Source organism: Microcaecilia unicolor, chromosome 2 (assembly GCF_901765095.1).
Source record: "Microcaecilia unicolor chromosome 2, aMicUni1.1, whole genome shotgun sequence".
Classification (NCBI taxonomy): Eukaryota; Metazoa; Chordata; class Amphibia; order Gymnophiona; family Siphonopidae; genus Microcaecilia; species Microcaecilia unicolor.
The window spans coordinates 83484712-83628890 of NC_044032.1; the positions used below are offsets into that span (position 1 = coordinate 83484712).

General features: G+C 46.0%; 1 protein-coding gene across 5 annotated transcripts; it reads right to left on the reverse strand.

The window, feature by feature from the left end:
* Positions 1-5047: 5047 nt before the first annotated feature.
* Positions 5048-111021, reverse strand: HMGCS1 (3-hydroxy-3-methylglutaryl-CoA synthase 1). 5 transcript variants are annotated; one of them, XM_030193096.1, is made up of 10 exons: positions 110873-111021; positions 78835-79292; positions 72408-72533; positions 72061-72225; positions 49716-49884; positions 44497-44667; positions 43783-43889; positions 33841-33966; positions 14089-14252; positions 5048-5921 (listed from the first exon to the last, which is right to left on the reverse strand). In XM_030193096.1, the coding sequence occupies exons 2-10, from the start codon at positions 79280-79282 to the stop codon at positions 5835-5837; spliced, it is 1563 nt and encodes a 520-aa protein (XP_030048956.1). In that variant the 5' UTR covers positions 79283-79292; positions 110873-111021; the 3' UTR covers positions 5048-5834. The 5 variants fall into 5 exon arrangements, with proteins under 5 accessions (XP_030048956.1, XP_030048959.1, XP_030048955.1 ...); XM_030193099.1 differs by lacking the exon at positions 110873-111021 and adding an exon at positions 80893-81074; XM_030193095.1 differs by lacking the exon at positions 110873-111021 and adding an exon at positions 80840-81074.
* Positions 111022-144179: the final 33158 nt, after the last annotated feature.

A 144179-nucleotide genomic window follows, 5' to 3' on the forward strand; every position in this document is an offset into this window, starting at 1 on the left:
AAAGGAGGTTTCATCAGCTGGGTGAGAACGACATTGAGATCCCATGACACTGTAGGAGGCTTGACAGGGGGCTTTGACAAAAGCAAACCTCTCATGAAGCGAACAACTAAAGGCTGTCCTGAGATCGGCTTACCTTCCACTTGGTAATGGTATGCACTGATTGCACTAAGGTGAACCCTTACGGAGTTGGTCTTCAGACCAGACTCCGACAAGTGGAGAAGGTATTCAAGCAGGGTCTGTGTAGGACAAGAGCGAGGATCTAGGGCCTTGCTGTCACACCAGACGGCAAACCTCCTCCAATGAAAGAAGTAACTTCTCTTAGTGGAGTCTTTCCTGGAAGCAAGCAAGATGCGGGAGACACCCTCTGGCAGACCCAAAGAGGCAAAGTCTACGCCCTCAACATCCAGGCCGTGAGAGCCAGGGACTGGAGGTTGGGATGCAGCAGAGCCCCTTCGTCCTGCGTGATGAGGGTCGGAAAACACTCCAATCTCCACGGTTCTTCGGAGGATAACTCCAGAAGAAGAGGGAACCAGATCTGACGCGGCCAAAAGGGAGCAATCAGAATCATGGTGCCTCGGTCTTGCTTGAGTTTCAACAAAGTCTTCCCCACCAGAGGAATGGGAGGATAAGCATACAGCAGACCTTCCCCCCAATCCAGGAGGAAGGCATCCGACGCCAGTCTGCCGTGGGCCTGAAGCCTGGAACAGAACTGAGGGACCTTGTGGTTCACTTGAGATGCGAAGAGATCTACCAGGGGGGTGCCCCACGCCCGGAAGATCTGTCGCACCACACGGGAATTGAGCGACCACTCGTGAGGTTGCATAATCCTGCTCAACCTGTCGGCCAGACTGTTGTTTACGCCTGCCAGATATGTGGCTTGGAGCACCATGCCTTGACGGCGAGCCCAGAGCCACATGCTGACGGCTTCCTGACACAGGGGGCGAGATCCGGTGCCCCCCTGCTTGTTGACATAGTACATGGCAACCTGATTGTCTGTCTGAATTTGGATAATTTGGTGGGACAGCCGATCTCTGAAAGCCTTCAGAGCGTTCCAGATCGCTCGCAACTCCAGAAGATTGATCTGTAGATCGCTTTCTTGGAGGGACCACCTTCCTTGGGTGTGAAGCCCATCGACATGAGCTCCCCATCCCAGGAGAGACGCATCCGTGGTCAGCACTTTTTGAGGCTGAGGAATTTGGAAGGGACGTCCCAGAGTCAAATTGGAGCAAATCGTCCACCAATACAGGGATTCGAGAAAACTCGTGGACAGGTGGATCACGTCCTCTAGACCCCCGGCGGCCTGATACCACTGGGAGGCTAGGGTCCATTGAGCAGATCTCATGTGAAGGCGGGCCATGGGAGTCACATGAACTGTGGAGGCCATGTGGCCCAGCAATCTCAACATCTGCCGAGCTGTGATCTGCTGGGACGCTCGCACCCGCGAGACGAGGGACAACAAGTTGTTGGCCCTCGCCTCTGGGAGATAGGCGCGAGCCGTCCGAGAATCCAGCAGGGCTCCGATGAATTCGAGTTTCTGCACTGGGAGAAGATGGGACTTTGGGTAATTTATCACAAACCCCAGTAGCTCCAGGAGGCGAATAGTCATCTGCATGGACTGCAGGGCTCCTGCCTCGGATGTGTTCTTCACCAGCCAATCGTCGAGATATGGGAACACGTGCACCCCCAGCCTGCGAAGCGCCGCTGCTACCACAGCTAGGCACTTTGTGAACACCCTGGGCGCAGAGGCGAGCCCAAAGGGTAGCACACAGTACTGGAAGTGGCGTGCGCCCAGCTGAAATCGCAGATACTGTCTGTGAGCTGGCAGTATCGGGATGTGTGTGTAGGCATCCTTCAAGTCCAGAGAGCATAGCCAATCGTTTTGCTGAATCATGGGGAGAAGGGTGCCCAGGGAAAGCATCCTGAACTTTTCTTTTACGAGATATTTGTTCAGGGCCCTTAGGTCTAGGATGGGACGCATCCCCCCTGTTTTCTTTTCCACAAGGAAGTACCTGGAATAGAACCCCAGCCCTTCTTGCCCGGATGGCACGGGCTCGACCGCATTGGCGCTGAGAAGGGCGGAGAGTTCCTCTGCAAGTACCTGCTTGTGCTGGAAGCTGTAGGACTGAGCTCCCGGTGGACAATTTGGAGGTTGAGAGGCCAAATTGAGGGTGTATCCTTGCCGGACTATTTGGAGAACCCACTGATCGGAGGTTATAAGAGGCCACCTTTGGTGAAAAGCTTTCAACCTCCCTCCGACAGGCAGGTCGCCCGGCACTGACACTTGGATGTCGGCTATGCTCTGCTGGAGCCAGTCAAAAGCTCGCCCCTTGCTTTTGCTGGGGAGCCGCGGGGCCTTGCTGATTCGCACGCTGCTGACGAGAGCGAGCGCGCTGGGGCTTAGCCTGGGCCGCAGGCTGTCGGGAAGGAGGATTGTACCTACGCTTGCCAGAAGTATAGGGAACAGTCTTCCTTCCCCCGAAAAATCGTCTACCTGTAGAGGTAGAAGCTGAAGGCTGCCGGCGGGCGAACTTGTCGAATGCGGTGTCCCGCTGGTGGAGAGACTCTACCACCTGCTCGACTTTTTCGCCAAAAATGTTATCCGCACGGCAAGGCAAGTCCGTAATCCGCTGCTGGACTCTATTCTCCAGGTCGGCGGCACGCAGCCATGAGAGCCTGCGCATCACCACACCTTGAGCAGCGGCCCTGGACGCAACATCAAAAGTGTCATAAACTCCTCTGGCTAGGAATTTTCTGCACGCCTTCAGCTGCCTGACCACCTCCTGAAAAGGCTTGGCTTGCTCAGGGGGAAGAGCATCAACCAAGCCCGCCAACTGCCGCACATTATTCCGCATGTGTATGCTCGTGTAGAGCTGGTAAGACTGGATCTTGGACACGAGCATAGAGGAATGGTAGGCCTTCCTCCCAAAGGAGTCTAAGGTTCTAGCGTCCTTGCCCGGGGGCGCCGAAGCATGTTCCCTAGAACTCTTAGCCTTCTTTAGGGCCAAATCCACAACTCCAGAGTCATGAGGCAACTGAGTGCGCATCAGCTCTGGGTCCCCATGGATCCGGTACTGGGACTCGATCTTCTTGGGAATGTGGGGATTAGTTAATGGTTTGGTCCAGTTCGCAAGCAATGTCTTCTTCAGGACATGGTGCAAGGGAACAGTGGACGCTTCCTTAGGTGGAGAAGGATAGTCCAGGAGCTCAAACATTTCAGCCCTGGGCTCGTCCTCCACAACCACCGGGAAGGGGATGGCCGTAGACATCTCCCGGACAAAGGAGGCAAAAGACAGACTCTCGGGAGGAGAAAGCTGTCTCTCAGGAGAGGGAGTGGGATCAGACGGAAGACCCCCAGACTCCTCGTCAGAGAAATATCTGGGATCTTCCTCTTCCTCCCACGAGGCCTCACCCTCGGTGTCAGACACAAGTTCACGGACCTGTGTCTGCAACCTCGCCCTGCTCGACTCCGTGGAACCCTGTCCACGATGGGGGCGTCGAGAGGTAGACTCCCTCGCCCGCATCGGCGAAGCTCCCTCCGCCGACGTAGTCGGGGAGCCTTCCTGGGAGGTGGCCGCGGTCGGTACCGCACGCGGGTACCGACGTCGGGGACCTCAACCTGGGCGATGGGCCAGCCGGCGCCACGCTCGACGGTACCGGTGGCGCAAGCACCGCCGGTACCGGAGGGGTAGGGCGCAACAGCTCTCCCAGAATCTCTGGGAGAACGGCCCGGAGGCTCTCGTTTAGAGCGGCTGCAGAGAAAGGCTGAGAGGTCGATGCAGGCGTCGACGTCAGTACCTGTTCCGGGCGTGGAGGCTGTTCCGGGCTGTCCAGAGCGGAGCGCATCGACACCTCCTGAACAGAGGGTGAGCGGTCCTCTCGGTGCCGATGCCTGCTGGGTGCCGAATCCCTCGGCGACCCAGAGCTCTCGGTGCCGACACGGGGAGGAGACCGGTGTCGATGCTTCTTCGATTTCTTCCGAAGCATGTCACCGGAGCTCCCCGGCACCGACGAGGAGGACGTCGAATCCACCCGTCGCTTCCTCGGGGCCGAGACTGAAGAAGGTCGATCTCGGGGGGGCTGTACCGCAGGAGCCCTCAGGGTAGGCGGAGACCCACCCGAGGGCTCACCGCCACCAGCAGGGGAATGGACAGCCCTCACCTGCACTCCACCCGATGCACCACCGTCCGACGACATCAGCAGACGAGGTCCTGGTACCACCGACGTCGATGCAGCTATCCGATGTCTCGGCGCCGATGCAGAGGCCCGATGCCTCGATGCACTCGATGCAGGGGCGGCCGAGGAAGATGGTCTGGACGCTGACGACGTCGATGCACTCGAAGATCCCGGTGCCGATGCCGACGAAGAGCCCGAGAACAACACGTTCCACTGGGCTAGTCTCGCTACCTGAGTCCGCCTTTGAAGCAGGGAACACAGACTGCAGTTCTGAGGGCGGTGCTCGGCCCCCAGACACTGAAGACACGACGAGTGTCGATCAGTGAGCGAGATAACCCGGGCGCACTGGGTGCACTTCTTGAAGCCGCTGGAAGGCTTCGATGTCATGGGCGGAAAAATCACGCCGGCGAAATCAAAAGCCGAAATGGCGAAATTCGAAGCACCAAATTTAGAGGGAGAAAAAATCTCGACCGAGGCCGAAAAAAGGCCTACCCCGACGACGAAAGAAAACTTACCGGGGCAAAAAAGCTGGAAGTACGGGGAGGATTTACACGAAACCCGGCGGGGGGTTTCCGGAGCACTTCCCGACTAGGACAAAGCTTTCCCGAAGGAAAAAAACACGTTCAAACGAATTGGACGCGCGAGGTCGACTTTCCGGGGCTCGACACGGCGAAAACACGACCGTACCGAGTGCGGACAAAAGAAGACTGGCCGGCTCGAGCCGGTTTCGGGCGGGAAGACGGCCGCGCATGCGCGGTGCGCGCGGGCGCGCGAGGGCTAGCAAAGGACTTTGCTAGTGAAGTTTCCGATTGGAGGGGCTGCCGTGGACGTCACCCATCAGTGAGAACAAGCAGCCTGCTTGTCCTCGGAGAAAAAATGCTTTACATTAGTTCAAATTTTCTAAATTTTACAAGGTTTTTGACTTATGCCTTAACCCAGTACCAGTTGCTCTCTTTATACATTCCAACTGGTTATCACTGCCCCATTACACTGTACCCTTCTAGTTTGAACAGGAGTCCTGCAACTATGGTCCTGCCAGTGGGGGGCAGGGTGCTGTTTTACTACCATATTTTCAATAGGAACAGGAAAGCTCTGCAGGGCTCCAAAGAACTTGCTTGCCCCTAGCAACTGAAATAACAATTCTCTCCCCCCCCCCAGCTATGCAGTTGGAGGACTCCCCATAACTTAGAGGGAACAGTGATTACAAGGCTAATGCTCCGTGTAACTCTTCTAGTGTTACAGAACCTTGTGCATTATCACAAGATATCCAACACCTACAGTCTTGGTTTAACTAAAAATGCAACCGAGAAAAATTTACAAATTAGAAAAAAAGTCTTATAAAATTACAAACAAAAATATAGAACCATGTGTGTGTGTGTGTTTGTAACAGTTATATTTGAATATAATTTTTTGGGCTCACAAAACCCTTACTGACACAAGCAGTGAAACTAAAGTCTGTTGAACTATAAAAAAAAAAAAATTACAATTAATGTTTAGCATTATGAAATGTGTTGGCTTGGTTGCAAAACAAGCAGTATTCAATTAAGATCTTTTCATGAATATTTCAATATAACAGGTTTTGATTAAGTTAAAACAAAACAAGAGGTTATCATTGATCTCCTTTTCTCATTTCATTTGTTCTACACCTCACAGAGGTAATTTTAATGTTCTCCATTACTAATGGAATGTGCTTCTGATCCAGCTGTAGTAGGGATTCTTGGAACTTTCTTAGCAGGGCTCAGGATAGGCTGGGGGAGGGGAAGAAAAACACATATTAACTCATTTCAAACCACTTGCTTATCTTTTTATATTTTTCTTCAGAAGTTGGAGATTTTAACAGATGATAAAAGGAATATAAAAATAGGTTACATTGGTTAAACCAAGTATTTTCTGCATATCCATTCTCCCAACCACTCCTCCCTGAATAAGTATGCTAGCTTACAATAGCTGTGAAAAAAGATCATATTTCAAAAGCTAGAGTGCACATTAAAAAAAATCAGCAAGACATTTAATTATTTAGCTTATGCAGGCAGATTAAAAACCATATCCACGCATACTAAATAGTGCACATTTTGCCTAGTGTTACTTACCCTGGATTTTATATATGGTGCACAAATTTGCACACACTGTCAAGATTTGCATGCAAATTAATTGGTTAATAAGCTCTTAACAATACTTAGGTGCCAACAACCAATTGATGTTAATTGGCACTCAAAATTTTAACACAAATCTGTCTGCACACTATTCTATAAGGCACCTAACTCCCATACTGCTTATCCCAAAGAGGGCATGACCATGGACGGGGCATGGGCATGTCAGGGGCATTCTGAAAAGCAAAGTTACTCACCAACAGCAAGTGTTCTCCAAGTACAGCAGGCCAAGTATTCTCACAACTAGGCGACGTCATCCGATAGAGCCCAGTGCGGATGCTGACTAGCGAGATTATTATAGAACTTATATTATAGAACTTTCCAGAAGCATCCCACTGCATACGCATTCCTGGCCTTCCCGCCAGATGCATGAGCACAGGTCCCCTCAGTCCTATAAGATAGCTAAAGAATACAACTCCAAGGGGAGGTGGGAGGGAATGTGAGAATACTTGGCCTGCTGTCCTCAGAGAACACCTGCTAAGGGTGAGTAACTTTGTTTTCTTTGAGGATAAGTAGGCCAGTTGGATTCTAGACACCGACCAAATTCTTCAGGACTGCCTGACTGAACAGCTGTCACATCAGGTATCCTGCTCAAGGCACTAATGAGATGTGAATGAGTGGACAGATCACCACGTTGCAGCTTTGCAAATCTCATCTATGGAGGCTGACCTTAAGTGGGATACCAACGTAGCCAGGACTCTGACATTGTGAGGGTTGACATGACCTTCTAGAGTCAGCTAATCTGCTAGCCAATTAGAAATTGTGCATTTACAGATGGCTATCCCCCATCTGGTTTGGGTCAAAAGAAACAAAAAGCTGGGTGGACCTATCTATGGGCTTTAGTCCACTCCAGCTAGAAGGATAAAGCTTGCTAGCACTCTAAGGTATGCAGTACACTCTTGCCAGGATGGGCATGTAATTTTGGGAAAAATGTTGGCAGAACAATTCACTGATTAAGATGAAACTCTGACATTACCTTAAGAAGGAACTTAGGGTATGTGCCGAGAATTACTCTATTGTGGTAAGACTTAGTGTAAGGTGGATCAGATACTAGGGCCTGAAGCTCAGTGATTCTAACAGCTGTAGTGACTGCCACCAAAAACACAACTTTCTAGGTCAAATACTTCAGATGACAGGAATCAAGAGGCTAAAAAGGAGCTTTCATCAACTGGGTGAGAACAATGTTCGGATCCCATAACACAGTTGGAGGTTTGACCGGGGGCTTTGTCAGTAGCAAACCTCTCATGAAGCAAACAACTAGAGGCTGCACAGAGATGGGCTTACCTCCCAAACAGTGATAAGCACCAATTGCATTTAGATGAACCCTTACAGAGTTGGTTTTCAAATCAGACTAAGAGTGGTGCAGGAGGTAGTCAAGCAGTTTTTGTGTAGGGCAAGTGAGGGGATGAAAACCTCCTCCACTTAAAAAGAGTAACATCTCTTAATAGAGTCTTTCCTGGAAGTCAGCAGAATGCACGAGACACCCTCTGGCAAATCTAAGGATTGGAATTCTACGCTCTCAACATCTAAGCCGTGAGGGCCAGTAATTAGAGGATGGGATGCAGAAGGGTTCCCTCGTTTAAATGACAAAGGTTGGAAAATATTCCAATCTCCATGGTTCTTCGAAGGACAACTCCAGAAGAGAAGGAAACCACATCTGCCTTGGCCAATAAGGGGTGATTAGGATCATAGTTATCCGGTCTTGCTTGTCTTTCAGCCAAGTCTTCTCTCTGAGAGGTATTGGAGGATACATATATAGAAGACCCTTCCCCCAGTGTACATAAGTACCGCCATACTGGGAAAAGACCAAGGGTCCATCAAGCCCAGCATCCTGTCTCAGACAGCGACCAATCCAGGCTTCAAGAACCCGGCACCCCCCCCTCCCAAAAAAAAAAAAAAAAAAAAAAAAAATTAATAATATTCAATGGACTTTTTCCTCAGGAAACTGTCCAAACCCCCTTTAAATTCCGTAAGGCCAGCTGCTGTCACTACATTCTCCGGCAATGAGTTCCAGAGCCTAACTACACGCTGAGTAAAGAAAAAACTTTCTCCTGTTTTAAATCTACCATATATATATATTTTTTTTTTTACATTTGTACCCCGTGCTTTCCCACTCATGGCAGGCTCAATGCGGCTTACATGGGGCAATGGAGGGTTAAGTGACTTGCCCAGAGTCACAAGGAGCTGCCTGTGCCTGAAGTGGGAATTGAACTCAGCATCAAAACTTGTGCAAGGGCCATACAGACAGCAGGGCAAGCAGCAAGTGGTTACGCGATAGAGGTTGTGAATGGCGACACCACGCCAGTCACCCCCACGGGCTGAATGCGACCAGATACCAGATGACAAGGCTGCCCGGAATCACCCCTACCTGAGGCCCACAACCGACCAACTTGCACACTTGAATCCAGATGCTGAGATCTCGCGCTTGCCGGACAGAGATGTACCAGAACCCCTGGACATCCATGAATCATGCAAGAGTCCACACAGTGCTCCCTATGCACACCCACCCAACTTGGGTTGGACAACAGTAGGCGATGCCTGCCTCAAGCGAACAAGAAAGTCAAATGTCAAGGTTCTTCACACCAATGTCCTAGACAGCGGGCGCTCTTCCTTGTTTGAGCCATGGACCAACCACTTAACCACCAAAGAAGCTCCCGCCCAGAACAGAGCATTGTCCCAACGCTCTACAAAACAGTCTCTCCAGCAGACCTAGGAGAGTAAGGGATCTACCGTATTCTAGCTTCATCTTGTGTCCCCTGGTTTTGTTGTTGTTTGAAAGTGTAAACAAACGCTTCACATCTGTCTGCTCTAATCCGCTCATTATCTTGTAGGCTTGAGCGGATTAGAGCACACAGATGTGAAGCGTTTGTTTACACTTTCAAACAACAAAATGTAGGTGAAAGACATATGATGCTAGTCTGCAGTGTGATCTGAGCCTGGAGCAGAACTGGGGGACCCTGTTGTTGAGATGAGTGGCAAAAAGATCCACCGAGGGCGTATCCCACTCTTGGAAGTAATTGTGGTCTATGCCCATGTTGAGAAACCACTTGTGCGGTTGCAAAACTCTGCTCAGTCTGTCTGCCAGGCAATTGTCCTTTCCTGGTAGTATGTGGCTCGGAAGACCATTCCGTAAAGGAGGGACTACTGCCATATCCCCACTGCTTCCTGACAAGGGGTAGTATCCTGTACGCCCCTGCTTGTTTACATGGAACATTGCAACATGGTTGCCTGTTTGAATGAGAATAATTTGGTTCTGTAGCTAATCTCTGAAAGCTTTTAGAGAATTCCAAATGGCCTTCAGCTCAGAGGTTGATATTGAGATTTGTTTCTTCAGCAGACTGAGTCACTTTGATGTGAAGCTCATCTACATGAGCTCCCCATCTCAGGTTTGACACATCTTTTGTTAGCACCTTCTAAGGTGGAGGAATTTGGAATGGTAGTCCCACAGTCAAATTTGTTCGAATTTTCCACCAGAGAAAGGCACGAGTCAATTCTAATGGAATTTGGATTACATCTGCTAGATTCTCAGCCGCCTGAGACCACTGGGAAACTAGGGTCCACTGGGCCTCTCCGAAGTGGAGACATGCCATAAGAGTGACATGTACTGTTTAGGCCATGTGGACCATTAATATCAGCATTTACCGAGCTGTGACCTGTGAGGTCAAGGTCTCTGCTCTTGCTTGTGGGAGAAAAGCCTGAGTCTGCAAAGTATCCACCAGGGCTCTTATGTACTCCAATCATTGGACCGAAGAGGGTAGTTTATGATGATCCCTAGTAACAGGTGCACCGTCAGTCCCTCCTGTGATGTGCTCGTGACCAGCTGCATCTACCACTAGACATTTGGTGAATAATACCCTTGGAGTTGATGCAAGGCCAAAAGGCGATACTGGTAGTGGTGTTTCCCTATTCGGAATCAGAGATTTCCTGACATTGGGAAGTATCGAATTGTGGATATAGGCATCCTTTAAGTCCAGAGAGCATAGCTAATCTTTTTCCTCAATTAGGGGAAGAAGGGTGGCAGGGAAATCATCCTGAACTTTTGACCAGGAATTTGCTCAGGGCCCTTAGGTCTAGAATGGGATGAAATCCTCATATCTTTTTGGGCACAAGAAGTACCTAGAATAGAATCCCTTCCCTTCTTCCCTTGGTGGCAGCGGTTTGACCGCTTTGACCTGTAGAAGAGCAAATATTTCCTCTACAAGTACCTGCTTGTGCCCAGAACTGATGAATGATGTTCTCGGTGACAATTTGGTAACCTACTACTACTACTTAACATTTCTAAAGCGCTACTAGGGTTATGCAGCGCTGTACAATTTAACAAAGGAGGACAGTCCCTGCTCAAAGGAGCTTACAATCTAAAGGACAAAATATGCAGTCAATCAAATTGGGGCAGTCTAGATTTCCTGAATAGAGGTATAATGGTTAGGTGCCGAAAGCGACATTGAAGAGGTGGGCTTTGAGCAAGGATTTGAAGTTGGGCAGGGAGAGGGCTTGGCGTATGGGCTCAGGAAGTTTATTCCAGGCATAAGGTGAGGCGAGGCAGAAAGGGCGGAGCCTGGAGTTGGCGGTGGTGGAGAAGGGTACTGATAGGAGGGATTTGTCCTGTGAGCGGAGGTTTCGGGTAGCAGCGTAAGGGGAGATGAGGGTAGAGGGGTAATGAGGGGCTGCAGATTGAGTGCATTTACTATTTGAAAAACCAAACCCCACCAGTCGGAGATTACAAGAGGCCACCTGTGTTGGAAAAAAAGTTTAGCCTCCCCCTTAGTAGTAGGCCACCTGGGATGGCTATGCGCTCCTTCAGCCAGTCAAAAGCTCATCCCTTGCTTTGACTGGGAAGCCAGCAGGGATTGGCAAGGCCGAGAACGCTAGGCCTGGGGGTTCTGGGCAGAGTAGGAAGGAGGCAGAAATATAGATCTTTGAGAGTAGTAAGGTTGCCGCCTAGGCCCACTTGAAAACCTCAGTGATGAAGAGGTTGCAGCTGGAGGGTGCTAGTTTAGGGTTTGGATGGTATCAGTATGTTTCTTTATGAAGCCAGCAACCTTCTCCACCTTATTCCCAAAAAGATTGTCTCCTCGGTAAGGCACATCCACCAATCTCTCCTGAACCACTGGTTCTAGGTCTGAAACATGCAGCCATGAGAGTCTGCTCATCCCCACACCCATGGCAGAGTCTGGACGCAATGTCAGAAGACTCGTACTTGCCCCTAGAGAGATACTTCCTACTTTCCAGCTGTTTACTTGCGAAGCTCTGCGGCCTGCTCCTATGGGAGAGAATCTGCGAGACTGAGTGTACCGCGTAGCAAAGACTGCAAGAAAAGGATCATATAGAACTGGTCGGACTGGATGGAGGCAACGAGCATCAAGGCCTGAAAAGCTTTCCTTCCAAATGAGTCTAGTGTCCAAGCCTCTCTACCTGGGGGAGCCGAGGAATGAGTTCTGGGGCTCCTAGCTCATTTGAGGGCAGATTTGACAACCACAGAGTGGAGAGGCAGTTAAGCCCTTTCGAATCCAGGAGCCTTCCACCTTGTTAGCTGCAACCTGCACTGAGAGGGGAGATTCCCAGTTCTTCGTCAGTACATCTTTAAGGATAGAGTGCAGTGGTACTGTGACCCATTTCCTTAGGAGGTGACTCATAGTCCACAACAGATGCATCTTTGCCTTGGGCTCGTCCTCTATCTCCAACTTAAATGGGATGGCAGAAGCCATCTCCTGGACAAAACCAGTGAAAGAGACCTTCAGATTTAGTCTCTTGAGGTGGGGAGGGATCAGAAGGTACCCCATAGACTCCTCCTCATGAGGGTCCTTCTTCTGAATCCCATGAGCGGTCCCATTCATTCAGACTCCTCACTGTACATTGATTGTACCAAGTGAGTCTGTGCCTGCCTCAGCTTAGTGGATCTACATCCATGCCCCGATGAGTACCAAAGTACAGCTCTACCCTCAGACTTCAGGGAAGCTTTCTCTCCTGATGCTGAGAGTGGTACTGCTTGTGTTGATGACGACACCCTTTGAGGCTCTGGCGTTGAGGATCTCTCCATAGGCAGGGATAGAGCCTCAGGAAGAATCTGGGGCTGATCTACAGTTGGCGCAAGCACCCTCAATGTCTGAGTGGATTGTAATTGCAGCATCTGTGTCAGCTCAGCAAAGGCAGCGGAGCCAGAAGAGAGGTAGCCCGAGAAAGCATCAGTGCCAAACTAAAAGCAGGACCTAGTTACCCGGAGCCTTGCAGACCAGCACGTCTTCCAAAGAGGGGGAGCACTCCTCCCGGTGCCAGCTCTTCTTGTGTACCAGCACTGCCGATGCCCTGGAGCTCCCAGCACCTTGTATAGATGAAAACAGATGCTTATGCTTCTTGGGCTTCCCCCGATGTGCAGCACTGTAATCCTTCGGTACCGACAAGGATGACTTTGAACCCGTAAGTGCCCTCTGTGTTGGATCCGATGTTGACCAGTCCCAGGGTCTACTTTTAGTGCCCCATGTTGAGAGAGATAGAGACCTTCTCGATGCTGCTGTACTCTTCTCTTAGCGGCCATCAAGGTCGATGCTTCCGGTGCCAATATACCAGCCTTTGAGGAGAAATGTTTCTCCTGTTAAACCTGCTGTGCCATCTGTGTCCTCAACTGCATTTGCAAAGAGTTAGGCGCATGGTCAAGCCAAGGACCCGATGCACTAATAGCGTAGATCCATCTTGGAAATCACCCAATTACATTTGGCATACCTTCTGAAGCCAATGGGGGGGCTGTCTTCTTGGACATCAAGAAAAGAATCGCAGCCAAATTAAACTCCTCATTTTTGAACAGTAAAAAAGGGGCACTGTTCAAATCAAGGTCGGTGCTCTGGCCTAGCAATTCACAAAAAAGAAAAGAAACTTCAACAGTTGAAAACACTACAAAAAAAAACAGGGAAATAAATAAATTTAGAAGTAAGGGGGAAACAACAGAAAGGGACAAACATACCTGCAAGGGAAGGCAATATAGATTAGAGAAAATTTTGCACCGAGACGAGAATACAATGATGTGTCCTCCCTGCTCTGAGGAAACATGAAGACCGAGGGACCTGTTTCAAGCTTAAAAACAGTAGCACCAATTATTAAGACTTCAGCCTTAGATACAAACTGTTCATACAGCTTTCAAAAATACTAAAGGCCCAATATTCATAGCAATTTAGCCAGGAGAGGCCCACTTATTATTTATCTTTTCCAAGTCTGAGCTTTTCCCTGCCCATGTTGGCTTACAATCTAAGTGCATCTGAAGCAATGGAGGATGAGGTGACTTGCCCAAGGTCCTGAAGTGTCACTAGGAGAAGTGAGATTTGAACACTGGCTTCCCTGGTTCTCAGCCCAATGCTCTGACCACTAGGCTACACCTCCACTCCGTATTTATGCAGTTCTGGCAATTTACATATTTGAGGCCAATCTGAATATATTTCATTTTTGCTAACTTTATAGAAGTCCAAATAGTAATTCTATAATTGAAACCCAAACAATAGAAACATTCCTCTTCAGATTCATCTCATAAGTAGGAGAAAGATGGTGACATGGGTAAAGAAGGTAATCTGATAAGGTCACTTATCACCAACTCTGTTTGGACGTACACCTCTTATTTAAAAATTCTCTCCTAAAACTTCAAGTTTTATCTAAAAACATTTCATTGTTAAGAATCGTCTGCACACTTCATAAACTTGTTCAGCCTTAATAGCCTGCCTATGACCACGCTTTGGAGAAGGCATGCTTTAACTATGATCAGTTAAGATTTCTATTTTATTACTTCATTAATGGTGCTTGAATTGACAGCATCTATGCTGGCTTCCAAAGGTCTGTCCTCCAGCAGGGAGCGATGAGCATACTGCCGCCTGTGCTTCTCATCCACCCGCACCAGGTACCACGTGCCAGGAAAGAGATCATCCACTGAACCTTGAGGAATATAATTAGCTGCAAAACCAAACAGAATAAAGGAATAAAAAAACATAAGGATGCTGTCCAATACAGAAGAAATAAAAAAGGGAAAATCGTTTTCTAGTACTAGTCTTCATCCTGTTTTTCCTTTCCCACATCTAGACTAGCATACAATAACAAAGATAAAGCAAATGTGTAGAGCAGTAAACGGAGAGCCAAGAACGCCAGGGTTCTCGCATCAACTCTTCTTGTAACCTAGGGTAATTCACTCTGTCCTCTATTAACCCACACACCAATTTAGATTGTTACTTGTCTTGGGCAGGGAGCTACTTATTCTACCCCACACATAACCTGGTTTGAGCTCGTATTTGGAAAGGCGTGTAATAAAATCTAAATCAAACTCCAATCAAAGACTCCCACTTCCTAGCATAAGAATTGTGCCATACTGAGTTAGACCAAAGATCCATCAAGCCTAGTATCCTGTTCACAACAGTAACCATCCAAGTCATAGCAACCCAGCAGGATTCTAAAGAACAGATCTAATTCTCCCCACTCAATCATGGACAAGCAGTGGCTTTCCTAAGTTTACATAGCTGATAATGGATTTATGGACTTCTCTAGGAATAAGGTTACTCACTTGTAGCAGATGTTCTCTCAGGACAGCAGGTCAAATCTCACATGTGGGTGATGTCATTTAATGGAGCCCGGTATAGACACGGCTAGAAAATTCTTAAACTTGCTAGTCAGTGTCCCACCATGTATGCGCTGGTGCCTTCGCACCCGACACACTAGCTCAGGTCCCTCTGTCACTGTACAAAGCTAAAGCGAATGCTACATACCTGTAGAAGGTATTCTCCGAGGACAGCAGGCTGATTGTTCTCACTGATGGGTGACGTCCACGGCAGCCCCTCCAATCGGAATCCTTACTAGCAAAGTCCTTTGCTAGTCCTCGCGCATGCGCGGCCGTCTTCCCGCCCGAAACCGGCTCGAGCCGGCCAGTCCAGTATGTAGCAAGACAATACAAGGGAAGACACAACTCCAAAGGGGAGGCGGGCGGGTTTGTGAGAACAATCAGCCTGCTGTCCTCGGAGAATACCTTCTACAGGTATGTAGCATTCGCTTTCTCCGAGGACAAGCAGGCTGCTTGTTCTCACTGATGGGGTATCCCTAGCCCCCAGGCTCACTCAAAACAACAACCATGGTCAATTGGGCCTCGCAACGGCGAGGACATAACTGAGATTGACCTAAAAAATTTACCAACTAACTGAGAGTGCAGCCTGGAACAGAACAAACAGGGCCCTCGGGGGGTGGAGTTGGATCCTAAAGCCCAAACAGGTTCTGAAGATCTGACTGCCCGAACCGACTGTCGCGTCGGGTATCCTGCTGCAGGCAGTAATGAGATGTGAATGTGTGGACAGATGACCACGTCGCAGCTTTGCAAATTTCTTCAATGGAGGCTGACTTCAAGTGGGCTACCGACGCAGCCATGGCTCTAACATTATGAGCTGTGACATGACCCTCAAGAGCCAGCCCCGCCTGGGCGTAAGTGAAGGAAATGCAATCTGCTAGCCAATTGGATATGGTGCGTTTCCCTACAGCCACTCCCCTCCTATTGGGATCAAAAGAAACAAACAATTGGGCGGACTGTCTGTTGGGCTGTGTCCGCTCCAGGTAGAAGGCCAATGCTCTCTTGCAGTCCAATGTGTGCAGCTGACGTTCAGCAGGGCAGGAATGAGGACGGGGAAAGAATGTTGGCAAGACAATTGACTGGTTCAGATGGAACTCCGACACGACCTTTGGCAAGAACTTAGGGTGAGTGCGGAGGACTACTCTGTTATGATGAAATTTGGTGTAAGGGGCCTGGGCTACCAGGGCCTGAAGCTCACTGACTCTACGAGCTGAAGTAACTGCCACCAAGAAAATGACCTTCCAGGTCAAGTACTTCAGATGGCAGGAATCCAGTGGCTCAAAAGGTTTCATCAGCTGGGTGAGAACGACATTGAGATCCCATGACACTGTAGGAGGCTTGACAGGGGGCTTTGACAAAAGCAAACCTCTCATGAAGCGAACAACTAAAGGCTGTCCTGAGATCGGCTTACCTTCCACATGGTAATGGTATGCACTGATTGCGCTAAGGTGAACTCTTACAGAGTTGGTCTTGAGACCAGACTCAGACAAGTGCAGAAGGTATTCAAGCAGGGTCTGTGTAGGACAAGAGCGAGGAGCTAGGGCCTTGCTGTCACACCAGACGGCAAACCTCCTCCACAGAAAGAAGTAACTCCTCTTAGTGGAATCTTTCCTGGAAGCAAGCAAGACGCGGGAGACACCCTCTGACAGACCCAAAGAGGCAAAGTCTACGCTCTCAACATCCAGGCCGTGAAAGCCAGGGACCGGAGGCTGGGATGCAGAAGAGCCCCTTCGTCCTGCATGATGAGGGCCGGAAAACACTCCAATCTCCACGGTTCTTCGGAGGATAACTCCAGAAGAAGAGGGAACCAGATCTGACGCGGCCAAAAAGGAGCAATCAGAATCATGGTGCCTCGGTCTTGCTTGAGTTTCAACAAAGTCTTCCCCACCAGAGGAATGGGAGGATAAGCATACAGTAGGCCCTCCCCCCAAGTCCAGGAGGAAGGCATCCGATGCTAGTCTGCCGTGGGCCTGAAGCCTGGAACAGAACTGAGGGACTTTGTGGTTCGCTCGAGATGCGAAGAGATCCACCAAGGGGGTGCCCCACGCTTGGAAGATCTGGCGCACCACTCGGGAGTTGAGCGACCACTCGTGAGGTTGCATAATCCTGCTCAGTCTGTCGGCCAGACTGTTGTTTATGCCTGCCAGATATGTGGCTTGGAGCACCATGCCGAGACGGCGAGCCCAGAGCCACATGCTGACGGCTTCCTGACACAGGGGGCGAGATCCGGTGCCCCCCTGCTTGTTGACATAGTACATGGCAACCTGGTTGTCTGTCTGAATTTGGATAATTTGGTGGGACAGCCGATCTCTGAAAGCCTTCAGAGCGTTCCAGATCGCTCGCAACTCCAGGAGATTGATCTGTAGACCGCGTTCCTGGAGGGACCAGCTTCCTTGGGTGTGAAGCCCATCGACATGAGCTCCCCATCCCAGGAGAGACGCATCCGTGGTCAGCACTTTTTGTGGCTGAGGAATTTGGAAAGGACGTCCCAGAGTCAGATTGGACCAAATCGTCCACCAATACAGGGATTCGAGAAAACTCATGGACAGGTGGATTACGTCTTCTAGATCCCCAGCAGCCTGAAACCACTGGGAAGCTAGGGTCCATTGAGCAGATCTCATGTGAAGGCGGGCCATGGGAGTCACATGAACTGTGGAGGCCATGTGGCCCAGCAATCTCAACATCTGCCGAGCTGTGATCTGCTGGGACGCTCGCACCCGCGAGACGAGGGACAACAAGTTGTTGGCTCTCGCCTCTGGGAGATAGGTGCAAGCCGTCCGAGAATCCAGCAGAGCTCCTATGAATTCGAGTCTCTGTGATGGGAGAAGATGGGACTTTGGGTAATTTATCACAAACCCCAGTAGCTCCAGGAGGCGAATAGTCATCTGCATGGACTGCAGGGCTCCTGCCTCGGACGTGTTCTTCACCAGCCAATCGTCGAGATATGGGAACACGTGTACCCCCAGCCTGCGATGTGCCGCTGCTACTACAGCCAGGCACTTTGTGAACACCCTGGGCGCAGAGGCGAGCCCAAAGGGTAGCACACAGTACTGGAAGTGACGTGTGCCCAGCTGAAATCGCAGATACTGTCTGTGAGCTGGCAGTATCGGGATGTGTGTGTAGGCATCCTTCAAGTCCAGAGAGCATAGCCAATCGTTTTCCTGAATCATGGGAAGTAGGGTGCCCAGGGAAAGCATCCTGAACTTTTCTTTGACCAGATATTTGTTCAGGGCCCTTAGGTCTAGGATGGGACGTATCCCCCCTGTTTTCTTTTCCACAAGGAAGTACCTGGAATAGAATCCCAGCCATTCTTGCCCGGATGGCACGGGCTCGACCGCATTGGCGCTGAGAAGGGCGGAGAGTTCCTCTGCAAGTACCTGCTTGTGTTGGAAGCTGTAAGACTGAGCTCCCGGTGGACAATTTGGAGGTTTTGAGACCAAATTGAGGGTGTATCCTTGCTGGACTATTTGCAGAACCCACTGATCGGAGGTTATGAGAGGCCACCTTTGGTGAAAAGCTTTCAACCTCCCCCCGACCGGCAGGTCGCCCGGCACTGACACTTGGATGTCGGCTATGCTCTGCTGGAGCCAGTCAAAAGCTCGCCCCTTGCTTTTGCTGGGGAGCCGCAGGGCCTTGCTGAGGCGCACGCTGCTGACGAGAGCGAGCGCGCTGGGGCTTAGCCTGGGCCGCAGGCTGTCGAGAAGGAGGATTGTACCTACGCTTGCCAGAAGAGTAGGGAACAGTCCTCCTTCCCCCAAAAAATCTTCTACCTGTAGAGGTAGATGCTGAAGGCTGCCGGCGGGAGAACTTGTCGAATGCGGTATCCCGCTGGTGGAGATGCTCTACCACCTGCTCGACCTTCTCTCCAAAAATATTGTCCGCACGGCAAGGCGAGTCCGCAATCCGCTGCTGGAGTCTATTCTCCAGGTCGGAGGCACGCAGCCATGAGAGCCTGCGCATCACCACACCTTGAGCAGCGGCCCTGGACGCAACATCAAAGGTGTCATACACCCCTCTGGCCAGGAATTTTCTGCACGCCTTCAGCTGCCTGACCACCTCCTGAAAAGGCTTGGCTTGCTCAGGGGGGAGAGCATCAACCAAGCCCGCCAACTGCCGCACATTGTTCCGCATGTGTATGCTCGTGTAGAGCTGGTAAGACTGGATTTTGGCCACGAGCATAGAGGAATGGTAGGCCTTCCTCCCAAAGGAGTCTAAGGTTCTAGAGTCTTTGCCCGGGGGCGCCGAAGCATGCTCCCTAGAACTCTTAGCCTTCTTTAGGGCCAGATCCACAACTCCAGAGTCGTGAGGCAACTGAGTGCGCATCAGCTCTGGGTCCCCATGGATCCGGTACTGGGACTCGATCTTCTTGGGGATGTGGGGATTACTTAGTGGCTTGGTCCAGTTCGCAAGCAATGTCTTTTTCAGGACATGGTGCAAGGGAACAGTGGACGCTTCCTTAGGTGGAGAAGGGTAGTCCAGGAGCTCAAACATTTCAGCCCTGGGCTCGTCCTCCACAACCACCGGGAAGGGGATAGCTGTAGACATCTCCCGGACAAAGGAAGCAAAAGACAGACTCTCGGGAGGAGAAAGCTGTCTCTCAGGAGAGGGAGTGGGATCGGAAGGAAGACCCTCAGACTCCTCGTCAGAGAAATATCTGTGGTCTTCTTCCTCTTCCCACGAGGCCTCACCCTCGGTGTCAGACACAAGTTCACGGACCTGTGTCTGCAACCTCGCCCGGCTCGACTCCGTGGAGCCACGTCCACGATGGGGGCGTCGAGAGGTAGACTCCCTCGCCCGCATCGGCGAAGCTCCCTCCGCCGACGTAGTCGGGGAGCCCTCCTGGGAGGTGGCCGCAGTCGGCACCGCACGCGGTACCGACGTCGGGGACCTCACCCCGGGCGATGGGCCAGCCGGCGCCACGCTCGACGGTACCGGAGGCGCAAGCACCGCCGGTACCGGAGGGGTAGGGCGCAACAGCTCTCCCAGAATCTCTGGGAGAACGGCCCGGAGGCTCTCGTTCAGAGCGGCTGCAGAGAAAGGCATGGAGGTCGATGCAGGCGTCGACGTCAGAACCTGTTCCGGGCGTGGAGGCTGTTCCGGGCTGTCCAGAGTGGAGCGCATCGACACCTCCTGAACAGAGGGTGAGCGGTCCTCTCGGTGCCGATGCCTGCTGGGTGCCGACTCCCTCGGCGACCCAGAGCTCTCGGTGCCGACGCGGGGAGGAGACCGGTGTCGATGCTTCTTCGACTTCTTTCGAAGCATGTCACCGGAGCTCCCCGGCACCGACGAGGAGGACGTAGAATCCAGCCGTCGCTTCCTCGGGGCCGAGGTCGAAAGAGGTCGATCTCGGGGGGGGGGGGGGGGGCTGTACGCAGGAGCCCTCAGGGTAGGGGGAGACCCACCCGAAGGCTCACCGCCACCAGCAGGGGAATGGACAGCCCTCACCTGCACTCCTGACGATGCACCACCGTCCGACGACATCAGCAGACGAGGTCCCGGTACCACCGACGCCGATGCAGCTATCCGATGTCTCGGCGCCGATGCAGAGGGCCGATGCCTCGATGCGCTCGATGCACTGGCGGCCGAGAATGAAGGTCTGGACGCTGACGACGTCGATGCACTCGATGACCCTGGTGCCGATGCCGACGAAGAGCCCGAGAACAAAACGTTCCACTGGGCCAATCTCGCTACCTGAGTCCGCCTTTGTAACAGGGAACACAGGCTACAATTCTGAGGACGGTGCTCGGCCCCCAGACACTGAAGACACGAAGAGTGTCTATCAGTGAGCGAGATTACCCGGGCGCACTGGGTGCACTTCTTGAAGCCGCTGGAAGGCTTCGATGTCATGGGCGGAAAAATCACGCCGGCGAAATCAAAATCCGAAATGACGAATTTGAGCACCAAAAACTGAGGGAGAAAAATCTCGATCGAGGCCAAAAAGAGGCCTACCCCGACGACGAAAGAAAACTTACCGGGGCAAAGACTGGAAGTACGGGAAGGGGCAAACGAAACCCAAGGGGGTTTGCGGAGCACTTTCCGAATGATTTGAAAACTTTTCCGAAGAAAAAACACGTCGATTTGACAACGGACGCGCGAGGTCGACTCTCCGGGGCTCGACACGGCAAAAAACACAGCCGTACCGAGTGCGGACAAAAGAAGACTGGCCGGCTCGAGCCGGTTTCGGGCGGGAAGACGGCCGCGCATGCGCGGTGCGCGCGGGTGCGCGAGGACTAGCAAAGGACTTTGCTAGTAAGGATTCCGATTGGAGGGGCTGCCGTGGACGTCACCCATCAGTGAGAACAAGCAGCCTGCTTGTCCTCGGAGAAACAACGCAACTCCAAGGGGTGGTGGGAGGATATGCAAGAATACTTGGCCTGCTGTCCTCAAAGAACACCTGCTACAGGTGAGTAACCTTGCTTTCTCCAACGATAAGCAGGCCGTCATATTCTCATATGTGGGAATCCGTATCTACCAGGCTCACCGAAAACAATAATGCTAGGACAGTAGGGACTCAAACGTCAAAGCCTGTACTAGTTGTGGGGGGTGTAGCCTGGAAAAGTCAAAACTGGGCCTAGGGAGGTGGAGTTGGATTCTAGACACCATGCAAATTCTGCAGGAATGTTTGACCGAACCGGCTGTCATGTCAGGTATTCTGCTCACAGCAGTAATGACACGTAAATGTGTGGACAGATTATGTTACAGCTTTGCAAATCTCCTCTACAGAGGATGACCTCAAGTGGGCTACCGACGTAGTCATGGCTCAGACTGTGTAAACCTTGACATGGCCCGCTAGAGTCAGCCCTGCCTGGGCATAAATAAAGGAGATGCAATCTGCCAGCCAATTAGAAATTGTGTGTTTAGCAATGGCTACCCCCCATCCCCTTGGGTCAAAAGAAACAAAAAGCTGGGTGGACTGTCTATGGGCTTTAGCCACTCCAGATAGAAGGCTAAGGCTCACTTGCACTCTAAGGGTATGTATGTAGTATACTCTCGCCAGAATGGGCATCTGGTTTTGGGAAAAATGTTAGCAGGACGACTGACCGATTAAGATGGAACTCCAACACTACCTTAGGAAGGGATTTAGGGTGCATGCGGTCAACTCTCTATTGTGGTAAAATTTAGTGCAAGGTGGGTTAGCTATTAGAGCTTGAAGCTCACTGACACTGCGAGCTGAAGTGATCACCACCTGAAACACAACTTTCCAGGTCAAATACTTCAGATGACAGGAATCAAGTGGCTCAAATGGAGCTTTCATCAGCTGGGTGAGGACAACATTGAGATCCCATTACAGAATTGGAGATCTGACTGGGGGCTTTGTCAATAGCATACCTACCATGAAGTGAACAACTAGAGGCTGTAAAGAGTTGGGCTTTCCTCCTACACAGTGATAAGCACTAATTGCACTTAGATGAACCTTTTATAAAGTTGTTTTTCAAACCAGATTCACAGAGGTGGAAGAAGTATTCAAGCAATTTTTGTGTATGACAGGTGAGGGGATCTAAGGCCTCGCCCTCACACCAGATAGCAAAGCTACTCCACTTAAAAGAGTTACACCTCCTAATGGAGTGCAGGAGACATCTTCTGGCAAGCTTAAGGTTTCAAATTCTATGCTCTCAATATCCAAGCCAGGGATTGGAGGTTGGGATACAGAAGAGACCCCTTGTTCTGCATGATGAGGGTCATAAAAACAGTCCAATCTACACGGATCTTCGGAGGATAACTCCAGAAAAGGAGGGGACCAGATTCCTCTCAGCCAGTAAGGCACAAGTAGGATCATAGTTCCATGGGCCCTCTTGAGTTTCTGCAAAGTCCTCTCTATAAGAGGTATTGGAGAATGCACATACAGAAGACCCTCCCCCCAACGCAAAAAAAAGGCATCCAACACTAGGCTTCCATGTGATCTGAGCATGGAGTAGAACTGGGGAGCTTTGTTGAGATGAGTGGCAAAAGGATCCACCGAGGGGGTGCCCCACTTTCAGAAGATCTTGTGGGCTAGGCCCATATTGAGAAATCACTTGTGTGGTTGCAAAACCCTGCTCAGTCTGTCCACCAGGCAGCTGTCCTTTCCTAGAAGGTATGTGGCTCAGAGGTCCATCCCGTGACGGAGGGCCCACTGCCACATCCTCACTGCCTCCTGACATAAGGGGTAGGATCCCACACCCCCCTCCTTGTTTACATAAAACACTGCAACCATTTGTCCATTTGGATGAGAATAATTAGATTTTGCGGACGATCTCTGAAAGCCTTTAGAGCATTCCAAATGGCTCTCAGCTCAAGGAGATTAATATGAAGGTCTGCTTATTGAGTAGACAGAGTCCCTTGGTGTGAAGCCCATCAATGTGAGTTTCTCAGCCCAGGTTGGATGCATCCATTGTTAGCACCTTTTGAGGAAGTGGAATTTGGAATGGTAGTCCCACAAATTTGTCATAATTGTTCACCAGAGAAGGGCATGAGTCAACCACGGAGGAATCTGGACCACATCGGCTAAGTTCCCAGCCGCCTGAGGCCACTGGGAAGCTAGGGTCCACTGGGCTTCTCTCAACATGCCATGGGAGTGACATACACTGTTGAAGCCATGTGGCCTATTAATCTCGACACTTGCCAAGCTGTGACCTGCTTACAGAAATCACCCAATTGCATTGGGTGTACCTCTGGAAGCTTCTGGGGGTCTTCAGAGACATCAAAAAAGAACTCAATTTTGAACAGAAGGTCTCACAAGGTCCTCTTCAAATTCCTCATTATTCAAAGATCATAAACTGATTATTTTGTGTCATCTGCAATTTATTCATCTTACTGGTTTCTTCCCTTTCCAGATCATTTATAAATGTTAACACACCAGTTGCAGGTCAGATCCTTGGGATAATTTACTATTTTTATCTTGCCATTGCAAGGAATGACCATTCAGACCTACTATTTTCTTTCCTATAGTTAGTTCCCTATCCACAACACACCCTGCATCCTATTCCATCACTTTTAATTTCCCCAGCATTCTTTCATCAGGAACTTTTGTTAAATACTTTTTGAAAAGCCAGAAATAGTGCCATCAAATGACTCATCCTTGTCCACATAATTATCAACCGTCTCCAAAAAACCTAACAGATTTGTAAGACAGGACTTCCCTCTAATTCACATTGGCTCTGTCCCATTAATCTATGTCAATGTCTATCCAGATGGCTAGGTAACAGAAGATAGGGTTCAAGAATACACACACATGAACAGCAAAAGAAAAAAAAGCATAGGCCTTCAAGAGTGGAACAATCGAGAGTCTTTTATTCGTAAAGACCCGACATGGGTCATGTTTCAACGTAAACAACGCCTGCTTCAGGAGTCCCATTATTCAAATGCTCTTGAAAGTAAAAACAAACCGAAGATAAACTCCCTTAAGCAGCTCTAACAGATTTAGATAGATGTTATAAGAACGCCGTAGCAAGTCTATAAAATCAAACCTTCTTCCTCAATGAGAACAAATCCAACATGGATGCTAATATAGCAGCAAGTAAAGCTTCTATAGTGACCACTGTCTTGAAGACCTGTGGCTAGAAATTTTGTTCAGTATGTCTACCATTTTGCCCTGCTCAAACATAAGGCTCACTGGTCTGTAGCTTCCTGATCACCTCTGGAGTCCTTTTTCACACTTGGCATTATGCCACCATCTTCTAATCCTCAATTACTGTGGGTGATTTGAATGAAGTTACAGACTACTATAACATGAACTCTGATGTGCATATCATTCAGTCCTGGTTATTTGTTACTCTTTAATTTGTCAATGTGCTCTATTACACCTTCCTGGTTTCTGATATAGGCACCTCCTGAATATTCTCTTCTGTAAAGGCCAAAGAACTCCATTTTACTGATATGATCTTTTCTTTCCTTAATAAGCAGTTGGCAGGACTACTCTGTCATCTAGTAAGCCAAAGTTCGCCCCCCCCCCCCCCCCATAACTGCCTCACTACCCCATAAACTTCCCTATTCACAAAAAAACTACCCCTCTACATGCATTTTATATATATCTATATATACACACACATACACACAGGGTGAGACAATAAAAAGTAACCCCTTAGAGGTTTTTTTTGCCATTTTCTCAGCAACCGCTTTACACAGAAAAATGTAGGCAGATAAAGACCATATAACCTATCCAATCTGCCGATCCATGCCATCTACTCTCCCTATCATCCCCTTAGAGATCCTATGTACATGTCCCAAGCTCTTTTGAATTCAGATACTGTTTTTGTCTCCACCACTTCCACCAGGAGGCCGTTCCATGAATTCACCACCCTTTCTAAGAAGTATTTCCTCAGGTTACTTCCAAGTCTATCCTTTTTCATCTTCATCCTATGCCCCCTCAATTTCAGAGCTTCCTTTCAGTTGATACTTGTCTCCACGTATTTAAATGTCTCTATCATATCTCTCCTAGTCCACCTTTCTTCCAAAGAATACATGTTGAGATCTTTAAGTCTGTCCCCATACGTTTTATGATGAAAACCCCTGACCATTTTAGAAGCCGCCCTCTGGACCGACTCCATCCTGTTTATATCTTTTTGAAGGTGCAGTCTCCAGAATTGTACAGAATATTCTAAATGAGGTCTCAGAGTCTTATACATGGGCATCGTAACCTCCTCTCTCTTACTGCTCTCCCTATGCATCCAAGCATCCTTCTAGCTTTCACCGTCGCCTTTTCTACCTGTTTGGCCACTGTCACAAAACGCCTAGCGCTTGCCTGGGGTTAACCCTGCGGCCACCTGAAGGGTCTGTCCCTAGCACTGCTCAGGACCACCTGAACCTAGGCACATGCTCTATTACTAGCACCCTCCTAACTGGGTTCCACTTGCTTCTGAGCTAGTCTCCCACTCTCAAGTTATTCCCCGGTGGTTTCTAGGACACTGGGGCCACACTCCAGGGATCCCACAGACCCAAAAAACACAAACCAGGTTTCTTAGTCAGGCCAGGAGAGTAGATCAAACTAATAAGATTTACTGTCACAGAACTTGAACACTGAAAAGAAAAAGGTGAAATCAGAAAACAACAGGTAACTGAATACGGATCAATTATAAAACTATCTAAACATGTGTTTACTACCTGAGTAGTACCTGCGGAATTCAGGAAATATAGCTGCTCACAGGGTCTCAAGTAAAGAGATCTTTCTCTCTCCGCTCCCTGGCTGAGACTAAAAAAAAAAAATCAGTACCTCCTGGCTAGATTTGAACTCCAGGGTGAATCAGAGCCCAGGGCACCAACTTTAAAAGTATCTGGCCAATAGTACTGCAAACTGTCTTTCCATAAGCTTAAATGGGAAACGAGAAAGTCATTTTTCTGCAACCGCTTTAAAACTGAAAACAAGCGCCATCTGCTAGCCAATTAGAATAATTTGTATAAAATTATTTATTACAATTCACAGGCCTGAAAACCCACTATTTCGTCACAGCCACCTTAAGATCATCACATACGATCACACCCAAGTCCGGCTCCTTTTTAGTGCACAACAGTTCTTGGGAAGCTTGCCAGGTGCCCTTGGCCTGGATTGGCCGCTGTTGTGGACAGGATGCTGGGTTCGATGGACCCTTGGTCTTTTCCCATTGTGGCATTACTTATGTACTTATCCCCTGAACTGTACTGTTCCCTCAGGTTTTTGCAGCCCAAATGCATGACCCTGTATTTTTTAGCATTAAATCTAAGCTGAATTTCAACAACAAATTTTATGTATTTAGTCATCATAATTAAATGTTGTTTATTAGCAATACCCAAGTATCTTAAGCTATGTTGATATTAACTGATATTTTAGCCATTTTTGCGCGTTTGAGCTAAAGTTCAGTAAAATAACATAATTCAAACGATACAATTAACAATGTATCAGTAAGTAACTTCAGCTTGATAGAGAATAATGCTCAAAATGTCAACTCTTAGCTTAAACACAGGCCTTCCAGTTGCTTTGCTGTTTCTAAACAGACTTGTCGACTGGTCCCTGTGGCAGGCTATCCAAGATCTTCTGCAGCACATTCTTAAGTTTGGCTCTGGGTGATCTTGTGATAGGTCACAAAAAAACATGTAGGCAGACGAGTTACAAGATCCAACATGGCATACAAAAGCGAATGCTACATACCTGTAGAAGGTATTCTCCGAGGACAGCAGGCTGATTGTTCTCACTGATGGGTGACGTCCACGGCAGCCCCTCCAATCGGAACACTTTCTAGCAAAGTCCTTTGCTAGTCCTCGCGCGCCGATGCGCACTGCGCATGCGTCTTCCCGCCTGAACCGGCTCGTGCCGGCCAGTCTCATATGTAGCAAGACAAAGAGAAGGGAAGACACAACTCCAAAGGGGAGGCGGGCGGGTTTGTGAGAACAATCAGCCTGCTGTCCTCGGAGAATACTTTCTACAGGTATGTAGCATTCGCTTTCTCCGAGGACAAGCAGGCTGCTTGTTCTCACTGATGGGGTATCCCTAGCCCCCAGGCTCACTCAAAACAACAACCATGGTCAATTGGGCCTCGCAACGGCGAGGACATAACTGAGATTGACCTAAAAAATTTACCAACTAACTGAGAGTGCAGCCTGGAACAGAACAAACATGGGCCTAGGGGGGTGGAGTTGGATTCTAAACCCCGAACAGATTCTGAAGCACTGACTGCCCGAACCGACTGTCGCGTCGGGTATCCTGCTGCAGGCAGAAATGAGATGTGAATGTGTGGACAGATGACCACGTCGCAGCTTTGCAAATCTCTTCAATAGTGGCTGACTTCAAGTGGGCTACCGACGCTGCCATGGCTCTAACATTATGAGCCGTGACATGACCCTCAAGAGCCAGCCCTGCCTGGGCGTAAGTGAAGGAAATGCAATCCGCTAGCCAATTGGATATGGTGCGTTTTCCCACAGCCACTCCCCTCCTGTTGGGATCAAAAGAAACAAACAATTGGGCGGACTGTCTGTTGGGCTGTGTCCGCTCCAGATAGAAGGCCAATGCTCTCTTGCAGTCCAATGTGTGCAGCTGACGTTCAGCAGGGCAGGAATGAGGACGGGGAAAGAATGTTGGCAAGACAATTGACTGGTTCAGATGGAACTCCGACACAACCTTTGGCAAGAACTTAGGGTGAGTGCGGAGGACTACTCTGATATGATGAAATTTGGTGTAAGGGGCCTGGGCTACCAGGGCCTGAAGCTCACTGACTCTACGAGCTGAAGTAACTGCCACCAAGAAAATGACCTTCCAGGTCAAGTACTTCAGATGGCAGGAATTCAGTGGCTCAAAAGGAGGTTTCATCAGCTGGGTGAGAAAGACATTGAGATCCCATGACACTGTAGGAGGCTTGACAGGGGGCTTTGACAAAAGCAAACCTCTCATGAAGCGAACAACTAAAGGCTGTCCTGAGATCGGCTTACCTTCCACACGGTAATGGTATGCACTGATTGCACTAAGGTGAACCCTTACAGAGTTGGTCTTGAGACCAGACTCAGACAAGTGCAGAAGGTATTCAAGCAGGGTCTGTGTAGGACAGGAGCGAGGATCTAGGGCCTTGCTGTCACACCAGACGGCAAACCTCCTCCACAGAAAGAAGTAACTCCTCTTAGTGGAATCTTTCCTGGAAGCAAGCAAGATGCGGGAGACACCCTCTGACAGACCCAAAGAGGCAAAGTCTACGCTCTCAACATCCAGGCCGTGAGAGCCAGGGACCGGAGGTTGGGATGCAGAAGCGCCCCTTCGTCCTGCGTGATGAGTGTCGGAAAACACTCCAATCTCCACGGTTCTTCGGAGGACAACTCCAGAAGAAGAGGGAACCAGATCTGACGCGGCCAAAAAGGAGCAATCAGAATCATGGTGCCTCGGTCTTGCTTGAGTTTCAACAAAGTCTTCCCCACCAGAGGTATGGGAGGATAAGCATACAGCAGCCCCTCCCCCCAGTCCAGGAGGAAGGCATCCGATGCCAGTCTGCCGTGGGCCTGAAGCCTGGAACAGAACTGAGGGACTTTGTGGTTGGCTCGAGATGCGAAGAGATCTACCAAGGGGGTGCCCCACACCTGGAAGATCTGTCGTACTACACGGGAATTGAGCGACCACTCGTGAGGTTGCATAATCCTGCTCAACCTGTCGGCCAGACTGTTGTTTACGCCTGCCAGATATGTGGCTTGGAGCACCATGCCGTGACGGCGAGCCCAGAGCCACATGCTGACGGCTTCCTGACACAGGGGGCGAGATCCGGTGCCCCCCTGCTTGTTGACGTAATACATGGCAACCTGGTTGTCTGTCTGAATTTGGATAATTTGATGGGACAGCAGATCTCTGAAAGCCTTCAGAGCGTTCCAGATCGTTCGTAACTCCAGAAGATTGATCTGCAGATCGCGTTCCTGGAGGGACCAGCTTCCTTGGGTGTGAAGCCCATCGACATGAGCTCCCCATCCCAGGAGAGACGCATCCGTGGTCAGCACTTTTTGTGGCTGAGGAATTTGGAAAGGACGTCCCAGAGTCAAATTGGACCAAATTGTCTACCAATACAGGGATTCGAGAAAACTCGTGGACAGGTGGATCACGTCTTCTATATCCCCAGCAGCCTGAAACCACTGGGAAGCTAGGGTCCATTGAGCAGATCTCATGTGAAGGCGGGCCATGGGAGTCACATGAACTGTGGAGGCCATGTGGCCCAGCAATCTCAACATCTGCCAAGCTGTGATCTGCTGGGACGCTCGTACCCGCGAGACGAGGGACAACAAGTTGTTGGCTCTCGTCTCTGGGAGATAGGCGCGAGCCGTCCGAGAATCCAGCAGAGCTCCTATGAATTTGAGTTTCTGCACTGGGAGAAGGTGGGACTTTGGGTAATTTATCACAAACCCCAGTAGCTCCAGGAGGCGAATAGTCATCTGCATGGACTGCAGGGCTCCTGCCTCGGATGTGTTCTTCACCAGCCAATCGTCGAGATATGGGAACATGTGAACTCCCAGTCTGCGAAGTGCCGCTGCTACTACAGCCAAGCACTTCGTGAACACTCTGGGCGCCACAAGGAAGTACCTGGAATAGAATCCCAGCCCCTCTTGCCCGGATGGCACGGGCTCGACCGCATTGGCGCTGAGAAGGGCGGAGAGTTCCTCTGCAAGTACCTGCTTGTGTTGGAAGCTGTAAGACTGAGCTCCCGGTGGACAATTTGGAGGTTTTGAGGTCAAATTGAGGGTGTATCCCTGCCGGAATATTTGGAGAACCCACTGATCGGAGGTTATGAGAGGCCACCTTAGGTGAAAAGCTTTCAACCTCCCTCCGACTGGCAGGTCGCCCGGCACTGACACTTGTATGTCGGCTATGCTCTGCTGGAGCCAGTCAAAAGCTCGCCCCTTGCTTTTGCTGGGGAGCCGAGGGGCCTTGCTGAGGCGCACGCTGCTGATGAGAGCGAGCGCGCTGGGGCTTAGCCTGGGCCGCAGGCTGTCGAGAAGGAGGATTGTACCTACGCTTGCCAGAAGAGTAGGGAACAGTCTTCCTTCCCCCAAAAAATCTTCTACCTGTAGAGGTAGAGGCTGAAGGCTGCCGGCGGGAGAACTTGTCGAATGCGGTGTCCCGCTGGTGGAGCTGCTCTACCACCTGCTCGACTTTTTCTCCAAAAATATTATCCGCACGGCAAGGCAAGTCCGCAATCCGCTGCTGGATTCTATTCTCCAGGTTGGAGGCACGCAGCCATGAGAGTCTGCGCATCACCACACCTTGAGCAGCGGCCCTGGACGCAACATCAAAGGTGTCATACACCCCTCTGGCCAGGAATTTTCTGCACGTCTTCAGCTGCCTGACCACCTCCTGAAATGGCTTGGCTTGCTCAGGGGGGAGCTTGTCCACCAAGCCCGCCAACTGCCGCACATTGTTCCGCATGTGTATGCTCGTGTAGAGCTGGTAGGACTGAATCTTGGCCACGAGCATAGAAGAATGGTAGGCCTTCCTCCCAAAGGAGTCTAAGGTTCTAGAGTCCTTGCCCGGGGGCGCCGAAGCATGCTCCCTAGAACTCTTGGCCTTCTTTAGGGCCAAATCCACAACTCCAGAGTCATGAGGCAACTGAGTGCGCATCAGCTCTGGGTCCCCATGGATCCGGTACTGGGACTCGATCTTCTTGGGAATGTGGGGATTACTTAGAGGCTTGGTCCAGTTCGCCAGCAATGTCTTTTTTAGGACATGATGCATGGTTACTGTGGACGCTTCCTTAGGTGGAGAAGGATAGTCCAGGAGCTCAAACATTTCAGCCCTGGGCTCGTCATCCATAACCACCGGGAAGGGGATGGCCGTAGACATCTCCCGGACAAAGGAAGCGAAAGACAGACTCTCAGGGGGAGAAAGCTGTCTTTCAGGAGAGGGAGTGGGATCAGAAGGAAGACCCTCAGACTCCTCGTCAGAGAAATATCCGATGTCTTCTTCCTCTTCCCACGAAGCCTCACCATCGGTGTCAGACACAAGTTCACGGACCTGTGTCTGCAACCATGCCCGGCTCGACTCCGTGGAACCACGGCCACGGTGGGAGCGTCGAGAGGTAGACTCCCTCGCCCGTACCGGCGAAGCTCCCTCCGCCGACGTAGTCGGGGAGCCTTCCTGGGAGGCTACCGCACTCGGTACGATGTCGGAGACCTCACCCCGGACAATGGGCCAGCCGGTGCCTCGCTCGACGGTACCGGTGGCGCAAGCACCCCCGGTACCGGAGGGGTAGGGCGCAACAGCTCTCCCAGAATCTCTGGGAGAACGGCCCGGAGGCTCTCGTGCAGAGCGGCTGTAGAAAAAGACATGGAAGCCGATGCAGGAGTCGATGTCAGAACCTGTTCCGGGCGTGGAGGCTGTTCCGGGCTGTCCAAAGGGGAGCGCATCGACACCTCTTGAACAGAGGGTGAGCGGTCCTCTCTGTGCCGATGCTTACTGGGTGCCGACTCCCTCGGTGACCCAGAGCTCTCGGTGCCGACACGGGAAGGGGACCGGTGACGATGCTTCTTCGATTTTTTGGACCGAAGCACGTCACCGGAGCTTCCCGGCACCGACGAGGAGGACGTAGAATCCAGCCGTCTCTTCCTCGGGGCCGAGGCCGAAGAGGGTCGGTCTCGGGGGGGCTGTACCGCAGGAGCCCTCAGGGTAGGGGGAGACCCACCCGAAGGCTCACCGCCACCAGCAGGGGAATGGACAGCCCTCACCTGCACTCCAGACGAAGCACCACCGTCCGACAACATCAGCAGACGAGGAGGTCTCGATACCACCGACGCCGACGCAGCCCTCCGATGTCGCCCCGATGCAGAGGGCCGATGCCTCGATGCAATCGGGGGCGAGGATGAAGGTCCGGGCGCCAATGACGTCGAAGCAGTCGATACTCCCGGTGCCGATGCCGACAAAGAGCCCGAGAACAAAACGTTCCACTGGGCTAACCTCGCTACCTGAGTCCGCTTTTGCAAGAGAGAACACAGACTACAGGCCTGAGGGCGGTGCCCAGCCCCCAGACACTGAAGACACGACGCGTGCCTGTCAGTGAGCGAGATTACCCAGGCGCACTGGGTGCACTTCTTGAAGCCCCCGGGCACACTGGGTGCACTTCTTGAAGCCGCTGGAAGACTTCGATGTCATGGGCGGAAAAATCGCGCTGGCGAGATCAAAACTCGAAATGGCGAAAATGGCACCGCAAAAATAGGGGGAAGAAAAACTTCGACCGAGGCCTAAATAGGGCCTACCCCGACGACGAAAGAAAACTTACCGGGGCAAAAACTAGAAGTACGGGAAGGGAGAAAACCATAAAGGTCTCCGTCCGACACCTTTTTTTTTTTTTTTTTTGAAGAACGAAGTCGATAAACGACGCGCGAGGTCAACTTTGAGGCGCGAACGGCGAAACACGACCGTACCGAGCGCGAACAAAAGAAGACTGGCCGGCACGAGCCGGTTCGGGCGGGAAGACGGCCGCACATGCGCGGTGCGCATCGGCGCGCGAGGGCTAGCAAAGGACTTTGCTAGAAAGTGTTCCGATTGGAGGGGCTGCTGTGGACGTCACCCATCAGTGAGAACAAGCAGCCTGCTTGTCCTCGGAGAAATGTAGATAGCAACAACAAATAAAGTGGTAAAATTTCACGTTTAAATTCCAAGCAGTTGCTGAGAACACAGCAAAAAATTCAGGTGTTTTTTTTTTTTTTTGCCTCACCCTATAATCTATATCTATATATAAATAAATAAATAAATAAATACACATACATTCATTCACATGTACATAATATACACACACACAAAAGGGTTGGAAAGAATTTCAGGAACCATGCTCTGCATGCTTTCCTTACTTGTTTATCTCCAATCCTCTACTATGTTACTACATAAATGCTGGAAGACAGAGACCAAAACGACCCATCTAGTCTGCCCAGTACAGTAGAGCTGTAACTGTAAATGTACACAGTCAGCCTAAATTTACTCACACTTTAGGACTGCTAAGGGATCTGAAGCAGTCTGTAAAGATCAGCTATTCTATTCAGTAGTAAAAGTACAGATCTCTATTTTAGGTCTCACCTTAAGTTCTTACCCTCAGTAAAACTGCATATAGAATTCAAAGTTTGCTTTTAATTGTATTCACAACCTGTCTGTCTAGCACTTGAAATCGGTAATTTGGAATATCTGTCTGCCTTTTAAGTGCAGCTGGACTACAAGGCAGAATTCTACCCTACGTAAGCAAATTCTCTGTTAAATAATACTAATATAAAGTTTCTGTGCCGGGAGGCTTGACATTTGCTCTCTGGAGTCCCATACTTAGTTAATCATGTGCATGGCACAGTCTTCCTGTAGAGTCCTCCTTACCAATGCATTGGGGAAAAAATACAAAGGTAGCCAAAATAAATCAAGCTTTTGGAAGATCTCTTCACTAGGTTAATAAAGTGAAATTCAGCACACAACTGAAATGCGTAAACTTGCCTTGTGGGTGCCTGTTTTACAGTTTAACACAAAAACTCAGACTGTAAGACAGTTGATACCTAAATGATGCGTCTCTTCTCTAAGTTTCATATTTTCAGCAAAGACCTCTGGTGCAACACATTGTCTTGATTCAAGGCGTACTTTGAGGTCAGATAAGCTGGTGGTTAGCTTATCCAAAGAAGAACCTGCAACAAAGTTATCAAGAAATAAATAAAAGAAAGATTATTAGAAAATACAAATGGAGGGTAATGACACTTAATATAGTTCTATGTTATACACACAAATTAAAAAGAACCTCCTTCACAAAGGGACTACAACAAAACATCACCTTTGGGCAGGGTTTTTAATTGTATATATATTTTCATCTCTTTAAAAACTGTACAAAACATTCTTTAGGGCACTGAAGAACAATTTGAGTCAGACCAAAACCAAATCCACAGTCAAAACCTGAGCCTCGGTTTTGGCCATAACCATAGCCCTGTCCCCTGCAGCTGCTGCAGGCCAGCCTCCTCCCACCCCAACAAAACACACATACCCCCCCCCCCCGGGGGGGGGGGGGGGCTGCTCACCACTCCATTCTCCTTGGGTCTACCTCGTAAAGGCCTTACTAGTCTAGTGGAGTCTTCGTGGCAGGAGGATCCATAGTTGCTTCTGCCCCATCTGCTGCGCTGAAAAAATGGTGGTTGAGATTGCCACAGCCACAATTCTGGAATTGGGAATGACCTGAGCAGCAACTTGTTCCTGCTCAGGCCATTCTCAATTCAAAAATGGCAGGTGTGACTTCCCAAGGCAGCCCTGTGAGACTGTCGTGGGAAGTTGCGGCCACCATTTTGGAATTGGGAATGGCCTAAGTAGGAACAAGTGGTGCTGCTCAGGTCATTCTCAATTCCAAAATGGCAGATGCAACTTCCCATGGTAGCTTTGTGAGACTGCCGCAGCTGTAATTTTTTCAGTGCAGAGGAAGGAGGCAGGAGCAATTCAAGATGCTCCTGCCCCAAAGACACCACTATACCACCAGGACCTTTGCAAGGTAGACCGAGCCTACAGCAGAGGCAGGGTGAGGAGCGCTGAGTGGTGGGTGGTCCGAGAGGAGGAGGGGATATGTTTTCTATCAGGGTGGGTGAGGGGAGGCTGGCCTTTAGCAGCGATGGCTGTAGAGGGCAGGGCTACAGTTTTGGGTTTCCGCCAAAAATGTCTGTGCATTTTTGGTGGAAACTTGAACCCGGATTTTGAGTCAGTTTCGGTGCTGAATCCGAAATTTGGTCGGTCTCTTGGGAACAATATTCGTCTTGGTTCACTTATAATGTAGATCTGAAGGAAAGTAGCAGCAGAGAAGGATTCTGAAGTTCTTGTTCTATCCTTCAAAATTCTGCTGCACGACTTATATTCCACCAGTGTCGCTATGCTCAAGTCACTTAATTGGCTCCCTATCCGTTTCCGCATACAGTTCAAACTCTTATTGACTTACAAGTGCATTCAGTCTGCAGCTCCTCAGTACCTCTCCACTCATCTCTCCCTACATTCCTCCCCAGGAACTCTGTTCATTGAGTAAATTTCTCTTATCTGTACCCTTCTCCTCCATTGCCAACTCCAGACTCCGTTCCTTTTATCTTGCTGCACCATACGCCTAGACTTCCTGAGCCAGTACGTCAAGCTCCATCTCTGGCCGTCTTCAAATCTAGGCTAAAAACCCACTTAAGTACATAAGTACATAAGTAGTGCCATACTGGGAAAGACCAAAGGTCCATCTAGCCCAGCATCCTGTCACCGACAGTGGCCAATCCAGGTCAAGGGCACCTGGCACGCTCCCCAAACGTAAAAACATTCCAGACAAGTTATACCTAAAAATGCGGAATTTTTCCAAGTCCATTTAATAGCGGTCTATGGACTTGTCCTTTAGGAATCTATCTAACCCCTTTTTAAACTCCGTCAAGCTAACCGCCCGTACCACGTTCTCCGGCAACGAATTCCAGAGTCTAATTACACGTTGGGTGAAGAAAACTTTTCTCCGATTCGTTTTAAATTTACCACACTGTAGCTTCAACTCATGCCCTCTAGTCCTAGTATTTTTGGATAGCGTGAACAGTCGCTTCACATCCACCCGATCCATTCCACTCATTATTTTATACACTTCTATCATATCTCCCCTCAGCCGTCTCTTCTCCAAGCTGAAAAGCCCTAGCCTTCTCAGCCTCTCTTCATAGGAAAGTCGTCCCATCCCCACTATCATTTTCGTCGCCCTTCGCTGTACCTTTTCCAATTCTACTATATCTTTTTTGAGATACGGAGACCAGTACTGAACACAATACTCCAGGTGCGGTCGCACCATGGAGCGATACAACGGCATTATAACATCCGCACACCTGGACTCCATACCCTTCCTAATAACACCCAACATTCTATTCGCTTTCCTAGCCGCAGCAGCACACTGAGCAGAAGGTTTCAGCGTATCATCGACGACGACACCCAGATCCCTTTCTTGATCCGTAACTCCTAACGCGGAACCTTGCAAGACGTAGCTATAATTCGGGTTCCTCTTACCCACATGCATCACTTTGCACTTGTCAACATTGAACTTCATCTGCCACTTGCACGCCCATTCTCCCAGTCTCGCAAGGTCCTCCTGTAATCGTTCACATTCCTCCTGCGACTTGACGACCCTGAATAATTTTGTGTCATCAGCGAATTTAATTACCTCACTAGTTATTCCCATCTCTAGGTCATTTATAAATACATTAAAAAGCAACGGACCCAGCACAGACCCCTGCGGGACCCCACTAACTACCCTCCTCCACTGAGAATATTGGCCACGCAATCCTACTCTCTGCTTCCTATCTTTCAACCAGTTCTTAATCCATAATAATACCCTACCTCCGATTCCATGGCTCTGCAATTTCTTCAGGAGTCTTTCGTGCGGCACTTTGTCAAACGCCTTCTGAAAATCCAGATATACAATATCAACCGGCTCCCCATTGTCCACATGTTTGCTTACCCCCTCAAAAAAATGCATTAGATTGGTGAGGCAAGACTTCCCTTCACTAAATCCGTGCTGACTTTGTCTCATCAGTCCATGTTTTTGTATATGCTCTGCAATTTTATTCTTAATAATAGCCTCCACCATCTTGCCCGGCACCGACGTCAGACTCACCGGTCTATAATTTCCCGGATCTCCTCTGGAACCCTTCTTAAAAATCGGAGTAACATTGGCTACCCTCCAGTCTTCCGGTACTACACTCGATTTTAGGGACAGATTGCATATTTCTAACAGTAGCTCCGCAAGTTCATTTTTTAGTTCTATTAATACTCTGGGATGAATACCATCAGGTCCCGGTGATTTACTACTCTTCAGCTTGCTGAACTGACCCATTACATCCTCCAAGGTTACAGAGAATTTGTTTAGTTTCTCCGACTCCCCCGCTTCAAATATTCTTTCCGGCACCGGTGTCCCCCCCAAATCCTCCTCGGTGAAGACCGAAGCAAAGAATTCATTTAGTTTCTCCGCTACGGCTTTGTCCTCCTTGATCGCCCCTTTAACACCATTTTCGTCCAGCGGCCCAACCGACTCTTTGGCCGGTTTCCTGCTTTTAATGTATCTAAAAAATTTTTTACTATGTATTTTTGCTTCCAACGCTAATTTCTTCTCAAAGTCCTTTTTTGCCCTCCTTATCTCCGCTTTGCATTTGGCTTGGCATTCCTTATGATCTATCCTGTTACTTTCAGTTGGTTCTCTTCTCCACTTTCTGAAGGATTGTTTTTGGCTCTAATGATTTCCTTTATCTTACTGTTTAGCCACGCCGGCTGACGTTTAGTCTTTTTTCCCTTTTTTCTAATACGTGGAATATATTTGTCCTGAACCTCCAGGATGGTGTTTTTAAACAGCATCCACGCCTGACGCAAGTTTTTTACTCTGCGAGCTGCTCCTTTCAGTCTTTTTTTCACCATTTTTCTCATTTTGTCGTAATCACCTTTTCTATAGTTAAACGCTAGCGTACTTGATTTCCTAGTTTCACTTCCTTCAATGCCAATATCAAAACCGATCATATTATGATCACTGTTATCAAGCGGCCCTCGTATCGTTACCCCCTGCACTAGATCATAAGCACCACTAAGGACTAAGTCTAGTATTTTTCCTTCTCTTGTCGGCTCCTGAACTAGCTTATTCACTTGTTCCGTACCCATATCTTTTTTATCATTGCCACCTTAAGTATTTCCCTTATTTGTCCTGTTTGTCTATCCTGATTAGATTGTAAGCTCTGTTGAGAAAGGACCGTCTCTTCATGTTCGTGTACAGTGCTACATACGTCTAGTAGCGCTATAGAAATAATAATAAGCAGCAGCAGTAGTAACTACTATTTCAAAAGTTTCATCCAATTTCCAAACCAAGCCTTAAACAAAGAGCAGTTATGAAAATGATTGCAACATGGCCATCCTTTTGTCACAGTACATTCCACAAGGTATGCCATCACTTGAACTTATGATACACATCCTAACCTAAAAATAACCAGAAAGCCAAGCAAGCTGTATCAGTCTAAAGTCACTATTCCTGTTATTTCCAGGGGAAAACGCATGCTCCATCACTTTTAGGGCTGGAAGATAGACAGTGGCAGTCCAAGAAACTCTCTTAATTACAAAAACCTTCGCAAACAAAACCTGTATGGCACATTTAAAAGCCTGATGCATGTATGAAAATGTTTGCAGATTACTACCTATTTTTGTAATGCTTGCCATTAGTTGAATTCCACATCGGGCTGCCTCCTGCCGGAACAGGAGAGCTAGCCATGCCCCCCCTGGTAACGTCAGAGGGTGCACGCAGTGAAGAGTCAGGGCCAGATGCTGAGCAGGGAGTTGTCCTCCTCTTTTGCTGTATGTGATAGCTAACGAGCCTTTTCGTCTTCCAGTGAACTGGGGAGTGCTTTCTGTTTTAATTCCATCTCGGGCTGCCTCCTGCCGGGAGGCTCTGGGGGCTATGGACCTGCCATGTACATTGGAAGCCTGGTTAACTAAAGGACTGCAGATGCCGGCAGAAGCAGGGCCGCTCCGTATAGAGTGGGCACACAGACTTGGGCTCCACCACCCAACGAACATCTGATCTAGGCTGGTGATCATGTGCCTCTTAAATTTTACACATAAGGAATTAATTCTGACAGCGCTCCAAGCCGGAAAGGTACCGATATACGAGGGAACCCAAATACTATGCTTTCAAGACTATTCTGCCAATGTGGCGACAAAGAGATGGACATTTGCACCAATCTGTTCCAGCTTGCACGAGAAGCATATTAGATTTGCGCTCTTGTACCCAGCCTGATTAAGAATCATACACAAGGCAAAAAACTGTGTTTTTCAACACAGCACCTGAGGCACAATCCTTCTTGGCTCAGATTAATCAAGAGGAGGGGGAGGCTAATGTTGAGGGAACCCCTTGAGGTGGGATTCCTCATTAGCAATGGTCAATACATAAGTTGGATCCCAAGACTGTCACCAGTCAGGACACTGGACATTGATACTTGTGTGTGTGTGTGTGTGTCTTTGCAGTCAATTTTAGTGGTGGGTCACCCACTCAAAGCTTGACTATTGTAATAGTGTCTTCTCTGCCACTCTGGACTATTGGAAATTAATAGAATGGTCTCTGTTTTTCATTTATTTCTTGGATCAATAGGGAACTAGGTTTCTGCGAGATGGCATTGGGCAGAGAGTACGAGACTTTAGCTGGACCAGTGAGAGATTTGGTCTCTGTCTTTGGTGGGTCCTGATTCCGGGTCCACTAATGTCAGCTAGGATTGAGCCTGCATGAGGCACACTTGTTATAGCCTGTCTTGTTAGAAGCACTGACATTGGTCGACTGTGGTATGATAAGGGAGTATTGGAGGGGTTGATTTGATTGAGAGCCAAGATATTTGGAAAGATTTTACAAGAAAGAAAGAATGATAAAGCCACGGATTGATGGACAAGACTATGAGGGAAAGTGCTGGGAAGTCTTGAAATGGTTGTGTGGTGAGATGGGATGTGTTGGGGTGGCTGGGCGGTAAAACGTGATCGGTCTCATAAGAGAGACTTTACGACTCATATGTTTGAGATATTAGGAAGGGAATCTGGGTGGGGGGAAGATGGGAGGAAGGAGAGGGCAAGAAAATCTGTATGGGACACTCTTACTTAACTGTGGGACATAGGACCAATTGGTTGTAAGCTACAATATGAACCTCCTCTTTTTGTTAGGCCCGTTTTGGCTGGGCTGATAGCTGGGACGGCCCACCAAAACCACTTTCTAGTATTTTTCTTTAGGATATAACTTATGTACTGGTGTGACCTAATGGTGAAAATAGTTACTTGGAATGTGGAGGGTGTCTCATTCCCCATTAAAAGATCCAAAATATTACAAGCTTTACAGTGGCACCATGCAGACATGCGTTGTTGCAGGAAATACATTTAACAGAGGCTGAGCATGCGAAATTGAAAAGATGGCGGGTGGCAGACTGTGTGGTCTCTCACGCAGTTAACAAAAAAAAAAGGGGGGGGGGGGGGGGTGAGGTGGCCATCCTTTTCCGCCGGGAGTTCCCGGATCATCTCCAACCACTTTATAGAGATGCAGAGGGTAGGATTGTTATTTGCAAAGTTACCATACAAAGACAGTGTCTTATAGTGTGTAATGTTTATGCCCCTAATCAGTTCAGTCAGGCCTTCTAAATGTCTGTCCAGTATCGCCTGCTTCCATATGATCAAACACTCTGGGAGGCGATTTTAATTCAGTATGGGACCCACAAATGGATAGATCCCATGGTTCTGGGAGGGATCGTACCCCTCCCCTTCATCGAGGCAGAGGTGTTGGCCCTGATTGATGCCTGGCGGGTTCTGCACCCATTTGATCGTGATTATACTCACCTATCTAGAGCACATCCATCCCAATTGCGGATAGATTACCTACTAATATTGTACACTCTTCTATCTTGTGTGCAGAGAGTGGAGATAGGACCATGGTTTGGATGGATTAGCAAAGTGGGGCCCCAAGGGCAGGCCCTACGCAATGGAGATTTCCTCTTTGGCCAGCAGGGGATGGTCAATTCCAAGATTTTTTAATGCAAAAATGGAGGGAATACAAACAGAATAATGCAGCTTATGTGACTCAACCATTACTATACTGGGCAGCGGCAAAAGCATTGTGGGATGAAATCATAAGCTATGTTAGCTATCCTAATAAATAAATGTTAGTCATAGGAGAGCTTGGGATAATGAAATTATAAGCTTGGAAAAACAGATTCGCTGGGCTCATGTACACTACAGTGTGACTGCATGTGGGACCAACAAACAACGCTTGTTGGGAGCTTCAAACCTCGTTTAATGAATTCTTGCACCAAACAGCAGTGAAATCATTGGTATATTATAAATACTGTCTCTATAGACACAGGAACAAGGGGGGGGGGGGTTATTTGTTGGTGCGCTTGGTGTCTCATAAGTACATAAGTAATGCCATACTGGGAAAAGACCAAGGGTCCATTGAGCCCAGCATCTTGTCCACGACAGCGGCCAATCCAGGCCAAGGGCACCTGGCAAGCTTCCCAAATGTACAAACATTCTATACATGTTATTCCTGGAATTTTGGATTTTTCCAAGTCCGTTTAGTAGCGGTTTATGGATTTGTCCTTTAGGAAACCGTCCAACCCCTGTTTAAACTCTGCTAAGCTAACCGCCTTCACCACATTCTCCGGCAATGAATTCCAGAGTTTAATTACACATTGGGTGAAGAAAAATTTTCTCCGATTTGTTTTAAATTTACTACACTGTAGTTTAATCGCATGCCCCCTAGTCCTAGTATTTTTGGAAAGCGTGAACAGACGCTTCACATCCACCTGTTCCACTCCACTCATTATTTTATATACCTCTATCATGTCTCCCCTCAGCCGTCTCTTCTCCAAGCTGAATAGCCCTAACCTCCTTAGTCTTTCTTCATAGGGAAGTCGTCCCATCCCCGCTATCATTTTAGTCGCCCTTCGCTGCACCTTTTCCAATTCTACTATATCTTTCTTGAGATGCGGCGACCAGAATTGAACACAATACTCAAGGTGCGGTCGCACCATGGAGCGATACAACGGCATTATAACATCCTCACACCTGTTTTCCATACCTTTCCTAATAATACCCAACATTCTATTCGCTTTCCTAGCCGCAGCAGCACACTGAGCAGAAGGTTTCAGTGTGTTATCGACGACGACACCCAGATCCCTTTCTTGGTCTGTAACTCCTAACGTGGAACCTTGCATGACGTAGCTATAATTCGGGTTCTTTTTCCCCACATGCATCACCTTGCACTTGCTCACATTAAACGTCATCTGCCATTTAGCCGCCCAGTCTCCCAGTCTTGTAAGGTCCTCTTGTAATTTTTCACAATCCTGTCGCGAGTTAACGATTTTGAATAACTTTGTGTCTCATTTGACTGGATCGCATAGCGTCAACACAATACGGGCAGCAGGGGGTCGATTGCTCCATACTGAACAGGATATTGCAGATTGCTTTCAAACTCATTTACTGAGTCTTTATGATATACCCAGGGATGAAGGTCTTCAAGGGGAGCAATACTAAGATGATCTGACTCTACCACACATATCGCTGGAGGGGAGGGAGACCCTGGGGGCCTCTATTTTTTTGGACGAAGTGCATTGGGCCTTAAGACAATGCCCGCTGCTCAAAGCCCTAGGCTCAGATGGGCTTCGTTTAGAATTCTACCGAATTTTGGGAGATGAAGTGATCCCACCATTGACCAATATGTTCGCCCTACTTGCCTCAGATCACCTCCTGGGGGAGTTAAATATATCTCATATTGTGGTTCTGTTAAAGCCGGGAAGGATCCACTACTACCACATTCACATTGGCCGATATCACTATTGATTGTGTAAATAAGAGTCCTGGCCAAGGTTTTGGCCAATCGGACGGCCCATCTCCTTCCTAATCTTTTACATGAGGCCCAGGTTGGGTTTGTCCAGGGGCGTTCTGTTACCAAAATGTTTGTAGAATTCTCGCCTCTTTGGCGTACCAGGAGTGGAGGGCCATGCCTTCTTTGCTAGTAAGCTTTGACGCTGAGAAGGCATTTGATAGTGTTAATTAGGAGTTTATGCTTTTAGCTTTACAGAAATATGGCTTTGGGGAAACTTCATACGATTCATTTGAGTGCTATATGCCAATCCTAGGGTGAGGGTAGTGGTTAATGGAATTACATCAGAGGCTTTTCCTATATTTCGGAATACTCGTCAGGGATGCCCACTTTCTACGTTACTTTTTATTCTCACTTTAGACCCTTTAATCCAGGATATTTATACCAATCCAGAGATTAGAGGGATCGACTTGGATGTTCACTGTTTTAAGCTCGTTGCTTTAGCAGACGATTTATTGAAACACCTCTTAGACCCTTTTAATTCTTTAGGAGCCCTGCTGTTTTCTGAATATGGAGATTTGTGGGCTTTAGGCTGAATTTACAGAAATCGGTGGTGCTACCATCTGACATCACAGTTCGGAGACTCTGGGGGGCCCCTTTAACTGATGAATTAAACCTTTGCACCCTTTTCCTAAACCACATATGTACTAGTGACTACTGAGAGTTACACGTCACTGTTAGCTGCTAATAGTGTTAACTGCTACTAACATGTCGCTAAAATTAGCATATTAAACAGACCAATAATTGTCCTAATAATTGCCTTTGCTCTATCTAGAAAGTTTCAATGTTGGCTCAGATGTCATGACCTTCTCCGCCTCCCATGGCACCACTGGTTAAGAACCCCTGGGGTAACAGGATAAGGAAACTGAGCTAAAAAGCTCAAGACTGTAGTAGTATTCCTACAGTACATGGGAAAAGCAAAGAACAAGCTATGTCACCAGTGTTAAAGTGGGAGGTATATCCCAGAGGGAGAATGCAGACAAAGAATGAAGCAGGCAGCTGATGCATCATACACATTCATGTACAAATGAGTGGCATTTCTTTGAAGCTTGACACATAATAAATGCAGTAAATAACTCACCAGGTGTAGCATCCTGTGTTACTCTGAGTGAGTACAGAGAAGCTGCAAAACCAGATCCATAGGAGAACACACCAATCTTCTGCCCTGCCAACTGCTCAGGAGAATACCTGAAGAGCAAAAGTTCATCTTTAAGAGCCAAAATGAACACAAATCAGAAAAACAGTGATCAATGTAAGCCACTGATTCTTTAAAATACATGTTACAGAGCTCTGGTGTAACATTAGTATACCACGCAGTATAATCTTAAAGTAGTATATGAAGTATTTGAAGTGAACAAGCAAATACTAGATCAGATATAAGCAACTCTGGTCCTTGAGGGCCAAATCTGTTCTGTTTTCTCCTCAGTGACTGCCTGTTGCAAGACAAAAGGATATGAAAAGCTGTGGGACAAAAGGAGGTCCAAGTGGAGGCTGCAGCAGCAAATGTCGAAGCAGTGAAGGAAGAAAAGGAGGTGGCAGCTGTTTTGTGGGCTTTGTAAATGAAAAATGTTTATTATATACATATAAATCTAGAACTGGGAAGTATTAAGAAGTACTCTGAAGTTGAAAACCCATAAACATCCATGCTGACTGACCAAAGGTGGTCATTTTGACTTCACACCTTAGTTTACAATGGCCACACTGGTTTCCCAATGTGGTGCCTACCCTCCTAGCCACTGAAAACATTCTTTTTCTGTAAGTGTCTTATTTAACAAATCTAACTTGAAATACTTACTGTGCGAGAATGGCGGCTAGGCAGCCATACACAGAAGGTGTGTACATATTTCCATTTTGGTTGGAAACAAGTAAGGAAGCTTTGGTCTTCTGATTAAAAAACTCAGTGCTTGCCTTCATAAACGCTTTCTCCACATCTCTATCAAAGTATGTATCTTCCAGTTTCACATCCCTACAAGAAAAATACAGAAGTAAAGCAATCTTACCATGGAAAATAAAATGCCATTGCAAGGCCATGCAATGCAGCTCATTTTCCCACCTCTCATTTAGGGCCTTATTAGGTTATTAAGTCCTTTTTCTCACCACTGACAAAGAAGGAGGGGAAAAAGACCTTTAAATCCCAAAAAGAACTGCTGAATAAAAAAAATGAAAGAGGATGTCCCCATACAAACGACAAGGTAAGAAAGTGAGGAAAAACACACCTAAGAGAAGTCCAAGCCAATAGCTAACATCTTTAAGCAATACTGTGTTTAACAACAAAGGTCCGTGGAACAAGAAGTAAGACGACTTGACAAAAAAAACTGTAGACCCATAACTGACTGTTCAGCTGCCATCTAATGCTGAACAAGGGATGCACAAGCATTGGCTGGCAACAGGACATTCAGTTATGGATCTACAGTTTGTTTTAAAAGTCATATCAACCAGGTGGCACAGAAGAGATATTGATAAGATTTTGTTACAGACAGACCAGCATTTCGTTTTTGAACATTGTCAGAAGCGAGAAAGAAAGGCTGGTCTGATTTGGCTTTTGTCAAAGGGGCAGAGGTGCGAGTGGCCAACTCAGATACTAACTTAAATTGTAAGCCTTCTCAGGGGCAAGGACCACTCATTGAACATGCACACAGATTTGGAAAGTATGAAGTTGTTTTGCACGATTGTTTCAACTAATACACCACATTTTGTTAGTGCTTGTTCATGAGAACAGGATTAGTGGAATCCCACAGGAATCCCCTCCAGGTCCATGGGAATGGATGCAGGTCCTGCAGGGTTCCCAAGGAAGTATACTAAGCGCTATGCCAGACTACTTATCCTTGTGCCATGGCCACCACCTCCTCACTGATTGGGGCGGGACTGGGAGGTTGCACTCACCAAATGTCAGGTGGCGGCAGCCAGTGCTTCTCCTCAGACCCAGCCACCTCCCGCCAACCTAGACACCATAGCCAATGATTCAGTGGTGGGAGGAGGCTGAGGACTTTGTATCAGAAAGCCACTGCTGGGAACTGTCTTGGTGGCAGAATGAGCAACATAAGCTGGACCTCTTCTGTGATACTACTCTGGCTCTGGGTGGTGGCCGAGAGTTTCAAGACACCATTCTGTGCTTGCCGCTACCACCGACTACTTCATGCTGATCCTCTCTGGCCACTGAGAAGTCGTGCTCCAACCACATGGATATGTGCAAGTGGAGCTCAGAGCCTGGCCCAGACCTGGAGATGGTGGAGGCTGTGATTCAGTATATGTACACAGGCAAGATCTGTGTCTGCACCGGGAGTGAGCATGAGGTGCTAGAGTTGGCGGACAGGTGAGACCATGGCGAGAGGACACCAAGTACTGGAACTAAAGCATGGGTTAGAGGGTGTGGAATCTGGGAAATAAATGGTTTAAAATATCCTACATTTAATAAGTAGAAAAATGCTGAGACTGACTTGTTCTCTCAGCTTTCACCTTTAACCTCAGGATGTCCAGGCACTACAAAGGAAATAGCTAAGATAAGCTGACCATATGAATGTTTTCTTTATTCCTTTCCCAGGCACCAGAGTGAAATTTATAGTCCTGTGGTTTTAATATCTGTAGTTTGTCAAATTCTCCTATGTTTATGTTTGTATCCCTGAATGACAATGGATTCATTACCTCATGTTTGGGTGAGCCTATAAAAATGTTTTTCATTTTGAATCTTAAGTCAGGATAATCTAGCAGGTACTAAGGTCCTGGCTAGATGTTTCTCCTTGTTAACAAGCTAATGCAAAGATAAAATAAATTATGTCTAATTCTCTGACCAGTGATGACTGAATTTATTTATAGAAATGCTTTATCCACAAGGAGTATAATCTAAATTTCTCAGGTACCCAGCCAAATATAAAGAAGTCAATACTTTGATGAAAATTTTCCAAACAACCATTCGATAACTATATATATATATATATATATATATATATATATATATATATAGGTCTAATTGACCTCAGCGATGTTCATTGCCAAACTATTGTTTTTTATGGCAATGTGAGCAACATCTGCTTCTTCACTGGTCAACTGATACCTTTCTTAGCTTTTGCAAATAGTGAAACCTCGGTTTTCGTCGATAATCTGTCCAAAAACAATCGGGGAAATCCGAAACCAACAAAAACCGAGGCAATTAACGAGGACGCCCAAAATCGGGAGGACGTCCATCTTCCAATACAAATTGGGAGATGGACGTCCTTCTTTTTCAACGAAATCTGAGACAACCGACAAAAATCGAGACAAATTTCTAGTCGAAAAAATCAACGAAATCCGAAACTGACGAAAACCAAAGTCAACGAAAACCGAGGTTTCACTTGTAACTTTAAATATATAGGATATAACTTATCTTTTTAAATCCTTTTTTCCATCGGACCCAGGGGTTCTATTGTCTGACATATGTTTTGCTCTAACACGAGCTGTCTCAAGGACAATCCCCCTGAGAACTTATTAGCGCCAGCTCTGCTATGTATCTTATCAGCAAAGATCCACAAGGGGAACATGTGGTGTTGGTGAAGGAGCTGGCAAAGGGGGATGAGATTTGATATACTGTCTTTCAGTAGTTACAATCAAAGTGGTTTACAGATTATATGGAAGTACTTATTTTGTAAAAATGGGGCCATGGAGAATTACGTGATTTGCCCTGAATCACAATGAGCTGTAGTGGGATTCAAACCTGGTTCTAAGACTGCTGCACTAACCATTGGGCTACTCATCCATTCCAAAGGTAGCCGAAGAGACAAATTATGAACTTATAAAATTCTTCCAGAACGGTGGTATAGGTTGGGTTATTTTACCACAAGTCAGGATATTTTAATACAGGGGATGGGAGTGGGTGGAGGAGATTACTTGCAGGGATGAGTGAAAATCTCTGTCCCCATGCAACTTGGAAAAGAAGATTGCGTTAGAGGCAAAAACGCACAGTAAAAACTTTTTTAGGTATATTAAAATCAAAAATGGAACCAGAAGACTGGAGGGTGGCCAATGTAACGCCAATTTTTAAATAGTGATCCGGGAAATTACAGACATTGGTGCCAGGCAAAATGCTAGACACTATTATAAAAAAACAAAATTACAGAGCATATTCAAAAGCATGAATTAATGAGACAAAGCCAACATGGCTTTAGTGAAGGGAAATCTTGCCTCACCAATTTACTACATTTCTTTGAAGGGGTGAACGAACATGTGTATAAAGGTGAGCCAGTCGATAATGTATATCTGGATTTTCAAAAGCCTTTGATAAAGTACCTCATGAAAGACTCCAGAGGAAATTACAAGACTGGGAGACTGGGCATCCAAATGGCAGATGATGTTTAATGTGAGAAAGTGCAAAGTGATGCATATGAGAAAAAGGAACCTGAACTACAGCTATGTGATGCAAGATTCTGCATTAGAGTCACCGACCAGGAAAAGGATCTAGGAGTCATCGTCGACGATACTTTGAAACTGTCTGCACAGTGTGCTGCAGCGGCAAAGCGAATAGAATGTTAGGTATTATTAGGAAAGGAATGGAAAACAAAAACAAGGATGTTATAATGCCTTTGTATCGATCCATGGTGTGACCGCACCTTGAATACTGTGTGCAATTCTAGTCACCACATCGCAAAAAAGATATAGTGGAATTAGAAAAGGTACAGAGAACGGCAACAAAAATGATAAAGGGGTTGGACGACTTCCCCTATGAGGAAAGGCTGAAACGGCTTGGGCTCTTCAGCTTGGAGAAAAGACAGCTGAGGGGAGATATGATAGAAGTATATAAAATACTGAGTAGAGTGGAACAGGTAGGTGTGAATCACTTGTTTACTCTTTCCAAAAATACTAGGACTAGGGGACACGTGATGAAGCTACAAAGTAGTACATTTAAAACAAATCAGAGAAAATATATCCTCACTCAACGTGTAATTAAACTCTAGAATTCATTCAATGTGGTAAAAGCAGTTTGTTTAGTGGGGGTTTAAAAAAGGTTTGAATAGCTTCCTAAAAGAAAAGTCCATATGCCATTATGAAAATGGACAGGAAAACCCACTGCTTATTTCTGGGATAAGCAGCATAAAATGTATTGTACTATTTTGGGATCTTGCCAAGTACTTGTGACCTGGATTGGCCACCGCTGGAAACAGGATACTGGGCTTGATGGACCTTCGGTCTGACCCAGTATGGCAACACTTATGTTCTTATAACTCTTAATCGTGCAGAGCTGTTGTTGGTTTCATGGAATTCAAATCCGCAGTAACAGCTGGGAGGGAATACTGAAATTAGTCAGAGAAGAGTGTGGCAATGAGAGATGAATTAGGCAAAGGGTCATCCTGTTGGGAACTTGGGTGCCAGGAGCCTCGCAAAGACTGAGTTTTGTCAGAGAAGGTTTGAACAAAGGGAGGGGGCGAAGAGGTATGCAATGTTTTCAGTCAGCCTGTCCATTTAAGACAGCTATTTGTGTAATCCTATTTAAAACAGATGAAGCTAACCAGATAACGCTGACTACTGATGCTATCTGCACGAATTTTGGCCTGGTCTGAACTCCTTGTAAACATCTTTTGGCCAGCACTGAATCTGGGGGTGGGGGGGGTGGGGGGGGGGGGGGGGGGGGGGGGGAGAGGATTAATGCGATTAACGTGAAAGATCACCACATAAATCCTTCTGAATACTAACCCTCATAGCTGTTTGTGTTTCAGAGGCTTCCCTGCAGTACTATCAAATAAGTGTGAACATTAATGACCAGTGGAGTGTTACTTAGCTATAATCAATAAACTAAATGAACTGTTGCTGTTTCTCAGGGGTTTACGGATCTATTGTTTATAGTGTAAAGACAAAATACTATTCAAGACAAGCTAACATTAAAAGCAATCTTGAGGACTTGATTTACACCTCTTCTTCAACCAACCAATGACACACTGATTATGTGGCTTACAAAAACAAGTTCACATTGTAAGATTGTCATGCACAATGTATTAAGCAGCATAGAGGAGTAACTGAGCAAGTTAAAGAGAGAAAATCTGCTCTAACCTGAAAGCTTCAAGGCCAGCATATATCCCACTCTCTGTGTTAGGACTTGGGTCATTAAGGAAGTCATTTAGCAGCAAGCGAGCCAAAGATTTCTGTACAAGTTTGCAGTATGGTGAATGAAAAATCATGAAGCCAAAATCATTCAGCGTAAAATGGCTGTCACTTCCCTCTGCAAACAAATTGTTTGAGTTAAACACTACTCACAACCAAGATTACAAGAGCACACTGGCCCCCATTTAACACTTCAGAGTACGGCAGCAACGTTATTGTACATTCATTATCTGCTGCAATCTACATTTCATAAAACAGACTCTGCTGCAAATAATGTGCTAAGCATTAGTAAATAAAGACCACAATGACATCTAAAAAGTAACTTGCACAGATACTACTAAATTACAGTAAGTCAATCAAAGTCAAGTTTAGACTGTTCGGGTACTAAGTATTGGCTAAACAATGCTCACAGTGATTAATGGAATAAAAGCAATAATGTACCAATTTAGAAATAAACTAGAATATTTGATCACATAGTACAAATTATGCTTTGACTGTCCAAAAAGATGGTCTTTAGTTTTCTGCACTGCTCAAAATGAAATGAAATTGCTATACAGTACAATAAAAGGGCCTTTTAGTTAAGTATGGTAGGTTTTTGCATTACAGTAAAGTCTCAATTATCTGACCCTCACTAATCCGACCATCAGGTATATCTGACCTCATCAGTGATGTCACTGATTTGCCATTAAAAAGTGAGCAGTTTCTCTTCCTGTTTTCTGGCTTCACATGCTGCAATGAAGCCATGTTTGAGACGAGACCGTGATTCTCAGCAAGGGAACCATGATTTGATATTCCTTCATGCACCCTTCAACGCCGTTAAGAAGAGTACGGCTTCTCTTCCAGATTTCTATTTGAAACTATGCTTTTATGCAAGAGCACTATAGTTTCTAGAATTGGGATCCCACTTTTTCAGCGAGAGAACTATTTTTTTTTTTTTTTTTGAGACCATGCTTCTATGCAGCAATTTTTGGACCTGGGACCCTGTTTTTGCTGCGAGGGAACCGTTAAAGACGTTTTGAGCTGCACTTCAGTATTTGATCCGAAAGCCTGCTTTTCCTGCCAGAGAACTACTTTTGATCTGAGACCGTGCTTTTGCAGCAAGCGAACCATGGTAAGATTCTTATGCACAATGAGTTTTATGTACTACAGTACTACATGTATAGTACACCTATTCCTCTTTGTTTACATTTACAGCATTTTCTTTATTCTTACTCTCATTCCTAGATCTGGAGAGTTTTCAGTTTCATTCTGCTTCAATCTGTTATAGACTGGAGAAGACAAAAAGCAGCGAGTTCTGCTCGGTTCACATTGCCTACTCTAGTAAGGCTGAACATGCAATAGATAAATATGGTTCCCTTGCTCGTTCTGTATTTCTGTTCACACTGCTTCTGTAGAATTGTGAAATACTGTACACTGCTCTTATATTTGTGCTCAAATTGCCTGCTGTATAAAAGGCACAATCATGCCCTATACTGTACAATATTTTTATTTTATTTTGTTGCTGATCAGTGTTAATAAACAATTTTAAATACAGATACCATATTCCTGTTCTTTATACATGAAGTAGGTTTTCTTGCATTTTTTTAAGGGGTTGCCATTGTTTTCTGTATTATCCGACAATAGGCCAGTCCTGTTTATGTTGGATATCGAGACTATATAGAAATTGTACCTTAAAAGTTAAGTTGTGGTAAGGGCAAAATCTGTGCAGGGGACATGCCCAGCATCTGCTGAGCTGAACAGACTGCCACAAGAAACACTGCTTTCAAGAATAGATCACGCAGACCTTTTCAAAGTGTAGACGCTGACCAAATTTCAGTTCCGGTTATAGTGCCGAAACTGGCCCAAAATTCTTTTTCTGCCAGTTTCAGCCAAAAGATTATGGCCAAGGTTTCGGTTTTGGCCCAAACTGAAAAAAAAAAAAAAAAACAAAGAAATGGTTCTGGTTGGCCTCTAAGCAACTGCCCTCAAGACCAAGTTGAGGTCCCACTATTAGACCACTGAACTCTTTGTGGTATGGATGTGCTTCACCTCAAAGGAAGTACACCATCCTGCTTATTTTCGAAAGGAGAAAAACGCCCATGTTTGGGAGATGGGCGGTCAAATCGGTATAATGGAAAGCCGATTTTGGGCGTTTCCAACTGCACTCCGTCGCGGAAACGAATGAAGTTGATGGGGGCGTGTCGGAGGCGTGGTTATCAGCTGAGGAGAGATGGGCATCTTTAGCTGATAATCGAAAAAAAAAAGGCGTTTGACCGCGATTTTGGGTCACTTTTTTCTCACGAACAAGTCCCAAAAAAGTGCTCCAACTGCCCAGATGACCACTGGAGGAATCGGGATGACCTCCATGGACTCCCCCCAGTGGTCACTACCCCCCTCCCACCAAAAAAAAAAAAACCCCACTTTAAAAACTTTTTTTTTCCAGCCTCTATGCAGCCTCAAATGCCGTACCCACCTCCATGACAGCAGAATGCGTTCGATCCTGTCACAAGCCTTTCCCTGGGTCGATGTGGCTCTCGGGGTGCAGTACAGGGTCACAGCAGCATTGCATTGTGGTGGGTATCGGGTATTGGGCTCCGTGATTTCATTAGCTTGTGTTACAGTCTCACGATGTTGGTAGTTGGTAGGCTCCTCTCCCATGGTGCTTTTCCCTACTGGGTCAGAGTGTGCCCTGTTGTGTTTCCTGTTGTAGTCCATGCGGTAGTGGCCATTTTTGTAAGCCAGTTTTAGTTCCCTTTCCTGTGTTAGCCAACGTTAGACAACTTAGTTCTTACCTTGAATGTGGCTGAAAGAGGGCATTGTACAGCATTCTGCCAGCTCTGACCTACTGCTAATCTCAGTACCAGGGAGACTCGTTGCCAGTGGGGCACAACCTCTGATCTGCAGTTAACTGTGAGTAAACGCGGTTATTCCAATAAAGGACGTTTTCGGAGAGATTAGTCTTCAGGTGTCAACTGGTGTGCCAATGTTACATAGCAGCAACAAGTCCTAGAGGCCTGCGTGTATGCAGGTCCCTGGAGCACTTTTAGTGGGTACCGCAGTGCACTTCAGCTAGGTGGCCCCAGGCCCATTAACCCCCCCCCCCCCCACCTGTAACACTTGTGCTGGTAAATGGGAGGCCTCCAAAACCCACTGTGCCCACATGTAGGTGCTCCCTTCACCCCTAAGAGCTATGGTGGTGTTGTACATTTGTGGGTAGTGGGTTTTGGGGGAGGGGGGTTGTCAGCACCCGTGGTAAGGGAGCTATGCATGTGGGAGCGTTGTCTGAAGTCCACCGCACTGACCTCTAGGGTGCCCAGTTGGTGTCCTGGCATGTCAGGGGGGCGAGTGTACTACGAATCGTGGCCCCTCCCATGACCAAATGGCTCAGATTAGGACGTTTTTGAGCTGAGCGTTTTTAGTTTCCATTATCGCTAAAAAAAACCGCCCAGCTCAAAAACGTCCATTTTTTCGAAAATACGGTTCGGCCCGCCCCTTCACGGACCCGTTCTCGGAGATAAACGCCCATGGGGATAGGCATTTGCGTTCGATTATGCCCCTCCACATCAACATGAGTCCCCAATAACTCTCTTTACACCTTGCCCCTAAAGCATGCGAGAGCTGTGACCTGGACCTTAAAGTGAATTAATATAACCTAACATCTCAGTTCTTATAGTCTGCCATTCACCTACAGAGTTCTATGCTTAACAATTAAGACTGGACAATCCACGAGTTATATTAAAATGTTGTTAGCATATTTATCTCATTGTAGCAGAGATTACTGAAAATTAGTTATTGTTTAAACGTAGATAGTCATGAAACAAAAAAAATGTTTACACTGCCTTTCTGAAAAGGTGCTTATTATTTAGGCATTTATATCCCACATTTTCCAATTGACATTGTTTCAATGTGGCTTACAAACCAAAGAGTAGTTACATTTAATGGGATGATCTGTGTCAGTGATAGGAAAGAGGTGGAGTACAGATTAGAGTCTAGAATCAAGTTAACAAGGATCTGTTTAGCATTCTGGCTGAAGAAAGAGAATTCCAGACCATGGTTGCCTGACAAAAAAAAAAAAAAAAAAAAAAGAGGACGTGAAACTGTGTGCGATTTAATCTTACTGACTGCCCAAAAACACAGTTTCAACTGATTTTGAAGATGTTGCCTATAGCCTCCTTTTGAAAGCTGTATGAGATCACGTAAGGCAGCGCAACAGTATATATGATCTTGAATATCACATATAATTTGAATTTCACCCTGGTCTCCACTGGGAGCAAGTGCAATCTTAGAAATAAATGTGTGATTGTATCAAACTTTTGAGCAGAATATGTAATTCTAATGGCTATATTCTGAATCACTTGTAACCTCTTAAAGGTTGTCTTGGAGCATCCAGGATACGCTATTGCAGTAATCCGTGACAGCAACAATTGTACAATCAGGATAAAATTTGGTAACTCAAAAATATTTCCCAATAGTTCTTAAGTCCCTTATTAAGAAGGACTTTTATTTTGTTTACCTGAAAGTCTATCAACAGCTATGTATCTGAATCCATAATATAAGAAAGGAGTTGTCAAATTGATATCAATTATTGTCCATTTTGAAAGGCAGGTTACTCCAAATATTATTAGGTGATCCTACTAACATAAATTTTATTTTCTAATTTCAATTTATATGTGGGTACCAACTCTCAATGAAATCAATACATCTTTTTATCTGTTCTAATGTAAAGGAAGTAACACTGTAATGTTGTCCCCATATATAAATATTTTAACGCCCGATTTGTCTAACTTTGTTCCCGAAGATTGCATTAACACATTGAACATAATAGGGGATAGAGTGCCTGTGAAACTCCACATCAGGCTTTCCAGGCCTCTGACACATGACACAACTCCTTGCATCTTGATCACATATGATCTCTCAAATAAAAAGCCCTGAAACCATTGCAAGACACTACCCATTAAACCCCAGTTGATCAAAATTTGTAATAGAAGATTATAATCTATGAGGTCAAAGGCACTTAATAGATCAAATTGCATCACCACTATCTGTTGATCATGACTAAAGAAACTGAAGGCTAAACTTTTAGCCAAGATCTTTGCAAGGAGGACAGAATAAACAGGCAAGTCAGCCTGCCACACTGCTCCCCCATGCTCTAAACACCAGTGCTCATAAGCCAAGGACATAGAGCTTTTACACTGTCAGAAGTGTCGCTGTAGCCTTTTCATCTCAGACTGTGCTTCAAGGGCCAAGCCATAAGCAAAAGGGATCCAGGTCTTCCAAGATGACTGCCCCTGATCCAGAAGCCATAGACCTTTGAGGAAAAGATGGGGCCACTCCATGAATGGCTTGACTAGGTCCATATGCCACAACCAGTCTGAAGCTACTAAGATCACTAGAAAAGGAATGCTTCATGATCCTGTGGATTACCTGGCTGATCAGCCAGGGTATGCAGAGAGGTTCCTAACATGGCAAAGGCTGAATCAATGCACTGATCCCCACCACCCCTTTTACCTTTCCTGTAGCTGAAAAAGGTGAACACTTAGAATTCTGTTGCACTGCTATTAGATCGAACAGGGTATCACCCAGTAATACGCAAGCAGCCAGAATGCTGTGGGATCCAGCTCCTACTTCCCTGAATCCAGTGTTTGGTGATTGAGGAAGTCCAGTTGCACACTGCCAACCCTGGCAATATCTGCTGCAACTTTGCATGCCACTGACAGTACTCCTGGTGCCTCTCTGCTTGACGACACCCTCCACTGCTGTGACATTGTCAGACATCACCCAAATACCCTTCCCTCCAGCAGGAGAAGAACTGATGTATTAGCAACCAAATGGCTCATGCCTCTAATTGGTTGACTGACCATGATGCCTTCAGTGCCAATCAGTGGCCTTGGGCCACATGCCCAGACAGTAGTCTTCCTAGCCCATCAAACTGGCTATTATCATCACAGAGACTCCAGGGGATTCAGTGAAACCCCTCTTAGCAGGTGACCTGGCCGAGTCCACTAGATCAACTGCTCCTTGAAAGCCACCCAAGAGGTGGCCTAACCCTGAACACCATGAGATAGAGGGTGGTACTGACGTGGTCTTATATGCTCCCTTGCCCAGGGTATTACCTCCATGGTTGCTGCTTTGGACCCAAATAGTTAAAGAAAATCCCAGGCCCTTGGAGCCCAAATGGGAAGAGAGTGTCCACTGAGCCAGAATCTAACTTGCTTTGACCTATGCGAAAAAGACCCCTTCATACCTTGTGTCAAAGCACATTCCCAGGTACTCTGACCTAGGACCAAGTGACTCGTGGGGTAATTCACCACCCATCCAAGGCTCTCCAAAAGCTGAATCACCCTTGCTTTTGCTGCCCGAGAGTCTGTCTCCAGAGTCTGACTGAATCAGCCAAATTCTTCAAGCAAGAAAGCACCCAAACGCCCCACATACAAAGGCCACTGTCGCCACCATGATCTTTAAGAATGTCTGAGGAGCCACAGAACTATGATTGCTATGTGAAAAGTAAGCCACCAAGAGATCAAAAGGGAGGAGCTCTCCGTGTTGCACAGAGTCTAATCACCAAACTCAGAATCTCCATGCAGAAAGGCAGGACCCAAAAATGGGTCAAAACAAATCTCCTTTTTTGGAAATAGATGAAATAGTGACCACTGCCCTGTTAAGCAACTGGCATAGGCTTGACTGCTCTCATCTGAATTAAATTGCTGTAATGTGTTTTCGATTGCCCACACTTGAGGTCTGAACCACAGGAAGAATCCATAAAGCCATCTGAAACAGGTTCCAGAGCATAGCACAAATGACCTTCAAGACCCAATGGTCAGAGGTCACCAGGGCCCACTCTTGGTGGAACAAAACAGAGCCAACCACTTACCTTCACTTTTGAAAAGAGGGCATACATCTCCTCATTGGGAATATTTGGCGGAAGAGAAGGAGAAGGCCATGCCTGGACATCCTCACCCCAAAGGAGCCAAGGCCAATGAGGAAGTGCTCCTCTGGCTTCAGTGCTAGTGCTCTCATTACTTTGAGCAGGACCCGTTCCTCGATGAGCTGAAAGGGTGAACTTTGTCCTCTGCAACTCCTTCATCAGTTTCTCAAAGGCCTCCCAAAACAGCTGCCCCTGAAAGAGAAACTTGCTGAGGTTTGACTTAGAGACAGCATCTAATTTTGCAGCCAAAGCCACTGCCAGACCACTACTACCATGGTCACTGAACAAGCAGAGATCCCGATTAAGAAATGCAGTGCTTGAATCAAGCCATGCTACCTCTACTTATCCAATGGAAGACAGATCTAACCAAATAACGGCCAAGAACCATCACCTGAACACTGGAGGCACCAAAGGCCTGCTTAAGGAACAGCTCCACCTATCATAAGCCACCTTCAGATCCATCCCTCCCTCAACTGAGATGGTGGCTTTTTTAGTTACTGCTGAAATTAAGGCATTGACCGTAAGGAATGCCAGCAGCATATCAAGTGGGAGGGGATCCAACCTGTTCAGTGAGGAGTGGCCATAGTGTTAGGGGTGGTGGACTTTGGTCCTGAGGAACTGAGTTCGATTCCCACTTCAGGCACAGGCAGCTCCTTGTGACTCTGGGCAAGTCACTTAACCCTCCATTGCCCCATGTAAAGCCGCATTGAGCCTGCCATGAGTGGGAAAGTGCGGGGTACAAATGTAACAAAAAAAAAAAAAAATACCTTGGTATCCTACAGCACCATATCCAGGGCTTTCCATTTTGATATGATCATCTGTGAGAGGCCCTATGTAGGGAAAAGCCTCAGGGGGTGGGGGAGGGGTTTGAGAGGCCCCTCCAAGATTGGGTCTCCATCTGAGATCACCACCTAGGCTACCCCTAAAATATGGAGTGTCTCAACCACATGGTCGATAAGGGACATCAGCTCTTCTAGCTGAACATAGTAAATGACGGCAGATAAAGATCTGTACGGTCCATCCAGTCTGCCCAACAAGATAAACTCATTTTACATGGTATGTGATACTTTATACCCGAGTTTGATTTGTCCTTGCCATTTTCAGGGCACAGATGAAGCTAATGTCGAAACCCCTTAAAATTCACACTCCAGCCCACCCATATCTATTCAGTCCACGATCAGGGAATAGACTGTAGAAGTCTGCCCAGCACCGATTTTGCTTCCCAATTACCAGAGTCGCCACCTAATCTCAGCTAAGATTCCGTGGATCCATTCCTTCTAAACAGGATTCCTTTGTGTTTATCCCATGCACGTTTGAATTCCATTACCATTTTCATCTCCACCACCTCCCATGGGAGGGTATTCCACATAGCCACCACCCTCTCCTTGAAAAAATACTTCCTGACATTACTCCCGAGTCTGCCCCCCTTCAACCTCAATTCATGTCCTCGTAGTTCTACCACCTTCCCATCTCTGGAAAAGGTTTGTTTGCGGATTAATACCTTTCAATATTTTACATCTGTATCATGTCACCCCGTCTCTCCTTTCCTCCAAGGTATACATGTTCAGGGTCGGCAAGTTTCTCCTCGTACGGTTTGCATGCAAATCCCATACCATTTTTTTGTAGCTTTTCTTTGCACCGCTTCCAGTCTTTCTACATCTTTAGCAAGATACAGCCTCCAAAACTGAACACAATACTCCAAGTGGGGCCTCACCAATGACTTGTAGAGGGGCATCAACACCTCCTTTCTTCTGCTGGTTATACCCCTCTCTATGCAGCCCTGCATCCTTCTGGTCATGGCCCTCACCTTGTCACATTGTTTCTTCACCTTTGGATCCTCAGACACCAACACCCTAAGGTCTCTCTCCTCAGTCGAGCTTACTAATCTCTCCCCTCCTATCCGGTATCTCTCTTTCGGGTTTCAGCACCCCAAGTGCATCACTCTACACTTATTAGCATTAAATTTTAACTGCCAGACCCTCAACCATTCTTCTAACGTTCGGAGAACCCTTCTCATCGTTTCTACTCCCTCCAGGGTATCCACTCTATTGGCTATTTTCGTGTCATCTGCAAAAAGGCAAACCTTTCCTTTCAACTCTTCAGCAATATCTCCCACAAATATATTAAACAGAATAGGCCCCAGCACCGACCCGAGGAACTCCACTGCTCACCTTCCTTTCCTCTGAGCAGATTCCATGTACCACCACTCTCTGCCACCTGTCGGTCAACCAGTTTCACTTTTCGTCCTAAGTTCAACCCTTTCAGCTTATTCACGAGTCTTCTGTGGGGGACAAAAAGGGTAGATTACATATAGCGCACGTCCTTCATCCAGTTCTTTGGTCACCCAGTCAAAGAAGTCAATGAAATTAATTTGGCAGGATTTTCCTTTGGTAAAGCCATGTTGCCTCGGGTCCTGTAACCCATTGGCTTCTAGAAAGCTAACTATCCTTTCTTTCAGCAGCGACTACATTATTTTTCCTACCACCATCATGAGACTTACCGGTCTGTAGTTTCCCACTTCTTCCCCGTCTCCACTTTTGTGGAAAGGGACCACATCCGCTCATCTCCAATCTTGCGGTACCTCTCCCATCTCTAAAGATCTGTTAAATAAATCTTTAAGAGGTCCCGCCAGAACCTCTCTGAACTCCCTCAGTATCCTGGGATGTATCCCATCCGGCCCCATAGCTTTGTCCACCTTCAGATTCTCAAGCTGTTTATAAACTCTTCCATAAACGGCGAAGTATCCACTCCATTCCCAGATGTTCCCTCAGCAGCCAACCGCGGTCCTTCTCCAGGGTTTTCCTCCATGAACAAAGAGAAATAATTGTTTAGCACATTCGCTTTAGCTTCATCACTCTCCACATAGCCACTCATCTTTCAGTCTCACAATTCCATTCCTATCTTTTCTTCTTTCTCCAATATATCTGAAAAAGGTCTTGGTCACATCTCTTTACATCTTTAGCCATTTTTTCTTCCGCTCACGCTTTTGCTAACCATATTTCCTTCTTTGCATTTAATCTGATAATCTTTTCCGTGAGCCTCTCGTTGCGTTCTTTTGTATTTCTTGAACAAAGCCTCTTTTGCTCTTATTTTTTCAGCTACTTGTTTGGAGAACCATATAGGCTTCCTGCATCTCTTGTTTTTGTTTGCTTTCCTCGCATAAAGCTCAGTCGCCATATTAATAGCAGCCTTTAGCTTGAACCACTGTTTTTCCACATCTCCTACGCCTTCCCACACCAACAGCTCCTTCTTCAGGTATTCCATTTTATCAAGATCAGTACTTTGAAATCCAGTACTTTGAGTTTTATGCGTCCACTCTCCGCCTTCACCCTTAAATCAATATGGTGTGATCACTATTACGTAAGTGTGCACCCACCTGGATATTGGAAACACTTCCTGCAATCATGAGCACTAGATCCAGCATTGACCCTTCCCTCATGGGTTCTGTCACCATTTGTCTGAGCAAGGCACTTTGACATACATCCACAATCTCCCTACTTCTTTCCGATTTCGCAGACGGGACATTCCAATCCACGACAGGCAAATTGAAATCTCCCAACAGCAACACCTCCCCTTTCATACCAATCTTTTGAATATCTTCTATCAGATCCTTGTCTAACTTCTCAGTTTGTGCCGTAGGTCTGTAGATAACCCCTGTGTGGATATAGGTTCCGTCTTCATTTTCCAGGGCGATCCATAAAGCTTCTTCCTTTCCCCAGGTGCCACACATTTCAACCGCTCTGATATTGTCTCTCACATACAGCACCACTCTTCCACCTCTTCAGCCCTCTCTAGTCTTCCTAAAAAATTTATAGCCCAGTACAGTCACATTCCATTCATGGGAATCATTGAACCATGCCTCTGTAATAGCAACAATATCCAAGTTTTCTTCAAACATCAGGGCTTGCAAGTCTTGAACCTTTTACTAGACTATGAGCATTTGTGCTCATTGCTTTCCATGTGCTTCTTGAGTTTAGGTAGTTTTCTATATTTACATGACCTTTCCCTCTGCCATCATATTTATTCTGGGGGTGACTTTCCAAAATCCCTCGTTTCCTTGTGTCACCCCCACACTCTAGTTTAAATGTCTAGAAACATACTGTTTGGAATTTCTCCTCAAGGATCCTTTTTCCCATCACGAAAGATGTAGCCCATCATTACAGCACAGCCTGATATTTTTCCAAGTATTAACCCATGCTCCTATGTATTCAAAGCCTTCTTCTTTACAGCAAGACTTGTCACTTATTGAAGTCCACTGTTTTGCGTAGTCTTTCCTCTCCCCTCCCCCACAAGGGAATTACTTCAGAAAAGGCCACAGTCCAAACCAAAGATTTCAGTCCCTCCCCAAGCTTCTGAAAGAGCCTAACCACAAGAGTCATCCTTCTCCAGCTCTCCAGGAGAGGGTCTCCATCTTCAAGATCTTCCCACATAAAGGCAACTGGGAATGCACCTTTGAGATTGGCAAAGCCCTCACAAAGGCATCTGGGATGTTTAGTGCCCTTGATCATCATTCCCCGTGGATCCGAGAGCCATTCCGGAAGGCTCAAGACCTTGTTACATCCCCCTGGACTCCCTGAAGCTCAGTGAAGGTCACTGAATAGAACCTCTATAATTGAGTGCCAAAGCCCCCAGTGAGGACAGGTGTAGCTCCCCATCACTGGGGGAGCCAAGATTCAAACCAGCAGGGATTGGTTTCCCACCAAATCCTGCTCCCAATTTGCAATCCCCAACAAGGAGACAAAAGGCCACCTAACTATGACTTGGGCCCAGATGCACTAAACCTAACGAGCCAGCAACATGGTTTTTACAACCAGTTCTAGCCGGTTTAGCCAGCAAGGAGTACGAGACATGTACAAAAAGATTCTCTGAGCTCTTTTCCTGTCACGGTAGCAGCTAACGAAAGTTGTATGCAAAGCTATTATAATGAGCTAATTACTATACAAATGTGCTTGCAAAGGGATACACAATCATTTTCCAAGCGATGCAAGGCAGCAACCCCTACCTTTACTGTGGAAAGTGTAATTGGAGGTCTGGAGCTGTTGGTCCCGACAGTTCTTCAATGCTGGAAGTATTCCACAGCCACCTCTGCAGGAGGAAAAGGACTCTAGGGGAGAGACGAGATGTGATGGAGCAGGGAAGGAAGTGAAGTGTGTGAGCCCGGAAAGATAAAAATGCCTGGTAGAGAGTGATTTCCTGCATTCCATCTGTCTGCAGCACACTTCTGTTTAATCACCCGCTGCTCTGTGTTCAGAGAAGGAAGATTACATTTCCCCCTAATGGAACAGTTCTCATGCCCCGATGCTTCAGCTCTGAAAACACAGCAGTTTTCAAAGAATAAAAAAAGCTTTTGATGGCTCTCATACATGCTGCTTCTTTGTGTGTATCAGCCAATCACAGTACGTTTAGCTGACACCAGCTTCTCATGTGCAGGTCTCTGTTGATTTGTCACTACATGCAGCTACAAATTCCCCACCCCCACAGCTCCCTGCTCGAGCTGTTCCAGCCTGGTCAGCACTGGCTGGCAAGAAGCTGTGGAGGTTATGTAGCTGCATGGCCGGAGGTTGGCAGGGAAAAAAAAATGCTTGGATCTGATAGCAATTGGAGCCTTCTTGGGAAAGGAGGTGTAATGTGATCGCCTTGTAGAAGTGTTTAAGCGTGGACAGAAGGTAAACAAAAAAAAAGGCTGTAGATGGCTTTTATATACACAGCTTGTCTGCGTGTATGAGGCAGTCTGTGGCATGTGCAGAGCAGCCACGCTTAGTGAATGGCTGCTCTGCGCATGCTCAGCTGATCGACTTGCTTCCCCCCACCTATGAAGGAAATTGCAGGCAAATGAGCTAACAGTGAGCAGCTCATTTGCACATGATTTCCTTCACGCATGCCCAGCTTTTTCAAAATCGGTAAGCGGCACCAGGGATCGGTAGGTAAGGGCTATTTGCAGAGAGTTTAGTTCATCTGGGCTTTGATCTGCTGAAGGCTCCTGCAGCTCTCCAAAGATGAATGCAGCTGAATATGCACACTCCCCATCACAGAGCAGGTAAGAACATAGAGTCATACTGGATCACACCAATGGTCCATCTAGCTCAGTATCCTGCAGTGGCCAATCCAGGTCACAAGTACCTGGCAGAAACCCAAATAGTAGCAACATTCCATGCTACCAATCCCAGGACAAGCAGTGGCTTTCTCCATGTCCATCTCAATAAAAGACTATGGACTTTTCCTCCAGGAACCCCTGCAACCTTTTTATGCCAGATACGCTATAGGTACCACATCCTTTGGCAATGAGTTCCAGAGCTTAGCTATTCTTTGAGTGAAAAAATATTGCTTCCTATTTGTTTTAAAAGTATTTGGCTTCCACTGAAAACACATGGTGAGTTTTGTCCGAAACCGGATCATTGCCATAACATTTTGGCCGAAAAAACAGGCAAAAAATGGATATTGGGCCCATTTTGGCACCATAACCTAAATTGAAAACTAAATTCGGTTGGCCTCTACTCCCAAACTTCCTGCCTGCTGGCACTACAGATTTTGATGCATTCCTATAGCGCATACCCTGGGAACCCTGCACCCTCCAACCTGTCCAGACTGCTGTGCTCTGCCATGCTGTCTGCTCCCAGGCTCTGCACTAGACAGTATCCCCAGGAGGATAGGGACAAAGTAAAGAAAAATGACTCAAACCACTGGTGGGGTCCCTGGACGACACTTCCAGTCTATACACCCAAATGAGACCCACAGGCTATGCGCTTACGACCACAGAGGGCAGCACCTCTTGGAGCTTGACTGGGACCGATTCAATGAAGTACCGACCATGGTTCGGTCTCAAAGCTGCAGACCCTAGACTGTGGCCTAAGAGGTCAGGCCAATCCACTATCTTGCTGCACCAGTCTGACCTGAAACGTCTGCTGTAGGTAGAAAAATACTGAGTTTTTCTGGGCTATACCACTCCTTATACCAGTGATGTCATTGGAAACTGCAAATTCTCTGCTTCCATCTGTTGGTAAGGAGACACAACCCAATAGTCTGAACTAGTTTAGCAGGATAAGAAAGTAAAATTACCACCTTAGTCCGAGGGCACACACAGGAAAGTGTCACACATTCATCAGAAAAGCTACATCTTGTCTTGCTCAGTTGCTTGATTTTGTAAATATATCCGCATGTAGCCTAACTAGAGGCTTAAATAAGTAAGGAACATCAACAACATGAGGGTGGTTTTTCATCAGACAAAAGCCAAATAAATCGATCATTCAGGTTCTTACATGAATGCCCCACTACCATCACAGGCCTTGACAAATTTTCTTGGCAGATGAGAACTCTCACCTCCTTCCTTTTTGTTGAAATTGTAGGATACAGTGAAATTTGAACTTATGAAATTGTTCTGATATCCAAACAAATTTTGGATAGCGTGCTTTTTATAATTTTGATTATTTCTGGGTTGTGTATATCATTTTACTGTTTGGCAATTGTCTTGTGGTCAGATTCCAGAAGTGTATCTGAAAAATATTAAATGCTTACGCCAGTATTTACATTTGGCTGCCAAATGCATATTAACCAGATATTGAAAAGAGAAAGGGGTAAAGGGTCATGTGTTGGAGAAGGCCCTGGATTATCTGTTATAGGAAAATTCACCTGGGGGTTGCATGACAGACTACATTTTCTATTAAAAAAAAAAAAAGTAGACTCATTTCTTTCAATAACGTATAGAAGTAACTATTCTTTTTGATCAGTGAAAACAACTTATTTATGCTCTATTAATGTCTTGCATTGAAAACGTATGCTGATCTATGGTAAAATTATGTATAATCATACCTGATAATTTTCTTTCCATTAATCATAGCTGATCAATCCATAGACTGGTGGGTTGTGTCCATCTACCAGCAGGTGGAGATAGAGAGCAAACTTTTGCCTCCCTATATGTGGTCATGTGCTGCCGGAAACTCCTCAGTATGTCGATATCAAAGCTCCATCCGCAGGACTCAGCACTTAGAGAATTACACCCACGAAGGGACACTCTGCCCAGCTCACCACCGCCGAAACGGGGGAGGGGAATTAACCCAGCTCATCCCCACACAAGTGGGGGAGGGGAATCCGTCCAGCTCATCCCCGCGGAGCGGGGGAGGGACACCACACCCGCCGATGCGAAGGGGATCTGGCTTATCCTGCAACCGCAACCGCGGGAGGAGCTGACTGACCCTAACACCGCCGAAGCGGGAGGGGTACAAAGCTGCCCTACAGCCGCACGAAGCGGGAGGGAGTGCCGGCAGAATTTATGTCTCAATCCAGCCCCGTAAAACGGAGGGGAGAGGAATGCAGCAGCTCACTGTAACACAAAGTCGTCTCAACTCTTGAAGAATCCAAGTGAAAGAAGAACTTGAACACGAAGTCCTCCTGAAGTAACTGAAGGCTAAACTTGAACCTAAAATTCAACCAGAATATAAACAGTACAGATATCTGGGAGGGGCTATGGATTGATCAGCTATGATTAATGGAAAGAAAATTATCAGGTATGATTATACATAATTTTACCTTCCATATCATCAAGCTGATCAATCCATAGACTGGTGGGATGTACCGAAGCAGTACTCACCCAGGGCGGGACATAGAAATCCCTGACCTCAACACTGAAGCTCCAAACCGGGCCTCCGCCCGTGCAGCCACAGTCAAACGGTAATGCTTGGAGAATGTATGAGCCGAAGCCCACGTTGCCGCCTTGCATATCTCTTCCAAGGAGACGGATCCGGCCTCTGCCATCGAGGCCGCCTGAGCTCTCGTGGAGTGAGCCTTCAGCTGGATAGGCGGCACCTTCCCCGCGGCCACATAAGCCGCTGCCATGGCTTCCTGGACCCATCTTGCCACTGTAGGCTTAGCAGCCTGCAGACCCTTACGAGGACCTGCAAACAGGACAAACAGATGATCCGATTTCCGGAAATCATTGGTCACTTCCAAGTATCTGATGATGACTCGTCTCACATCCAGATATTCAAGAGCGGAGTACTCCTCTGGGTAGTCCTCCCTACGAAAGGAAGGGAGACAGAGCTGCTGATTCACATGGAAGCGAGAACCAATCTTGGGCAGGAAGGAAGGCACTGTGCGAATAGTCACTCCTGCCTCAGTGCACTGCAGAAAAGGCTCTCGACATGAGAGCGCCTGGAGCTCGGAAACTCTTCTGTCTGAAGTGATAGCCACCAAAAAGACTGCTTTCAACGTCAGGTCTTTCAGAGATGCCCTCGACAAGGGTTCCAAAGGCGGCTTCTGCAATGCTCTTAGCACCAGGTTGAGATTCCACGCAGGCACCACTGAGTGCAGAGGAGGGCGCAGGTGATTAACTCCCTTGAGAAACCGCACCACATCTGGCTGCGAAGCCAGGGAAGCACCCTTCAGGCGGCCCCTGAAGCAAGCCAGAGCCGCTACCTGGACTTTAAGGGAACTGAGCGACAGGCCTTTCTCCAGACCTTCTTGCAGGAACGCCAACACTGAAGAAATTGGAGCAGTGAAGGGAGAAAGTGAGCCTGCTTCACACCATGCTGCAAAGATACACCAAACCCTGGCGTAAGCAGTAGAAGTAGAGCGCTTCCTCGCTCTCAGCATAGTGGCGATGACCTTGTCTGAGAAGCCCTTCTTCCTCAGACGCTGCCGCTCAATAGCCAGGCCGTAAGACCAAAGGGGGAGGGATCCTCCATCACCACGGGACCCTGATGTAACAGGCCCTGCTCCCCTGACAGCCGCAGAGGATCGTCGACTGAGAGCCTGAACAAGTCCGCATACCAGGGACGTCTGGGCCAATCCGGACCCACCAGGATTACCCTGCCGGGATGCTTTGCCACCCGGTCTAGCACCCTGCCCAACATGGGCCAGGGCGGGAACACATAGAGGAGCTCTTCTGTCGGCCACTGTTGGAGAAGAGCATCTACTCCCAGGGATCGAGAGTCCCGTCCTCTGCTGAAAAAGCGCGGCACTTGGCCATTGGCCGATGACGCCATCAGATCTAGGCTCGGCTGGCCCCAGCGCTTCGTGATGTCCAAGAACGCCTGAGCAGATAGTTGCCACTCTCCGGGCTCCAAGGTATGGCGACTGAGAAAGTCCGCCTTGACATTCATGACTCCGGCAATGTGGGCCGCTGAAAGCTGCTCCAGGTTCGCTTCCGCCCACTGGCAAAGACTCATAGCCTCCTTGGCTAGAGGGGCGCTCTGGTACCTCCCTGGCGGTTGATATAGGCCACAGCCGTGGCATTGTCCGACAGGACCCGTACAGGCTTCAACACGAGTACCGGGATGAACTCCAATAACACCAAGCGAATGGCTCTGAGTTCCAGGAGGTTGATAGACCACTTGCCTCTGCAGGAGACTAGAGCCCCTGCGCTGTCCTTCCCAAGCAGTGGGCTCCCCAGCCCATCAAAGAGGCGTCTGTCGTGACGACCATCCACTCCGGGGTCACCAGAGGCAATCCTGCAGACAACTTGTCTGTCTGCGTCCACCAGCTCAGCGCCTTGCGCACTGCTGGGTCCACGGGAAGGCGCACAGCATAATCCTCCGACATCGGAGTCCAGCGCAGCAGCAGAGATAGCTGTAGTGGTCTCATATGAGCCCTGGCCCAGGGCACTACTTCCATCGTGGCCGTCATAGAGCCCAACAGCTGCACGTAGTCCCAAGCCCGAATAGGAGAGGCTACTAGGAACTAGTCCCACCTGAGCCTGAAGCTTGACAATCCGATTGTCTGGCAGGAACACTCTGCCCACTTGGGTGTCGAATCGAACTCCCAGATACACCAGGGACTGAGTCGGGCGCAGCTGGCTCTTCTTCCAGTTGATGATCCATCCCAGGGAGCTCAAAAGAGCAACTACCCGGTCCATAGCTTTGCCGCACTCTGCATAAGAGGGGGCTCGGATCAACCAGTCGTCCAGATAAGGATGGACTTGTACTCCTTCCTTTAGCAGGAAGGCCGCTATGACCCCCATTACTTTGGAAAAGGTCCGCGGAGCAGTAGCCAACCCGAAAGGGAGGGCTCTGAACTGGAAGTGTCGTCTCAGGACTGTAAAACGCAGAAAGCGTTGGAGAGGAGGCCAGATGGGAATATGCAGGTACGCTTCCTTGATTTCCAAGGAAGCCAAGAACTCTCCTGCCTTCACTGCCGCTATAACAGAGCGGAGAGTCTCCATGCGAAAGTGCCTCACTTTCCAGGCCCGATTGACCCCTTTGAGGTCGAGGATAGGCCGGACAGAACCTCCTTTCTTTGGAACCACAAAGTAAATGGAGTAACGTCCCTTGCCAATCTGATTTTTTGGCACCGGAACGACCGCACCCAGGCGGATCAGGTTGTCCAAGGTCTGCTGCACTACCACAGCTTGACCGGAGACTTGCAGGGAGAGAGTACAAACCCGTCTCTTAAGGGTTGGCAGAACTCTAGCTTGTAGCCGTCTCTGATGACTTCCAGCACCCACGCGTCTGAAGTTATAGTGGTCCACTCGCCCAGAAACGAGGACAGCCGTCCTCCAATCTGCACTGGGGCGTGGACCAAGGCCCCGTCATTGGGTACGAGACCCTGGGGGAGGACCGGAGGGAGCACCTCCGGGACGGCGGTCTCTGCGAAAGGAATGCTGCTTGGGGGAGAAATTCCTCTTGAAGGAAGAGGGGGCAGAGGAACCCGACTTGCCCGGGCGGTATGGAGGTATCGGGACGAGTACTAACCCGAGCCCTGACCTCTGGTAATTTCTTGCCCTTAGACGTGCCGAGATCGGTCACGATTTTGTCCAGCTCGACCCCAAAGAGCAGCTTGCCTTTAAAAGGCAATCTAGCCAGGCGGGATTTAGAGGCGTGGTCAGCAGACCAATGTTTCAGCCAAAGCCACCGCCGCGCAGAGACTGTCTGAGCCATGCCTTTAGCTGAGGCTCTCCAGACATCATACAGCAAGTCTGCCAAATAGGCTAAGCCCGATTCCAGGGCCGGCCAATCAGCCCTCAAGGAATGATCCGAGGGGGAAGCCCGCTGCACCATAGTCCGGCACGCCCTGGCCACATAGGAGCCGCAAACTGAGGCCTGCAAACTTAAAGCAGCTGCCTCCAAGGACGACCTTAAGGCCGCCTCCAATCTTCTGTCTTGGGCGTGCTTTAGGGCCGTGCCACCTTCCACCGGCAACGCCATTTTCTTAGTCACCGCAGTGATTAAAGAATCCACGGTAGGCCACAGATAGGCCTCACGTTCACTCACAGCCAAAGGATAGAGGCGGGACATAGCCCTAGCCACTTTAAGGCTCGTTTCCGGGACATCCCATTGAGCCGCAATTAAGGTGTGCATGGCATCATGCACGTGGAAGGTTCTAGGCGGGCGCTTCGTCCCCAGCATAATGGCAGAGCCAACAGGGGCTGAGGGAGAGACGTCCTCCGGAGAGGAAATCTTCAAAGTGTCCATGGCCTGTAACAACAGGTTGGGCAAATCCTCTGGGCTAAAAAGCCGCGCTGCAGAGGGGTCATCCGCTCCATCCGAGCGGGGATCTATCTCCTCCAAGGAATCCGCAAAGGATCGTTGGGAGACCTCAGACACGCTGCCCTCATCTACATCGGAGGAGACAAAAGTCCTCCAAGGCCTGGAAATCAACCCGAGGGCGTTTACCTCTGGGAACCTCAACCTCTTTATCAGAAGAGGGAGCAGGGGCAGCGTTTTGCATGAGGAAAGCCTGATGCAGCAGCAAAACAAACTCGGGGGAGAAACCCCCCAGACTGTGCACTTCCGCAGCCTGGGCAACAGCCCTAGACGCACTCTCAACCGGCGCTCGCAATAGCGGGGGAGAGACATACTGTGCATCCAAAATGGCGTCCGGCGCGAAACTCCGTGAAGGAGCCGCGCGGGAAGAACGGCGCTTAACTTTAGCCGCTTTTGTGCCGTCGCCCAAATTAAGGGCGTTCATGGCATTAATGTCTCCAACCTCAAGGGCGGCCCCGAAGAAGCCGTCCGAGCCGCGTGGCCGGCCAAGATGGCGGAGGCGAGGAGCGGGGGATGGGCGTTTATGGCGGGAAAAAACCGCCACGCCGGAGGAACGACCGGGACATTCATCGGTCACTAAACTATCACCCATCAAGGGCGAATCAGGTTGTAAAACCCCCGCATCCCCTCTAGAAGCGCTCCAGCGATCCGGGGAGCGACCCTTTGCGCCCTCGCCCTCCGACGCCATTGCCACGAGGAGAAGAATCGGGGAACCCCCTGCCCGCTATAAAAAGGTAAAATTACCTGCTTGCCGCTCCGAGCTGTAACGAACTGGTGTCCCAGTGAGTAGCTGCAATGAACGTTTAAAGAAACGTCGAATTAAACGCCTTTAAAGACGTTTAAAAATATATATATATATTTTTTTTTTTTTTTTAAACGGAGCCAGCGGGAGGGGGGAGAAAAGGAGGGACCTGGCACCACCAGGTTTGCACTTGCTCAAAAGAGCCCTCAACCCCAGGCCTCAACAAAACCTAAGGATTAGGCTTGGAGGCCTAGCCAGAGCTGCTGCTGTGTGTGACCACCACCTGCTGAGATAGAGAACATACTGAGGAGTTTCCGGCAGCACATGACCACATATAGGGAGGCAAAAGTTTGCTCTCTATCTCCACCTGCTGGTAGATGGACACAACCCACCAGTCTATGGATTGATCAGCTTGATGATATGGAATTTAGGGTTTCCTTTGGTATCATTTTTGTCAACTTTAGCTTCTACAAACATTTGGAAAGCTAAGTGATGCTGTATTCTTGACAATTAACATACTACAAGGCTTGTTTATTAAGAGCATTTAGCAGTTAACAAATGATTAAGCACAGTATTAGAGCAGGAGTATGGTAACAGTTACTGCATTGTCGTAACATCACATACTAGTTCACACATTAACTGCATGTTGTGTTGGAGGGTGGGGACCAGGCGTGAACAGCAATTAAGTGTGCCTATGAACAAGGGACAGCGTGTGATAAGTACTGTGCACTATAATCTCCTCATGGGGTTAAGTTTTTTTTTTTTTGCAATTAGCATGGATACACTTTTTGTGCATGAAATATCTTTTTTTTTTTTTTTTTTTGGGGGGGGGGGGGGACAAAAAAAGAAAAGACTCACCCCACTAGCAAGGGTCCCTGGAAAACACTGCCAGCTATGCACCCAAATGAAACCCAGTGGCTACACTTACCTGTTCAATATCTTGGTATCCTAGAGCACCATACCCAGGGTTTCCCACTTTGATTATGACCATCTGTGAGAGGGTCCTATGGAAGGGGAAAAAGCAGCCTGCAGAGGCCCTCCAAGATCAGGTCTCCATCCAAGGTCCTCACTTGGGCTACCCCTGAAATATGGAAGGTGCCTCAACCAGAACCAGCTCTTCTTGCCGAAACTTTCCAGTGTGATAACTGCACCGAATGTGCTAGGCACTCCCCCAACAGTTATCACACAACCTTTGTACTTACTGTGCATTAGTTTTAGTTAAAGCATGGTAAGTGCAAAAATTTCACACTTTAGTATAAATGGGACACTACATCTGACTCAAATGTATACAGAATAAAAAAATATTTGAAGTCAGTGGCTAAAAACATTTAAAACCCGCCTGTCAACCCTATAGAGATTGAACGGAAGGGATGGAAGGGTTTGCTCTACACCAGGCTCCCCCTTCTAAGATTTATACATTTAGCTTCTTTAGGATCTGATTTACTGTTTTCCCATTGTGTCTACTGGATGGTGGGGGGGAGGGAGTATTTGTAGATCAGGCCCTTAATGTTCTGTGGCTTCAACCATCACCATGGCTCAGGTGCCCAGTCTGTCCTCAGTCAGTCTCTCATTCTCCTGTCCAAAATATAGTCCCCTCTCAAGCCTGCCACCCTGGATGCCAAGCTCTCTCAACCCCCCCTTCATCTCTCTCTCTAGCTACCATACATTGCCTCCTCTGTCCCTACGAATCTCAATTTCTCACCTATCAAGTCCCAGTCATTCCCCAGCCAACCAGCTACCCCAAACTAGCCAGCTTCAGTCACTCCCTAGTCAGCTTGAGCCAGCTGCACCCTCAGAATCCAGTGAACCACTGTTTCTTTTAAAACTTGCTGGCTGCCACTGCACACATGTTTTCTTCAAGTCTGAGATTATATGGCTCCGAGTTTGAACTATGCTGGTGCCCAGACTGCTGCACAGGTCTCACAGTCTCAAGTCTCCAGTGCGGGTGGTCGGGCACTAGCACAGCTCAAACACAATGAAAACCATGCTAGCCCTGCAGAAAACACTTGTTCAGCAGCAAGGAAAGACATTTTGGACAGGAAAATCCCATGTGCCATGGCAAAATTTCTAGGTGCCATAATTAGGTGCAGCTTTAAAAAGTGTATTTCAGGGGAGACAGTAGGCATCTCCTGCACTCACTCTATATAAGATCGTCATTAGATGTGAAGATCATACCTTTCTGCCACTGAGCATTAATTTTGTTGCGATAAGTGGAATAACAGTGATCTAATGCACTGAGATAGCATCGTATAGACAGCTTCCCATCGACAACAGGATATTCAGATGACATGTCAGGCTTGTAGAAATCATAGGCATGCTGCATGTGTGTGGCACGCAGTCCTGGAAACAAAAAAGCAGGGTGTGACGGTGTCAGTCCTTCATTTAAAACGTCATATACACAGCCCAATAGAAATTGCAACATTTAGACAAGCACAGTCAAACCATCTTCATCTGACCAATGGATGTACTTTCCTCTTTCACTTTTTAGAAGTCATCTTCTGGAATGAGCTTTGGATACTAACCTCTATCAAATATTAAAGTTCCATTTGGGCCAACTAGCATGGCAACAGCACCAGCACCACCTGTTGGCCGTGCACTACCCGTAGCATATACAGCAATGTCTCCAGCAACAACAAGGGCATATCGTCCTGCAAAAATGCAGAGAGAGAAAGAGAGACCAGAATTAGTGTGTGAAGCAGATCAAGTTTTGCTCCAACTTTTTTCTACTTTCACTTTCTTAAAAGCTGGCCAATTTCCTTTCTGCTTCAATTAGTGAGAGATGATATACTGATGTGCAACAAACTAGAGAGGCACCTTGGGAGGATCCTACCTGGAAACAGAGATAGCAAAAACAGTGTGACAAAACACTGGCCAGAGCCAAAGGAATGGTAAAGTTGATCAGAAGTAGTAGAAACAAACAAAAACCAAAACCAGAAAAAGGTTACAATGCCTCTGTACAAAATTGTAGATTTCATCTAGAATACAGCATGCAATTCTGGAAGCTGCACTTCCATACGGATATAAATGGAAATAGCCCTTCTCTGAACTATCAAAACCTTAAGAGAAACTGGAAAGACCTAAATACATATTACTCTAAAGAGGAGGGATGATACAAAGACATTCAAATACCTGAAAGGTGTAAATGCACAAGACAAGAGCATATTCCATCTGAAAGGCAGTACTAGAACAAGAGGTGAGGTGAAAGGAGGCAGGCGCAGGAATAACTTAAGAAAAATACACTGGAATAACTTCCGAGTTGAAATAGCAGTGATACTTACCTGTAGCAGGTATTCTCTGAGGACAGCTGGCCATTCATTCTCACATGTGGGCGACATCAGCCACACTGCCCGGTGCAGAATGCTTAAAAAGCGTAATACAGCTTTAAAAACACAAGCAACAGCATCCCCACCCCACATGTGCAAGTGCCTTCCCGCCCGCCGCGAGAGCACAGGACCAGCAGACAACTCCAAGAGGAGATGAGAGGATATGTGAGAATGAATGGCCTGCTGTCCTCAGAGAATACCTACTACAGTTAAGTATTCCTGTTTTCTCCGAGGACAAGCAGGCCATATTCTCACATGTGGGAATCCCTAGCTACCAGGCTCACCAAAAACAAGAACAGTACGACAAAAGGACCTTGCAATCGCAAGGTCAAAACCTAAATTAACCTGAAACTATATATATATATATATATATATATATTTACACACACACACAAATTCTGTAGAACTGTCTGCCCAAACCGACCATCGTGTCGGGTATCTTGCTCTAGGAAATGGTAAAATTACGCCTTACCTGATAATTTTCTTTCCTTTAATCGCAGCAGATGAATGCAGGAACCAGTGGGTTTTATCAGTCTACCAGCAGGTGGAGATAGAGAACAAAATTGAAGGGATGCATACTAGACGGCCAGCACCTAATCTCTCTAGTATACGTCCCATCTCAAAGCCATAAACAGGCAAAAAAATCTAAACAACACTGACAACTTCCTAACAAACCACGAACCACAACCGTGCCGTCCGTTGAAATATTTTAACAAGACGTCTCAAGTCTATGAGACCCGAGGTGTCCAAATCGCACCTTCCGCTGTTTGTTGCTGTACTGCAAAACAATCTTCTCTACTTTGTTTTTTTTTTTTTTAAACGGGAATTCCAATCTGAAAAGAAATCGCATGGCAATCCCGACACCAGGAGCCGTAGCAGAAAAGTTTGCGACAAAAGACAAGGGTGGGATCCGGGATTCATCTGCTGTGACTAAAGGAAAGAAAATTATCAGGTAAGGCATAATTTTACCTTCCATAGCATCAGCAGCAGATGAATCCAGGAACTAGTGGGATGTACAAAAGCACTCCCTACACAGGGTGGGAAGTTGCAGCACCCCGCATCAACACAGTCGCCCTAAACCTCACATCCGCACGAGCAGCAATGTCTATTCTGTAATGCTTAGAAAAGGAATGCAATGACGCCCACGTAGCTGCCCTACAAATCTCTTCCAATGACAAAATACCTGCCTCTGCCAACACAGTAGCCTGAGCTCGGGTTGAATGAGTACGAATACCCGCTGGAGAATGACCTACCAGAATATAAGCCAACGAAATGGTATCCTTGATACATTGTGCAATAGTAGGCTTTGAGGTGGCCTCCCCCCGGCGAGGGTCCGCTAGAAGAATAAAACAGGTGATACGAACGTCTGAACTCGTTGGACACTTGCAAGTACCGGATCAGCACCCTTTGAATATCCAAAAATCGGAGAGAAGCAAACTGAGTTGGATAGTGTTCCTGGCGAAAGGAAGGCAAAAACAGATCCTGCTTAATATGGAATGCTGATACCACTTTAGGAAGAAAACAAGGAACCGATCGAAAAGTAACGCCGGCCTCCGAAAACCGAAGAAATGGTGCTCAACATGACAAGGTCTGAATCTCCAAGACCCTGCGAGCAGACGCCAGGGCCACCAAAAACACTGCCTTAAGAGTTAAGTCCTTCTCCGACGCCTTGCATAGCGGCTCAAAACGGGGCCTGACCCAGAGCACCAAATTTAGGCTCCAGTTGGGACACAGACGATAACAGGGGGGCCTAAGATGGAGAAACCCCCGCAAGAAACGTGAGACATCTGGATGGGCTGCAAAGGAGAACCCTGAAAGATGACCTCTGTAGCAGGCAAGCGCTGCCAACTGAACTCTGAGGGAATTATACGCCAAACTACTACTACTACTACTATTTAGCATTTCTATAGCGCTACAAGGCGTACGCAGCGCTGCACAAACATAGAAGAAAGACAGTCCCTGCTCAAAGAGCTTACAATCTAATAGACAAAAAATAAAGTAAGCAAATCAAATCAATTAATGTGAACGGGAAGGAAGAGAGGAGGGTAGGTGGAGGCGAGTGGTTACGAGTAAAAAGCAATGTTAAAGAGGTGGGCTTTCAGTCTAGATTTAAAGGTGGCCAAGGATGGGGCAAGACGTAGGGGCTCAGGAAGTTTATTCCAGGCGTAGGGTGCAGCGAGACAGAAAGCGCGAAGTCTGGAGTTGGCAGTAGTGGAGAAGGGAACAGATAAGAAGGATTTATCCATGGAGCGGAGTGCACGGGAAGGGGTGTAGGGAAGGACGAGTGTGGAGAGGTACTGGGGAGCAGCAGAGTGAGTACATATATAGGTTAGTAGAAGAAGTTTGAACAGGATGCGAAAATGGATAGGGAGCCAGTGAAGGGTCTTGAGGAGAGGGGTAGTATGAGTAAAGCGACCCTTGCGGAAGACGAGACGGGCAGCAGAGTTTTGAACCGACTGGAGAGGGGAGAGGTGACTAAGTGGGAGGCCAGCAAGAAGCAGATTGCAGTAGTCTAAACAAGAGGTGACAAGGGTGTGGATAAGGGTTTTGGTAGAGTGCTCGGAAAGAAAGGGGCGGATTTTACGGATGTTGTAAAGAAAGAAACGACAGGTCTTGGCAATCTGCTGGATATGAGCAGAGAAGGAGAGAGAAGAGTCAAAGATGACCCCAAGGTTTCGAGCTGAGGAGACAAGGAGAATGAGAGAGCCATCAACAGAAATAGAAAACGGGGGGAGCGGGGAGGTGGGTTTGGGGGGGAAAATGAGAAGCTCGGTTTTGGTCATATATTTAATTTCAGGTGGCGTTGAGACATCCAGACAGCAATGTCACACAAGCACACAAACTTTGGTTTGGATGCAAGGTGAGATATCAGGGGTAGAAAGGTAGATTTGGGAGTCATCAGCATAGAGATGGTAGGAAAAGCCATGGGATGAAATTAATGAACCAAGGGAAGAAGTGTAGATAGAAAAGAGGAGGGGACCAAGAACAGAACCCTGAGGTACGCCGACAGGCAGAGGGATAGAAGTAGAAGAGAATCCACCAGAGTGAACACTAAAGGTGCGGAGGGAGAGGTAGGAAGAGAACCAGGAAAGGACAGAGCCCTGCAATCCAAGTGAGGACAGGGTATCGAGAAGTATGCTGTGATCGACAGTGTCAAAAGCAGCGGAAAGATCAAGAAGAATGAGGATGGACTATTGACCTCTGGATTTAGCCAGTAATAGGTCATTGGAGACTTTAGTAAGCGCAGTTTCAGTTGAGTGGAGAGGGCGAAAACCAGATTGTAGTGGGTCAAGAATAGCATGTGAGGAGAGAAAATCAAGGCAGCGGCGGTGAACAGCACGCTCAAGTAATTTGGAGAGAAAAGGAAGGAAGGAGATGGGTCGGTAATTAGAGGGACAAGTAGGGTCGAGTGAAGGCTTCTTAAGGAGAGGTGTGACCACAGCATGTTTAAAGGCAGCAGGGACAGTCGCAGTGGAAAGTGAGAGGTTGAGAATGTGACAAATAAAAGGAATAAGAGCAGGAGAGATGGCATTAAGAAGGTGGGTGGGAATGGGATCAGAGGAACAGGTGGTACATTTTGAGGAAGAAAGGAGAAGTGTAGTTTCCTCAATAGTAACTTCAGGAAAAGGAGGAAAGGGAATGAGGGGAAGGAGAGAGAGGGGAACGGACTAGTAGAGGGAGAGGTGGTGAGGTAGAGAAAGCAAAGTTTATCTTTTGAACCTTGTTGTGAAAAAATTCAGCAAGGGTCTGAGGAGATAATGAAGGGGGAGTTGGGGAAGGGGGCACCTTGAGGAGAGAGTTCAATGTGGTGAAGAGAAGTCGAGGATTAGAGCCAAGAGAGTTGGTCAGTTGGATATAATAATCCTGTTTGGCACGTAAAAGAGCAGATTGGAAGAAGTCCCTCCTGTGAAAAATCTAGCATTAGAGAAATAGAAGTCTGGGCAGGATCCCATCCCCGAAGGGCGCACCAACCAACAAAGGTGCGCCATACTCAAACATAAGCTGTCGTCGTACAGCGCTTACAGGTACACAACAAAGTAGCTATCACCGTGTCCGAATAGCCTTTCTTCCTCAATTTCGACCTCTCAAAGGCCAGGCCGTAAGACCAAAGCAGGAGAGATCCTCCATCTGCACCGGACCCTGATGGAGAAGGTCCGGCAACAGAGGAAGGCGAAGAGGAGTCTCCGCCAACAACTGGATTAAGTCCGCATACCATGGACGACGAGGCCAATCCGGAGCTACCAGAATCACTAACCCTTGGTGACCCTGCGCAGCACTCAGCCGATCAGAGGCCAAGGAGAAACACGTAGAGCAGGCACACCTGCAGCCATGGCTGAAGAAGCTCATCGATACCTTTGGAGTCGACCTCTCTGCGTCTGCTGAAGAACCTCGCTACCTTGGCATTCCGAAGTGAAGCCATGAGGTCGCCCTCCGGCAAGCCCCAGCGACAACAGATCTGTCAAAACGCGCTGCTCGACAGCTCCTAATCCGCTGCATCGAGCAGCTGCTGACTGAAGAAATCCGCTTGAACATTGTCTTGATCGGCAATATGGACCGCCGACAGAAGTCGAACGTGATTCTCAAGCCAGAATCCTGCTTGCCTCAGCTTGCAAAGCTCGACTCCGAGTTCTGCCTTGTTGATTGATGTAGGCCACTGCTTTCATGTTGTCTGAGAACACTCTCACTGGAGACCCTTGCAGAAGGCTCTATAATGCCAGCAGGGCGTTCATCACTGCTCTAAACAACAACCGACTGATGGGCCAGGCGGCTTCCTCTGTCGACCAACGCCCCTGAGCAAACACAACAGAGACAGTGAGCCCCCCATCCGTACAGACTGGCGTCCGTCACCACCACCACCCACTGCGGGGACGCCAAAGGCATCCCCCTTCCTCAGGTGGGGGGGAAAAAGCCACCAGGTCATACTGCATCGAGCCCGCGACAACCAAGGGAGCCACCTCGAGTAATCGTGAGACACGGGAGACCAGCGGCTCAAAAGGGCTAGCTGTAAAGGTCGCATGTGTTGGCTTTATCCCATGGTACACCCACATGGTAATCCTGCTTGTCCTCGGAGAAACAGTATCAGAGGTACACCATGGGCTAGGGACAGAGGATCCTTAGCTATAGGGAAAGGGAGGTAAAATCATAAGTTCAAGTGTCTGTGGGACACAACAGAGAGGGAAGATAGACAGACTGAATGAGTTATTTGGTTTTTACCTGTTGTCATATCCTGTTTCAATAGTGTTTCCATAAAACAATGTTCTCTACTTCCCCAGAAGTAACTCATGATTTTCAAATACAAGTTATAAAAGTTTGTACACCACCAAATTTTGACTATAGTCATTCAAAGTAGTTACACTTACTGCCCTGTAAATGTTTGTATACTGGACACATGTTAACAAAATCCTAAATTCACGGGGGGGGGGGGGGGGGGAACAAGGCATCAAAACAAGTTGTAAGTGATAGTTCGGTATCTTAATGCTTGAATGCTTCTTACAGATAATAAAAAGGTACCACTCGTACCTTGTTTGTTCACCCTTATTCCACATATCTAAGCAAATTAACCACTTCAATTCTCTAATATACATATGTATATAAAAAAAAATATATAAAAAAGATGGATAATTACCGTCCCAGGAGCTGGATTCAACCCAGTTAACGGCATTAAAAAGAGCAGCAGTGCCTCCATAACATGCATTGGTTGTATCGATTCCCTCCACATCTGTATTTCCAGACTCTTCAAAGAGTTGCATTAAGACTGACTTTACAGATTTTGATTTGTCTATAATAGTTTCAGTGCCAACCTCTAATCTCCCAATACTGTTATAAGAGAGACCATTCCTCTCCATAAGTCTCTGAACAACAGTCAGACAGAGAGAGTTGATGTCTTCTCTGTCAGAGCAAAAACCCATCTTTGCCTGGCCCAAGCCAATGGTATATTTCCCAGCATCCACACCATCAAATTTCTCAAGCTCTGCTTGGTCAACATATTGCGATGGGAAATAAACTTCCAGAGCAACAATTCCAACATCTTTAGGCCAGCTGGCTTCAGCATTCACAGGCAGGGATCCAGGCATAGTGGAACAGCTTTATAAATGAAAAAGGAAGACAATTAACTATTTAGCAATAATGGTCAGCACTGACAAATACATGCACTGCATCCACAGTATTATAAAAGAAAGTTGTACATGTCTACATGATGCATTCCCCCCCCCCCCCCCCAAAAGCAAGCTATACACTCTGTGCCAATTAAAAAGCTGTCATGAATCAGGATACTTCATTTTAGAAGCTTTTAAAAATGTCTCTGCTATTTTAAAAGCTTCTAAAATGAAGTATCCTGATTCTTTGGACATCACGGTTGGAATAATGATTTATAAACTACATTGATTGGTTGGATTTGATTTGCCAATGTTATTTGTAACAAACCCAACTTAGTTCTGACTTACTGATATATCTATCTATGAGGAGTGTCAGATGAATTGCTGGAAAAAGTAGGGTGGGGCGACAAGAAGCCTGCCTAAAAAAGCTTCAGAAGTCAAGATTAACTAAAACTTCATGCAGGAATATGGCAACTAGTATTACACATGCTGTGAAATGTGCAACTGTTCATCTTTTCTACAGTGTGTTCGAATACATGATATACATTTGCAACCCTGAATGCTGCCCTTAATTTAGGCAGTATTCACTGCACAAGATTATCAGACCTTTAGCACAACAAAACAGTCATCAGAAATCAAGCAAAAAATTTACAGAATCCTTAATCTTACAGAAACTGATATATCAAATTTCAAAGTGACATGCTATTGTTTTACTGGATGGCAATCTCAGGTTACATATTAACTAATGGAGCTTGAATCTACGATCAGGATCTAATTTGAAGTCTGGCAACTGCACAGCATCTGGGGAGAACTACGTAGAACAAAACTAACTCAAGCGATAAACCATCCTGCTTATTTTAGTTTTCACTACAGCTAAACAGAAAAAAAGTCAATACCAAAAGTATTGTTAAAATAATTGATTTTGAAATAACTGTTATAAATGGAAAAAACATTAATACCAAGTTAGTAAAATCTTCAAATTAATTACCATTACTAATCTATACAGATTGTGATGCTGTTTTACTGAACTTCAGTGTGATACACGTTCAGTCTGAAAAGCATAAAGAATGGACTAAAGAGGGGGGGGGGGGGGAAGGTATTTTAAAAACAGTATTAAGAACTATAAAATTGTGAAGAAACCCAAAGCAGGGGAAATGTTCCAGTACACTTTTCTTTATTGTCCTTATTTAGTGGTTTCTTTCTGTAACATACCTTGAGTCTTGTTTGGGAGAAAGCAGACTAGAAAATCTCAAGATTTGATTAGGTTAGAAAAAGATAAAGAAACAAACTGGTATAGGCGCGTATAGGAGACTGTGATCAATCTCTAGTCAAATGTTATTAAAAAGGAAAATGTTCTATAAAGCTGCTTCTTTTGGAATGCAAGCACGACACCCTATAACATGCAGAAAACCAAAACAACTGGAAACAGTTTTATTTCCACCAAGCAGACAAGAAAGCGAAATGTATGAATTGGAGATACCAAGTCACGGACTAGGCGTGACACACTCATTTGGCTGCCCTCGCGCTCTTACACACCGAGAACCAGTTTCCACACGCATTCGTGGTCTCGAGGTCCGGCCTCCCCGTACTTTTTGCCATCTCTCCCCTCGTACCGTCAGACTCATACACGACGCCGGCCACCACCCGTCCCGTAGCTTTCCTTCTCTCGTCCCCTCCTCTGAAACAACTTCTCTCCCACAAATGAAGCCTGCCGGAAATAGGAAGTTGTGTCAGAGAAGGGCAGAAGGACACCAGGAACGCTGGGAGGCTTGTCGCGGGCGATGTGAAATACAAGTTGGAATTTGAAATTGAAACCTCCACAGGGACGGATTTCGCAGGGATAAAAATAATTCATGCGGGGGGGGGGGGGGGGGGGTTCCATCTAGCTACTTTCAGGGTCCTATTGGCGCGCCCGTGGCGACGTCCAAGTACCGCGTAGGTGGACGTCGCCACGACCTCTGATACTCCGTGCTGGCCAGGGAGGTTTAACAAAACAGTAGTGGAACATCAGTGAGCCTATCTAGTCCACTGTAAGCAAGGAAGCCAAGTAGGACTATAAGTTTCCCCTTCCCTGCGCAGCCATCATCCCCGTTCACTCAAAACAAAGCAAGCAAACCTACCCTGTGTCACCGAAAATAAGACATCCCCTGAAAATAAGACCTAGTAGAGGTTTTGCTGAATTGCTAAATATAAGGCCTCCCCCGAAAGTAAGACCTAGCAAAGTTTTTTGTTTGGCCCCGATGGGACATGGACACAGAAACCTTAATTTTTTTCGCTGCAACCCAAAGACGAAATAACAAAAGAAATGCAAGAAACAAGACTGAGGTGGAAAAGCTATCGTCCAGCGGACTCCTACCATCCTCCTTCACGCTTTTGTGAAGATCAACTACCAGTAAGTGAGCCTGGAAAGAAAAGAAACATCCCCCTTGCAGAAATAATAAAAAAAGAAAAGAAAATGAGTAACTGAGCCCTTTCGGCGCTGCTCCATCACCCAAGGGCTACAGACTAGAAGGATGGAAAGTGTTGCGAATGTACAGGAGGAGCGCATAAAGCGCCACCAATGGGGAATGGAGCTACCGTAACATTTGTAATATGGTAGGGATGATCCTGCGCCCTAAGCCCTCTCACAACCTCCCGAGACCCCCAGCCAGAGCAGCCCGGCCCCACATTCCATTACCTTCCCTAGTTCATACCCCTCCTCCATTCCCAGCCCGGCTCTGCTCCGCTCGAGTCCTGCGGTCACTGTGGGCAGGCAGGCGAGCCACGGCCTACTCCTGCAGGATACCGCCCCCCACTTCAATACTGTTCCCGACCGCCACAGTTCCCCTACTACTCCCGAATAAGGCATCCCCTGAAAATAAGACCTAGCGCATCTTTGGGAGCAAAAATTAATATAAGACACTGTCTTATTTTCAGGGAAACACGGTATGAGCTGCTGCATCCACATTGTCGTTTTTTTATTGTTGGTCCATTTGTAGCTGTTTCTTTTTTTTTTTATTTGAAAGAAATTTTTTATTTAATCTCATTATTCATAAGTACAATCACAAAATCAATTACCCACTATGCAACAAGCCTTAGTGAACTGTACAATAATATCAACTATTGAAAACTTAATGAATTTTACTCCCCTCCCTCCCCCCCATCTTCACGTAATGGCTGAATACACTGTGTAATAGTGGCATTAGTCCATAAACACTCTAGATGATTCCATTCCTCCGCCTTTGGTTCAAATCTGCCCTTTCGTCTGTCCGTCAGTTGTTCAAGTCCCATTATGGTGCGGAGTCTTGTTTTCCACTCCACGACTGTAGGACCCACTTTCTTTTTCCAGTGGGCTGCAATTTCCAGCTTCGCAGCTGATAAACATAGTCTTTTAATCCGCTTCTGCCACTTCTTGCCTCTTTTATTCCCCCACCCTAATAGGCACCATTTAGGTTCCCCTACAAACTGTGTCCCCAGAATAGAGGTCATGCACATAGTTATATCGTCCCAGAAAGAACGAATAAGTGGGCATGACCACCACACATGCATAAAATTGCCCAGGTCCTTATCACAACGCCAACATCTGTCTGAGGCACTAGCATACATCAATTTTACCCTGTCTGGTGTATAGTACCACCTGCTTAAAACTTTGTAGGCATTTTCCTTTATTAGTACACACGTGGATGCCTTTTTTACCTCTATACAAACCCTTTCCCATTCTTTCACACTCATTTCACAGTTCAAATCTTTCTCCCATGCTTTCATATAGGCTAATTTAGTCAATGTACTACCTCTAATATAATTGTACAATTTGGAAATGCCCCTCTTCCCTACCTCAAGAGTAATCCATATGTTCTCTAATGGCTCCCTTCCCCTCTGGTCCCCCTGTAGCCACCCCTGTCTACTCATATAGTGTTTAACCTGTAGATAAGCATAGTTATCCGACGCTCGTAGGGCAAACTTCCTTTTTAGTGTCTCAAATGTTTTTAATGAACCATCCGACATCAGATCTCGAAATCTCCTCAGACCTTTTTTATACCATTCATGAAAAGTTCCCCCCTCTTCGCCCGCTGGGAACTCTACTTCATGGATTATATGCGCCAATGTAGATGTTTTAACTCCTTTTTTAAATTTTCGTTTCAATACCTCCCAAGTATGTAGCAAATGTCCTATAAAAGGGTTATCAGTTCCCCCACGTGGGCCATACATCCTTCCAGATCCCCACAAGCCCCTTTCCAAATTACACCCAGGCACCAGTTGCTGCTCTAATACAGCCACTGGCGCCCCCTCCCCCTTACTCCATTCCGCCACCTGTTTCATTTGTGCTGCCTGATAATACCAGGTGATGTTGGGCATCCCTCTCCCTCCTTCTTCCACTCCCCTCCACATGATTCGCTTAGATAGTCTCGCCCTTCTTTCTCCCCAAGCAAAATTTGACATTTCAGACTGTAATCTGCTCAGGGTTCCCGAGGGGACTTCCAATGGTAACGTTTGGAATAGGAATAACAACCTAGGAAGTACGTTCATCTTAATGACCGCAATCCTGCCCCACCATGAAAGCATCCCATTTTTCCATCTGCTTAAGTCATTTCTTAGTTCTCTAATCAAGGGAATATAGTTAAGCCCGTATAAGGATTCTAGGTTCCTGGGAGCCTAACCCCTAAATATCGAAAATTCTCCTTGGCATGCTTAAAAGAAAATCTAGTTAATGTGCTTCTCAGATCTAAGGTGGTGCACTTTATTCCCAGCACTTCAGACTTATCATAGTTAACTTTAAAACCGGAAAAAGCTCCGAACGCCTTCAGCTCCCGACAGATATTTTGCAAGGACTCCTCTGGGCGACTCACATAAAAGAGAATGTCGTCGGCAAATAATGCCAATTTGTGCTCTCGGTCTCCCACCTTGATCCCCTGAATGCTAACCGTTTCCCTAATCCGCTGCGCAAGCGGCTCTATTGCCAATGCAAACAGCAGAGGTGACAGGGGGCAACCCTGCCTTGTACCCCGCTGTACCTGAAACTGGTCCGAATATCCCCCATTAACTTTTATACGGGCTTTTGGTGTTGCATATAGCCCCTTCATCCATGTCAATACCTTTGGGCCAAATCCCATACATTCCAACACCTCCCACAGGTACTGCCATTCAACCCGGTCAAAGGCCTTTTCTGCATCTGTTGTTAAGAGTACAAAATCTCCCCCTCTACGTTGTGCTTCCCATATTATATTCAGCGTTCTCCTTATATTATCAGCGACTTGCCTTTGTGGGACAAAGCCGGATTGGTCCTCATGGATTAATTGGGGCAGAAATTTGTTAATTCGCTCCGCCATGACCTTAGCAAGTATCTTAATATCTATATTAATGAGGGATATTGGTCTATAGGAAGCACATAACGTGGGATCTCTCCCCGGTTTAGGAATCACCGAGATTCCTGCTTCATACATACTACTCGGCAGCTTTCCCGATGTAAAGCACTCATTCCCCACCCTTAACAATAATGGCCCCACCTCCTTATTCATTACCTTGTAGAACTTAGCTGTGTACCCATCCAATCCCGGCGCTTTCCCACCTTTTAATCCTTTAATGACTCTTTCTATCTCATCTAATACTATCGGTTTATCTAAGAAGTCTTTTTGTGTTTCAGATAGTGTATGTAATCCTAATCTGCTCAAATATTCTTTAATCTTTTCCCCCGAATCCGTACTCTCTTTAGTATACAACGCTTTATAAAATTGGGCAAACCTATCTCTCATCTCCTTGTCTTGGTACAATAGTGAGTCCCCCTCCCCTTTAAGTTTCACTATAGTATTGCCCACTCTGCGCATGCGGAGATGTCGCGCCAGCATTCGTCCTGCTTTATTACTGTATTCAAAAAACTTTTGCTGTGCTAACTTCCTTTGAAACTCCATCTGCTTTATTTGGATTTGTTGCAGCGCGGACCTACATTCCCTCAATTCTGGCAGAACCTCAGGGCATTGTCCTCCTTGATGCTGGACTTCTAAGGACACCAGTCTTTGTCTTACTTCTAATTCCCGCCTTCGCCCCTCCCTCTTTCTTTGACTCCCCTTTTTGATCAGGTGTCCTCTCACCACTGCTTTAAGAGCGTCCCATAGCGTCCCTTCTGTTACATCCCCTTTATCATTGTAAACTAGGTATTCTTGTATCGCCCTGCTAACAGCTTCACAATCCTCAACTGAGTCGAGCAAGGATTCATTCAATCTCCAAAAGGTGTGTCCCTTTTCTCTCCCCATACCCTTCCAGGAGACCCATATGGGGGCATGGTCTGATACATGAATACTTCCTATATTAGAATCCCCTACTTCCCCCCATAGATTACGGGAGCCCCATATTGCATCTATCCTTGTATACGTTTGTTGGGCGTGTGAATAGAAAGTATAAGTCCTCTGCCCCGGGTGTTGCAATCTCCAAACATCTATCAGATCCAAATCCCTGAACAGACTCAGTAACTTTGTCGTATTTGCTGAGACTCCACCCTTTTTCTTACCCTTTGAGTGATCTAGGTCAGCTATTGCCCAGTTGAAGTCCCCTCCCACAATCACTTCTCCCTGTACAAATTCTATCAATTCCAGTCTTAATTTTTCAAAGAACGCACCCTGTCCCTCGTTAGGTGCGTATATATTAACTAACGTGATCATTTGTTCATTGACCTTTCCCTTAACTGCTATACATCTTCCCTGGCTCTCCAGGTATGTTTGCTCATGAACAAAAGGTACCTTTTCTTTAATGTAGATTGCCAATCCTCCCTTTTTCCCACCTCTAGGGTCTGCCAGAATAAAATTCTGGCCCAGGTTTTTGTATTGAATAAGCCTAGCATCTTTCCTCTGGATATGCGTTTCCTGCATCATGATAATGTCCCAATGCATTTTTGATATTTCTCTAAATACAATTCTCCTTTTTTCAGGTGTGTTCAGCCCATTTACATTCCATGAACCAACTGTGATCATGCCCTCTCCTCCCCCTCCCCTCCCCCCCTCCCCCCTCCCCTCCTCCCCTCTCCCCCGATGGCTGCTACTACCAGCTGCCAGTTTATCCCTAAGGAAGTGTCGTCCCCCTGGGATCTTTACCCCTCTTATATCACCCACATAGTAAAACCTTCATTCCTATTCATTCTTTCCAATATACTCTGTTCAAATCATACATATATAAACAGTTAAACGTTACCAGTCTTGTCTTACTTACTACCAATACTTAAATGGTCAAACGCTATGCCTGGGCCTAAGCCCCTTGACATTTGTCCGTTCAAGTGTCCCCATGCTGCTCCAGGCCACGCTCCTTCCGCGTTCCGTTTGTATTGCTGCCCTGTTTCCCCTGAAGATGCCCTCTCCCCTTGCCGGGATTGTTCTCTCCATTGCCTTCCACAGTGGGATTTTGTAACTCCTCCGGCACATCTGCACATCCCATGTTCTCTAGTATCTTCCTCGCTGCTGCCGGGTGTTGTATTTTCCTTGTCTGATTCCCCACCGTGACCATTAGGCCGCTGGGGAAGATCCATCTGTAGCGCAGGCCAGCTTTTTGCAGATATCTCGTTACCTCGCGGAATTCCCGCCTTTTTTGTAGAGTGGTTTTCGCCAGGTCTTGGAAGATCTGTAGTTTACAACTTTTCCAATGTATATCACCCATAGCTCGGGCTTTCCGCCATACAGTCTCCTTCACCTGAAAATCGTGAAAACATGCAATAATATCTCTAGGGTTTTCTCCCCGCTGCGGTCCCAGACTCCGGTGTGCACGATCAATTTTAATTTCAGTCTTGTCTGCATACTCCTGGGAGTCTCTTCCATGGCTCATTATAAAGTTACAAATTTCTTGCACCACTTTCGTAGCTTCCAAATATTGAGCCTCCTCAGGAACTCCTTTAAATCTCAGATTCCCCCTTCGAGAACGATTCTCAAGGTCTTCCACCCTGATCTCCAACTCGTCACGCTGTCGTTTCTCTTCTTTAATTTTTTTCGTCATACTCTGCACCTCCATTTCCATTACCTCCATGCGTTCCTCTGTTTCTCCCATGCGCTTGCCAATGTCCTTTACTTCTTCCCGCAGCTCTTTAACAGCAGCTTGAATACTATTTCTAGTATTTATCATTTCTGCTTTCAAGTCTTGGAACCACTTTATAAATTCACTTCTCTCAATTTCTCCCTCTCTGCCGCTTCGTTCCTCGAGTTCGTCCTCCGTCTCGGGTTCCTCCGGCGCCATTTTGTTTACTCGCGGGGGTAACCCAGTTTGCTCTCTGCCTCCCGCTTTCGCCGATTCCGCCGCGTATTTAAATTTGGAAAGTTTCCTTCTGGCTGCCATCAAATCTGGTAAGTTCAACCATTCGTCTGTGGAAATATTATTCGCCCGATGTGAGGATTTATTAGCAATTTACTTCGCGTCCCCGCGGAGCTACAAATTTAAGCTACCGGTCCCATCGGTGACGTCACTTCCTCCCCCATTTGTAGCTGTTTCAATTGAATAGGCATTGCCTTACAAGGTGGCAGACAAAAGTGTTTTTGTTTTGTTTTGTTTTTTTACTTATTGGACAGCTTTAACCAGTGGTGTGCTGGTAAATGTTTAACAACAGGCTCTCTCCCCTGTCCCCCTCTGCGCCCCCCCCCCCAAATTGCAGAGCTGGCTATGGCCGGGGAGAGAGCCGGGGGGGGGGGGGGGGTGGCTGCGGCGGTGGCGGCAATGCATTACTCCAGGGGAAAAAAAATTAAATGATCCCAGGTTCAAATCTAATTCATGTTTAATGTGCGATAAAATGCCATAAATAAGTAAATAAATATAAACTTTTAATGTTGAGCACCTGATTCTCAAAGTGAACATATTCCAAACACTATAATGAAAATAAAATGATTTTTTTCTACCGTTGTTGTCTGGTGACTGTTTTTCTGATCATGCTGGCCCAGTATCCGATTCTGCTGCTATCTGTCCTCTTAACTCCGTTTCCAGGGCTTCCTTTCATTTCTTCCCTTTCCTCCTTTCTTCTTCATTTCTGGTCCTCAGCTTCTGCCTATTTTCTTCATCCATGTGCAGTTTTTCTCCTCTCTTCTTTTCCCCTCATTTCATCTCTCTTCTCTCCCCTCTATGTCCAGCAATTTCTCTTTGCTCCCTGAGCCCTGCCCTCCCATCCATGCCCATCTGTCCCCTGCCCCCTCCATTTATTCCTATCCAGCAATTCCCCTCTCTCCCTGTGCCCTGCCCTCCCATCCATGCTCCTCTGTCCCCTGCCCCCTCTCCATTCATCCCTATCCAGTAATTCCCCTCTCTCCCTGAGCCCTGCCCTCCCATCCATGCTCCTCTGTCCCCTCCATTCATCCCTATCCAGCAATTTCCCTCTCTCCCTGAGTCCTGCCCTCCCATCCATGCTCCTCTGTCCCCCTGCCCCCTCCATTCATCCCTATCCAGCAATTCCCCTCTCTCCCTGAGCTCTGCCCTCCCATCCCATCCATGCTCCTCTGTCCCCTGCCCCCTCCATTCATCCCTATCCAGCAATTCCTCTCTCTTCCTGAGCCCTGGCATGTCCAGATGGTCCTCTCTCCCTTGCCCTCCCGCTCCCATGTCCAACTGCCTGCCTGCCCTGGCGCCCTCTTCTCCCCCCCCCCCCCCCCCCCAAGGATCCTTTTTATTTTATTTTAAATTTACGGGCTCCGTCCGAGTCCGACCACCTGGGCTGCAGCGTCACTGAAAGCGCTCCCCTCCAGAGTCCCGATGTCTCTAGCAGAAGCTTCCTGATTCATTCATTCTCAGTGTCCCGCCCTCGAGGGACCACCTTGACATTAGACAGCCTGACATCATCACTGTGTGCAGCTCAATTATCACAAAGCAACAAAATCTGACGTTTTTGTGCCCGCATTCTAGTGTCTAATTTCTTTAGCCACGACTTCCAAATTTCCCCAGTCATCCATGAATTTGTGTTAGCCTTGTATGACACAGGAAGTCGCTTAACATTCTTGAAGCAATGAGACTGTTTGCTCTTTCCAATGACGAGTGGTTCCAACTTCTCACTCCCATCCATATTGCAGCAAAGGAGGATCGTCAGTCGGTCCTTCGACGTTTTACTTCCTGTATTTTCGGCTTGTTTGAATGCAAGTGTTCCATCAGGAATCGCTCGCCAGTAGAGACCGTTTTCATCAGCATTGAAAATGTCACGAGGTGCAAACTCGTTCAAGATGGTAGGAAGAACTGAAACAACCCAATTTTCTGCACCAAAGTCATCAGCGTCTTGTTTTTCACCATGCTGTTTCTTGAATTTTATGTTGTTCCTCTCCTTCCATCTTTCCAGTTAGTCCAAGACTTTCAGCTAGCTGATTTGCTTTCTCCATAAGAAGTGGACCACTGACAGTTGTCTGCTCCTGACTCGAGAAAACCACCGAAGAAGAGCATCTTCTACCTCCTCAGCTTTTCTTGCCCGTTTACGTTTCTGGTGTGGATTTGTATTGTTTTGCTAGTGGCTTTCTTGCTACGAAACACTAGTCTTCCAGAAGCTGGCCTTTCTGCTTCAAGATACGTGAAATTTGACTGAGATTGACACCATATTCTTTAGCAATAGATGCTTGACTTTGTTTTCTAATTTTTTAAGAACTTCTATTCGTTCAGCCAGTGTTAAAGTCTTACAGTTGTGCAACGACACTCCAGTGTACACTCTCACAACATACTCTCTCTTCTTCTGCCTGTGGCAGTTAACTGAGATTTCAAATTTACCGCCCCTTTGTCACGCGCCAATCGGCTTCCATATTCCGTGCGTGCGCTTATGCGGAGTCTTTCCTGTAGAGGCGTGGTCTTAAACCATGCATATAAGTGAATCTTGCACTTATCAGTGGTGCACTAAACCGGTTTGTCCCCATAGAAATTGATGGCACCAAAAACAGGACTGAAGTACGGCATGCAGTTAAACAGAGCATGCGCTTATCCGACGTGTACTTAAATTGAGTGCACTGTATATTGAAATTAAATAGAAGTAGAATTAAACTCTTCTTTCATTGGGGCACAAAGAATCCCATCTCTGTTTTGCAGAAGTTTACCTTTTAGATACACAAATGGATTATTCTGTTTTGAACATGTTTCAGGGGCAAGTGGTTTTGTATGTCAAAAATAAATATTTTGTCTCATGCAGATCTCTTTTGTTCAAAACATAAATGGGACCCTAATGCAGCCCATTAGTTTTCTTATATTTTGTTCTTGTGTTTTAATCATCTTTATTAAAAGCAAAAAATGTTGGTTGATAAGCTTCATACAGAACAAGAAAAAAAAAACAAAACAGTAAACCATACAACATGGCACAACAAAAAACATTTACAGAGAACATACCCCAAGAGCCCTCCCCCTCCCGTACTCCCCTCCCTCCCTATAAGCCCACCTGTTTCCACCTCTCAAAATAACACAACAGATGTACCGATCAGTAGGACTCAAAGCATTTCATAACAAGACTGCCTCCACTGTATGCAAATCTCTCTCATGAATATTCATTGTCAATATCCTGAGAAACCCGACTGCCTTGGGTAACTCCAGGACCAGGTTATCCTAACTACCATAAGAGGCAGACACTGTCGTATAATTAACATTATAATTGTATTTGGGTAATAACTGAGAAAATGCTATTAAAAATTATATTACAAAGCATGAAGTTGACTTGGTTAACTTCTGCTGTATATCAACCAGTAGTAAATAATAGTAATAAACAATATTAAGTGCATTTTTATAATATACCACTGCATTCTTCAAAACAGAAGGAGCAAGTTCCCACAAATCATCTTTCTCTTTTGATCTAGGCACAGAAAAAAACCCTTTCAAATGCTCCCTAGTTTCAACCTAATACATGTTAAATGTGGGATATGAATGCCATAAATAAATAGATAGAAACTCTGAATGTTGAGCACCTGATTCTCATAACATGATGTCTGTTTTAGTGACCCATTACCAGGAGAAAAAAAAAATCTCTGCATGAACATAACACGTGCTAGGGTGTCCCTCTAACAAGTCCCGTCAACTAACCACTGTCTCTGGTTTCTCAGGATTATCAGCACAGACTCCATTGGCTTCCCAGGGCGAGGCGCAGCCTGACATGGTGGCTTTACGGTCCCCACTTGCGGAAGGGTGTATCTCTGGCGATTCCACAGTGGGTGGTAGTAGTAGTCACAGATGCCAGCCTGTTGGGGGGGCTCTTTGTCTTCAATGGTATGCCCAGGGAACTTGGTCAGCGAGCGAGGCCAGTTGGCCGATCAATCGCCTGGAACTCAGAGCAGTGTTCAACGCCCTCCTACAGTTTCAGTCCTTGTTGGAGGGGAAGGAGGTCAGTGTATTTTCGGAAAACACGACTGCGGTAGCTTATATCAATCGTCAGGGCGGCACTCGAGTTCAGCCCTGGCAACAGAAGTGGATCGCCCCCCTCCGGTGGGCGGAGGCTCATCTGGAGTGCCTGTCGGCAGCTCACATTGCAGGTATCAACAATGTGCAAGCAGATTTCCTCAGTAGACACACCCTGGATCCAGCGGAGTGGGAGTTGTCTGCGGAGGTGTTTCAGTTGATCTGTCAGAAATGGGGAACTCTGACGATGGACCTCATGGCGACCCAGGGCAACTCCAAGGTATCCGTTTTCTTCAGCAGAAGAAAGGAACCCAAGTCTGCAGGACTAGAACCTCTTCTTCAACTGTGGCCAGAAAATGCTCTTCTGTATGTGTTTCCTCCTTAGCCCTTGATCAGGCGGGTTCTCCTGAGGATCGCTCTGCACCCGGGCCAAGTCATTCTGGTGGCTCCAGATTGGCCTCGGCGTCCCTGGTATGCAGACCTAGTGCGACCTTCTAGTGGAGTTGCCCTTTCGGCTTCCAGTCCTGCCCAACCTCCTTCATCAGGGACCAGTAAACATGGAGGATCCCTACCACTTTGGTCTTATGGCCTGGCTATTGAGCAGTCACGTTCGAGAAAAAGGGGCTATTCTCCAAGGACAAGCAGGCTGCTTGTTCTCACATGTAGGTTGACATCCACGTTGGCCCAGGAATCGGCATTTTGCAAGCAAAATACAAAAAAAGTTTTGCCAGAGCCTTCTGGCGCGTACATGTGGACTGATTTCCCACCCGTTGCGTGAGCGCGTACCTCAATTATTTTTTCTCCGCATTGAGGTGCGGTGTTGTTTTTCGCTGTTCCTCACAGGCCCAGGAGAGTGTCTTGGTTTTTTTTTCTTTTCTTTTATTATCGTTTTTAAATTTAAAAAACCAAACAATCAAAACAAACAAGAAAAGCAGAGAGTTACTTTGCTTTTCTTACTTTTTCTCCCTTTTGAAGTTTCCTTTCTTTTTCGACGCAGCCGGCTTCAGGCTGCGCTGTCGGGTTTTTTCCACTTATTTTTGTGCCTTTTTCTTTTAACAGGCACAATCGCGTCTTTTGATTTCGCTGAAGCCATTTTTCCTTCCATGTCATCGAAGACTCCCAGCGGCTTCAAACGTTGTACTCGGTACAACCGGGCCATCTCAGGTACCGATACCCACGCCTGTTGTATCCAGTACTTTGGGCCCGACCATAGCCCAGCTGCTTCTAGTCTGTGTCTTCGTATGAAGAGACAGACCCAAGCGTCTCGAAGTCCAATGAGAAAAGCTTTTTGGGGCTCGGTCTGGTCCTTCGATGTCGACATCAATACCGAGGTTGGCGGCATCGACGTCAAGGAAAGCATCGACGTCAGGAGTGGACGTAATGGCTGCTGAAACCAGTTTGCGCTGGCAGCAGTGAGGCATCGAGTGGGTCTCCACCTGCCTCAAGGCCACCTGTTATGCAGGCTCCCCGAGACCGACCTTTGTCGGACCCGGCCCAGAGGAGGCGTGAGGATTCCACGTCCTCCTCATCAGTACCGAGGAGTCTTGATGACCAATGTTGAGCAAAGGCGAAGAAGCACCGTCATCATTCTCCTTTCGACACGCAGTGCCGGGAGTTCCAGGGCGTCGAGGGAATTGGCACCCGAAAAGCGTCGGCGCCGAGAGGATCACTCTCCCTCTATTCAGGAGGTACCGATGCGTCGGTCTGGCAGTCCAGTGCCTGCTCCTGAGCCTCGACAGATTCTGCCACCGGCTCCTTTACTGACCCCACAGCCTTGTCTGATGGCGGCTCTCAACGAGCACATCAGGGCCCTGCTTCCAGAGCTTCTGGAAGGATTGCTGCACCAGCCTGCTTCAGTGTTGGGGGTGCTTGCGCCTTCCGTACTGTCTGCTGCAGCAGCATCTGACCCTTCGTCTGAGTGAGGTCCCCGATCTCGGCGCCACCTGCGGCATTGGCTGCCACCCAAGTCGACTCCCCTTCGATGTCGGTGGTGAAAGCTTCACCGGAGCCCAGGCGGGCGTTGACTTCTCGGCACCGCCAGAGGACGTAGTTCCTCGGCGTCGAGGCAGGCTCAGTTTCTCACTGCTCTGAGTGATGTCTTATCCAATACTGAATGAAGATGACCGTTCGTGGGAGGATGAGGAAGATCCCAGGTACTTTTCTTCTGACGAATCCTATGGGATTCCCTCTGAACCTTCTCCTCCACCAGAAAGGAGACTTTCTCCACCGGAGAGTCTATCCTTTACCTCCTTTGTCTGGGAAATGGCTGTAGCTATTCCCTTCCCTATGGAGGTTGAGGATGAGCCCAGGGCTGAGACGCTCGATGTCCTGGATTATCCTTCTCCACCTAGAGAGGCTGCAACGGCTCCTTTGCATAATGTACTGAAGGAAGTCCTTATGTGAAACTGGTTGTTCCCTCTGTCTAATCCCGTGATCCAGAAAAAAGCTGAATCTCAATATCGGATCCACGGTGAACCTGGATTGATGAGGTCTCAGCTACCTCACAATTCCACGGTGGTGAACTCTGCCCTCAAAAGCGCCAAGAGCACTAGGGACTATGCCTTGGCGCCCCCAGGCAGAGAATCTAGAATCTTGGACTCTTTTGGGAGGAAGACGTTTCAGGTATGTTCGCTGCCAAGATCCAGACATACCAGCTCTTCATTGAGCATCCACTTGTCCTTGCTGGGGGTATAACCTTTTTGGTGAGAAAGTAGAGGATCTGGTTGACCAGTGTTGTAGGAGGTGGAAGGCCTCCAAATATTTAATATACAGAATTAATTTTCTCATATTGGACAGAGAGGAATGAAGGCTTCTCTCCTTCCAAATCATGAGAAACAGAGCTTGCTGGAATAGCAATTACACTTTACCTCCCCCCTCTTGCCAAGCCAGGTGAATTGTAAAGCTGAATTGCCCCCAATCTCACCCATTAAGTGTGACTGGTCTCAGGGAAATTCAGGTGACAGAATTCTTTTCCCATGCCCCTTGGAAGTAAGGCTTCTTCAATCCAGGAGAGAATTACCTTCTTTTCAACTATGTGGAGACATAGCAGGTAAACACCTTGCAGAAGAGATCAAACACTGTGTCTCTCTCTGAGAAACAAACACTGTGGAACCAAGTGGTAGTGGTTTTATGACAGGCAGCAACATGCCATAAATTGACAAGAGAAACCTAACACCTCTATAGCAACTGGAAGCAGTAAACTTTTGTCTCCTCTTTTAGAATAGGGGAGATATTAAATTAAAGGTTTAAGAAAGGTATGTCCAAGACACGTGGACAGCAGACCAAATGCATCTTCAAAAGGAAATAGAAACAGATGCTATATATGTCTTTATTGTCAGGAGATCCTGCCTGACTATGGTATGCTAATTAAGGGGGGTGTGACAACCCCTCCCCCTTGTGCTCCCTTTTTGTCTTGTAAGGGAAAAGAAACCCTATATAATATTTCTCTGCCAGATAGGAGGTTGGGCAGTGTACATCTCTTTTGGCTCCCAAGCCAGGGAGTCTGAAAGAATGTCCTGCTCCCACTTTCCAGTGCCATTTCTATATATGTTCTCATTTCTGTCATATTCTAGACTATACGTGAATATTTTCTTATTTTTTTATCCTAATTTCTGGATAATTAAATAAACCTGTGATAACCCCAGGAAGCGCTTCCTTGATCTCTTTTTGTCTTGGTTACAGTCTAAAATAGTGCTACCAGTTGTCTGGTTCTCTTAAGATATCGATTGAGAGGAATTGTATTGTGTAAGTAGTGCTGACCGTGATTAGAGACTCTGGAGGCAGCACGAAAAAGCACAAACACCAGCTCAAGAAGCACAATGATGCTATGGATTCTCTCTCCCACTGGGCGTCTTCTGCTACTACCTCTTCATCTAGGAGGTTTTTTGGAGGGAAGAGGAGTGCTCCCTATTCCTATGCTAGGCGTAGGTACACTCCTGCTTCTCGGCAGCCTGCTTATACAGCTGGCTAATGACCTATCATTACTGAACTCAGGATAATCAATTTTAAAAATCTACTACTACACTGAATTAAAGGAGAAGAGTGTTCTTTCTATTAGAAGCCTGGTCTAGGAGTCAGAAGTATTTTGGAGAGGTAAAAATTCCCCTCTGTTCTGGACTGTGCGACTGATTATTTTCCATCCCTGGCTCTGATCTTGGACTATCCTTCATTCTAGACCTGTCCTGTGACTGTTTATAAATGCACCTTGGTTAAAAGTATTCTAAAATCTGTAACAATAACTTTCATAGGCATATTCATATGTATCTGTTCACATTCAAATACTGTAATGCTAATGAGCCGGTAGGGATTGGTAAAACAGACATGTATCTGAATTAAACGGCCTCTATTTCAGAAAAGACATATTTTGCTTTTGGACAATTATTCAGCCTTGCCATGTGATGTGTATAAATAACACATGATTGCTAAATAATGTGAAAAGTTGCATTCCTTTAATTCTATGTAAGCCACCTTGTATCAACCTTGCACAGGGTAACTTCTCACTTAAATGTCTGATTATATTGCACATACCTAAAATGATAGCAATCTAAACTGTTTTTCCCCAATTTTTCAAAAATGGTTTTAGTGGTAGTGTCTTAAATGGTTTTTTTTAAATAACAAAAATAGAACGTTTACAAAAATTTCAATATACTATAAACTACTTCCAAACTTATTTCAACACAATTAAATTTTATTATATATCAAAAGAACAAAAATATATATTAAAAAGTGCACTAAAACCCCTTAAATTCACACAGACACTTCCTTAGTCCATATGGAATGTTTCAATAGATTTTCTCGATATCCTGTATTCGTTCACTAGATGTTCACTAGTTGTTTTTCATTTAGGTATACCACTCATACTAAAATCTTCTTCCTCAATGATGAGTAATTGTAATCCATTCACAATCACTGCCATGTTTGTTGTATCCTTCATTCTTCTAGACTACTTTTCAGTCCTTTTTTTTTTTTTAACATATCAAAACAGTAATGAACCTCACTCCTAAGACAGGGTATGTGCTGTACGGCAAACTAAAAATTCTTTCAAAAACTATTCACTCAGTCTTTGAGCAACCTAAATGATAAAATCATAACATGCCAGCAGAAGTCACATTACAAGAGTCAATCAAATATTTGTGACCTTAAAATTATTTGCTATGTATTCAAGCCAGAGAGAAAGCACCTCCAGTTTTGTTTGAGTTCACAAATCTTATTGTGACGGCTGGCTCCCTGTGTTTTGGGTATATCACAGAGTAGAGAGGTGTGGTAGCCGTGTTAGTCCACTTTTAAAGGTAATCAATAGAAATAAAACATGAAAAAGAAAATAAGAAGATACCTTTTTATTGGACATAACTTAGTACATTTCTTGATTAGCTTTCGAAGGTTGCCTTTCGTCAGATCGGAAATAAGCAAATCTTGGTAGATGACAGTTGCCACTGTTGCATTGCTTCCGGATAAACTGTGATTATTCCAAATGTTTTTTAAACATAGGAATAAACTATTTTTGGGGCTACGTATCTCTTTGTTCCCAGATTTGGCGAGAGAGACTCAAAAAAGAAGGAAGCAATTTCTCATAATGAAGACAGCTGTATTGCAGGTAGGAGGTACCCCTGCAAGTACATAATTAGATTTGGTAACACTAAATATATATTTCTGGAGCCATCTCAGTTGTCATCTTATCTTGTGTCCAAGGAAAATATAAGAAGCTCAAAAGAAGAAGTTCCAGCTCCTTTGTAAATGATAAAGAATTATATAATGATTTCCTTTTTCTCCTCGTGTTTGAATTCTTGGATCCCCTTTAATTGTGGACTTGAGTAATATTGCTGAATTTTATGTTAAAAATGCTTTAAGTTTATTTCCTTTGAATGTTACTATCTATTCAAGAGTTAATCTTTGATACTAATTCTGTAAATTATAAATAAACTAGTAAAAAAGGCCCGTTTCTGACACAAATGAAACGGGCGCTAGCAAGGTTTTCCTTGGAGTGTGTATGTTTGAGAGAGTGTATGTGAAAGTGACTGTGTGTGTGTGAGAGAGAGAGAGAGTGAATGTGTGTGTGTTTTCCTTTTTTGTGTGTGTGTGTGGGGGGGGGGGGGGGGGCGTGTAGCTCCTGTAAGCACTTGGGAACCTGCCTGCCAAGTCATTAATATGCCTGTGTTCTGGTGAGCTGTGTTTGCAAATTTGAACAGCATTCCTTGTTCTGTGGAAGGCTGCGTTTTCATGTGTTTTTTTTTTTTTTTGAGTGGGGGTGGGGTGGGGAGGAAGTTCCTTTAAGGACTTGGGTACCTGCCTGTGAAGTCGTTAATGTGTGTTCTGGATAGCTGTTTGCTTGTGGTTGGGGGGAGTGTGTCTTTGGAAGCTCCTGTTAGCACTTGGGAACCTGCCTGCTTGCTGTTTTTATCTCCATTTGTATTTGTCTGGTTTTCTGGTTGTGTGGAAGTCTGCGTTTAGATTTTGGGTGGGTTGGGGGGGGGGGCGAGGGGGTGCAGACGTCGAGTCAGTGGTTAGTTTTGTGTGGGTGGTCATTTCTTAGGGTGGCTGCACATACCGGGAGCAGGAGCATGGGCATCCAAATAGTTTTGTCCTTCCAGCGATGTTCCTCGTTTCTCTGTGCTGCACAGAAAGTGACTTGTTGTGCTGCTGAGTCTCATCGGAAGAGAAAAAAAAACGTCAGTGTGCTTGGTTTTGAGTGTATGGGAATGATGGCTGTGTTGGGGAGTGGAAACAGAGATTAACCAATGGGCTTCCTTGCTCATGTGTAGTAATCGTCGTGCACCATGGCTGGAGTCGGAGAGGAGAGGGAGGGCGGTGGAACGGTGAGCGAGCGGCTGCGGGAGGGTAGGTGAGGGGGACTATGGGCGGGGGGACGGGGTCCTGCGCCGCTTTTGGTTGGTTTTGAGTGTATGGGAATGACGGCTGCATTGGGGAGTGGAAACAGAGATTACCCAATGACAATCCGATTTGTTGAGTGTCATTGCTACGCCCTCAACGTCAACACGTTGTGACGCGGAGGCGGGGCAGACACTCATGCGATCTTGCAACTACAAATTTAGAACGTTGGAGGTGCCTTTAATATATAGAGATAAATAAATAAAAAAATGGAGAGAGTCATTTAACCCAGGTGTACAATCCAAAAAAGTAGCATATGATGGGAAAAAGCTGCTGATGTGCACCAGTGAGGGGAGTGGGGGGAGGGCAGTGTCATGTCTATGATTTCAAGGTAGCAAAACAGAGTCAAAAGGCAGTAGATTCTGCCAAAGAAATATTAGGGGATATAAAAAGGAGGTATAATTGGTAGGGCAAAAGGAGGTAACAGTGTCCCCGTATATTATCTGGATTATTGTGCTCATTTCTAGAGGCAGTACTTTCAAAACGATAGTCAGAGTAACAGAGTAGACATGGTCCAGCGAAAAGTGATGTAGGATGCACCCCAAACCATGAGAGGAAACTTCAGGAAAGTGCAGAAATCAGTGCATCCCAAGAAGCAAAGAAATTCAAAGTACCAATATCACACACAAAGAAGGAAAACTAGACAAACGGAACAAACGATGTTTATGTGATATAAGTGGGATCTTCTCACTCTGAAATCACAGCCAGAGATCTCACACTAAAGAGATCATTTACATATGGGGAAAACCTTTAGTCAGAACAGAGCTACCACACAATGGCCAGAATTCATTTACAGAGGTCACAGAGGGAGGGAGAAACCCTGCAGTTACTAGACAGGGCAAGCCCCCTGCTACTAAGCCTATTGTCCCCAGTCTTAGGACACCAATGTTGGTAACTCCATTCTCTCAGCAAGGCTCTTAAGAGGTAGCTGGCCAAGGAGAGCACTTTACTTCCAAATTGATGCCCAGATGATCGAAAGCCCCACACTGTTCCAAACAGTGCTCTAAAAATAGCACTGGAACAGTGCTAGGCTTTACCGCCCCCTATGATCAGAGATAATATCAGGCAAATTTATGTGCGCTATTAACTCTGATCATAGGGTAAAGAGCGGGAGAATTGTGCCTGAGCACATCCTCCCGCACTTGTTTGACAGGTCCAGGCTGTCAAAAGTCCAGCCCTGTCAAACACAGGGGCTGGAGGTCCGTGGGACCACCAGACCCCCTGAAACAGGAAGGCCTTGGTGGCCTAGTGCTCCCACTCCCAAGCCAGTGACACTGGGGTTGGATGTCCAGTGGACCTCCAGTCCCTCCGACCCAAGTTCACAGGGGGCTGGAGATGCGGTGGATCTCCAATCCCCCTAACCCCCTCTCGCACTCCCACCAAAAAGCCCTGGAGGCCCAATGGGTCGCAAACCAAGCCCCCCCCAACCTGGTGGCCTATTGGCCCTCTTTCCCGCTCCCCCTGTACCTTTGTTGGAGGAGGGAGTAGTATACTCCCTCCTCTTCCAGTGCTGCCTTGAAAATGGCAGCGACCAGCCCAGTGCATCCTGGGATACGTTGGGTGGGGCTTCACACCATATAACGGAGAAACTCCCTCCTCCAAAACTAAAGGTACGGGGCGGGGGGGGGGGGGGGGAGAGAGCAGCTAGACCACCAGGTTAGGGGGTGCTTGGTTTGTGGCCCACAAGGCCACCAGGCCTTTCTTTTGGGGATTCGAGAGGGGGTTAGGGGGGCTGGAGATCCACCGCATCCCCAGCCCCCTGTGAACATGTCGCAGGGGAGGGTTGAGGGGACAGCAGGTCTGCTGGACCTCCAGCCCCAGAGTCGCTGGCTTGGGGTGGGGTAAGGTGGGGTGGTCCAGGTTTCTGCTCCTGATGGGGGGTTTCTATTGGGGGGAATGGCGGCCTGCTAGCATGCAAATGCATGCTGGACAGGGCTCACCATTCCTCCCCAATGGTCTTCAAATCCTAATGCCAGTCGGAGTTGGCGTAGGGTTTGCTGCAGACAGCGTGCCTATGTTTGGCGCACTGCCCACTGATCACTGGGGAGGAATATGCTTGCATACATTTGCATGCTACTTGCAGTCAGAGCCCGCAAGTGCGTTGTTTCACACGCTCAGGGGCTCTGATCATTGGGCAGTAGAAAACGCAGGCGCTAGTATGCAATTATGGCGCTAATAGCTTCTAGCGTCTGCGTTTGCTTCTGATCATAGGCCCATGAGGTAGTAAGAGCATAGTGAATTAGTGTGTCCTCTATATACTGTGACTGGAAGCTGACACCAAAAGAATAGAGAGTCAGAGTAATCCAGGACAAAGGGCATTGGTTACATTGAGTTAGGGACTATAAACTGAAGTCTGAAATAAAGGAAATGACTTCCAAAGAGAAAAAGCCAAAGGGGTTCAGCCCTTGGAATGCTGCATTTGAAAACTATATAAGATAAGGATAACTGAGAAGCCTCCCTTGACATAAACAGATTATATATTGGCTGCCTCTAGCCTTGTTTAATATCTTGGTATTAGCTTTCAAGGCTATATGGGAAGGGAATGGAGTTGGATTGGAGATTTACTAATCTTTGTCAACATGAGCATAAGACAAATTACATTCAGTTACATTTCCTTGCCCATGTGAGCTCCCAATATAAGCTGTACTGGGGCAATGAAGGGAGAAATATTTGCCCGAGATCACAGGGTCAGCAGAGGAAGCAGGATTTGAAACCCATTTCCTTCCTTCACAGCTCTGTTTAATCACTAACCAGTCAATATTCTGCCCACAGCTGTCAGCATTTTTGTAAACACAAACTGCCATGGACTGGTTTACAACCAGATATTTACCCTTTACTGGCCCCTATTTGGGTACCAGTGCTGAATAATCATACTGATTGGTGTCTGGTGGCCGTCAGAAGTTATCCAGATTGAGCTAACCTGCTGATATGGCTGTCTTTTCTGTGTCTCAACTTGCCCAGATAGTTATCTGAGCACTCTGGCACTGCCTGGATAATGCAGGGGCTGTCTGACCTTATTTGGAAAGGAAATGGTCATGTAAGTTTTCACTGTGCTGAAAATTTTATAGGATATGATTAAGGATTTAGATATTCTCAGTGATGGCACTCACATGGCGGGATGGTATGGCCATGGAGGTGAGCTTAGAAACTAATTTTTTTTTTAACTGATAAAAAGTTTTTTAAAATTTCCAGACATGTGGAGAAGTTTATTGGAGTGGTTGCAGGCTGGGTTGAAGTTAGTTCCTGGTTATTTTTCCTTTTACAACTGTTTGCATAATGTTGTTATGTATGTTTAAATTTATAAACCACCTAGAACAGGATGCAGTTTGAGATACAGTACATATAAATTAAAAAAAATTATATGCTAGTGCTGTATTTTAAAAATTATAGTGTATTTTTATATTGCTGTGCATGAATTGTTACTTACTGCCCTAGTAATTTCCCAATTCATTTCTAAGGCTTTTGTTTAAAACTTTATTGTTGTGAATTGCTTTGCTTCCAACTTGATTGAAGGAGACAGCATACAAACCTTACATTCAAATGCCTCAAAGGTATGCAGTTATGCTTAGGTGGAAAGTTCTTGAACAAGGTATAAGAGGGTAAGATATAATGGGAGCTAATTTTTCTTCTCACAAAAGGGTAGTGGACGAGTCCCTTTGCTGAAAGCAGAAATCAGGACAATAACAGATTTCAACAAAACCTTACATAAAAGGTCCACAAAAGGTCCACAACTAAGAAGATAATGATGGAAACAAAACCACCGATAGAATTCAAAAAGGCAAGGGATAAACAGGATGGAAGCCAAGCACTGAGCACCTTAGCTCTAAAACAGGTATACGATGAGGTCTACTTCTGTCATGGCCTGTCATGAAGCAGTTACTAACTATGCCTTTGTTTAGGGTTGTAACCTTTATTTGCAGTGGTTACAATATTTATCACCTGGCTTACAGGGAAGACTAGATGGGCCATTCAGTCTTTATCTGCCATCAACTATATTACTATGAACTTAATCAGCAAACAGACACTGGTATTGCAACAGTAACAGATAACAGGCAGACATCATCATAGGAGCCAACTTTTCAAAATGATTGGGGGTGCAAAATTCCCCCTCCTCCTCCCCCCAAGTTCCAGGCCCCCCTCCCTCTCCTCCGAGTTCCAGGCCACCCTCCTCCCTCTCCTCAGAGTGCCAGTCCGACCCAGACCCCAGCCCGACCTCTTCTCCCAAAACAGTCTTCCCCCCCCCCTCCCTTGCCTTCCTGCGTGCCACCCAAAATTTAAAGTCATCTTACCTCGGTGTCCGGCAGCAGCAGTGAAAGGCGAGCAGGCTCGATGCTTCAGCCTGCCTGCCTTCCCTTCTCTCTCAGCTCTGCCTCTGGTCCCGCCCTTTCGGAAACAGGAAATGAAGGCAGGACCAGAGGCAGAGCTGAGAGAGAAGGGAAGGCAGGCTGAAGCGCCGAGCCTGCTCGCCTTTCACTACTGTCGTCAGACCCGAAGGTAAGATAACTTTTAAATTCTGGGCAGCACGCAGGAAGGAGAGGGGCAGGCGGAGGACTGTTGAGAGGGAGGAAAGGGCGGGCAGCGCAGGGCGGGCTGGCTGGGAACTTCCATTTCGGGACTAACGGCGGGTCAAATATTGGGGGTGCTCGAGCACCCACAGAGTCGGCGCCTATGGATAACATGGACCTGATGATGACCTTTGTGTGCAGTTATGTGCTGTGTTCCTATACAAGCCTATTAACATTATTAAGCATATGTGTTATGTATAATCACCAGCAAAGTTTGTGATACTGCTAGGTCAGAGCCAGTTTTGTACATTCCTTCACACTTATTTCAGCAGAACATCCAATTTGCTGCATATCTCAGTGTTTAACAAAGAGGAACCTGAGTATAAGGATTCAGACATTAGCAGAAAAGTTGTTACCAAATTAATCAGGATTTGAAAAAAAAATGTGTCCTTAACTGATAATTTTCTTTCCATTAGTTCCAAGAGATCAATCCAGAGATTTATGGGTTATGTCCTTCTGCCAGCAGGTGGAGATAGAGATAACTCAGAGGTTTGCTATATGTGGTCATGTGCAGCCAGCTCAACCTCAGTATGAACGATACCAAAGCAGTGTAAATAACTTGTCATCATGAAACAACAGTAACATTCTCATGCCTCTGCAAACCGCACCAGAATATCATGGCAACGACACTGCTATTCCATGACCAACGTCTTTCTATGTTGCAGTTTTGTTTTTTTAAATAAGTTTATAAACAGACCAAGCAAAGCAATCTGACCAGAATGAGAACCAAACAAGCATACAGACACACACACACACACACACACACTCACATCAGAAATAAGGGCGGGCCTCTGGATTGATCTATTGGACTAATGGAAAGAAAATCAAGTAAGGACTAATTTTAACTTCCATAGTGTCCCATAGATCAATCCAGAGACTTGTGGGATGTACCAAAGCAATCCTCAAGTAGGGCGGGACAGAGCCACCCCGGAAGCCAGAACTGATGCTCCAAAGGCTGCGTCTTGGGGGGGCTGCCACGTCCAGACGGTAATGCTTACCAAACGCATGTACTGAAGCTCACGTTACAGCCCTGCAAATGTCATACAACGGAACCAGATGAGACTCTGCAAATGAAGTAGCTTGACCCCTAACAGAATGCGCCCGCATCTAAAGGGGGGGGGCAGCTTCCCATGGTGATCGTCCCGCAAAGCCATCTGGCCACAGTAGCTTTGGAGGTCACAGCCCCCTTATTCCTCCCCACAAAGAGCAATAAAAGACGCATGAAAAGCCGAAAGCTGTTCGTGGCCTACATATAGCACAGAAGAATGCACCACACATCCAGACAGTGCAGCGCCCTGAAGTCTGCTGGATAATACTCCCGCCGAAAGGCTGGCCACATCAACGACTGGTTCAGGTGAAAGCGAGACACAATCTTGGACAAAAAGGATGGAATCATTCAAATGCAGACCCTCGCCTCCCTGAAACGAAGGAATGAGTCCCTGCAGGACAGATCCTGAAACTCTGAGACTCGTCTTGCTGAGGCTATGGCCACAAGGAACACTGTCTTCAGTGTAAGACCTTTCAGAGAAGCCCTATTCAAGGGCCTTTTGCATAGCCTTCAACACCAAATTAAGGTTCCATGGTGGTAACACCAGAACCCTGGGCGGTTGCAGGTGGTTAACTCCCCGGAGAGGTGGTAACCCCAGAACCCTGGGCAGTTGCAGGTGGTTAACTCCCCGGAGAAAGTGCGGTGTCCAGATGCGCGGCCAAGGAACAACCCTGAAGACAGCTGCGAAAGCAGGCCAATGCCACCACTTGCACTTTCAAAGAGCTCAAGGAAATGGATATATCATCAAGACCATCCTATAAAAATGCTAGGCTCGACTTCACCAAGGCCGCCTCCACCAATATCCCAGAGGTGGAACACCAAGACTCAAATGTGCGCCACACCTGTGCGTAAGCCGTGGAAGTAGAGTGCTTCCACACTTATAGCAACATAGAGATCACCCTGTTGAGGAAATCCTTCTTTCTCAAACGTGCCCTTTCAAGAGCCAGCCGTAAGCCCAAAGGGGGAGGGATCCTCCATAGCGATGGGTCCCTGAAAAAGCAGGCCACAGTGACGGAGGAGATCCACATACCACGTCTGCCTGGGCCAATCCACAACCACCAGAATCACCATCCACGGGTGCCTCGCAATCTGTCCCATCACATGGCCCACCATGGGTCAAGGAAGGAGCACGTACAGGAGCAACCCTGGCCAGGGTTGAAGAAATGCATCAATCCCTTCTGATCTGAGCTCCCTTCCCCTCCTGAAGAAATGAGCTACCCTGGCGTTGGCTTTGCGTGCCATCAGATCGACTGCCGGACCTCCCCAGGGTGTTGTGATTTGATTAAATTATGTCACAGAGAGCTCCTATTCCCTCGGATCCAGCTGGTTCCGGCTTAGGAAGTCCACCTGTAGGTTCCGAGCTCCTGCAATGTGAGCTGCTAACAGTAGGGGCAGGTGTTTCTCCGCCCAAAGGCAGAGAAGCGAAGCCTCCTTTGCTAGCATTGCATTCCGGGTGCCCCCGTTTGTTGACATAAGCAAACGCTGTATAGAACCTGGAACAGCCATCCCCAGATGAGAGATTCGAATGCTCGCAGGGCCAGCCGAATTGCCCGCAACTCCAGGTGGTTGATCGACCATGCTGATTCAATCAAGAACCAAGTCCTCTGGGTCGTCTGCCCGAGACAGTGGGCCCTCCAGTCAGACAGCCTGACATCTGTGGTTACCACTATCCATTCTGGCATCTGCAGAGGCATATCTCCCTGTAAAGTCTCCGGTAGCAACCACCAGTGCATTGCAATCCACGTTTGTGAGGACCAAGGAATTCAAAGGGCATAATCCTCGGACAAGGGCGCCCAATTGCTGAGAAGCGACAACTGTAGGGGCCGCATATGGTGCCTGGCCTATGGTACTATATCCAACGTCACTGCCATCGAACCCAACACAAGCACATAGTCCCATGCCCTGGGGGCCGGGATCTGCAGTATGTTTGTTAACTGCATAGTCTGCTGGCCTCTGGGAGAAAACCTTGCCCTTCTGAGCATCAAAAAGCACTCCTAGATACTCTAACACTGCGACAGAGTCAGATGGCATTTCTTTTTTTTGTTTTTTCGTTACATTTGTACCCCGCGCTTTCCCACTGATGGCAGGCTCAATGCGGCTTACATATACAGGTACTTATTTGTACCTGGGGCAATGGAGGATTAAGTGACTTGCCCAGAGTCACAAGGAGCTGCCTGTGCATGAAGTGGGAATCAAACTCAGTTCCCCAAGGATCAAAGTCCACCACCCTAACCAAGTTGATCAATCAGCCAAGGGATTGCAGCAGACTGATCACCTTGTCAGTTGTGCACAAACTCTCCTCGCAAGATGACATGCAAATCAGCCAGCTGTCCAAATACGGATACACCTGAATCCCCCGCTTCTGCAAGAATGCCACCGCAACTACCATGATCTTTGAGAAGAAGGTTTGTGACGCTGTTGCCAGCCCAAAGGGTATGGCTTGGAACTGGTAATGCTGACCCAACACTGTAAGTCATAAGAACTGCTGGTGGGGAAGCCATATGGGAATGTGTAGATAGGCCTCCTTGCGATCAAGAGCGGTTAAAAACTCTCTTGGCTGTACCACAGCGATGACTGATTGTAATGTCTCCATATGAAAGTGGCACACTCGCAGTGCCTTGTTTACACCCTTGAGGTCCAGTAAGGGGTGAAGAGATCTGTCCTTCATGGGCACCACGAATCCTTGGCCAGCCTCCGCTGGAGGCACTGGCCTTACTGCTCCAAGTTGAAGCAGCCTTGTAAGAGGACTCCAAGAAGAAATCTGTCAAAGGCCAGGTGAACTCGAGCTTGTAGCCATCTTGAATGATATCCAAGACCCAGTCGTGTGAAGTAACCCTGGCCCACTCCCCTTGAAATTTTGACAGACGTTCTCCTGTGGTCGGCAGGGGATGGACCAGGGCCCTGTTAATGGGCGGCTCTGGGTAGACTCCAGCTTTCATCCTGATGATCCTTAAGAGCTGTACCTCCTTCCACTGGAAAGCAGTCTTCTTTGTGACCGCTGTAATCAGGGAGCCCACTATCAGCATGCACATGGCTTCCAAGTCCTCCGAACACAAGGGATAAAGGCATGCCGTCACCTGTGCCACCCTAAGGCCAGCATCAGGTGCATCCCACTGCGCCATAATGAGAACTTTCATGGCCTCATGAATGTGGAAGGACTTAGAAGGACTCTTTGTCCCTGACATGATGGAAAGAGTAGTCGACAGCGCAGGCGCTGAGTCTGGGGAAGAAATATGCAAGCCTTCCAGTGCCTGGATAATAAGAGAAGAAAGCTCTTCTTTTCGAACAGTTGGTGTCATCCCCCTCCTCTGGAAGCCATTCCTCTCTTCCAGAGTGTCAGACGCTGCCTGAAGAGAGTCCCCAGACAGGTGGCCCTCTTTGACATCCGAGGGCCCAGAGTCTTTCTCCAGGGCCCATCGAAGGTCTACTCGTGGCCTCTTAGGAAAGGATGGAGCAAGGACGGCCAAGGGCTCTTGGAAGCACGGCAGAACAGAAGCAGATTCCCAGTGCGTTTCAATAAAACAAGCTTTGTGCATAAGAAACACAAATTCAGGGGAAAAAGGAGTTGCATCAGTCTCAGCAAGTACTGCATTGGCCACAGATGCTCCCGCCTCCTCTAGCCCTGGTTCAGGGGTCTGGGCTTGCTGTGTTCCGCTCCCGCGGTAAGAACCACATGGTGAGGGAGGGAGAAAATGGTGCCCGAGGAAGATCACAGCAGTGCTAATGTTGGCGATCCCGCCAAAACCGCCTTAGGTGCCGCCTGTTGCTTGTGGTCCCGCTGCGGAGTCCAAACGCAGCTGTACCTGCGAACTAGACTGCACACAGATATCGCAGCTTCCCAACGTTGCTCTCCAGCCGCCACACCGGGAGCAGGTCTTTGCCAATTCCAACGGTGCCGACATCGCCTCTCAAACAGCTGATCAACACCAAGCCCCCCCTCACACACTGCCTTATTGTACCTGGCCCAGCGCTCCAGTGGTTGGTCTGAAGTTAACTGCAATCCCCCGCCACAGCTAACCTAACACTTTAGGTTCCTTTTTTTTTTTTTTTACCTGCAAGGCAGAGGCAGGAGAGTAGCTGGAGCTAACAGAATTGAACCAGAGGGCCCACTGGTATGTAAAAGGGGGGAGGGGGCGGCAGGAGGGAGGGACCTGGCACCACCAGGTATGCCCCCAGTAGGATCACCACAATCTCAACCCCAATTTAAGCTCACCAGCCCCAGAGGGAATGGGATAGGAGCTGCACGGTTATGACCCTCCACCTGTTAGATAGAAAGAATACTGAGGTTGCGCTGGCTGCACATGACCACATATAGCAAACCTCGGAGTTCTCTTATCTCCACCAGCTGGCAGAGGAACATAACCCACAAATATCTGGATTGATCTGTGGGACGCTATGGAAATATTGGCTGTCTCTTGTGTTTCTCTCTGTCCTATTCATTTTCTAGGACTGGAGATTTGGCGTACATTGAATCTTAGTGCAACAGAATTAAGAAATGAGAGATGCTGCAGCTGGCTTGCATTTCTTATAAGCTAGTACTTAAAAAAATACTTGATACTTAATTTTTTTACATAGCTCTCCATTCATTGGAAGATTGTATCAACCTCTTTAATACCTGAAAAATTACAGACTTCTTTTGTCAGTGGTTCACCTCATATTCATCAGTGGCTAGCACAGCAGTTCTCATTCCAGCCATTAGGATCACATTAGCAAATCTGGTTTACAGACAATCCATAGTTTTACACATCTTCCTATACCAGAGTCCAATAACCAGGCTGACCTATGTAAACTTCTCATGCCTATTTTCAAGGGTGAAAACCAGAATAGTGAGGGTGCTCCCAATGAATGGGTGAGAACTATTGACAGGAATAGTTGCCAGGAAGCAGGTCTAATTTTAGCTCTGTGCATTCAGAAGAGCACATCTGATAAACAGATAAATGTAGTCTGCAGCAGAACAGTAATATACTCCATAACCTTATTTTCCCATCCTAACAGCATCTGGGGAAATGATGAGCACCAGTCTTGAAGACAGAGAGCAAGAGAGTCATTTGCTAAGGGGGGGCACTTACTAAGGCACTTTTTTTTTCTATAATGACACATAGAGGGGCATAATCAAAAGGGACGCCCAAGTTTTTCTGAGGATGTCCTCGCAGGACGTCCCTGTGAAGGGGCGGGGAAACCCATATTATTGAAAACAAGATGGACGTCCATCTTTCGTTTCGATAATACGGTCGGGGACGCCACAATCTGGAAATTTAGGTCGTCCTTAGACTTGGTCTTTTCTGATTTTCGGTGATAATGGAAACTGAGGACGTCCATCTCAGAAACATCCAAATCCAAGCCCTTTGGTCGTGGAAGGAGCCAGCATTTGTAGTGCACTGGTCCCCCTGACATGCCAGGACACCAACCGGGCACCCTAGGGAGCACTGTAATGAACTTCAGAAATTGCTCCCTGGTGCATAGCTCCCTTACTGTGTGTGCTGAGCCCCCCAAAACCCACTACCCACAACTGTGCACCACTACCATAGCCCTTATGGGTGAAGGGGCACCTAGATGTGGGTACAGTGGGTTTCTGGTGGGTTTTGGCGGGCTCACATTTACCACCACAAGTGTAACAGGTGGGGGGGGAGGGGGGGAGGGGGGGAGAGAGGATGGGCACTGCACCCACTAAAACTGCTCCAGGGACCTGCATACTGCTGCGATGGACCTGAGTATGACATTTGAAGCTGGCAAAAAATATTTTTACAATTTTCTTTGAGGATGGGAGGGGGTTAGTGACCACTGGGGGAGTAAGGGAGGTCATCCCCGATTCCCTCCGGTGGTCATCTCGTCAGTTCAGGCACCTTTTCATGGCTTGGTCGTAACAAAAAAGGACCAAGTAAAGTCGTCCAAGTGCTAGTCTGGGATGCCCTTCTTTTTTTCGATTATGGGTCGAGGATGCCCATGTGTTAGGCACGCCCAAGTCCCGCCTTCGCTATGCCTCCGACACGCCCCCGGGAACTTTGGTCATCCCCAAGACGGAAAGAAGTTGGGGACACCCAAAATCAGCTTTCAATTATGCCAATTTGGGCGACCCTAGGAGAAGGACGCCCATCTTCCAATTTGTGTCGAAAGATGGGTGTCCCTCACTTTCGAAAATAAGCCTGATAGGCACCTTACCTTTTTATAATCAGCATCTATGCGTCTTTAGAAAATACTGGTGGAGGTGGCAGAAATTGTGTCTATACCACAGGCACTTATATCTGCTCAAGAACTGGTGCAAATACCCATGCCTAGATTATTTAAATATGCACGTAAATTAGCAGATTTTATCACTTATTGACATCCCTGTAGACCAACCCCCGTACAAAACTCTGAACCATCATATCAACGTGTATATGCCAGCTGCACGACGTGCACACAAAAAAATTACATTATAAATTATACACCAGCGAGGTCTCTGGTTCAGGAAAACCTCCCCATTCGTTTCTACGGCTTTTGTTCAAACCACCACCGTCTCCCAACCAAAATCAGGTCTTAAAGAATTTAGAACCGACCGTTTTTGAATCTGGATCTTATTAGGATTGATTTTGGCATTAAAATACAGGACAATCCTGCGTCAGAGACCTTCTTTTACATGCAAAGTTTAAAATGAGACACAAGGGAAATCTTGGTACCACACACCTCCCTAGAAACGTGCACTCCCCACTGAACACTTCGGTATCTGGAAGAAGCGCATCCCCTCGAAGAGAGCACTTCGTCTGACTGACCGAGAATCGAAAGAGCCCTTTGAACAACTACCCGCCAACTCACTTGTACGTGATCCTTTTGTCCGCAAATCACAAACACTCCTGTCAGACCGGATCGTATAACTCCCGCTCTCGTGTTCGGATAGAAACACAAACACACTTCTGCCCGTCTGATACCTTTATATGACACTTTCCCAAGTACAGCCCAGACTGCAACCTGCCGCTAGCACACAGAGCGCCTGTCCTGACGGCCAATGAAAATGCACTGAACAAACTGCCCGGCCCACTGAGGCCCACCTACCAGCCTTGCTCCCAACCAATCGCTGAGAGGACAGGGCGATGTCTACAGGACGGGAAAAAAAGGAGGCGAATGGTGTGAGAAAATGACGCTATGTGGCCAGAGAGTAACGGCCAATTGGCAGGCGGCAAGCGGAGACGCCAGCCAATGGCAGCGCGCGTGCGACTCCTGGCGCGGTAACGCGCAGCAGGCTTTGCTCTCGAATCGTAGACCTAAGAGTTGAAGCTATTATTACCGAGCAACACGTGGCTCCCTGTGCATCTTCCCACTTCCCAGGCGGCTGCGTGTTTCAATCTGTAGCCCGAGTTAAGCTCAGGTTTCCTTGGGGCTCCTCGCGAACCTTTAACCGTGCCCTGCACTCTCCTCCTCTGGGGCGGCTCTAGCACCTTCCCTCTCATGCACAGTATTTATCTTTCCCTATCCCCCGCCAGATGCAGAACTTTTAAGTTACCTATTCTAGAAGGGAGACTTCCTTTTTTTTTTTTAACCAGTTCTGCATTTCTGCCAACCTCAACCTGGTGCATTATGGGACTGCAGCACAATCATGGACAGAAAATCCTAGATTGCTTTGGGATGTAAGTGTAAAACAGGACTGGCAAAAAAGTCTCCCTCCTGGAATGGGTAACTTGGCAGCTCTGCAAATGTTCAGCATCTCCTTTTTCCTCCCTCTCCATTGGTGTCCCATATCTCTCCTCTCTTCTTGTTCCCTATGTAGCCATCAACAATCCCTGGATGTCCCGTGTCAGGCTGACCCACACCTTATGATTTCCCTATTTCAGTCCCTAAGAAAAGCAAGACTACAAGTTCCTGCATGCAATGGGATAAACCCAGGACTGGAGCAACCCTGTCAGGCAAATCTGGATCCAGTTGGCAACCTATGTGTGTATTTGAGAGAGAGGAGTTAATGAAACCTCAACTCTGCATGTACCAGAGGGAAAAAGGGATCAGTGACTTGCCCCTACATGTGGGGGAGAAATGAATGATACTGGGTGTTAGGGAGAGGATGGGGGCCAGTGATTCCCCTGTGTGTGAGAAAGGAGAATGATACCCTATGTGTGAATGAGGACATGAGGTATTGGTGACCTTCTCTGTGTGAGAGAGAGAAGAAATAAAAAGACCCCCTTGTGTATGAGAGGCGAGAGAAAGATTAGTCATTCCCTCTGTTTATGTGGGAGAAGGATTAAGGACCCCCACCTATGTTTAAGGAAAGAGACTTTGGTGACCTTGGTATGTAAACTGTGATATGCCTTGGATGAGGACGGAGGAGAGGAATTAGTGACCCCCCCCCCCCCCCCCTTTGTGTATAAGGGAGAAGGATTAGGGAACTCCGTCCATGTTAATGGCCCTTAATCTGGGCAATATAAGATTACACTTTGTGCAAAAATTATTTATTTTATTTATAATGGCATTTGTATCCCACGTTATCCCAAGCAGAGTTCAGGTTCAATGTGGCTTACAATTCAGATAATTTAGTACATACATATTATAGTTATAAGTCTTCTGATAAAGGAAAAATGTTGAGGTAAATCTATATAATACAAACCCACAACCATAAATACTTCAGGACATACCCTCCCTACCTCAGACTGTTTGAAAATACTCGGTGTCACACTCAATCACAACCTTACCCTCGACAGTCATGTAAAATCTGTAACAAAGAAAATGTTCTATTCAATGTGGAAGCTCAAACGATTAAAGCCTTTCTTCCCAAGAGCAACTTTTCAATATTTAATACAATCAAAGGTCCTAAGCCATGCAGATTATTGCAACGGAATCTACGTGGGCTGCAAAGAACAACTCATAAAAAATCTCCAGACCGCCCAAAATATAGCAGCCAGGCTGATATTCAGCAAAACACGCTTTGAAAGCGCCAAACCCCTCCGAGAAAAGTTGCATTGGCTCCCAATCAAAGAACGGATCACCTTCAAAATCTGCACCTTAGTCCACAAAATCACATACGGCGTAGTCCCAGGATGCATGACAGACCTCATAGACTTACCAATAAGAAACAAAGTCAAATCATCAAGATCCTACCTAAACCTACACTACCCAAATTGCAAAGGACTGAAATACAAAACAACTTACGCATCCAGCTTCTCCTACATAAGCGCACACCTATGGAATGGGCTCCCAAAAGCTGTGAAAACAATCCACAACCACTTGAACTTCAGGAAATCACTAAAAACCAACCTCTTCAAAAAGGCCTACCCCAATGACCCCACGTAACCCTCTTCACCTACCAACACAGCATGACTATGATCGAACAGGACAACACGCAACCTTCATCCATTCTGACCCTCCACTTATACCTCATACAATCACTATACAACTTTGTATTTGTTATCCACCGACTGGGCAATCACCTTTGATGGTACTATGTAAGCCACATTGAGTCTGCAAATAGGTGGGAAAATGTGGGGTACAAATGCAACAAATAAATAAAACCTTACCTCTGGAGGATCATGCTGCATCTCTCCTTCAAGTGTGCCTGGGCCTGTGCTTTAAACCAGAATAAGCAAGGGCCTAGAGCACCTGTGCATGTTCAAGACTCTCCATGTCCCAGCTCCGATGAACATCCTATAACCTATTTTTTGGAGGGGACAAGTGGTGGCAGGTCTGAGCTTTATGAATCCTCAAGGTCCTGTGGCAGTTGTCTGAATCTGGAGTAGTGACTCTTGACTGCTGCACTGGTGCCAACCTAAAATTCTGTTGTCCTAGGCAGTTGCCTAGTCTGCTTAGTGGTCAGGCTGACCCTGTCAAGCAGTATTATTGAAAGGACCGATGGTGTTTGTTTTGCTGCAGCAAAGTCACCAATTGCAGATACAGTATCATAGCTAGGAGGCCTTAGGCCCAGGGGGATTACTCCTTTGCTTGCTACAGTCTAAATTCCAGAGAAGCTTACTGGTATAATCAAAATAAGAGAGCAGCACAGTAGGTAAAAGATCAAAGTGGCATAGAGATAAAAGCCTGAAGGTTACACAACTCTTATCTTCAACAATTATTCACAAGGCCAGATTTAAGATTTCAGTGTCTGAAGGCTGGGATCCTCCCTCAGAGCTGTCAGTCAAGGGGGCCCTCTCGAGGCTTGAAAGCAAAGGTGAGGGCATTGGTTCTGTGCAATTCTGGGTGGTAGATACAAGTTTAACTACCCAAAAATAGTTGGTAGTTGACCAGTAGTTAAACTATACTTTAAGTAGTTAATTACTAAGTAGTTTAGGTACATTTTAAGTTGTTAATGTAACACCCCTGACCTGGGCACTCCTGGACTCCCAAGGGCAGTCTCTGTTGGGCCCTTACTGGCTTGGAGCTTGGTGCCTCCACCTGGGGAAAACAAATGTTCCCCCCTCTTCTCCCCCCCCCCCCCCCCCCCCAGGAAACAAATGCAAGTTCCAAATAAACATGGTGAAATAAGCCGTGTTTTCCAGGGGAACTCCTGTATTCTCCTCCCTTGGATATATTTACAAGTTCTCTGAGGCAGGACTATTTACATTTTGTACAGGCTCCTGTCCATGCCTATCCCCAAGAACAGTGTCCCAAAGGCTGTGCTCCCCTCTGTATCTCAGGTCCAGACCCCTATGGCGTGCTCTCTACTACTACTACTACTACTATTTAGCATTTTTATAGCGCTCCCTCCAGAATGGCCTTTTCGTCTGATCCACCCTGGTCTTGGGATGGGCACTCCCTGGCTCCTATCCAACACTCCCGGGCTGAGTTGCCCACCCAGAGCTCCTTTCCCTAGTTGCTGCTTTGCTGAGCCACAACTCTCCTTTACAGCCATTGATTTCACTTCTTTTAATTGGGATTCCCCCTTACTCCTCCAGGACAGTGGCAGGGGACCATCAGGCAACCAAGGACTCCCCTAAAGGGCAAACTATCACTTTTATCATCTTACTAACTCCACCTCCCCTGTCACTCATATGCAGCAGGGTACTATTCCTTGGCATCTTAGTGCAAAGCTACTCCCCTTGGGCTGGGCTTCCTCCCACCCAGGGACCTCCCAGTCACTCCCCCCAGTGACGCTCAACATGGACTTACTCTTCTAGTAATCCCCAACCTAACAGGGGATAACATTAATAAAAAATCTCAGTTGTGTTTTATGTTCTTCTGCATTGATTGCTTACTGACTCAGAGATGCCAAGGGTAACCTATCCCAATGCTGGAGATTTACCACTGCAGTGCTGGAGATTTAAGGCCAGATGAGTGAGATTTTTCTTGCAGATCATGCACATTCTAAAAAAAACTGATATATTCCAATCAATAAATAGAAAATAAAATTCTTTTTTCTACCTTTGTTGTCTGGTCATTTAATTTTCCTTATCATGTTGATCCCAGTCTCTGGTTTCTGCTTTCCTCTGTTTTCTTTTAACTCTCTTGGTCCATTTTGCATTCTTCTCTCTCCATGTCCAGTATCTCTCTTCTTGCCTTCCCTACCCCCCCCCCCCCCCCCATTTGGTATCTGTATCCTCCCCCCCCCCCCCTTTTGTGATAAAGTGGTGTCTCTTTCTCCCTTCCCCCCTCCCAATACATGGGTGCATTTTGCTTCCTGCATCCTCTCCCCTCAGGATAAAATGAGAAACTGTACTGTGTTTGGATAGATAGGAAGGAAGTACTAGTCTATGACTGAAGAAAATGAGAAACTGCATTGGGGACTAGGGCTGTACTGAATATTCATATTTGATTCGATTCAACCTCAAATACTCAAATACATTATTTGTATTCGACCGAAGAGTGAATTAAGTTCAAATACAAATAATCTGGGGCTTTACTGTACTAAATCTTACTGAAATAAACATTTGATCTCTGATTTCATGTTGCTTCTTTTATTATTTGTTATTGTTAAAGCTTAATGCCTATTATTTGTATTCATATTCAGCTGAATAATATTTTTCATTATTCATATTCAGCTGTACCATTTGGTACAGCTGTATTGGGGAGGACATTTCTTTTCTTTTGTGTTATGGCATAGCTAGTGTTTGTTATTGATTTAGGAATCAGTTACTGTTTAAGTAAGCCAGAATGAATAGTTTAATAGTGAGGGCATTTTATGAGAAACCAAGATTGAAAGTGATAAACCAGATAAGAAAAATGTTTGAACTGAACTGTAAATTCTGTGTATGACGTGAGATCTGTGGCAATTTCACTGCAAACACTAACTTCATCAAGCACCTGAAGGTGAGTATTGTAGGCTATTCAGGGCTTTTTTTGAGGAGGTACTTGGGGGTACTGAGTACCGGCACCTTTTCCATTGTCTGCTAAAATTGACCCATGGTCCCCAAGTTTTAATGAAAGAGCTCAGGTTCTACACACCAATTCTGCCTTGTCATAGATTTGGTGACTGGTTGCAGGGGTCCTGGCTATTGTGGGGCGAGTCCCTCAGTGATCACCTCATCCCTGAAGGGTGGCCTGACATTTGAGTACCGGCACCTTTTTTTGCTAGAAGAAACACACTGAGGCTATTGATTCACTGGTTTTCTGCTTGTTGGTGTCTCATTTTCGTATAATTTTCATTTGTATAGCACTGGTTTAGCAGGTTAAAAGATGGCAGCAGCACATATTTCATCAACTGCTGCAATTCATTAAAATGCTCTTGTAATTTATAACTATCTGACAAATTATTTAAAAATCTAAGAGCCCTGTTTACTAAGGCAAGCTAGTGTTTTTAGTGCGCACTAAATGCTAAAGACCCCCATAGGATTATATGGGTGTCTTTAGCATTTAGTGCATGCTGATGTTTAGCACATGATAAAAACGCTAGCGCGCCCTTAGCACAGCTTAGTAAACAGGCCCCTGAGTCTAATCTTGTTGCAATTCAGTTGTTATGTAAAAACTAAAGTCAAAATGGCTCCTTTACTAAACTGCACTAGTAATTCCCAGTGTGGCAAATGCATCGCAGCCCATTGTAGGCTGCGGTGCATTTGCTGTGCCAGAAATCCCTAGAGTGGTTTAGTAAAAGAGGGCCTTAATCTTTCCCTTAATTGCATTCCTTCATTTTATGCATTTTAATCTCTTCAGTGAGACTAAGAATGTTTAGTCTAACTTCCATAAATTAACTTAAGTGCAAAACATTACATTAAAACAGGAACGACATCCGTGGGAGGTAGGGGAGAAACTGTTTTGAAACTGGTTGAATTGAAGTTCACTTTGTTTGTACAACTGCGCAGCTGGTTGGCTGAGTGTGTGTATATTATATCATTGATGGAGTGTTTAATAAAAAATTATTTTTCAAATTAAAAAAAAACAGGAACAACATCCTTGTCATCATGCAAGGTACAAAGCCACGCAGTCAACAACGGCAACAAAGAATGGGAAGAGGCGGAGTGCTGAAGGAGATAATCTATCCAAGCAACCAGAGCCACCAGTGAAAAAAAATTGTCCAGGTTCCCCTCAACAGCTCTCTGCCCAGACAAGGAACTAATTCACAGAAATAATTTGATCATGAAGTCTTGACAATTGCAGGAGATATGATGTTGATTGCAACAGTTGAACATGACTTCAGAAAGTTTTGTCAGCGATGCATTTATACGGGAAGGAAAAATAGACTGTTACTGCATTTGAGAATTATGGAGGATTATTAAGAATTGTTGTGAGAATGTTGATTATTTTGATCACTTTGTAATGAGAGTTCACAGTGTTTAGGTATTAGTAATTTAATAATTATCTTTGTTCACTGCTGTATGGAGGTACGATTTTATTTATTTGCTGCATTTGTACCTCACATTTTCCCACCTATTTGCAGGCTCAATGTGGCTTACATTATGTTGCAAAAGGTTTAATCATAAACAGAGTAAGAGGTTTGGTCTAATTTAACATATTACTGTGTAAGAAATTAGGTAGATAGGCCTGTAGAATGATTTACATAACACAAAATAAAGACAGGTAAGATACAATGACCAATAGTGATAATATGATTAACATAATCAATTTAGAGGAATCAGTATTAGTTGGTTTAGATATAGAATGGAATCAAGTCATTAAGGAGGATTCTTATTATAAGTCTCTTCAAACAAGTGCGTCTTCAATAACTTCCGGAAGGCTATCAAGTCACACGTTGTTTTATAGCATTTGGTAGTTTATTTCATGATTTTGTGCAGAGGTATGTGAAGGTAGATGCGTGTAGTGATTTGTATTTGAGTCCTCTGCAATCGGGGTAGTGGAGGTTTAGGAAGATACGTGATAAACTTTTGATGTTTCGTGCTGGTAAGTCAGTTAGGTCTGATATGTATGATGGGGCTTCTCCATGGATGATTTTATGGGTTAAGGTGCAAACCTTGAATGCAAATCGATCTTTTAGTGGAAGCCAATGTAATTTTTCTCTGAGGGGTTTGGCGCTTTCATATTTCGCCTTTCCTAATATGAGTCTAGCTGCGGTATTTTGGGCAGTCTGGAGTTTCTTAATAGATTTTTCTTTGCATCCTGCGAAAATGGAGCAGTGTGAGGACCCAGTGAATGAAAAAAAAAAAAAACGTATCCACCCTCTATAGCAGCCAATCTTTGGATAGCTGCATGGGTGAGTCTAATTTCTGAAGGTCTTCTTAAACTTTCAGGCTCATTTTCAAAAGAGATGGATGTCAATCTTCCGACATAAATGGATGTCCATCTCCCAGAGATGTCCAAATCAGTATAATCGAAACCCGATTTTGGACGTATCCAACTGTAGTCCGTCGCAAGAACATCCAAATTTCAAGGGGGCGTGCCAGAGGCGTGGTGAAGGTGGGACTTGGGCATGCCTAACACTTGGATGTCTTTGAGCCATAATCGAAAAAAACAGGTACGTCCTAAAGTAAAACTTGGACGTTTTCACCCGGACATGTTTTTTTTATGAATAAGGCACAAAAAGGTGCCCGAAATGACCAGATGACCACCGAAGGGAATCGGGAATGACCTCCCGTTACTCCCCCAGTGGTCACTAACCCCCTCCCATCCTCAGAAAACATCTTTAAAAATATTTTGTGCCAGTCTCTATGCCAGGCTCAGATGTCATACTCAGGTCCAGGACAGCGCATGCAGGTCCCTGAAGCACTTTTACTGGGTGCAGTGCACTTCAGACAGGCGGGCCCAGGCCCATACCCCCCCCCCCCTACCTGTTACATTTGTGGAGGAAACAGTGAGCTCTCCAAAACCCACCACAAACCCACTGTACCCACATCTAGGTGCCCCCCCCCCTTCACCCGTAAGGGCTATGGTAGTGGTGTACAGTTCGGGGTAGTGGGGTTTGGGGGGGCTCAGCACACAAGGTAAGGGAGCTATGTACCTGGGAGCAATTTATGAAGTCCACTGCAGTGCCCGCTAGGGTGCCCGGTTGGTGTCCTGGCATGTCAGGGGGACCAGTGCATTACAAATGCTGGCTCTTCCCACATCCAAATGGCTTGCATTTGGACGTTTTTGACATGGACGTCTTTGGTTTCAAAAATCGCCAAAAGTCAAAGACATCCATGTCTAAGGACGTCCATCTCTAAGGCGTCCAAATCCAAGGATGTCCTTGGTATTTTCAAAACGAAAGATGGACGTCCATCTTTTTTCGAAAATACGGTTTTCCCCGCCCCCCGGATGTGGACGTTTTACAAAGACGTCCAAATCCCAACTTGGACATTTCTTTCAAAAATGCCCCTCTTTATGTATTGCTTTTCCTATACACTGCGTACTCAGTAGAAGACATTTGTTTGACTTTAGTTTCCCGGCTTGTGATTTGTATATTACAGAATTACAACAGGTGGAATATGTTTCTGTAACAGCAGGTCTCTGGAGCAGTTACAAGCACATTTTTCTTGGAATGACCTTTCATTACATAAACATGCTTTGACTGTTTGAGGTTATAAACATTCCAAATTGGGAAGAAGATTGCTCAAATGATGGCTGAACTGTTTGTAGAATTCATAAATACATAAGTATTGCCATACTGGGAAAGACCAAAGGTCCATCAAGCCCAGCATCCTGTTTCCAACAGTGGCCAATCCAGATCACAAATACCTGGCAAGATCCCAAAAAAGTATAAAACATTCTATACTGCTTATCCCAGAAATAGTGGATTTTCCCCAAGTCCATTTAATAATGGTCTATGGACTTTTTCTTTAGGAAGCCGTCCAAACCTTTTTAAACTCCGCTAAGCTAACCACCTTTACAACATTCTCTGGCAACGAATTCCAGAGTTTAATTACACGTTGAGTGAAGAAAACGTTTCTCTGATTCGTTGGAGGAGTAGCCTAGTGGTTAGTGCAGTGGACTTTGATCCTGGGGAACTGAGTTCAATTCCCACTGCAGCTCTGTGTGACTCTGGGCAAGTCACTTAACCCTCCATTGCCCCCGGTAGAAAACAAGTACCTGAATATATGTAAACCACTTTGAATGTAGTTGCAAAAACCTCAGAAAGGCAGTATATCAAGTCCCATTTCCCTTTTCCCATTTTAAATTTACTACATTATAGCTTCATCGCATGCCCCCTAGTCCTAGTATTTTTGGAAAGAGTAAACAGATGCTTCACATCTACAAGTTCCACTCCACTCATTATTTTATAGACCTCTATTGTATCTCCCCTCAGCTGCCTTTTCTCCAATCTGAAGAGCCCTAGCCACTTTAGCCTTTCCTCATAGGGAAGTCATCCCATCCCCTTTATCATTTTCGTCTCCCTTCTCTGCATCTTTTCTAATTCCACTATATCTTTTTTGAGATGCGGTGACAGAATTGAACACAATATTCGAGGTGCGGTTGTACCATGGAGCGATACAAACGTATCATAACATCATGATTTTTGTTTTCCATTCCTTTCTTAATAATACCTAAAATTCTATTTGCTTTCTTAGCCGCAGCAGCACACTGAGCAGAAGGTTTCAACGTATCACCAACAACGACACCTAGATCCCTTTCTTGGTCTGTGACTCCTAACGTAGAACCTTGCATGACGTATCTATAATTCGGGCTCCTCTTTCCCACATGCTTCACTTTGCACTTGCTCACATTAAACAACATCTGCCATTTAGATGCCCAGTCTTCCAGTCTCGTAAGGTTCTCTTGCAGTTTTTCACAATCCTCCCGCGATTTAACGACTTTAATAACTTTGTGTCATCAGCAAATTTAATTACCTCACTAGTTACTCCTATCTCTAGGTCATTTATAAATATGTTAAAAAGCAGCGGTCCCAGCACAGACCCCTGGGGAACCCCACTAACTACCCTTCTCCACTGAGAATACTGACCATTTAACCTTACTCTCTGTTTTCTGTTTAATTACACATTGAGTGAAGAAAAGGTTTCTCCGATTCGTTTTAAATTTACTACATTATAGCTTCATCGCATGCCCCCTAGTCCTAGTATTTTTGGAAAGAGTAAACAGATGCTTCACATCTACCCATTCCACTCATTATTTTATAGACTTCTATCATATCTCCCCTCAGCTGCCTTTTCTCCAAGCTGAAGAGCCCTAGCCGCTTTAGCCTTTCCTCATAGGGAAGTCGTCCCATCCCCTTTATCATTTTCGTCACCCTTCTCTGCACTTTTTCTAATTCCACTATATCTTTTTTGAGATATGGCGAATAGAATAGAACACGATATTCGAGGTGCGCTCGCACCGTGGTGCGATACAAAGGCATTATAACATCCTGATTTTTGTTTTCCATTCCTTTCCTAATAATACCTAACATTCTATTTGCTTTCTTAGCTGCAGCAGCACACTGAGCAGAAGGTTTCAACGTTATCATCAACAACGACACCTAGATCCCTTTCTTGGTCTGTGACTCCTAACGTGGAACCTTGCATGATGTAGCTATAATTCAGGTTCCTCTTTCCCACATGCATCACTTTGCACTTGCTCACATTAAACGTCATCTGCCATTTGGACGCCCAGTCTCCCAGTCTCGTAAGGTCCTCTTGAAATTTTTCACAATCCTCCCGCAATTTAATGACTTTGAATAACTTTGTGTCAAAAGCAAATTTAATTACCTCACTAGTTTCTCCCATTTCTAGGTCATTTATAAATATGTTAAAAAGCAGCGGTCCCAGAACTGACCCCTGGGGAACACCACTAGGACCGCTGCTCTTTAACATATTTATAAATGACCTAGAGATGGGAGTAATTAAGATCATCTGCTGCATTACTGACAATGCAGCAAATATTACAAAAGTCTTGTGTCTTCTGAATGACATTTGCACTGGTGTCAATGAAGAGAATGGCAGTTCATGCTCAACAGAGTCCAATAGCCAGTCACTTTCTAAGTCAGATGTGGTTGAAGCTGATGATTTAAGATCTCTGTTTGATACAGTCGAAGATGAATCATGTGCTGATGTCATTGATTCCAGCTGGTTTCACAAGCACAAGCGATGTGCCAATCATATACTCAATCTTGTAGCAACTGTTGACAGCTGTGAAGCACGAAAAGATTTGTGCCATAAGTGAATGTTGTTTCAGAGCCTTGGGAAAAGTACAAGTTCTTAGCAATGCAGTCAATCAGAGTTCCAAGTATGTATATGTTGTTGAAGAGGTGGCTGGTCTTACATTCCCCAATCCAACCTGCACAAGGTGGTATAGAGGTATTTTCCTGCTGTCTCACCTTTGTTGGTAGTAAGCTTGAACCATCCTTTCCTGTTCTAATATGGATTCTATAGCCTGTGGCCTGAATACGTAAAAAAACATCTTTCTACAATGGAATACTACTACTTGGCATAGCTGTGATGACATCATCCAAGGACACGTTGTTTACTGGCCTCCCGTTATCTGGGAAAATGGGGAAGCATATGTCATAGAGACAGAGTCTCTGGGAGTATTTGTGAACCAAGAGGGTGTTTGCTACCATAAGATTTGTGACTAAGAGTTTCTTTGCTAATCACAAGGCCTCTCATCATGACCATGAATTCTGCTGAACAGAAGTACACAGTTTGTGACTAGTGCATATGTGTCACCTGGACCAAGAGGGGTGCCAATGTTGGACAGAAGAGAAGGAAAGAAGATCAGAATTTGTTGGTGGATAGATCTCTCTCAGAGGTGCTAGAGAGACTGATTTCCTAAAACAACAGTGAACTGAATTCCTTGTGATAAAAGCTGACATGGTCAGTTCTGCTGCAGCTCTGTGGCTTTCCAAAAGACTGTGTAATTAGTATACAGAGCAAATACCTTGGATTTTATTCCTGGACTGGGATAGACTACCAGCTGCCCTGTTAGAGTCTAAACGGAAAAATTCTGATTCTTCTACACCTGGAAGTCTGGAACCTACGGACTAAAAAAGGGTGAGAGAAGCAGGAATTTTCTACCTATGGTTCAGGGTATAGTTAGTTGGTTTTTGCCTGCAGCCGATTGGTTATAATAGGACCTGTGGTCTTTTTGCCTGCAGCCGATAGGTTATAATAGGACCTGTGGTCTTTAGCCTTATTTTGCTGCTAAGTATGTAATCTTCTCAGGATATATTATAGTTGTGTAATTACTCACACAAATATTTTCATATATATATATTTTTGGAATAATCAGTATATTTTGGTAGTGAACAGAATTTTGTAACTTGCTTTGCGTTTTGCCATATTGTTATTTTTTATATCTATAATACATTTATATTTCCATTTTGGCATTATTCCTTTCATTGGTGCAGTCCGGCAGGAACCTAAGGGCCAAATAAGAGGTACTGTCATATTCTTAGAAATGAGTCCAGAATAATTACTATTTAGTAATTTTCTGCCAACCTAAGTACTTCTATAGTGGGTTCAGATTACTTAGTCATCAGTTGACTGGTTACAATTGGAGTGGAGAAGACATGAGAATGTCAACAAAAATTAGGACTAGAACTCATGACTGATATTGAAATGTTATTCCTGATGAACTATGTCAGCGTCATGAAGCTATTGTCAGCCACAACTGATGTTCTGCATGCTGAAAATGACTGTTATATTGGAAATGTAATCCCCAAGATAATGGAAATTCAGTCAAAAATTACAGGGATTAGCTGATGATGTATACTGGATAAGACAATGCAGTCACTAATCACAGCTCTGACAAAAGGGATTTCTTTAAAGTTTGGTCCAGTATTTGAAGATGATGACTACCATATTGCAACGATGTTCCGAAGTTCAAGGTGAGATATCTAGCAGAACAAAAATGGTATGAGAAGACGCAGCTCCTCATTTGTGCTGTGGTTACAACAGAGATTGAAGTCAGAGTTAGTGGTGTAGTTCCATTTGTATTTATGCAGGAGTTACAGTCAGCCTCTACTACTTATTACTACTACTTATAATTTCTAAAGTGCTACTAGAGGTACGCAGCGCTGACTAGACATACGCAGCGCTGCCTCCAAGGAAAAGACTGCTACTGGAGGTGATGACATTTTATTTTCTATCCACTGCAAAGAACAACCTTCCAGCAGCCGAATCTGGAACAAAGGAAGAGACTGAATGTTACCTGGAATGTTCAGACACTTCCACAAACAGCTTGCTTGCATTTCCAAAAATGGCAATAGTTTTTATGAAGTTCAGTGCTGTGCTTCGCAGCAGTGCAGCAGTAGAATGGTTATTTATAGGGCTTTATACAAGGGATTAAGAAAGTCATTCTTCTTAATCCTATGTAGTTTATGTCTACCTCTGAATTGACACCATATTGAGGGGGTCTTTTACAAAGCGTCGGTAAGCCTAACACGGGCTTACCGAACGCTAAATCAGGACTACCGCCAGCCCAACCTGGCCGCTGATGGTAGTTCCGCCCCGAGCATGTGCCATTTCTGGAGGAAAAAGTAGAGAGGTGTGGTAGCCGTGTTAGTCCACTCTTAAAGGTAATCAATAGAAATCAAACAAAATTAAAACATGGAAAAGAAAATAAGATGAAACCTTTTTTATTGGACATAACTTAATACATTTCTTGATTAGCTTTCGAAGGTTGCCCTTCTTCATCAGATCAGAAATCAAAAGAAAACCCCTGGAAATGGTTTGTGCGGTAGTAACTCGGCAGTAATCGGGCATCGCCGCACACTGCCCAGTTACCACCAGGTTACTGCAGGAGCCCTTATCGCACCTCAATGGGTGGCATTAAGGGCTCTCTTACTGCATGGCCATGTTTGGGGGCTTTTTACCCGTATGGTAAAAAGGGCCCTGGCATGTGGGAAAAATGGCCCCTGCCACTAGCGCAGGGTCCTTCTTCCCACAGCTTGGTAAAAGGACTCCTGAAATTGTGGCCTTACTTAAAGGGCACCACTTGCACATGTAAGGCTGTAAAATGAGGAAGTTACATGTGAAAGTTGCAAAATCTTTTAGCTTACTTTAAAAAATGTTTTACAAGTTTAACGTCTGGAAGTTTGTTGGTTCAAGATTTATAATTGGAGTATGTATGACGGATGATCAGGTATTTGTCATACATTTGGATGTTTTCTGTTTTGTTAAAGGTTTGTTTTTATAATTTATTAGTATAAAAGGCCCGTTTCCGGAACAAATGAAATGAGCGCTAGCCAGGTTTTCCTCGTAGTGTGTATGTTTGAGAGAGTGTGTGTGTGAGAGTGACTGTGTGAGAGAGAGAGAGAGTGACTGTGCGATTGTGTGTCAGAGAGAGATTGAGACTGGGTGCTTGTGTATCTGTGAGTGAGTGTGTGTGTTTCAGAATGACTGTGTGTGAGTGCATATGTTGGACACAGTGAGTGTGAGAGAGAGAGAGAGAGTGTTCACACAGATACAGTGTGTGTGACAGAGAAAGAGTGTGGTTCCCCCCCCTTCTCCCTTCCCCCCCTCCTACTCTTCCCTTCCCCTTTGCCCCCCTCCTCTTCCTCCCTCCTTCCCCCCTCTACTTCTTCCCCTCCCCCCTTTCCCCTTCCCCCCTCTCCTCCCCCTCTTCCTTTCCCCCTTCCACCCCTGTCTGAGTTCCAGAAACCCCTCCCACTTCTTCCCATCTGAGTTCCTGGACCCCCCGTCACCTCTTCCCATCCGTCCTCTCCCCTTCCCAGTCCGCCTCTCCCCACGTTTGTGTGGAAGGCTGCGTTTTGATTTTGGGGGGGGGGGGGGGGTTGAAGTGGTAGGCGACTTGTTAGAGGTGCTGGAGACGTCGGGACTGTGGGTAGTTTTTTCTTGTAGGGTGTTTTGTAAGGATGCTGCTCATACCGGGAGCTGGAGCATGGGCCTGAAAATTGTAATCTCCTTCCAGCGATGTTCGTCGTGATCGTGCTGTTCAGAAAGTGACCGCTTGTGCTGCTCATTCTCCTCCCTTGTCCCCATGCAGTTCGTGCTTGATCTGTTTCGCGAAGTGTTTGACGTCAGGTTTCGTTGCATAGCAGTGGTTCGGTGATCCCTTAATTGTCATCTGCTGGTAGCGATGCGATTTGTTGAGTGTTATTGCTCCGCACTCAACGTCATCTCGTTTGCGCGAGGGCGGGGCAAACTTCAATCTACACCACCATGGATTTAGAACGTTGGGACTTTTGGAGGCTTCATTAGAACGTAGGAGGTGCGTTTTATATAGAGAGATTGTAAGCCACCCAGAACTCATAGTGGAAGGGTAACATTTAAATGGAGTAACAAAGTCCCTGTGGCTGTTTTCATGGATTCATGGAATTTAATTATGTAGTATCTAATTTAATATATCCTAGTAGTTAAACAATATGGAGACTCTGCTCTCCCCAGCAGTTCAGCGGCTCTAGCAGATAGTTTCACTTTGTTCACTTGCTTACTGTGAAGCTGAGATCACAGATGAATGGACAAAACACAAGTACAAGCACTTTTTATTCAGCTCTAAACAGTGAAATCCTTTGGAAGTAACCGAGAGGATCAGATTTCTATGCAGAGTAACTGAGGGCTGGCTACTCCCAGGGAAAGTCCACTGATGCCAGTAGAGCCTTCAAAATCATCTTCCCCCAGCCCATATGACCTCCAAGGGTAGGTATAGTGGAGTGTCAGCCTCAAGCCACACCAACACCCTTGGAACCGTGTCAATAAAACCCAGAATTACATGTGTGTGTCCTAACTCCACCCAGATTTTGCCCTCCACTTATTCCAGGTAAAATAAGCACAGGCAGACTTTTTGTGTGATACTATAGGCAATTTTAAAAATGTTTATTTCTGCACAAAATGCTGTTTTACCTGTAGAAATGGCTTTAAAAAATTAGCTGTCAAGTGGGCAAATTGGTCCTATAAATAGAGTAAATTGAGCCTTTTGTAGTTCTACTCAGATCTCCATGGTGGGCTCTTCAGAGCCGAAAATAGCTGAGAAGGAATGTTTCAGTTGGTAAGAATTCTGAAATTCCTCTCAAACTGCAGAAAACCTGTGCTGGGTGTAGTCAGAAAAGCTGTTTCAGACCCAAACAGTCACTGAAAGTTTTAACTCAGGGTAACATGACCAGCTTGAGTAAATAAGACCTTCAGAGGAAAAACATGTGGGAGGGAAATGGGCGATTTCTAGAATTAATCAATGAATAACTTCCAAAAAGTTTACTTTGTACCATGTTTGCATAATACATGGACATCTTGTAGTGGAGCATATTGGTCATGCTTACTACAAAACGTGAACTAATCTCTCTGGCATTCTTTCTGAATTGCTTTAATACTGGAATACCACTGGAAAGAAAAATGCAAAAGAATAAGAACTTCCTTTATTATCAGTAAGAGAGAGAAGAGGCGAACAGGACTTGAAAACTACCAAGGATATAGAGAGAGAATACTTGAATTTGAACATTTTACGTATATCAGCCATTGCACAGCAATTCATCTTGACCAACTGGAAAAATTCCAGGCTTCTAAATGAACATTCTGGTGGCAATCAGTGTTATTATATTATAAATACAAATTAGCAGCAGCCACCTTAAATGGATCTCTTCATAAAAAAACAAAAACACTTAATTTGGGCTCCATTAACTAAGTTTGTTAATTCCTTAGATTTACATAATTAACATGACTATGATTATCTTCAGAATAAGCAGATAGCCTTTAGTTTCTTCCACGTGTATTTTTAATGATGCCTCTGAATGTATTTTAATAGTTTTTTCAACTATATTTGCAGTACTTCTAGTACTGACCTTTAAATGCATCCACTCTGCAGCCCCCCATTACCTCTCCGCTCTCATCTCTCCCTACATTCCTCCCCGTGAACTCCGCTCACTGGACAAGTCTGTCTTGTCGTCCTCCTCCTCCACTGCTAACTCCAGGCTTCACTCCTTTTCTCTCGCGGCACCTTATGCCTGGACTTCCTGGACCTATACGTCTAGCTCCATCTCTACCTGTTTTCAAATCTATGCTGAAAACCCACCTTTTCACTGCTGCTTTTAGCTCCTAGCCACAATTGCCCTCCCCTTGTCCCTTCCTCCCTTCTCACCCATTACTTCCCTCACCCATAACTGTCTTGTCTGTCTGTATTATTTAGATTGTAAGCTCTTTTGAGCAGGGACTGTTTCTTTGTATCAGGTGTTCAGCGCTGCGTGCATCTGGTAGCGCTATACAAATGCTAATAATAATAATAATTTGCTCTTGTTTATCTTTTGTCGTGTTATAACTTTTGAAATTCAATAAAATTTAATGGAGAAAAAAAAATAACTTCCTTTATTGTTATTATTATTATTATTATTTCCAATTAAAAAAGCCATTACAAATATAAACCTCATTTCATTAATTTTCCAAATATAAATTAATCACTCTGCTTCTTCGAGAACAACAATAATATAAAATTATACATAAGTTTTGCATTGATTTTTTTTTACCTCCTTTCCTATCTCCCTCCCTTGCCCACTCTCCCCATCTCTCCCATGCAATCTTCTTTATCAATATTTATCAAGCCTAAGGATGCACTTACAGAGAGGAATGGATGCAGGGGTGGGTAAGGAGGAGTAAATGCAGATTAAATTAACATTAGGGAAGGAAGTAGGTGGGTAGATGCTGGGGAAAGGGATATGGAGATATGGGAGAAGAGGCAAGGGAATGGATGCTGGGGCAAGGGGAGAAAGAGGCAGAAAGCTGTGAGGAGGGGGAATAAGTGACAAAAAAGGGAATTGGTGAGGTTATGAGAGGCAGAGGTAGATCAAACTGGGAAAGGAATGAGTACAGAGGATGGAAATAGGGCAGTGGTGTAGCCAGACTGCCAATTTTGGGTGGGCCTGAACCCCAAGTGGGTGGGCACAAAATTTTCTCTGTACTCCCCCCCCCCCCCCCCCCCAGCAAAATTTAGTCACACTCAGATGCATTTGTCACACAGGGTAAAGTGCTGCTTTTCAGTGCATCCGATTTCAGACAATTTATTTAATAGCCTAATCCTTTTAAGTGAGCTTTCAGAGGCCAAAACCTCCTGCCTCAGGTCAGTATAATGCTATTACGGTATCCTCTCCTGACCTAAGGAAGGAAGTATTGGTCTCTGAAACTTTATTAACACCATATTACTTTATCCTAAATTAAAAATAAAATTATTTTCTTTACCTTTGTTGTACGGCCATTTACTTTGTCTCATTGTGTCTCTAGATTCTGCTTTCTTACGTTTTCGCTTAACTCTTCTGCCAGGGTTTCCTGGCCATTTGTCATTTTTCTCTCCTTTTTCTTTGCTTTCTTCAATATTTTTCTGCCTCTCTCTGTGTCCAGATTTAATTCATTCTTACTATCCATTCTTTAATTTCCTTCATCTACTTATGGCTTTTCATCTTTTTCTCACCCTTGTTCTCCCCATGCCCCTTCCTCTTATTCTCCAATCTTTCACTACTCCCCCTTTCCATGCAGCAGCTCTCCTCTTTCTCTCCCCATCCTTCCAGTGTCTCCCCTCTCTCTCCCCATCCTTCCAATAGTCTCCCCTCTTTCTTTCTGCATCCTTCCATCCAGTGTCACCTCTTTCTCCCTACCCTTCCATCCAGCGTCTTCCCTCTTTCTCTCCCCTTCCATCCAGCGTCTTCCCTCTTTCTCTCCCCATCCTTCTACCCATCTACCCTTTCTCCTGATCCTTCCATCTAATGTCTCTCTCCCTCCTTCTAACCAGTGTCTATCTCTCTACCCTTTTCTGTTCAGTGTCCCTTCTTCCACATCCTTCCAGTCTCTCCCCTTTCTCTCTGCATCCTTCCAGTCTCTCCCCTTTCTCTCTGCATCCTTCTGTAACTGTGAACTCACCCTGGGCACGATACCTTACCCTACAATACCCTTAGCATACCTCAGGCAAAGCATCGTATATCTGACAGAGTTAAAGCACAGACATTAAACTAGCCTCTCTCATTTATTTCTAAAATAGATGAGGAAAATGTAATCTAATCAAAGTAAATAAACAATTTAAGAAACAAATGACTAAAATGAGTTTAAAATTGAATAAATGTTGCTATTTTTATTTCCAGATGCACATATATATATATTTTCGCACAACTAAATTAATTAACTCATGTTTTGTTTTGTTTTTACAGGTTTTAAACTCTCTAAGAATGGATGCTCCCAACAGTTATTATCAGATACGTATTTGTGTTCATAAGGCAAATAATTTTTAATATAACATACTGCAAAATGTGCACATTGCTGTCTCCAATGATATTCAGTCTTAAAGAATTTGATGCTTTGTGGTTTCTTTCTCTTTTCTCTTCTACAGGTGTTTCAGTACTGAACAGGTAAGTATAGCTCTGATGGTTTTTTTTATATTGTTTTATTTATTTACCCAGCGCTGTTCTCTCTCAGTCTCCTCCTGTAGTCGCTCCTGGCTTAACTTCGCTGGCCTTCAAGCTTTCTTGTTTAATTCTTCATCTTTCTTGTATCGTTGGGTACCATCTCCACAAACAGGTTCAGGAGTCCGGAACAGATCTGGTATACCTACTGCGCTAATCTTTTAAAAATCAATAAAGGAAAACCCTAGGCTATCTAAATTTTTTCTAAAGTTACTTAGAAAAACAGACCCAAAAATTTGTTCTTACACTTCCCTATCTAGCTTTCCCTGTAAAATAAATTATAATTATGTATCCCTATGCTTTCCTCCCATTAAATTGCTATATTTTAAATATATATATACGAACCCCCACTGACCGGTCCTGTCACCGGAGTTATTAAGCTCAGTGATAGGGATCAACCTTATGACCATTGGACACAAAGGCCTGAGAACGCCTTTAACCAAATAATTCTCAGCTTCTGTAGTGTCAGATGTGACTCAGTAAAAGTTTTCCCTATCTAATAACAAGTCTTCAGACAACTGTGAAGGATGCACTATTAAGTCTCCCTCACAAGATACTGCTTTCAGAATTCACAGCAGCTCCTTCCCTAAATTTAGTTATTTCAAAATGACAGCCATCTGTTAATTTTCCACAGAGCCACATTAAATATTACAAAACCAATCCTTCTCCAGAGCTGTCTCGTTTAGATACCATTCACCCCTACCATCACTTCTACAAAGCCTTGAAGAGACGCAAGTGGGTTTTTTTTCTTTTTTTTTTTTTAAATATTGTCACACTGCAGTCACAATACCAACCCTCTCAGTAAGTTAAACAAACCTCTTGAATTTATTTAAAACAAATTCCTTTACTGCACTGAACAGAAACCCAAACTATATGTCTGCTCAGCTCTCAATTCACCTCCCAACTGCCAACAGACCCCGTTTAGAACCTCATCACACTCTGCCCAGAGCTCGAGCTCTCAGCACGAGCCCCAGTAACTCTACACCTTCCCAAAATGTACATAAAGCCTTCAAACCTTATATTAAACACTTTTTAAGCATGTAAAAATACACAGCTATTTAAAAGTATAAATATTAGTACCTTTTTCCCTCTGAAACCCGAAAATCTCCACTTTTACTTCTGGCACGAGCCTCCTGCTGCTCCGGCACGAGTCAGCAACCGGCTCGTGCCATCAGCTGTTTTCCTCCGTCCTCGTGGCTTCTTCCATGCGTGTGCCACCCAGTCACTCACCCACCAACTCAATTAAATAAAAAAATAAAATAAAAACGTCAGGGAAGGGCACCGGAGCACTTCTCCAAACTTCCCCTCCACTCTGTCCCGCGCTGAGTTCCTCCTCTCTTCAGAACCGGCTCTGAAAATTAAAAGAGCCGGTTCCCTTTAAGAACAGAGGCCCTGCGTCTCAAAACGTGCGTCTGACGTCATGACGCGACGTCAGACGCTCACGAATGGCCACTCGGGTCTTCCCCAGTTCTCCTGTATCCTGACTCCTCGCTATAGCGCCAACGCGCCGACGCGCCAACAACAACCCGGGCGGACACAGCCCCAACATTCCACTCCAACCCCATCAGCACCAGAAGCCCAGGTACACTAATTTAATTAACCCCTTATGGGTTACATTCGTGCGGGCTAAAAATAAAAATTGTTAACTGTAACAATTTTTCTGTAAAATTTACTATTCAAATTTTATATATATAAATACTGTTTTAACATCACATGCTTCACCCTCAATTTCTACAGCTTAACATTTTTTTTTTTTTTACCACCATTAAACATAAAATTCTATACACAATAATGTTCCGTAAGGAACGCAGGTCTCTTTCCTCTAGTTACTCTCGAAGAACTTCTAACTTCTTTTGAGGAACTAGAGGGTACAGTTATATCCTCCTTCTCCAAAGGCATTGTCATATTACCGGTTGATGCATCACACAACGGTACATTTGTAACTGTATGAATGATGTACCATTCAGTTTTTTTAATTGACTCATTACTCACAGTACGTTTTGGCATATCATTTGTTTCCTGAATTACTTTTTGTTCCCGTAATTTTTCAATATTAACAGCTTGAGTCTCCGAGACCCTTCGCAACTGGTCTCTATGTAACACTTTTGTGGCTCCCTCTTTGTTTTGTATTCTGTAAACGTTAGAAGCATAAACTGTGATTACTTTATACGGTACAGAACTCCATACATTCTCTAGTTTATGTCTACCTCTGTAACCCTGATCTCGAACTACAACCCAATCTCCAGACTCCAATTGTTCTCCTCTGTTTTTCTGGTCAAAATATTTTTTATTCTTCATCCCCGACTTCTCAGAGACCAAATTTGCAATCTCACGTGCCTCCTCCAAACGTTGTTTTCTTTTATCTATCCAGTCGCTCAAGGTAACCTCATCTTTCTCCAACAATTCATGCGTCTCAAAAGTTTCAGGCAGGAGAGAGTGTCTACCCAAAAAAAGATATGCAGGCGTATATCCAGTAGAGCTATGTACTTGACTGTTATAAATCTGACTTATTTCGCCCAAATAGTCAGACCAACTCCTCCTCTTATCCTCGGACAAAGTTCTTATAAGGTGACAAATTGTTCTATTAAATCTTTCACACCTGGAGTTCCCTCTTGGGTGATAGGGCGTTGTTCTGGATTTCTTTATCGCGTACCATGCACATAATTCTTTAATCACCTCTGATTCGAAATTTCTCCCTTGATCTGAGTGTAAACGTTTGGGAACACCATATACTGTAATCCAATGTTTGAGAATCATTTTCGCAGTAGTTTTTGCTGTCTGATCTTTGGTAGGTAATATGACGGCAAACCGTGAGAACATATCACACAAAACTAGCACATTTTCATAGCCCTTCGAATCTCGATCTAATAGAGTATAGTCCATGGCTACCACCTCAAGTGGCTCTTTGACTGTGAAACAAGACATTGGTGCTCTTTCCTTCGGGCAAACTTCCTTTGCTAGAATGCAGGAAATACAGTTTTCCACCCAATGTTCTACATCAGTTGACATCTTTATCCAGTAATACTTTTCCCTCAAATTTCTCAACATACTTTCAGTGGAGTAATGCCCAGAACAATCATGATGCAGTTTTAAAAGTTCTGGCTGTTGGGCCCGAGGAACTATCAGTTGATAGATCTGTTCCCTCGTTCTCGGATGCTCTAATTGCCGGAAAAGAATCTTATCTCTTAAAACCAACCGTTTTCTTTGTGCCCAATATTTTTTTATTTCCAAAGATTTCCCAGAAAGATCAGGGGAACTCCTCTTTTCCATCCAATCAATTATTTCCCCAATTGCACTATCTCTCCTCTGAGCCTCTATTATTTCCAAGGTAGTGTACATGGAATTCGCTTCTGCCGAAACGGTAGCCTTCAATACTTTCTGCTGCTTTACCCGGGACAAAAGTTGCTTTGCTGGGAAAACCCAGAAGTCTTTTTCTGTCTCTTCTTCTACATTTTCCTCCTCTTCATGTTTTGGTAATCGGGATAATACATCCACATTCTGGTTTGTTCTGCCTGGTCGGTATTCCACTTCAAAATCTAGCTCAGCTAGTTGAGCTAGCCACCTCTGCTCTACCGCCTGAACTTTGGCTGAACTTAGGTACTTCAGTGGATTGTGATCTGAGCGAACAATGAATTTCTTATATAGCAAGTATTCCCGAAATTTCTCGGTGGCTGCCCACTTCAGCGCTAACAGTTCCAATTTAAAGGCCGAATAATTTTTAACATTTCTCTCAGATTTACGGAGACCCCGGCTCGCATAGGCAATTACTTTTTCTTCTCCATTTTGTATTTGTGAGAGTACCGCTCCCAATCCTTTGAAACTGGCATCCGTCGTCAAGATGAAAGGTACATCAAACACCGGGAATGTCAGCAGTGGGGCAGACATGAGCTTCTCCTTCAAAGCTTCAAATGCTTCCTGGCACAGCACATCCCAAACAAAAGGTACTTCCTTATGGTGTTTCTTGGCCTTTCCAGTTAACCGATGCAATGGTGCTGCTATCTGCGCAAAATTCTGCACAAATTTTCGATAGAAGCTTGCAAAACCTAAAAAACTTCTCAATTCGGACTTTGTCTTTGGCGCTGCCCAATTTCTTAATGCACTAGTCTTCTCGGGGTCAGTGGCCACCCCATCCTCGGACACCACATATCCCAAGAAGGTCACTTTCTTACTGAACAATTTGCACTTTGACGGCTTTAATTTCAACCCGCACTGTTGTAATCGTGTAAAAACTAGATCCAATCGTCGCAAATGTTCCTGGAAACTGGAAGCGTACACCAGGATATCGTCCAGGTAAAGCAGAAGTATTTGGAACACGTATTCTTGGAGCACCATCTCCATTAACCTCTGAAAGCTTGCCGGGGCGTTGCATAAACCGAATGGCATTCTAGTCCACTCAAACAGCCCGAACGGCGTGGTCACTGCCGTTTTGTTAATGGACTTGGGATCCATCCCCATTTGAAAGTATCCTGATGTAAGATCAAGCGATGAAAACCACACGGCATTTCCTAACGCATCAATCGACTCTTCAATTCTTGGTAACGGATATGCATCCTTGATGGTAGCGGCGTTCAATTTTCTATAATCGCAGCAGAATCTTAGGGACCCGTCTTTCTTTCTAATAACCACCGCTGGGGATGACCAGGGACTTGTACTCTGTTGCAGAATCCCTTGATTTATAAGCTCGAACACATGTTGCTTAAAATCCTGATACAAGTGAGGTGAAACCCTCCTGTACGGCTGCTTAATGGGAGCCACATCACCAGTGTTAATCGCATGGGTTGCCATAGATGTGAAACCAATGTCTTGATTATTGACAGAAAACACTTTCTTGTGTTTTATTAGAAGTTGTTTTAACTCTGCTGCCTGACTGATGGAAAGCGAATCCCAATCGACTCTGATAGCCGGAATTTCCAATTCTCCTTCACCCTGACTTTGATCTCTTTCCACATCCTGATCAAGGTCCATTTCCTCTTCGGGGCACAAGATAATGTCTGGCTTCCAAACTTCGGCCACTCTAGCCCTCGGAGGAATGACCAATTCCTTAGTCCCCACATTCATGACTCTAACCAAGATATTCCCTTTTTTTGGTGTGACCAATGCATTAGCCACCAATAATCCACCTGCCGAATGCCCGCTTCTTGTACCCGTTACCATCATTGTACAGGCCCTCATACCTTGCACATTCTGGCATTTTCCCTGTAATATTCTTTCTGCCATCGGAGGGATAACCTCAGGACTCTTTCCAACAGTTTTAACAAAACCCAGATGCTCAGAAGTGGTTCTCTCAAACACTCTCCTTTGTTCGATTGCTGCAGAAATACTCTTTAAATCTTGTACCCCCAGATTCTTTGTTAAATTGTTCAGGTCCTTAAACAATCCATCCAAGTATTTCAGCACATTCATACCGACAATTCCGGGAACTGATTCCTCCCCTTCGGATGTGACTTTAGTGTCCCGGACCACAAAAATACATCTCTCCGGAATCCTTTGCCCCATGCACTGCACTTTCGCCGCAATGCACCCTATCACTGGTAATGCGGTTCCATTGGCCACTGACACATTTATCCAACTGGCATCTTGTAGTTCATCCACATTTTTGAAATTCTTATAATAATGACTTGCCAGTATGGTGGACACATTGGACCCAGTGTCCACGGTACAATCCGTAGCTACTCCACCAATCAGTAGAGGAATGACTGGACTAGCTCCTATTGCTTTCTCCTGCAAGGAGTTCCAATCTTGAGTCGAAATTTCGGACTCCAAGGTTTGTATCTTGGCCTTTTGTGTCACCGCATCCCCCTGTCCTTTCTCCGGAACATTCCTTGCAAAACTGGTGCTTGGCTGCTCATTCTCTGTTCTCACCAATTTAGGCACCGCTTTCTCACTCCTGCAGAAACGAGCAATATGTCCCAGTTCCCCACAGTTGTAGCACATCACTTTAGAATAGTCCCTTGGCACATATCTTCGAGCAACCTCTGGTTCTCGTCTTTGTCCCACTCCATAAGTCGATTCCCTCCTTCTCTGTTGGGACAAGAAATCTTCCTGCTTCTTTTCCATCCTTTCCAGTCTCCGAACTATTTCCGCTATAGGGTCTCTTTCCGCAAATCCCCCAGTTGCACCTGCCGTCATATAAGAGGGCATCAAATCCGACTTGTCCCGCTGCAGTATTCGTACAGAGCACTCCTGCTGTCGATATGGACGCCTCTCCTCCTCAGCCCAATTGATGGCGGCTTGCATAAGTTCCTCGAACGTTAACTCAGGGTTCAGTTCTACCCGACGGCTCATCTCCTTTCTCAGAACATCATCTCTCAATCCTAAGATCAGTTGTTCTTTTAAAACATCTTCGGGATTCCCTACCCTCTGAGGATCCCTTGATCTAATGGTGTACAATCCCTCTTGCAGTTGGTAAGCAAATTCCCGGATGGTCTCTCCTACTCTCTGACGTCTATCATAAAACTCCTTCACCTTAAGCCCTAAAGGTACCTTATCTCCGTAAACTTGAATTAGCAAATCAAAAATGTCGTCCACTGTGCAGTGCCTTCTAAGTGCCGAGAACTTTACCGTGTCCTTTGCTTGACCCTTGATGTGATCCTTCACTATATCCAGCTTATCTTCTTCTGCAACTCTCAACATCTTCAAGGCCACCTTGGTACTTTCGACCCATTCCTCTACTGAAAGGTCTCCAGCCTTCCTGGCAAATCCAAAGAAATCCGGAATTTCCTTGTCTTTCCTCAGCACGATGGTGTTGGTTACTACGGGAGTCTGTCGTGTATCCCTCAGAGCTCTCACCATCTCTTTCAGTTCCTCCATTTCAGTTCTCATGCCTTCCATTTTCACTGGAGATTGGGTTGTAGCTAAAATCAAGGTTCAAATTGTGCAGACAAAACTTTGCAAATACAGTAATTACTTTTAAGAGAATATTGGAGTTTTCACCTCTTTACCAAATTTAGTTCCCCCACACCAAATTCTTCAATATAAATAAGAATCCTGTCACCGTGACGCCATAAATGTAACTGTGAACTCACCCTGGGCACGATACCTTACCCTACAATACCCTTAGCATACCTCAGGCAAAGCATCGTGTATCTGACAGAGTTAAAGCACAGACATTAAACTAGCCTCTCTCATTTATTTCTAAAATAGATGAGGAAAATGTAATCTAATCAAAGTAAATAAACAATTTAAGAAACAAATGACTAAAATGAGTTTAAAATTGAATAAATGTTGCTATTTTTATTTCCAGATGCACATATATATATATTTTCGCACAACTAAATTAATTAACTCATGTTTTGTTTTGTTTTTACAGGTTTTAAACTCTCTAAGAATGGATGCTCCCAACAGTTATTATCAGATACGTATTTGTGTTCATAAGGCAAATAATTTTTAATATAACATACTGCAAAATGTGCACATTGCTGTCTCCAATGATATTCAGTCTTAAAGAATTTGATGCTTTGTGGTTTCTTTCTCTTTTCTCTTCTACAGGTGTTTCAGTACTGAACAGGTAAGTATAGCTCTGATGGTTTTTTTTATTTTGTTTTATTTATTTACCCAGCGCTGTTCTCTCTCAGTCTCCTCCTGTAGTCGCTCCTGGCTTAACTTCGCTGGCCTTCAAGCTTTCTTGTTTAATTCTTCATCTTTCTTGTATCGTTGGGTACCATCTCCACAAACAGGTTCAGGAGTCCGGAACAGATCTGGTATACCTACTGCGCTAATCTTTTAAAAATCAATAAAGGAAAACCCTAGGCTATCTAAATTTTTTCTAAAGTTACTTAGAAAAACAGACCCAAAAATTTGTTCTTACACTTCCCTATCTAGCTTTCCCGGTAAAATAAATTATAATTATGTATCCCTATGCTTTCCTCCCATTAAATTGCTATATTTTAAATATATATATACGAACCCCCACTGACCGGTCCTGTCACCGGAGTTATTAAGCTCAGTGATAGGGATCAACCTTATGACCATTGGACACAAAGGCCTGAGAACGCCTTTAACCAAATAATTCTCAGCTTCTGTAGTGTCAGATGTGACTCAGTAAAAGTTTTCCCTATCTAATAACAAGTCTTCAGACAACTGTGAAGGATGCACTATTAAGTCTCCCTCACAAGATACTGCTTTCAGAATTCACAGCAGCTCCTTCCCTAAATTTAGTTATTTCAAAATGACAGCCATCTGTTAATTTTCCACAGAGCCACATTAAATATTACAAAACCAATCCTTCTCCAGAGCTGTCTCGTTTAGATACCATTCACCCCTACCATCACTTCTACAAAGCCTTGAAGAGACGCAAGTGGGTTTTTTTTCTTTTTTTTTTTTTTAAATATTGTCACACTGCAGTCACAATACCAACCCTCTCAGTAAGTTAAACAAACCTCTTGAATTTATTTAAAACAAATTCCTTTACTGCACTGAACAGAAACCCAAACTATATGTCTGCTCAGCTCTCAATTCACCTCCCAACTGCCAACAGACCCCGTTTAGAACCTCATCACACTCTGCCCAGAGCTCGAGCTCTCAGCACGAGCCCCAGTAACTCTACACCTTCCCAAAATGTACATAAAGCCTTCAAACCTTATATTAAACACTTTTTAAGCATGTAAAAATACACAGCTATTTAAAAGTATAAATATTAGTACCTTTTTCCCTCTGAAACCCGAAAATCTCCACTTTTACTTCTGGCACGAGCCTCCTGCTGCTCCGGCACGAGTCAGCAACCGGCTCGTGCCATCAGCTGTTTTCCTCCGTCCTCGTGGCTTCTTCCATGCGTGTGCCACCCAGTCACTCACCCACCAACTCAATTAAATAAAAAAATAAAATAAAAACGTCAGGGAAGGGCACCGGAGCACTTCTCCAAACTTCCCCTCCACTCTGTCCCGCGCTGAGTTCCTCCTCTCTTCAGAACCGGCTCTGAAAATTAAAAGAGCCGGTTCCCTTTAAGAACAGAGGCCCTGCGTCTCAAAACGTGCGTCTGACGTCATGACGCGACGTCAGACGCTCACGAATGGCCAATCGGGTCTTCCCCAGTTCTCCTGTATCCTGACTCCTCGCTATAGCGCCAACGCGCCGACGCGCCAACAACAACCCGGGCGGACACAGCCCCAACATTCCACTCCAACCCCATCAGCACCAGAAGCCCAGGTACACTAATTTAATTAACCCCTTATGGGTTACACTTCCATCCAGTGTCTCTCTCCCCATCCATCCGTTTTCCCTCTTTCTCTGCCATCCTTCCATCTTCTTCCATCTCTGTACCTCTATCTTCCTCCATGTTTAGTATCTCCTTTTCTCTGTGTCCCTATATTACTCTGTCCATCTTCTCCCCTCTCTTTGTCCCCAGTGCCAATATATCTCTACCCTCTTTGACCCTACCCCATCCAGCTTCTCTCCCTCTCACTCCCTCCTCTTTTCAGCATCTGGTTTGGTTGCTTGATTTCCTGCCTCCCTCCCTCAAGCTGTAGGTTTAATATTCCCTTTTCCTTCATCTCCTTGGTCTGGTATCTCTGTTTCCCTTCCCTCCCTCCCTGTGCTGTACCAGCAGTTCTCTCCCTTCTCTCCAGTTCTTTTCCCATGTCCAGCAGCTCTCTCCCTTCCATCCAGATCCCCTCCTCCTCTTCCTCCCACATCTAACAGCTCTCTCCCTTCCACCCAGATCCCCTCCTCCTCTTCCTTCAGCAGCTCTCTCCCTTCCATCGTCCCCTCCTTCTCTTCCTCCCATGTCCAGCAGCTCTTTCCCTTCCCTCCAGTCCCTTCCTCCTCTTCCTCCCTTGTCCAGCAGCTCTCCAACCCCTTCCTCCTCTCCCTCCCATGTCCAGCAGCTCTCTCCCTTCCATCCAGTCCCCTCCTCCTCTTTCTCCCATGTCCAGGAGCTCTCCCCCTTTCCTCCAGTCCCTTCTTCCTCTTCCTAGCTTGTCCAGCAGCTCTCTCCCTTCCATTCAGTCCCCTCCTCCTCTTCCTCCCATGTCCAGCAGCTCTCTCCCTTCCCTCCCTCTTCCAGAAGCGCTCCAGCCCCTTCTTCCCATGTCCAGCAGCTCTCTCCCTTCTATCCTGATCCCCTCCTCCTTTCCTCCCACCTCCAGCAGCTCTCTTCCTTCCCAGTTCCCTCTAATCCCCTTCCTCCTACAAGTCTGACTCTGTCTCTGGCAAAAGTATCCCTTCCCCCCCCCCAACCAACCAACCAACCAACCAACCACAAATCCAGCACTTACTCTTCCAGGCCTGCCATCCAAATCCTTCATCACTGTCGCTGCCTTTTCTCCCGCGCCTTCCGGGAGGCAGCGATCAGTGTTACCTGTCAGTGCCTGCCCTGAAATTGTGCTTCTCTTCTCCCCAGGCTTCGCCCTGCTCGTTTCTTCGCTCGTCGCGCAGCGCTGCGCTGCTATTCAAACAGGCAGCTCCGCTCCTCTCTGCCGCGTCCATCCAGCCCTACTAAACAGGAAGTGCATCAGAGGGCCGGATGGACACGGCAGAGAGGAGCGGAGCTGCCTGTTTGAATAGCAGCGCAGCGCTGCGCGACGAGCGAAGAAACGAGCGGGGCGAAGCCTGGGGAGAAGAGTTGCAGGAGAGATGGAGGTGAATCTAAGTCGGATCTGGCTGAAGTTATTAGAAATTGAAAGAACCCTGAAACAATCTTCTGATGAGGTAAAGACATTAAATTTATCAGTACAAGAAGTGAAGAACTCTATGGAAGTAGCTAACCGGGATTTTTCAAAGAAAATTGAGGGCTTACATTCGTGCGGGCTAAAAATAAAAATTGTTAACTGTAACAATTTTTCTGTAAAATTTACTATTCAAATTTTATATATATAAATACTGTTTTAACATCACATGCTTCACCCTCAATTTCTACAGCTTAACATTTTTTTTTTTTTTACCACCATTAAACATAAAATTCTATACACAATAATGTTCCGTAAGGAACGCAGGTCTCTTTCCTCTAGTTACTCTCGAAGAACTTCTAACTTCTTTTGAGGAACTAGAGGGTACAGTTATATCCTCCTTCTCCAAAGGCATTGTCATATTACCAGACTCTAAGGAAACGGAAGAATTCAAAGTGGCTGTGATTAAAGATAGTATTGAGATTAGAAGAAAAATGGAACAAATGGAGAACTATAACAGGAGGTTAAACCTTCGACTATTAAATTTTCCTAGAATGTTGGGAGTCTCTCCAAATGATATGTTTTGTAGATTTTTGAAAGAAAATTTGAATTTTCCCCAAGAAATATTTCCTCCTTTGAATAAAATTTATTACATTTCAAATACAATGAACAAACTAGAGGGAGAAGACTCAGTGGACTTACAAAATGTCACAGCCATTTTGGAACAATCAATTACAAACGCGATGGAAAGAGGAACGTTGATAGTCTCTTTTGTTTTCCAGCAGGACTTAAATGCAGTAATGAGACTTTATTTTAAATCAACCAACCGCATGTTTGTAGGCCAGAAGATCTGGCTCTATCCTGATATGACTAAAATAACACAGGAAAAAAAGGAAAAAGTTTCTGTCAATGAGGTCAAAAATTTTGGAAATGGGAGGTTCCTTCCTTCTTGCGTATCCTTGTAAATGTGTTATCAGGATAAATCAAACAAAATATATATATTATATGCCTGATCAGCTTTAGAACTTCTTAAGAAGAAGGGAATAACGGTGTCACTATTTTTCTTGTTTAATGTGTGATATTGTGTAATACACTTCACTAATCCCTACCCCCCCTAACCTTTACATTGTGGTCTAAGGAAGCCAATGTTATATAAATAATTGAACAAAAGTTTTTCTTTTTCCTAAGTTTGTAAAGTTATTACAATTGTGGCTGTATTACACTTTGCAGTTGTACTTATCTGTATAAGTATATATAAAATAATAAAAATTATAAATAAAAAAAAAATATCATAAATATAAATTAAAAAACCAGAACATAAATTTAAAACTATATCAAAAAATATTAAATCATAAACTAATTTCTTTTGTCAATATGTCAGTGTCAATATAGCTGTTATTTTCTGCTATAACACCTATTAGGGGAACAAAAAACCACAAGTTAGGAATAAAGACTAACATATGAATCCATCAAGAATAACAAGAAAGAAGACAAAAAATACATCAGTCTTCAGTGTCTTGTGAAATGTTATGTAATTTGACACCTTCACTTTAAAACTAGGAGTTTCCCTCCTTTCTTTGCCTCAGCTACTTCTTCCTGGTGTCTGGTGCGTTCCTGCTGTGATTATTCCTGTTTTACGTGGTTTTGACTCTGTGCTTAAACCTGATTTTTGCTGGATTGCTGCCTGCCCTGACATTGTGCCTGGATCTGACTTTGCTGGATTGCTGCCTGCCCTGACCTCTGATGATTATTGTCTGTCTCTGTCATCTCCTGAGTCCTGCTCTCATCCCTCTTTTCAAGTCCTGCTGGCCAGCTGAACCCAGGTGATTTCTGACTGATGGTCTTCGGATCGGCACAAGGGCTCACTCCATTCTTGGACATTGTGACAGTTCCCTGGTGTTGTCCTGTTTGTTCTTGTTCTGTCCCAAGTACAGTAAACAAAAGCCGTTGTTGCAAGCAGTTGTTTTGCCTTTGTCAGACTTGATGTCTCCACACTGTCCTAGAGGCCTCTCACCATACCAAGCCTCTGCATGAGAGCTAACAAAGTCCAAGTCTGTAAAAGTCAGGTTCACAATGTAGAATAGTGCTTCATGGTAGTGCTTTTATGCAGAGTTTTGTCCCTACAGGGAGTGGAGAGATAGCATTAGACAATATAACAGAGCAGTAAAAGAGGCTAAAGTTCAATTCTATGATAAAAAGATACAGGAAGCTGATAATTCCTCTACAATGCTATTTATCCAATCCAATCCATGGCTTATATACCGCACAATCCCAATAGGAGTTTTGAGGTGGTTGACATCATAAGAACCTGCAAGGAGGCAGGATTGAAGCGGAATACATCAGGTGGGGCTGCACAGAGGCAGGAGGGAGGGAGAGAACAAAGTAACTAAAGGAGGCAGGAGAATGGAAGTACAGGTCGCATTACTACGTGAAGGTACATTTCTGGTGGGGAGAAGAGAACAGATTAGAGTTTATAAAAAAAGCAGAGTCTTCAGTTTCCTTTGGAGACTCGTATAGTTTGATTCTGTTTGGATTGTAGTTAGTAGAGAGTTCCATTTGGAGAACATGGTATTGATTCTGCGTTTGAGTTTTGCATTGCTTAGTGCAGGGTATTTCAAAAGTAGATTATCTCGCAGTCTGGTCGAATTGTAGATGAATTATGAGAAAAGTTGGGTAAGTAACTCTGAGGAATTCCCATGGAGAACCTAGAAAACTAGGCAAATGGATTTGAAAGTGATGCGCGCTCGGATGCCTAACCAGTACAAATTTCTCAAATGGCTAAAGACACTTTCAAATTGCCATAGTCGGAAGATCGACCTAACCGTTGTGTTCTGTATAAGTTGCAGTTGTAAACAGTCTATTATTTAGGCTTGTGTACAAATGTCAATGTAAACAATCTAAATATGCCAGCCTAGAA

What these genes read in the sequence shown, in the direction of transcription:
- HMGCS1 (XM_030193095.1), bottom strand. Translation starts at nt 80,928, where the DNA reads ATGAGTCTGACGGTACGAGGGGAGAGATGGCAAAAAGTACGGGGAGGC. An exon ending in TAATGCTCAGTGGCAGAAAG is followed by an intron (nt 49,885 to 72,060) that starts GTATGATCTTCA and finishes ATTTGTTTGCAG; the next exon opens with AGGGAAGTGACAGCCATTTT. An exon ending in CTAGCCGCCATTCTCGCACA is followed by an intron (nt 43,890 to 44,496) that starts GTAAGTATTTCA and finishes TTTGCTCTTCAG; the next exon opens with GTATTCTCCTGAGCAGTTGG.